Here is a 142610-nt window from a genome sequence, read left to right on the forward strand (position 1 = left end):
TGATTATCCTGTACAGTTTTAGTTGTAACCTTTCTGTAAGGCCGTTCGGCCAGAAATGTACATTTTTTTTGTAGTGTAAAACTGAACTGAAATATTATTAAATGTAATTATTCTATTATATAGTTTATTGCTGTATTTTTGAGATGTTACAATAATAATAATAATAATGTTAAATTTTTATTATCATAAATAAAAGTGAAACTACATGTGTACGTTTGCATTAGTGTATACTAATATTAATTAATTAATACATAAAACCAATATTACTTTTTTGTCATTATTTTGTTATGCATCTATTTTTTTTTATTTTATCTTTATTGAAATAATTAATTTTGTTTTTTTATAATAACTGTTGTTGTGTCGTTTCTGCATTCAGACAATTACTTATTAAGTGAAAGAGATTTCAATATTTGACATTAATACAAATTTGTAACTACATAATCTTTTTATTTAAAAATATATTCAATATATTTCCACTCGAAACATCATAGAATTGAATGATTCATAAGTGAGCATAGCACTCTCACAATATCAAATCCTTCACCAAACACACCTAAGTTTTTCAAAACAAATCTCACAAAAATTAAATAATTTTTAAACTTTCTTTAAAAATATATTATTTTAGAGTAATAAAAATAGGGACATTCAGAGGGAATGGACTAAAATAGGAAGTTTAAAAAGTATGTTTAGTGAAGGAGAAAACGACGGAGAACGATGTAATTGATTTTATATATCAATGAAAAGAAAAAAGAAAAATATTTGTGGAACGTACTATTTCTTAATTGTTTTTATGTATTTTTATTTTTATTTTATTTTTTACGGTGTCAATTAAATTAAAAAAATTCATATGTTTTTTACTCTATAAACAACTAAATATTTATTTATTTTTTTACCAAATTTATTCTCTCAATTTATAACTTACATATTATTTATTTTTGTACCGTCTGTTTGATGGTGCAGAAAAAAACAAACGACGCGCATGAGGTTCATAAGCAGGAACAGTGAATACTGACACTGTTTTTCGTCACACGCGGCGAACCGAAATCACACAATCTCGACGCAAACCACTACGTATTTCTTTCAATAATAATTTGTCTTTTAAGGTTGAAGAAACTCAGACCCTGTTTTCTTTCTCCCTCTCTCTAATCCCCAATCTGGTTCTTGTGCGCTCGCAATAAATAAGAACCATTTTAAAGAACATCAAAATGAAAGACCAAACAATGAGTTACGATTCCCACTGTCTCTAATTGGGTGAGTTTGTCTCTTTATCTCTCTTTTCTTCTTTCTTCTTCTCTATTGCATTTATTGACGTCCATGCCACCTCTCTCACATTGTAATGCACTCACTCGAAGGTGAGAGAATTTATGAGCTTTCTTTTTTGTTTTCATTCATAATTTTTACGCCACTGACTCATCTCTGCCTTTTTGAGAAACAAATTCCGAGAAGGAAAATTCATCCATTTACAATTCATCTCGTATTTCTTCTGCATTTACTCATCTGTTTCTGCTGTTCGATCATCAAGGGTTTCTGGGAATTTCTTGTCGTTTTCTCTGGAAAATTATGTCCTCCGCATCTTCTTTAGGTTTTCCCGGAAAAGCTCTCACCAATCTTGAACGCTTTCTGGTATGCGTCACTCCAGATGTTCCTTCACTCACTCTTCAGGTATTTCTTTAATTTTTTTTTATTTAATCCAAAATTCAATATTTTTATCTCTCTTTATTCTCTCGTGTCTTCGATCCGGGACGCAAAATACTGATTCTCTTTTCTTTCTCCGTCGGGTCAATAATGAAAAGTGGATAATGATATAATTATTATTTTCTTAAGTTTCTTCTGTTTCTTTGAATTAAGCGAGAAACTATGATAAATCATTACGACTATGAATTTCAGTGTGAGATATAAAAAATAATAAATGGTTTTCTTTTTATGTTTAAATTAATTATTAATGAATGAATTAGTTATTCACATAGAATGATACCAAACAGTTGGTTTAATTTCTCCATCAGTCAAAGGTCAAAATTTGATCTGAGGTTACAGATGACCATGATGAAGTATGGGTCAAACGACACGAATTTGACGAATATTCCCTCGATGCCCTTGCTTTGATATACGTATGATTTTATTTCATTACATACATAAATTTTGTAGTATATATCTTTTATCCAATGTTTTTCTGGTTTTCAGAGAATGTTTTATCAACAACTAGAACATTAGCGAACTGAACTTGTTATCTTGTTAGTACCAAATGAATAGTTTCAAACTGAGGCTATTTTGTTTAGAAGTTGCATGCTACGAGATTCTCTCTGCACATGTGTTCTGAACAGTACTATGATGTGGCTAGAGATGATGTACTACTCTGCGCAGTGTACGACTTATCTCAGATACCATTCTATGATTTCTGCACAGTGTATGATGTGGCTAATTTCGGATACCATTTTCATCCTTATCTCATTCTCTTGGTTGCATGTTTTTTACCTTGGATTAATTGTTATCAAATCCGATGATAGAAAATTAACATTAAAAATTAAATAATAGACTTTACTTTCTCTTACGAAAGTTTTAATTATTTAATTTTACATTTATATATTATTATTAAAAGGAGAAAGTCATAACTATATTAATTAGTTAAGGATAATTTTGACTACCAAAAGAAGTTAAGGATAATTTTATTACTGATACAAAAACCCAAGACAGGAAGATTCTCACTCCATTTCACTTTAGGAAGAATATTTTTGTACACGTTTCTCCTCCTCTCATGAAATCATTTTCGAACATGTGACTTCAAGTGGGTCGTCCAACAATGAAAAAATAAAAAATAAAAAAATCAGGGGACCAGCAGGTCCTCCAATCACAATCCACTCTCTACCTTGGATAAAAGGGTATGCCAGCTTAAGTCATCAGGTAGTTATAAATGCTATTTAGAATATTTTGTATAAGATTTTAAGAGATAAAAAATGATATTTTTATAAACTATAATTAAATTATATGCGAATTAAAAATATAAATTTTGTATTTTATATGATAATTTTTATAGATTAGTTTGTATATAAATTATTTTTTACTTTTTTTCTTGAAGGATCTTATATAGTAGCTCATTCTAACCAACTCTCAGAATATTTTCATTACAAGCTTCATAAGATGAAATCCTAAATGGTAAAATATTTAAGACCCATTGATAAGTTTTACTCAAAATGTTGTATAATATATATATATATATATATATATATATATATATATATATATATATATATATATTAAGTTGTCGAAAGAGCAATTGTTTTTAAGATAAAAAATGAGTTTTTATTGTTATAACTTACGGTTAACAAAAGAGTTTCATTAGGCCTTAATCTTAAATTAATGATCCTGTAAGAGAGATTTATCACTATCATTATAGACTAGTGTCCAGGCATAATTTTCCAACCCAAGCCACCAGTCCCCTATGTCGGGGTTTGCACCTCCGATGTACCAAGAAAACAATTAAGGTTCATTGCAGTAAAACATAGAAAAAACATTTATTTTTTTTTGCATTTATGGTGTATTATTTTTCAGGGCTGTTGTAGTGATCCAAATGGCCAATGGGTACCTCCTGGAAAAGACACAGTTGAATACTTCAATCTGAAAGATCTTTGGGACTGCTACTATGACTGGAGTGCATATGGTGTTGGAACTCCTATGATGTTTGAAAATGGTGACACTATGCAATACCATGTTCCATATTTGTCTGCCATCCAAATCTATAGTAGCAAAGCGGTTGCAGCAGCTTCTAGGTATGCAGAAACAAAACAGTTGTGCTTATGTACTGAATATTTCAACAAAATGATGTGAGCCATGTTATTCTTGTATATATAGGCTTGGGAAAGAGGATAGTGAAGGAGCTGAATCTGATTCCTGGAGTGAGGACAGTGGAAGTGATAAGCTATCTAGAACACTGAGTAACAATTCTAGCAAAGCATGGGATGTTGCTTCTTTAGATTCAAACTCTGACCAAGTGGGTTCTTGGACAGCAAAGGATAATGAACTTTACTTACAGTACAATGAGACCTCTCCATATTGGCAGAGAGTTCCGTTTTCTGAGAAGGTAGCCTCTGACTTCAAGTGGTATGGTATTCATAACTTCTTATCAACTACAAATTGCATGTTTTTATGTTCTGTCTCACGTGCTGGATGTCTGTTGATGTTTCTTGTTTCAGATAGCTGAGTTAGCTAGAAGCCACCCAGCGTTGATGACATTGAAGAGTGCAGATATTTACCCAACCAGTTGGATGGCTGTTGCTTGGTGAGCAGACATAGTTGGTTTTGTTGTCTTGAAAATTTCTTGTTCTTGAAGATGAACTCTGCAACTTGGGAAGAGAAGGAAAATTTTCATTTTGCTTTATATGAATAATTTTCTGGATTATTTTGTTGCGATTTTGATTTCATTCAAACATAACTTATGGTTGATAAAAATCACTCTTTCTCTGAGTTGTTGTCACAGAATGCTGTTTTATTTTTAATTTCCTTCGGTCATAATCACGTGTCTAAAAAGTTCATAATCGATTTGTTTTTTTCGACCTTTTAGTGAAGTTTATATTTACTTATAGTTTCTATTTGTTTGCATGATAGAAAATCTCACACTGTCTGAATAGGTACCCGCTTTATTCCGTACCATGTCAGAAAAGTAAAAAGGACCTGTCAAGCTTCCTCACTTTCCATACATTGTCGTCTTTCCAAGGCATCATACGTAGTGAGTTGTCTTCCTTCAGTCAATAGATAAAGAAAATTAAAAGATATCTAATAGTTTGAAGCTCTTGCTGTTTCCTTTGGAGATGTGTAGCATCTATCACGTGTTCAGAGAACTAATTCTGCTTTAATTTCTGCACTTTTCTATTTTATTTCACAAAATTTATGTATTCTTTGTGCTTTTGATCCGTGTAGCATATGCTTGACATTCTTCTGCATACATCACTTGAAATTTGTATTCATCTTCAATACATCAAATGCATTTACGATTTCGAAGGGGTTACCCTGATATCATTCCTACAACTATATTTTGATTTTGTTTTGCAGATTTAGCAAGAACATATGATGAAATTGACACAGGGAGCAGTGCATGTTTTTCAAATGGGTGGCGAAGAATTATAAGAGAAAAATGTAAGAAACAAGAGGGTGGTTGTATATCTCTCTTTCCATTTGGACTAGCCACTTACAAAATGCAGAAAAATGTTTGGTCAAACACCTCCAATAAAGTGGTGTCTGATCTATACAATGCTGCAGACTCGCGGTTGAAACTTCTCAACGCTGATCACCATGACTTCAACTTCTTCACATGCCAGCCCACTTGTGCCTAGTACATTGTTTCATGTGTGTTCAATGTAATCCAAACATCCTAACTCATGTCCTTTACTTAGTATTATGGTACTCTGACTTCGGCATATGTTAAGGATTTTTTGGTAACCAGAACATTGATAAAAATGTACATTTTTGTTTAGTGGGTCTTCTTGTTAAGTGATGTTTCTTCTTTATCCAATTCTTTTGGTTTGGTTACTTTCATATATGACTGTCAAATTTTAGGCAAACTAATTGTTATCTCTTTTCTAGTACAGTCTTTTCCATCTTTAAATACTTTGCAAGTTCTTCTGCTTCACTACAACGTTGGGGGATCAATTGCCGTGAATTCAGGAGACATAGGCTAAAATAATTGACATGAAATCAGCCTTTGGTAAAGTCAGGTTGGGTCACAGGACCACAAAAATAAATAAACTGTATCCATCAAGTCAAAGTATTATAAAAAAATGGACACATTTCTGTTTATGGTAACCTAAATTAGATTTTCAGATTTTTTAATATAATAAATAATATGTAAATTTGACTGTAAATCTAATCTAAAATTGCTGATATTTCTCTACTTTTACGAGGAGCGTGTCTTCTTCTGGTAATGGATTATTTATTTTTGAAAAAGGTGAAGTAACTTAGATTTGAAAATAACTGGTGAATAAGGAACGTGCTTCTGTCACATCAACGCGCTTGCAAGAGACTCGACTACGTACAAGTTCCCATTTTCTCTTTGCTCTTCGCTGGTCTGAAATGGCTCCGGTTTTGGGTTTGGTTCTTGTGGGGTTTGGTCTCGGGGTGTTGGCCGTTGTTGCTGCAGAAGCTCTGGGGTTGTTATGGATCATGAAAAGGTTGCAGCATAAGAGCAACAGCGACGAAGCCTACTTCTCTTCCAAGACCCTAACTACTGCGCTGCTTGATCCCCAACAGTCTCTGGATTTTGCGTTTAGAAAGCAGGTTGGTACTGATTGATTATCGCTTCGGGTTGAAAATACCCAAACTGAGTATAATGAGTACGATCGTTCACTTGGTTTTATTATTACCGTGAAATCCAGAATGGAATTGGTAATGCCTTTAAGGTTAGCTTATTTCATGGGGAGAGTGTCATGTTTACAATGATCTATGATGAAAAGGCTTTAGTTACAATAGTAACACGGCTTAGTGAAATAAATGATTTTGGTGACTTTCTGGTCTATTTACTGATTATTACGCAATTAGTTTTTGCAATCATCTCACTTAAAATGGTTGAAATATTTGGAAAAGGAAGTTTGGTATCAAGTGTGGGAAATTTGCAGGGTATCTGTATGGTTTTTGTGTTATTCTAATGTTTCGGAGTTTCACATTTATGAGCTTTGGCTTGGAGAACTATGTTTATATGTATGGATGAGGATTGGTTTCTGGGAAACTATGTATTTGTTTATGTCTGTTACATTAAATTTTTTAGCTTTTTTCAGGGTGTGGTTTGGGTTCTGGAATCTGGGAAAATTACAAAACAGTCCAGGGAGCAAAAAAGGAAAAATGATCTCTTGGAGGTTTCCCCTGTTAAGATGTATGGACAAATCAAGGGTCAATCACTTATTCTTAGAGACTCTGATGGTTTGCACACAACGATTGAACTCAAGGGCTGTGCAGTTCAAGCCGTGTCCGCATCAATACTTTCTTCAAGAAAATGGTAATGTGGTGTGAAGGGCTCTTATATTGGGGTTATTATTTGGTATGGATTGACAGTGATCATTACCGTAACCAGTGACTGGCTTTTGACTTTTAATGGTTATGCATTATCAAGGCCGTTCCATGATTTCCCAAAAAAATGGCGGGGAGCATCTTATTTCCATTATGCACTGTGGCAAGTGCTACCGGCGTCATACTTTTTCTAAGATGCTCTTTGTTGTTAGGTGAATTTAGTGTGCATCTTGTCCATTATTTTTTGTCTCTCACCACTTACCTTTTGCTTCCACTTCTTCTATTACCAGCACTTTTTCACTTAGCTGCACATGGATGTATGAATGAGCCTTAATTGTAGGAATGTGAAAATCACCGGTGTCAAAGTTTTTTAAAGGGTGGCAAGAATTGCTACAGTGAACATATTTCTAAACTTCACTTACTTCCTAGCTAGGAGCTAATGCAAAATTTCTTTCAATGTTGAGCTATTATGGATATATTGAGGAAGCTAGATGTTTAAATTTCTTATTTATTTGGTGATGAATCTTGCAGGGCAAAGAAGTTCCCTATCAAAGTGGAAAACAAAACCTCTGTCATATACAAGGGAAACAAAACTATTTATATATATCTTGACACTTCATGGGAGAAAGAAGCATGGTGTAAGGCCCTCAATCTAGCTTCATGTGATAAAAAAGAAAAAATCAAATGGTTTACCCAGTTGGATGATGAGTTCCATAGTTATCTGACTTCCTTGAACTCTGTTTACCATTCTTTTATGAAACCATCGGTTGGATCAAGTGTTGAAGTGATAGAAAGTGCTGGTAAGCCTGATGGTTCTTCCTCAAAGGTTCGGCAATTTTGGAGAAAGGTTTCTAAAAGAACATCCCGAGTTGGTTTGGAAAATATATCAACTCGATCTTCACAATCGGGTAGTGAAGGTAAAAAGACCACTGAGAAGCTTCGGGCTTGCCAAGATGCGATTTTGGCTACTAGTTTGTTGAAGTCTGCTTCAACATCAAAGCTTCTAAACAATTCCATAGTAGACAATGAGAAGTTTAGCATTGATGAAGGAACATTATGTTGGAATTTGTTGATTTCTCGGCTCTTTTTCGATGCCAAAGGAAATGAGCAGTTGAAGAGATCCATGCAAGCAAGGATTCAGGTTTAACCTTTTCCCATTTGACATTTTACATGTTTGGAGTGAGTTTGTTATATGCGAAAAAAGTATCATTTGACTAGGTATCAATTTCTAGCAACATAATCTCTATTAATTTTAATTTCTTTAATTGATCATATTGGCTTATTTGTGTTGGAAACATGATAGTTTTATCTTGTTGAATGAAATCCTTCCCATTATTCGTAGTTCATAAACCACAAGTTTAACTAAGTTAATGAAAATATAAGATCCTGTACTTTCTAAGTCACTTACACAGTAATTTTGACTCTTTAACTGATATGGTTGATTTAATATCAGGTTCTCAATCAGCATTGGTCATCACAAGTGGTAGCCACTTGGGTCTCTTTACCAAGTTGTTTAAGGTTCGAATCTTGATGATACCACTTTGGATAATGATTAAATCATGTTGAAAGGGAAATACGCACATTATGTGTGCTCAAGGTCCATTCCTTTTAGTCATGAATAAACCGTACTAATACCGAGTTTATAAAAAAAATATGAAACTATCAAGCAGTTCGAAAGGAAGCTATCCCATTACCAGAGTTGTTTTTCTTAACATAAGTAGTGAAAGAAAGTAATTAGTTGATTTCAACATTTTTTTATTTGAGGGGTTCTTATTTTTATAAACATGATTTACCCCTCTGCTCCATATTTATGATCGGGACTTCATTCCTTTATAGTTGTTTTAGTATGAGATAAATATTGATTACTTCTGTGTGTATGCTGAGAACTCTGCCACAGAAAACTTCTGAGATAAACAAGTCTCTTTTTCTCCTTTTTTCAGAAAACATTGTCCAATATGAGAACTCCGGGTTATATTGGTGAAGTCATCTGTACCAATATCAATACTGGGAATGTTCCACCTTGCATTGTAGGAATGCGGGTTCTTCCTATGGAAATGAGTGAAGTATGGGCCGTAGAAGTTGACATTGAATATTCTGGAGGTGCACTATTAGAGATTGAAACAAGGCTTGAGCCTCGTGAACTAGAGCTCGATGCAGGAACAGAACACTCAAATCCACAGCCAAACAATGCTGGAGCTGTCCCTTCAGATCTTATTGAAGATTTTGAATATTTTGAAGAGCAATTGAATTTTGCAGAAAGAACGAATGATTTACAAGAGCACAAAGAAGAAGGTGATTGGAACCCTGGTTAGTACACGAGTCTTGTAAAATCCAATTATATATGAACTTTGTCTTTGTCTTTTGAGTCATATCAAACGTAATCATTTATCCTCATTTTCTTATTTCCTGAAATCTATCTTGAAGTTAATTGGTTGCCTCAGAGGATGTCCAATGTATTTGCCACTTAGGGCCACACGGCTTTCTAAGGTTGTTGGCACATCCATGATTTACTCATTTGCTGTAATTTCCACAGATTATAAACTAAGTACACTTTATTGAGATTATGGGCTGGGGTTTCCAAATCTCATCCCACACCACCTGAGGTGCTTTTGATGAGTTTAAATATTTTCAAATTAAAATAATGCAAAGAAATTGTATGCTTTTCATAAGGACTCCCCCCTCCCTTTACGTAAGGATCTACCTTGCGATTTTTTCACTTTTGCTTGTCTTCTTGATGATAAATAGTAAACATCCAAAATGTGAAGGAGAGAATATTGTCATCTCTATGTAGTATTTTATAAAGTATTTAGATTGATATTGTGATGTGTATCTTGTTTTTATCTAAGCAGATGTTTCCAAGACCTTTAAGAGCACTATTCCTTCGTTAAATCATGGATCAAGATGGAAATCTCTATTAAATTCCGTTGCCAAACAGGTTTCCCAGGTATCCTCTGTTTATTATTCCTTCCTCTATTCCATCAATTTCTTCTTCCACTATCTTCATAATTGAAATTTTATTATTTTGATAATGTTGTGTGGATGCATGAAATGACATTCCTCTTTCCCGTCTCCTCGGTTAAGTAGTATGAATGGCTTGTAATTGAAGAGCCATGTTAAGCCTGACCTTAGTTGCAACTTCAATTGTTGTCACTTAGTCCTATATCGAATAGAGGCATGCCCTAAATAATGCTTATAAAGCTCTGACAGTTTTCACTTTTCAAGCCAATATAATTAGATTTATGCACATCATCTAATAAGATTAAACCAAGTTACATTTCTTGCTATTATATATTTTGGTGAGCAATCTTCTAGTGTGGTTCTAATTTATTGAAGACCATACCCTCCTTTATATGATTTTTTTCTTCCCATAAACGTATAATCTTGTGAAAAATCAACCTGAAGGGTTAATGAACATTTCTATAATAGTTTAATTGTACATTTCATCATTCAACTATTGTTAGTTTGCGAGTCTTTCCATCCAAGTTGTTTTTGTGCAATTTACCATCAACTTTTTAGTTTTTGTATATTTTAACGCTTAAAATTTTGTATATTTTATCGTCAGGTTTTTCAACTTCTATATATTTTCTATCTTGTTGGTAACAAACTGACACTATTTTGCGAAAATTGATGATAAAATGACGTTGATTTAGGGACACATCAATATATTGTTATAGATTTAATAAATTGGTAAAATGCACGGAAATTGAAAACATAATGGTAAAATGTGTTTGGAAAAACATAACTGATAAAATGTACAATTAAACTTCTATAATAAAGTAAGAATGTGATTAATTGTTGTTGTTTCCTGTTCTAGAATTTCAAAGGCTTTGTTACAACTGAAACCACTGTACCTTTCTACTAAGGGCCTGTTTACGTTTCTTTTAATTTCATTTTGCACTTTTTAAATATAAAATTGACTGCTTGTTTTCAAACATAGTTCTGATTTCTTAAGATTCGTACAAGAAATAGAGAAAACTAAAAATAATATTTTTCAGTATTTCCTTTACAAATACTTGTGAATAAAATTCAAAACAAGGTGATGCTTTTGTAATTAAGAAGCACTTGCAATGAAAACAAAAGTAGACCCTCTAGGGGGTTTGGTGTTTGAAAACGTTTTCTATTTTCATTTTCAATTTGCTAAGATTTTGCAAATTTGTCTAGTGTTACTTCTTGTTTTCATTTTCAATATCTTGTGGCTTACGAAAAATGATGTTTGTTCATCCACCAATACTCCCTTACGCTAACCTTTACATCTAGCACCACCCCTTGAGTTGGAGTTTATGGCCACTTGGACGGCGCCAATTTCATAGATGACATCGCTAACAGCTCCAAAGTCATCAAACGAAAATCACTAGCTAGCTGGTTTGGAGGGAGTGATGATTTGGTGGGTGTCTAGTAGCAGTGATGAAGGGTTCTACTGTTTTTTTTCTTTTTTTTAATAATGAAACAGACAAGGAAAATAAGAAGTCAAAACAATTTTTTTTTTGTACAAATTTTGGTCTTTTCTAAAATTATTTTCTATGAAAAGGTTTTAAATCAAATATATTTTCGGCTTCACATTTTGTTTTCTTTAAAAATGAAATAAAAAATGCTCAAAGTAAACACCCTCTTAAGTTGTCTTTCATATTTCAAAAGCATGGCAACCCATAAGGCATTCGTATGATTCAGGGGACAAATGGGCACTACATACTAAGAGCTAACAGCAAACACCAATCTTATGCAAAAAGGACATTTGGTTGAGTAAATTTAAGTTTTGCTTTTAACGAGTTTTGTTTGATTTGTCTCTTTCAATTTCTTGTGGATTAATGTAATTGACATGCATTGATCAATGTTCTTAACTCTTATTCTGAATGTTGTCTTTGTTTTCAGTTTTTCTGTTTGCAGGAGTAGTGTTTTAACTCTTTTTTGGATATTTGATAATTTGCTAAGCCACTGGAAAAGTTCAGGATTCTTTTACTGTTTTCGTGTGGAGTGTATAAACTAATGTTATGTTTGATGAGTATTATCGGATTTGATAAATTTTAGAGCAAGAAAACTCATCATCTCTTTTATTCATAGGCTATCAATATCTAGACATATACACTATATAAAGGAAAAAATGTCACTCCTACAAATATTCATCAAATGATGTCCATAATTATATTCATAAAATAATGTTCATAATTATGTTCATTAAATAATATCATAAATAGGTTAAGAATATATTTTTAATTAATAATAAAATAATGTTCATATGTCCATCTCATAATTATATTTATAAATAAATTAAAAATATATCACTTAATAAAATAAATAACCATAATGATAATGATAATATCTTAATAATTTTCACACAGCTAGATTCAAATATGATAATGCGCATTTGTTTCCTGTTTCACTTTCTACGTAGTCAACTAGTCACCAGTTCATAAACAAAAAAGTTGTTTTGTTCTCAAAGTAACTGATTATTTCTTGTCAAAGGTTCCTCTCACCTTGGCAATAAGAGTGACTTCCCTTAGAGGAACATTGCGCTTGCATATAAAGCCACCTCCCTCTGATCAATTGTGGTATGCTTTCACATCAATGCCAGACATTGATTTCAACATGGAGTCATCTGTTGGAGATCGTAAGATAACAAGTGCTCACATTGCTTTATTCCTGGTCAACAGGCTAAAGGTAAGACTTACTCTCTTTCTATTATGATTTATAAATTACTGAAAGAAGTATATTCCCCTACAATTTTTATTGATGTTTTCAAATTTGATGTATTTTATTCATCTGCATGTAAATTTTTTAACTATTTAGGAATATTTTATCATCAATATCATTAACTATATATGCAAATATCGTTAAATTCTCTTTTCTTCCGTCTGTCAATTCATAACTGCTCTCTTTTTAAGAGAGTAGCCATAGTTTTGGGACTGACTTCTTTTTAAGTGCCTAAATGCTCTCTCATTGTGTCTACCTTTCTTTGAAGTGAGTAGCCGTATAATTCTGGCTATATTAACATCTTCTACTAACAACGACAAAATCCTTTTTACCACTGGGTGGGTAAGTACATCAAATGACACCGTTTAGACGGAACTCTTTACTTATTTTTAATAGGTTTTCGTAGACTTTTCTTGGTCTTTATCTACCTCCTTTTATCAGGTTATCTCTATGATTGATTCTTCTTATCACAGCCTCTATTATTCTTACATGACCAAACCAAGAAGTGAAATTCTATATTTTTGTTCTCAATGCAGTCATTTCTAATGTTTTCACGTGATGTAATTAACTTTTAGGTTGGGGCGGGGAGGTGGATCCCACCAAAGGTCGTACTCCTTCTCCACAATTAGTGATGACCAAGTATAATGTGTGCTTTCAAAATTTGAGAAGTGATATTTACATCAGAGTTTGGTTAGGGGAGTACAGAGTGCTTTCTTTCTTCTCTGCTACATCTTGTCACCCCGTCCATGAAATCCTCTAATAATTTTTTGTTTGGAAACTCATTGAAGGACAAAAAAAATGAGAAAGAATTCTTTAATAGTGTCTCTTGATTTGCATAGAACCCAAGGAGAAGATTTTCCTTCCAACGTTTTCCCATCATAAAGGATTTCCCTTTATACAACTGAATTAGTGCTCAATTTATCAAATGATAACAAAACAAAACTAATGCCCACTTTTTACTCTCTACTACCCAACAATTGTTTTTGTTTTTCTAAAGATACGTTGTTTCCTTTTTTTTTGGAGTTTGGTTTAGAGGTGTACGGAGTGTTTTTCCTCTGTTATATCCTTTCTTCTCTCATAATATTGACAGAACTATTGACATCCTTATCATGGGCACACTCGTAACTGAGAAATGTGTTTAACTTCATAACTCTTTAGAAAGTGTAACAGCAGCACAATGTGTTTAAACTTTTGTCTCTATAGAAAAAATAAGAGCAGTTTTTGCTTGCAAGCTGAATTTAGTTTTGCTCCTGCAGACTGGAATTCGGGAAACTTTGGTGCTCCCAAACTGTGAAAGTGTATGCATCCCATGGATGCTAGCAGAAAAGGATGATTGGGTTCCTCGAACTGTTGCTCCATACATATGGGTTAACCAAGAATTTAGAAATGAAACTTCCACTTCAACTTATACCAATAATCAACCTTCTGGTGGAGTGAAAACTAGTGGTGCTAGCATCTCAAGTAATGATTCAGAGCACAAACAACAAAATTCAACTAGTGCTGAATCTAGTCAAGAAGCAACTAGGAAATCATCAGATTCTCTAGAACTGTCATTAAATTCCTCTGATTCAGTGACATCAGAAAGCAACAGGAGTTTCGAAGAGCCTGATGCACCATCATCAGAGAATGACAAACCTCAAAAGACCATAGATTTGAAAGAATTTAAGACATCATCGTTACAAGATGACAAACCATTTGAGACTAATGAACAGAATATGGAGACTAATGAACAGAATATGGAGAATAATTCTGAGTTTCAGTCAGAACATAAAACTGCGGTGATGGAGAGACGAAATCATTCTATTGAGAGGGAAGATGGATTGCCAAAAAAAATGGGGAGAAGGGAAAGGATGCTTGATTTGGGAAAGAAGATGAGTGAGAAATTGGAAGAGAAAAGGCGTCACATTGAGGAAAAGAGCAGACACATTGTTGAAAAGATGCGAGGACCATAAGAATAAGAACTATTAATCAGGTAAATAATCAGAATGTATATCTGGTGTTAATGATCTGTTGTTCATATGAAAGACAAGTGTTATCCGTGTGGCAGTTGAGTGTGAGGTGTCGGATATTGTTTCATTGAATGAGTTTTATATTTCAAGTTGCTTATACCATCAAAATTGAAATGGAATTAGGTACATACAACATATTATCCCAGTGAAGTAAAAATTGTTGATTCTTGTAATTGTAACTTTGTCATAGCTACAGGGAACATTGGAAGATTAATCTAATGAGTTTTATAGATTCATGCTTACCCCTATATATGAGGAAGGTCATATCAGTTTGTATACTACTCCTAATATTACCATTGTTATTGGTCAACTGCCTCCAACTTGAATTAGGAAAATATTAAATAAGCATATAACCCATATAAATGAGAAAAAATGAAAAGAAAAGAGAAAAAAAATGATAAATGTAATGAATGACATGATAGTACTATGGGAAGTCAGTACTAAGAGATGTTAAATGTATAAATAAAAAATTACTCTTTGTAGTTTAATCCATGAAATGAATATCCTACTTCCCTCTACTTTACCTTGATTATTACGGGTGTTGTTCTTTGTCACTACTAGGCTAAGTAACTTAGCTCCCATACATCTCTTGCACTGAATAAATAATTTTAAATATATGGATTACACTATAATTAAAATTCACAGATTATATTATAACTAACATGTATAGTAAATGAATGCTTTTTAGCCTATATGTTATGTTTGAGATTTATGATAACAAAATTATGTTATAATACAATTTTTATCATTGATTTCTTTAATTACTAAATATTAATTTAAAAATAGAAAGATAAATTAAAATAATAAGGATGTTAGTAAAATCCAAAAAATAATAGTAAGTACAATATAAATCGAAATATATTACAAACTATGTATAAGTGCATTATAATGCAAAAATACATTACAAACCATTTAATTAGTAATAAAAGTTAGAAATTATGATAATAAAAAAACAAAATCGCAACATAATTTTTTGGGTTTATTTATTTATTTTTTAAATTCAAAAAGTGAGTTCTAGCATCCATGGTGAAGTAAGTAAACTAGGGGAGAGAGTGTGATTGCAAAAGTAGTTAACTGAGAGAGATGCACAGACATTAGTACTGAAGAAAGAACAAAGAAAAAATATTGAAACTAAGGTGCCACAAATTTGTTTTCATAGACAAAAGACTCAAAGATGATATCTTTGAATTGTCTTTATTTTGAAGCATGTAGAGTTGTAAGTGATTAGGGATCTCACTTTATTCAGCATACTGATGGAGTAAAACATCTACACACTAAACAAGTTTAGTGTTGATACTCCAAAGTCCAAACCAAACCAGCATCAAAGAAAAATGCAGAAAAACAGTGATAAAAAACAGAGGCATGAGCTTAGGTTAATTAAACCTATTTCATAATACCCAAATGAACTAGTACTCTTCAGCAGGCAAAGGTTGATGAGGAGGAGGCTCAATTGGGATAACAACGAATTCATACAGGACTGCTGCTAGGGCTGCCCCAAGTAATGGGCCCACCCAGAAGATCCAGTGGTTCTGCCACCTCCAGCCCACCAATGCAGGCCCAAAAGCCCGAGCAGGGTTCATGCATGCTCCATCAAAAGGTCCACCAGCAAGGATGTTTGCTCCTACCACCAGTCCAATGGCTAAGGGTGCAATTGTGCTAACTGTACCCCTTTTAGGATCCATAGCAGTGGCATACACAGTGTACATCAGACCAAATGTGAGGCCAATTTCAAGTATAAGACCATGAACCGCTCCAACCCCAACTGATAAACTGAATCCCTCTGGTCTCTGCAACACCAAACCACAGTTTAGTCACTACTATATGGTTTCTCATATCTTAGTTTTTATAAAAATTGTACACAAGAGATGACCTTGTTTCGGTTAAAGAGAAAATTTACTTATTAAATTGGTTCTGCATAAAGATTACCAAGTTGATCATGTAGACCATTGTCTTTGAAATAAAGATTACATTAAAAATAAGTATGACAGTAACAAGTTTTTGAATACAACAAACAGCAATATCAGAGAGGAAAAGGTGAATTTGATGTCACATACCATGTTGTTAGTGACAAGTCTCAACAAGAGAGCAGCAACAATAGAACCAAGGATTTGAGCAATCCAGTAGTAAATAGCTTTAAGAACGGAGATCCTTCCACCAAGAAGAGCACCAAAAGTGACAGCAGGGTTCACGTGTCCACCAGAAACATGTGCACTTGCAGCAATAGCAGCAAATAGAGCAAAGGCATGAGCCACTGCAATTACCACTAGCTCAGATGCTGATGACCCAGGTTCTTTGTAAATTTGATCTGCAATCACACAACTCAATCAAACACTCATCACACCACATAATATATATATATATATATATATATATATATATATATATATATATATATATATATATATATATATATATATATAGATTCATAATCATGTAAATACAATAGCATGCATGTAATAAGAGAGGTTATAATATAAGTTTTGAGAGTGTGCGCATATATGTGGTACAGACTCAAAGCAAGGACTGAGCCTTCTCCAACAAAGACAAAGATGCAAGTGGAGATGAATTCAGCTATGGTGGCTCTGATAGAGTCTGGGTGGCTACTCTCATTCGTTCCAAACTCATATCTTCTTGTTGTTGCCATGATTCCACAATGATCCTTTCTTTCTCAACTGGTGAATGAGATTTGAAAAAGCTTAAGCAATTTGCAACTCTATTCTTTCTTCATTATATGCAACTTGAGTTTTTAGGCTTGGAAGAAGGTGGGGTCACTTAGCTTGCATGTATGAAATGTGGAGTGTCATAGTTTATGTGAGCCAAACAAGGTTGGAGCTGTGAGAGACACCTAGGTTTGTGAAAATCGTATAGATCGGCACGTGTAGATATGTGTTAACTCCCCATGCAAATTGATCTCTTTTGCATTTATATGTGATTGTGATTTTTATGTTAGTTTGCGGTGTTATAGCTCATCCCTAGCCGAATACGCCAAATTTGTGCAGTTTCAATAATGACTATTTTCTATTATAAATAGTGTTACATTCATCAAATTCCATGGAGAAAATAATTTAATTTATTATGGTTGTCTATCTATATATTCATCCTTTACCAAACATAAAAGATGGATATTTTTAAAATAAGTGTATGTCTGTGAACTACTGTATTATATGAGAGATACCCTACACACTTAGTCACTTCATGTATCATATCACTTTTGCACATTAATTATATTTTTCTTTTTGTCAACACTAGAATAAATTATATAGATGCATTAGGAGTTCTTGCACCTTATACATATCACAGTTATATTTTAAAAAATAAATATCAAATAGTCACTAAAAACGAGAAAGAATTCAACCAAAACATAGTGCACATACATGAACAAGATACCCTCTTTTAAACATATTAGTCTTTAATAAAAGTTATTTATTATATTTTATATAAATTATTTGTATTGTATTGATTTGAAATCATGATTGTCTTACAAGATCAAACTTATCATCCTCTAATTGCTTTATGGTATTAAAGCGCTTAATTCAAAACATTTAGGGAATTGAAATTTTATTCTAACAATCATTTCCATCATTATCTTCATCACAATATTGATCACCATCAAACTCTTCTGAAAATTATGAATCGGCATTAACATTAAAATTTATATTATCAATGTATTAAAAATTGAATATCTTGTTTTTCTATAAATATATTCACTATCATTATATTATCACCATCATATTCATTCATTAGCTTAGCTGATTCAATATTGTCACATATAAGAGAAGATAAGAAGGATATCAAAGTCAATCAACCCAACTCACATGGTTGACTCATTATATATTGAGTTAAAAATGAGTCAACTCAACTTGATTCACTCTTGATGAGTTAAAAATCCTATCACTTAATCTATTAAGGTTGATTCACTTTTAATGAGTTAAATTTTTTGTAACTTAATCCATTAAGATTGAGTCACTTCACATGTTTTGTTCTTCCAGCTTATTCTATATATTTATTATAGTATAATAAAAATATATTGACACGACTTGTTTATTTATATCAGCACAGTAAAAATGTTTATCTATTTTTTCAAACATTATTATAAAAGAAAAGATAACAAGTGAAAACAAAAGTGTCCATCTATATAATTGAGTAAATAAATAAAATAATCATCTAAATTGTTCAAAAACAAAATTGAACAATATTATAGTATTTAGAAAGATCAAATTATTAACTTACATAATTAGAAATAGTAAATAAAAAAAAACTAATTAAAAATTTATAAAAGATTGTCGGTTGTAGGTTACAAATTAATCTATTTCTAATTTGATCCGGACTCATTGAATTTGCAACTTGAATAAGTTAGGTTCAATTTAACCACATTTAAAATAATTATATATATATATATATATATATTTTCAATGGGACCTCCCTCGAATCCATGGTGAGCTGAATTGACTCACAAGTTTGAATCCATTTTGACACATTTAAATGGAAGAGTGACGAATTTTCTACTTTGCTAATTTTTTAACTTCAAGTTATACAAATTTTGCACCTTTAAAACAACTATATTCTTTTCAATGGAAGCTGAGTGATAACTCATGGTGAGCCAAATTAACTCATGTTTGAACCCATTTTGACACCTTTAAATGGAATAGAGACAACTGTTCTAATTTGTTTACTTTTCAACTTTAAGTTATACATTATATAAACCAAAACATTAATATTTTTTTATGTAAATGGTTTATTCTCTTTGTGTGAAACTATACTTAAATATGAAATTTTAATAAATATATAAATTAAATAAAGAAATTAGTGCAAAAATAACTTTTTATAACAATATTTTATACTAGTTATAATCCATTCGATATAACGTCAACAACATCCTTCATTGTGGCAACCGTGGCGGTCGACAACGATGACATAAGGCTAAACGGCCTCACTCTCAGTACAACAGTGGAGGAGACTATGATTTTGGTGAGGAAGAAGGTAACCATTCCTACGAAGAGGAAAGAGTAGAGAGGTTGCACCAACGTTGGAAATGGCTCCAACAGTGGCGGTTGAACACCTCTAACGGTAAGCAATCACGACGGGCAGCGGAATGAGGAGAGAGAAACTTGAGAGATTTGAAGAAATCCATAGGTGAAGAGGGTTGCCCCACCAACTTCAACAACAACTTCGCGTACACGAACACTGATAACATCAGAATCGAGGACATGCATAAAATAACTCACGAGCATTACAGTTAAATACCCATATAGCGTCTCAAACGCACTCTCCATACCCAATAAGAATGGAATAGCACAAGGAAGACAATGTTAGTGGAAGATTGAAGGGGCGACGATTTTCCATATATTTTGGATTAAGAACATGATCGGCAGAAGAGAGAATGAGTGTGAGTGTTAGATTCATTTTTGGATGTTGACTTTATTATAGGATTTTGTTCTTCTTTGTGAGCAAACATGGGTTGTAAAGTTTGACGGCCTTAGATTATTATATCGGTTGTGGCCTTAACTATATGAAAAATGAAATTTTCTATACTGATTCTAAAATCATAATAGAAAACTTTTTTTAACCTTATAAAAAAGACTTTTTTTATTAGTAAAAATATAAATTTCAAATAACTTAAATTAACATTTCCAAATACTTCTATTACATTCAAATCTACACAACTAATTTTGAGATGTTAATTCAATGAATAAAAAGAAATCCCTTCAAGACTATTCATCAATAAGTTATAAATAAAATGCCTTTTTTTATCTATCTTTCCATCATACATAATCGTATAATATGTTCTCTTCCACTTTTCTTTAAAAATGTTTAGAAATTAAATTAATTTTGTTCAATGTTTCAAAATAGGTGTTTATAACCAACTCCACATTTTCCAATCATCTCACATTTTTATAAAAAATGGGTTTTTAATTACAAGAAATAAAATACCACTTGTATAAAAAAAATTCAACAAATTGAATATCAATTTCTTGTTTATAACCCTTTTTAATCATTATTTATGGTTATTTGAACTCCTTAATATTATCAATTCTTTCCTTTTCTTTAAAACCAAATATACATTGTCTTTATTTAACCCTTCGTTCACTTAATTTTCATTTATTATATTTAACCTTCTTTTTCTAAAAAAAATAGGAAATAAAACATTTTAGTAATGTTCTTCATAAATAGAGTTAGGTGTTTTATCTACCATGTTTCACATGATGAAAGGAAAAAATCTTGTGTTTTGTTAATAAATATAGAAAATTAGAATTTCCGAACTTCCGTTTTCTTAATTGTGGAGAGAATTTCAATTGGTAGTGAAGTCGAATCTATTGTGTTGAAGAAAAGAGCAAGCATAGCTATGTCTCTCCTTAAATCTCCGCTGCTGTCGCTGCCATCTATTCAGGTTCATTATCTCATCTTCTTCCTCTCTTGTTCCGTTCTACCTAACTTCCTCATTTTCCTCTCGTTAATTTGATTCACAGTGCTGGAAATCGAAGCAAGAAGCTAGGTTATTGTCACATGGGCCAAGCATAGGAGGAATCAGCAGAACCATCCGTAGAACAGGGAAAAGGAATGGAAATGGGGTTAAAGCCTTTTTCTTTAATCCTGAACAAGACCCCATCGTCAAAGATGCTCTCAAGGTATGAGTGTCTGTTCTTCTCATCATTCGTTTATAGCTCAGACTTAGATAACATAATCTCATATTGCCTAATTCTGTGTTTTGATTAACTGTTACTGTTTCATGTCACGTGGCATAGCACGTATGAAATGAAAGAAAAAAATTTTCTTTTAAGTGAAATTTGTCTTTAAAATGAACAAGCAAAGGTGTATCTGCTTTTCAGATTTAATATGTTACGATCGGAATGTACTTTAAATTAAATCAAGGTTCATCTGCAATTGACTTTTGAAATGTTTGTGACTGTGAGGAAGAGTGATACACTTCCTTAGTTAGACTTCAAAGATTTTTCGAACAAAGATAGAAGTATCTCTTAACACCATGAGTAGCCCTGTGAAATACGATTGGGATTTCAGACTGTGCTTACATTTTACTATCTAGTCTAATGATGAAGAGCCAACTGGCGCCGTACATACTAGGGGGACCAGAATACTGATGATCCTGCCACCTGAAATACAAGAACTTCTAGTGGAGCTTAATCCGATTCATACATTTGTTTTGGACTAGGAGTAGGTTGGGATACTTTTCCAAATATATTGCTGCCTTGATTTTATATAAATGATTTTAAAACAAAAAAATCATACAACAATTTGTACCGCGATATAACTTTTGTAGGTCTCTCTCTTGCAAGTCATATATTACATGTCATAATTATGAAAAGGGATAGACACAAAAAGTAATGTTGTATAAACTGTTTGTGTATTCGTATGTCTAATTTATATAGAGCTGAAGAGCAAATTATTAAGCTTTTCTTTTTGTTTGGGGGGAGGGAGTCAAAGATCCATTGATATTGTTGAACTTTTGTGGTTTATTGGTGGGACTATATGGCTTTATTGTAAAAAAGAACTGATATGCTATTCCAGAGTGGTGTCATGTGACCTTTGCTTCCAACTTAAGAAGTGAGGTTATACTTAATTGTTGCCCATAGTCTAAACACTTGTATCACTGGTTCGTAAACAAATGAGTTGTCAATAGATAAGGCTCGTGGTGGGAGATTTTTGAAGCGGAGTGCTTATGGAGAAGTTTTCTTCAAATAGATCCATACACTTTATGCCTTCATGAACATGCCTCCTGTGTTTGAGTAAATTTTATGACAGCTGAGATGCAATTTATGGTGAAAACGTCGAATTCCTGTTCAGTTCATGGGTAAATATTTGATTGATTTTCTGTTTTGTCCTCAGAAAACCATACAGTAAAAAGTTGGTTTTATTTTTGCTGACTTGAAATAGACAGAGACCTTATTACTTTGTTAAAACCTACGGCCAGTAATCTAAAAGCATTGATTAGCTGTAGTTTTCCTTGACTCTTGACATTTACTCGGATGTTGTCGCAATACTGTAGAGTGAAAAAGCATTCTGTTGGCATTGAAAATTTTACTTGCTTTTATCACCCTTTGTCATTGCTATAATTGCAGGAACCAGTGGCATTTTTGGGTGGAATGTTTGCGGGTGTTTTAAGGCTAGATTTGAATGAGGACCCTCTCAAGGAATGGGTTACTAGGACTGTGGAAGCTGCAGGTATTAGCGAAGAAGAAGTGAATACAGAGGAGTCAACAACTGAGGCAGCTCCACTAGAGATTCAGATTGAATAACAAATACAATTGTTTCTTTATTATACAAACTTTATAAAACTTGCGTGGGATTATTATGCCCACATACCAATGGAAATTGGTTCAATTGGTCATGAATTATAATCTTTGGATTTACATATATGAAATGGAGAACATCTCCTGTCTCTTGATTTTAGCATTTGAATTGGTGTGATAACTTTCTTGATTTGGTATCATGAGGTCTCTGTCTATTGTTATTATGGCAGCTAAATTTTATCCTCAAGCATTTTTTTCAGAAACCAAATAAAAACGATGCTGGACATTATTGATATTGACACCGTTTGTTTTAACCTGCTATACAACTTCTAAACTATTTTTTACCTAGCTTTATCTTGATATAATGGTAAAGCAAGTTGCTTAGTCAGGTAGTTTAGTCTCAAACAGTTTGCTAAAGGTGTATTTAATTTATTGAGAATTCTGCGCACCAGGTCTTCATTTTAATAATTGTTATAGATACAAAATTTCTCAATACTTATGTCAGTGTCGGCCTCAGTTAATGGTATACTTAAGTAGTTGTGGCGAATAAACTTGTTTTATAATTCCTGATTGCGACGGGCATGCATTACAAACTACCTCCCTAGGTTCGTAGTTATAGACACTATTTGTTTGGTTTTAAGGAACATCCTCAAACCCCAATTGAAGTCAACCAATAGCTTGGTTAAGTTTTTGTTTATACCTAATTGTATTTACTTATATACCACAATGTCTTTTTTGTAAAGTGTGAAAAAGTAGCCTTAATGGGCAAGTAAGGTTTCCTTCACTGCAAAGCAAGTTTGAAAGAACGTCAATACGTCTATCTCCTCATTTGTGTCAAGAATTACCAGCTCTTGCCATGCATTTCTTATTGTGGAAATGATGATGCTTGCTGCATAAAGCATTGTGGCAAAATCATGAAAGTGCAAAAAATTCTAGAAGAATAACCATACAATTAAATAACACAACAATACAAAGGTTTGAAGTCTGTCAACCTGCATCTTTACAGATGTCATGGCCTGGTTGAAAGAAAATGTAAAAAACTCTTAAATCTGACGCAACACAATACAGCAGAGTCAATATGTAGATGAACTACCACTGATCTATTTCGGTATATAACATGCCGTTTGTAGGTGAGGAAGGTAACCACACCACTGTACCTTTTGACAGGCCCATCACTCCAATTTCCAATAGCATCTTTCATATTTAGAATTCGAAATAAGTGTGTATATAGGAACAGCAACACGAGCTAGATATAAAACTGTGCTTGCCATCACAAAATTTGAGAAAGAACAGCACTCAGTAAATCACTCCTATTCATGGCAGATCATCAGAGACTGAGGATCCACCCTACGGAAGGGGAAGCACCACCTCCCCCAACAACGCCATTGGTACCTCCAGGCGCCTCAAGATCAGAAAAGGGTGTCCCTTTACACCATCCACCACTGCTACGTTCTGTGCCAGCAGTATACTCTAAACCAGGGAAAAGAAGCTGTTGTTGCAAGTGCATGTGTTGGATAATAAGCTTGTTTGTTCTGCTCCTCATTGTCCTGGCTGCAATTGTTGGAATCCTTTACCTAGTCTTCGAACCAAAACTTCCAGATTACTCAGTTGACACACTCAGGATAAGTGATCTGAGGCTTAACTTTGACATGAGTCTGTATGCAAAGTTTGATGTGAAGATCACAGCAAACAATCCAAACAAGAAGATTGGCATCTACTATGAAAAGGGTGGAAAGTTAAGTGTGTGGTACACAAACACAAGGCTTTGTGAAGGGTCACTGCCGCAGTTCTACCAAGGTCACCAGAACAAAACAGTGCTCAACGTGTCCTTGAGTGGTCAAGTGCAGTCTGGAAGCACCTTAATGAAGGCACTGCAACAGCAACAGCAGACAGGACGCATTCCATTGGATCTGAAGGTTCATGCACCAATCGCAATCAAACTTGGGAGGTTGAAGCTGATGAAGATCAGAGTCTTGGGAGAATGCCTGTTGGTGGTGGATAGCTTATCATCTAATAATCTCATAAGCATCAAGGCTAGCAACTGCAAATTCAGAATGAAACTTTGATTTCCATTCTGAGAGTTTTTGCCTTGCTTCATCTCATTTGTTTGTATTCTTTTTTTTCTTTAAAGATTGAAAGACTTTTGATTCTTTCATGGATATTTTGAGTTCTAGATTTTGGATACTCCATGAAATGAAACACCCCATGTTTCTATATCACCAGCTATTATCTCTGTATTTTTTTTTCTTCTTCCTCTGAGAGTGTCTATCGGCATGGGTGTCCATCAAAGATTTTTCATATTTCTTACACTACATTATTGCAGCAATTCATAGAAATTTTTTGCTAACTTTTTATCTTTTATCATTCTTGATTTTGACAGTATATCCGATTGTTTGATTATGATGAAATGGATAGTCGTTTCAAGATTCTGTGACAAGAACGCCCTTCAAATCACCGATTTAAGATAAAAGAAAACATAGAAAGAGCATGAATTAGTCCAATTTCCTCTAAACGAAGGAAGAGAAAAGGAAGTAAAAGAACTACGACATAATGTAACAAATATCATAAATATGTTTGGTATATTTAAGAGATTTTTAAAAGTAAGAGAAGTAAATGGAAAAATTTTCGTTTCAAACTTAATTAAAATATTTCAAAAATGGTACACTAACGAATTTTTTTAAAATATTTATATAAATACTAGAATTTAACCTTCCCAATGAAAGATAAATATAAATAAAAATTAGTTTAAAATTAAAATTAATAGATAAAAAGGTAAAATAAATTCTATGTATAACAAAATAAATCTAAATTTTTTGAAAATAAAATAAATAAATAAATAAATAAAATTTATGCACATGTAATAACAAAGAAAATAAAAAAAAATATAAAAACTAAATTAAATGAATAAAAGACAAAATATTTTTTTATGATAACAGAATAAATATAAATAATTAAAATTAAAAATATCAACTGATTAAAGAATTAATTGTTTAGACATTTTTCGACAAAATTAAATGAATATAATTAATAATATATTATATTAATTATAGGTTCAAAATATGATTTATCTATTTATTTTTTAAAACTATAAAATAGAATACCGGTATAAAACGAAGACAAAGACAGATGAATTGAACAGTAGGCACTGGGTGGGATATTGGCCATTGCATTTGGAAGAAGTGATTTTGTGAGTGTGTAGAAAGATTAGGGTTTTGTGTGCGTTTGTATAGAGTAGAAGAAGAAGAATTAGGGTTTGTGTATACGTAGATACAGAGAGATAGTGTAGAAGAAAGTTTGATTGAGGGAAAAAATGGGTAGTGAAGAGGATTCGATCGAGCAAAGCGTTGCGTCCCGTCGCGAGAGACTGCTTGCTCTCAGAGCGGCTCAAGAGTTGTCCAGTGCTCCCGAACCAAAGGACAACGACGATGCTGAAGAAGAAGAAGATCAACAACAAGAGTGGGTATCTGTCTACCTTCGATGCCTTCTCTTTCTCTGATACTCAAAAAAACTCACTGTTCTTGAAATTGTGTTGCAGAATGAAGTTTCGTAACTACGTTCCTCATGACAAGAACCTTCAGGAAGGGAAGCTTGCCCCTGCTGTGCTCCCCAAGTTCGAAGACCCTGTCGATGTGCCTCCACTCGAACCTCAGGCTCAGGAGGTACTACTCTAGTGCGTACTCCATTGATTAATCCATCATTCTTTTTCTCTGTCTCTTTGTTTTGTAATATGTATTTTTTATACAAAAAAATTAGGATCCGTTTCTGAATATTGCTCCGAAGAAACCTAACTGGGACCTGCGGAGAGATGTGCAGAAGAAGTTTGATAAGCTGGAGAAGCGAACTCAGAAGGCTCTCTATCAGCTCATGGGTACGTTTACCCATGTCCTTATTTCTTAACTGTGTTGCTCGGTGATAGGTATCTGCCATATGGTGGTGAATTGTTATGGGTAGTTTCCCTTAGTTTTGTTAATTTTTTATGACACCTTGTTTCATGACATGAATCTTTATGCCATCTGAAAATACTGTCCGACGGTTTTCCTTGCGAACTATTGATTAATGCTGGGAAGCTATGCTATCTGTTCCTCGAGTTTGCTTTTGGTTTCCTTGTTTCTTTTATTTGTGTCGTCAGCTTTGCCCAAAATGCTAAATTCCTGTTGACAGATTAACCAAATTGTTTGCGATGATATTTGAGTCATAGTGTTGTAAAACAAATGGTAACGTTTAATTTTGTTTTCTTTGCCTCAATTTGTTTTATTTTATTCGAAGGCACTGCTTCATTTAGGAAAGCATTTTTAGTTCACTGCTAGCTACTTCTTACTTGGCTCCGGTGGGTTGATATTTGGAAAAATGGTAGATCAGTTGGTGAGCAGTATGATAAGAGATTATTTCGGTCTCCTAAACTTGCTAAAGATTATGGAAGGGAATGACAGAAGGAAGAACAGAAATATAATTGATGTTTTTCTCTTCTTTTCCAAATAGGAAGACCGAAAGGTTTGTCGAGCAAGTTCTTGCCGCTGTGATGCCACTTGTGTGTCATGTAGGCAATTTATGCTAGTCAATCAAATAGAGTTAGTGTTTAGGACAAGGTGACATTTTTGCTAGGTACAAGTTTTTACTAAAACAAACAGAAGTTTTGGAAGTAGGACCGAATACTAAATATTTGTTGAGGCTAACTTAAAAGACTGAAATGGAAGTCCGTTCTGTCTCGATTAATTATATTTGGGTCTGAGGTTATCAAATCACAATTCAAATTGTTGGTAAATCAATCACCATTTAATTTTTGAATTGTGGTTGTTTCTCTAAAGTAGCACTGTGTTAAAAACAATTTACCAAAAAATATTAAAACCACATAATACATGGTCAAAAAGGTTGATGGTACAACATGGAAGGTGGCATTCCATGTACCAAAGCAAGGAGCCAAGAAGAATAGCACCTTCAATGAGAATGCAACAATGACACATGCATGTATTTGTTCAATGGTACACAATATTATTAATCCAATCTTATATAATAAAATTGTCTTCTCTCTTGAGAATGAGGTACGCACCCAAATTAACCAGCAGAAAAATGAGTGACAACTCGATCAGGTGCAAACTACAACGATAATATTGTATTTTGTGTTACCTGACCTTTTCATTTCCTTTCCCAAACCAGGGTCGAAACTCTTCTAGTGTGTTCCATTTTGTTACTGTGCTTCGGCCAGCCCATTGACCCCAACCTGCTAGTAATCCCTATTGCCTATTGATTTTTACTAATTTCCCCGTAGTATATTTTTTCAATTTTAAAATAAAAAATGTATAGCTGACTCAATTAGGTGATTTCCAAACCTAAATGGATTAGGTTGGATCAGTTCTGTTTGGATTTATTTTCCCCCAAACCTAATCGGAAAGGATGGCAAACAACCAACTAGGATACGTTGAGTGACTGCTTGAATTTCTTAGCTTCAGAAAATTGATAACAAAGCTAGGTGTAACCAAATAATGGGGCCTTAGTAGTGCTCCTTCAATCTCTTCTTACAATTTAAAGTTGAATTTTTACTTTCTAGAAAAAATCATGAGTCGTGCAATTCATATCAATGATATAGAATCACATCAACTCATGCACATTTGCATGATTGAAAATCGTTTGTGACTCATCAAATGATATGTAATTATTAATTATTAGCTTGCAAATCATGCAATTCGAAACACAAACGGTAAGAATCTAATAACTTTGGCCTAAACAATAAAATTAATACTAACAGATGTCTTATTCCTCTAGGTGAAGTTAGGTTGGATACATAGATGACATGAGACACGGTCACAGGATGCCATCTAGGTACTATGTGAATCTAGTATATGCGAGTAGTAAATTTAGTATTATCAATTGCAAATTTTATAGGGTCTTTCGTTTCCGCTGGCCATAAATATGCAAATAATTTATCTATATTCTATTTAGTTGGATAAGAGAACTGCTCTTTGTTTTTCTATTGTTTGTGTTAGTTTCATTGTAAACACTACTTCATCTGAATTACTTGTGTAGTCTTTGTGCCTTCTAATGAAATTTGGAGTCACTATAATGCTTTTTTTGGACAGTGGAACAAGAGAAGCAAAAACAATTGACTGAAGGAGATGATACAAATGGCACAGCAGAGTAGATTGCAATTTGTTACGGAAACTGAAAGATATGGAAGCAATATTTTGAGAACTCCTGTTCCATTTAAGCGTGTTATTAACGCATAAAGAATAGGAATCTGACACAGATTTAGCATTGTATCGTGAATTTCGTATCATTCACTTCTCTTTCCATGAACAAGTTTGAGTATATTAGATATGTTTGTAGAGGTGAATATCCCTGGGATTCTGATAGTTGTATCAATTAGTTTATACATAACACTACTCAAATATGGGAAGATTTAATTTATTTTCCTCTTTTATGTTCCCTGGCCGGGGATTGTTTTAAATATTCGTACCTCAATGTTCAGCATTGATGATATTTTTTTTTAAAATATTCTCTTTTAATAAATATTTTCCCAAATAACCATAAATAGTCCGTTTTACTGTGTGTTGAGGAATGAGCTGGCGAGGACCTGATTTCTCAAGTGGCTATTCAATTTCTTTTTACCAATTGCTTTGAGAAATCGGTAATGCTAAATCAATTTCATAATGATTTTGTTTTTTAAATTTACTAAATGATTATCAACAACTTTAAATAATTAAAATTGATTGCAATAATTTCTAATTGTTATTAAAGAACGAGATTTGATATTTTTGAATAAGCTTTTCTTATTAAATGACTTTTGTAAACAATTGTAAGTGTACGTGTATAGTTAGTTAATTACGTAATTTTTCTTAGAAAATGCACTAAATTGAGTAATTAAATAACTCACAAATGTTATTCAATTTTTAAATTAAATACCAAATTAAAATAATACTTGTTATGGCAGAGTAAAATATTATATTTTAATTATGAAAATATTAATAATAATTAAAGCTTAATACTTTACTCTATTATCAAAATATTGTTTTAATTCAATATTTACTTTAAATACTAATTAATAAAAGTGAGTTTTTTATTTACTTAACTTTATTCATTATAAAATTATATAATTACAAACTCATTTTTTTTTAAATTTAAAAAAATTATTTTCCAAGATTAATATTATTTTAAGAAAAAATAGAAATTAATATATTATTTAAAATTGTTAACAATAATTTATTAAATTTAAAAGAAAGTTGTGTTTCGAAAATAGGTTTACAAAAGCTAAGCATTGGAACAAAAGTCCAGCAGCAGATTTCCTAAAATAAATACAGTTTTAAATCATACCGGCTTCGCCTCCACTCCACTCCACCCGCCACCTATTTCTCTAAGCAATTGTTTTAGAAAAAAATACAGCCCTTGATATGACGGACTGGGGTAAACGCGGTGGTTCAAAACCCCGCAGTGGATGACTGGATGGAGGAAAGAGGGACTCTAGGGATGGGAAGAGGGAACTCTAGGGTTCGCACGCTTTCTCTCTAAGCTTCAGTTCTCTCTCAAAACTTCCTTACATTCAAAGTCTGAAAAAAAAAAATGAAACTCTAAAACTTGAAATCCTGCTTTAATTCTGTTTTCACGTCATTCTCATTTTTTAAAATTGTTTTCCATATACCATTCACATTTTAATACGTGGTCTGTGTCAAAATATTATCACTGTTGTCAAAATTATCCTTAATACTACTCAACTTTATAATAATAATAATAATAAATGTTTTCATTTCATCGAATATTTAATTTCGAAATATGTTTTATGTTATGTTGTAATTAGTCAAATTGTTTCTTTAATAATACTTCAAACGAACATATAAGTTAAGGATTTATTTAGTTAAAATTATACTTTTTTTTATATTAGAAAATCAAAATAGTTAAAGAAAATTTGAATCGCAGATAAAAATTAAAAGAATATCAAAACTATAATGTATACCTATTGATTTGAAAAGAATGGTAGACAAATTATATTAATATAAAGATTATTTTCTTTGAGAAAAATAACATAAAGGATTTTTCTCGGGTTTAATTATCATATATTTTATGGAATTTATAAAATGCTATAATTAATGAAAGTAAATAAATTTACAGTTATAAAATATAGAATGGGTTGAACTTATGGAACATATACTCAGAATGAATGATGCATGAATAATGCTCTAATTTTTCATGTTCAAATTTAAAAAACACAAAATTACTATATTATTTATTTATTTAAAAAACACCAATGTTTTTGTTTAAACTTTTAAAAATATTATACAATCTGAAATTATCATAGATAAGTTTTCTTAGTAACTTCAAAAAAATTGTGTTCGAAACAAAGGTACTTTTGAGTTCATATAAAAAATACATTTTTTTACATTTTTAATACCATTAGTTTAAAGCATATATAAATACAAAAGGGTAGCCGACCGAACACTACACCACCAAGATCAAAAGAAGTTAATGCTATCCAAATAGGTTAGAATTTGTGGATCAATTTCGCCCACTACAGTTTTGAGTCGGATTGGATTTGAAGAAAATGAATTTTTTTTATACAAATCAATTTTCAACTTTGTTAGAATCTGACTCACTTAGGTTGGACCCACCAACCTACCTAGTTTAATTTAATTATTAATTATTTTACGTTTTAATATTATTTGTTAACATTTTTTTATTATATTGTAAATGAGAATAAAGAAAAAGATGTTTCAAATACACCAAAATCAAAATATTATAAATTTATCCATTTAAAATTTTAATCTTATAAATGGATAATATTATAAATTTATCTATTCAAAACTCTAATCTTATAAATGGATAAGTGACACAAAAATTATCAATATTATAAATTTATTTATTACTTTTTGAGTTTGCTTCTGGACTACATTTGAGTTGTATGTTATTTTTTTAATTGTCTTTGGAGTTTAACATAATTTTAGAGTGAAATTTATTTAAATTTGAATTATAAAAAAATTATAATTCTTTTTTTATTTTTAAAAAATTATAATAAAGTGAGTCAATGACTCAACTTGTTTAACCCACTAACCCGTGGTAGGTCGGACCGATTTTGAATTTTTTCGACTTGCTAATAAATGAACTCGGTTGGATTAGTTTACTAAGTGGTCAACACGTGATGGACCAAACCGGATTGAGCCAAATGATCTGTTTTGACAATACTACATAAAGTTGATATTGCCTTCATTGTCCTTTCACTTGCTTGTGTATCAGTAATCCTAGTATATAATATGAATCAAAACAAGGATTACTTCAACAATGTTAAAAATATACTCCATTCATAATTCAGTTTTTCCGCTTAATTACTTCAATCTAATTAAAGCCTTAAATATTTTAGTTTTTTCTCCCCTTATATTAAATCCAACATTAAATACTTCATTTATTGAACCAATTTTACTAAAATATCATTACTCTCTCGATAATTAATGTTCCACTGAAAACTGAGAAGTCAAGTTATATTTCAGGTAAACATATTGTCATCTATAAAGAAAAACATGATAAATTTGTCCAATTTTACAATAGCTATCTTAAAATTCATATCAATAATAAATTGAATAGATGGAATGTGTAAAAAAATTTCAATCACCTTATATAATCATTAAAATCATAATTCAGTCTTTTCGCTTAATTACTTCAATTTAATTAATGCCTTAATGATTATAGTTTGAAGTTTTTCTCCTCATAGATTAAAACCAACCTTAAATACTTCATTTACTGAACCAATTTTATTAAAATATCATTGCTCTTTCAATAATTAATGTTCCACTTAAAACTGACAAATCGATTTATATTTTAGGTAACTATATATTGTTGTCTATAAAGAAAAACATGATAAATTTAAATTTGTCCAATTTTACATTAGCTATCTTAAAATTCATATCAATGATAAATTGAATTGATGGAATGTGTAAAAAATTTTAAATCACCTTATATAATTATTAAAATCTTTTTTTAAACACAAGAAATCTCTTTAGATGTTAAATTCTAAAATACATAATTATCATATCATTCATTAACAAGTGCAATATGTTCCCTCCATTCCACGCTGTTTTGATATTTAAGATTTCATCAAAGTAGTACTCAGTAGGAACCAATTTTATTATATTATTCTCACTCTAATTCTTAATTTCTATAAATATATTTTAAATAGTCTGATAGTATTTTTAACGTGGCGCAATCAGAATAGCAGTTCTAACATTTCATTAAATACAAAAAATATGAATAAAACTATTTGCAATAATAAAACCACAATTAATCTAGAATATATATAGGGATTCCTACTAATTCAAGTTGTTATTTAAAACAAGGAAATGCTCCTCCATATGCATTGAACAAATTTTATTATAATACTATTTGATAAAATGTTTGATAGAATATAGACATGGCACCAATGTTTGATATAATGTCAAGTTCATATGATATAATGTCAAGTTCATATTGTTAAATTGTCAAGAATGCTATTAACGTATCTAGATCACCTTAGCACGTCATAAATTCGTTCGAATTTTAACACAACCTTAAGGCAACCATATTTTCTCTGCAATGCACAAGTCTATACACACAATCACTTGTACAACTTTGTTTGACAAATGGAGGATTTGACTGATTTGACGCATAACCAAAACAGTAATGATCATATTATTTGGGGTATTGGCAAGGAAACCCTTTTTTTTTTCCTAAAGTGAACAATTTACATTAACCCAACTTGAAGCTCTGTTTCCACTTGCAGGCCTTCTTTTTTCAAATATTGTGGAGGAGGGAATCAATTTATGGAGAAAAAACGAGGGAAAAGGTAAATAGTTAATTTTCAACTATTGACAAAGCATTGGACAATCACCCTTTTGAGCTTCAAGTTGATTGGCATCATTTTTTCTGATAAGCTGACATCTGAGATCTGCAAATTTATATGGTTTAATCAATTTTCATTTGTCATCATCCATTGAGATTATTTGTGGCACCACTTTGTCCCCCTTTCACATTTTCTGTTCTCCAAGAGGAATCAACCTGAGGAAGTTGATATTCATCTGGTTTTAAAGCCAAGGCAAAATCAGGCAATGTTGGTGCTGTTTCCATGATTCTGTAATAAACATTGACACAAAAACGCATGATTTTATCAGTCATCTACTTCACTTTTCACTAACCATGAATCATTACCAACTATGAAATTCCATTTATGCAACAATTTACTGATGCACTAAAGTTTACCTCTCATAGGTATACAGATCACGGTTTACTCGCACCTTGCTTGAAGTATCCTTTGGAATTTTCTCAAAAAGATATTTCATTGTCCCCCAAAGAGGTGGATTTCTGCACCATTACTGCCAGTTAGATGGACCATGAAAAATAATACTACAGCCAAAAATGATTTTCTCTTTTAACAGAACGTTCAAATGAATTCATACTAGGCATAGCTGCCATTATATGAAGATTTTATTAAAAAAAAAAAAGGAAAAAAAACATGGAGAATTACACCAAACTCATGATAAAATTACATCGCACTTATAAGAAAAAGTCAAATTTCTCAGCACATTAAAAAATTTATCATTAACCAATTCTTTTACATTTCAAAAAAGGCCTTTAATTTTTTGAAGTTATTGCTTTGGAGAATTTAGTATTAGTCTTCTTTAGCCTATTTCTACTACGTTTTCTTATAGTTTGAAAGATGAATGAATCAACACCCTGGCATGACATCTCAGTGATTAGGTTCAGCCCGTAAATAACTTGATGAAGTGGAATTCACCGCATATTCATTCAAAAAAAAAGGGATAAACATAGTTAAGGATGCTAACATTTTATATATCAGACATGACTCGTGATTTAAATATTGGCTCAAGGAGGTTCTAAAATTAGTATAACTCTTTTTTTCTGAAGATAACATAACATAACAGTATAAAAACAAATCAGTTTCTTTAAGGGAATGTTGTGAATAACCTTGACAATGGGGGTGCTGCATGAAATGCTTCACACAGCTTCTTACTTTCTTTGAAATACTCATCAGCAGCTTGTAAAGCAGCTACGGCCATTCCATGAGATTTCTCCGTGTTTCCCTCATCAAGAATCAATCCATGATAATAATATGCTGCAGCCTAGAAATCATTACAATATACATATGAATAACTTCACATCACTTGCTTATGCCAAAGGCATCTTCTTTGCTTGTTCCTAAACTGTGCATGAGTATGCTAAAATCAAAAGAAACACCATATACAAAAGTAGCTGTGCCGTTCAAGGTCTCATAAAGTAAGATTAAGAGCATAAAATATAAAAATTAATCAAATAGCTTCAACTGCATTTATAAGCACAAGGCAGCCAGTAACCACAAAATTCCACTCTATTTTTACTATATAAAGAAATTCACAATAATAAAACAGGAAGATACAAATAACTGTGGAGAAAAAACACAAACCTTTGCCTCAACATACTTCCATTTCACAAAGAGACGATGTTTTTCACCCCAACCATTTGCTAATGGAAGGTTCATAATATTATCTTGAGCCTGCAAAATGAAAAGGGTGAATAAAGTTATGTATTCTGGTAAATGCACTCACATTAGCAAACTAATGAACACATATCCATACTCATACTGGGTATAAAGAATTAAAACAAAGATTTGTCTAAGGGAAAAAATGCTATTGTTCCAGAACCAAGAGAAACATGTTGGAGATGCCATCAGAAATTGGGTATGGAAGAAAAAGAATAAAAGATAAATTGAGAATGAACAGCTGCAGGTTAGTTACTTGGCTTTGAAATTCTTTTAGAAAGAAATCAACAAATTTATCAACGGAACAGGATCTATTCTAAGAGAACGTACACAATGCAAAACCAGAAAAGAAATTGTTCCACAGGACACAATGATAGTCACTACATTTGAATTAAGATTTGTACAGTTAAAAGAACTTGTATTTGGATTTGAATTTATATAGAAAAGGTCACATGCTCAAGTACAACTCCTAGGTTCTAGAATTCTTTACACACCTCACACCCCACCCTGGAAAAAAGGAAAGAGAAATTTGTATGGAATGTTCAAATATAAAATGCACCAGCAATAAAATGAAGGTTTCCATAACTCCATTAGATATGTCAATGAATATTTGAAATGCATTAATTATAGCAATTGAAAACTCTGCATTTGTACCTGCTGCCAATATTTCACCATCTCACATGCAAGTCTACGCTTCACTGCGAGAGTGGCTTTGGTACTATCAATTGCCATTCCAAGTTGGATATCTACACCCTATTAAAACAGAAAAACAAACAAGTATACCCAAAATAGATATGAGATAGAGAGTGTGGGAAAGGTATCTAAATCTATATATTGAACCGCTTCTCCAGTCTTCTATGCAGTGTTGTTAACGTTTTACATGGCATTACCCCCAGGTAGGAGAGTCATATATACTCAACTACGGTTTTGAATTACACAAATTCTTAAATGGAAAAATGCATCTTTAGATCTAAAACTTTTAATCATATATGGTAATTAATACAAAATCCAAAGCAATTTACAAAATGAATTCAATTGAAATGATAGCAACCCTCAGGGATTTACACAATGATTGTAATCACAAATCACAATGTCCCCCTTATTGTCCGTTGTTAGCTTTAAATTTCACCCTCAATTCATAAAATTTTAATTTATAATTTAAATATCATTTGACCTAAGAGTTGACTTGAAATTTGAGGCAAATACTAAAATGACAAACATATCTTTCTCCACCATTTATGATAGGAAACCTAACAATTTACCACTAGACTAAAAACTATAATTTATAGTCACACAATAAGAACATAGTGACTCGAACACCATCATTTAATTAAAATTTTGGTCTACCTAACCTCCGTCACAAAACAGCGGATACACCCTGTAACAATATCTCCTTCAACAATTGCCCTGCTAAAAATCAAACTCTTTGATTATTACTCCTTTATTTTCACCTTTGCCAATTCATTCTCCTAGATTATGGCAACAAAGGCATGAACAAATATACTGAAAAGTCAAACACATGGTTCTCAGATTCAATTACTCAACATAAGAACTCTGTCTATTACTCTTCTACAAGCTTAAAATGAAATATTTTATGTTACTAGCCTTACTATGAGCAAATTTATACATATCCACTCTCAGTATTTCTGTAAGCTTTTGGAAGAGGAAATGTCTGAAATCTGCTCGACCAAAAACCTTTGAATGGCCCACCTATGTGGAAGATTAAATTGAAGAATAGTAACAGATTTTAAGTGAAAAAAGCATTTGTCAAGCACAGAATTTTTACTTCAACCTCTATTTGAATGGTGCTCACATTGTTGGCAAATGTGCCTAATCTAAGCAAGAACAGATTATCTTGGGCCCATAACCCCTTTTTCTCGGATTACAATGGCAGTTTTATCTTCATAAAAGAAAAGAATAGAAAAATATACGAAGCATAAAACTAGACTTATAATATTTGGTCATTAATTCTACTATTTTCTCATTGCATCATCTAATAGAACAAGGTTGTTTGTCGTTGTATTATTCTCTTTACATCAAGCATAACAATTCCCGTGACATGCCACTATTATTCACAAGAAGAAAAACTCAAGCATTGTAGTATTGTTATTAAGTAATGCAGTCTAGCAAACTTAAACATAAAGCAAATGATTTGAGCAATTTTAAGATAGATGTCAGCATTATAAAAATAGTAAACGTTTATGTATTCTCACTCAATAGCCGAAGCTTCTAGGTTAGTTGGTTTAAAATAAGATATTTATTGACAATCCCATATCGACTAAAGATATACAAATGGATACAAATCTCACCCCACAACTCAGTTGTGAGATTCAGTTAGGCCTAAAACCCACACTTTATAAGATGGTATCAGAGCTTATCCCAACAAAGTTTGTTAGGCCATATCATGTCACTCACTATCGATCACCCATGTTCAATCCTTGGTGTAACAAGGTGTTTTGTGAGATTAAGTTAAACCTAAAACTCACACTTCCCAAGAATATCTAAGCCCTATCCCACCAATAATGATGGTGCACTCACATATGTCAAGTTTATGACATCAAGAATGTGTCAATTCCTTACTTAAGCAAGCTTTGGCGGTTAAGTCAAGCATAGTCCATTCTTAAGGCCAAATTAGTTTATGGGGAAGTATCAAAGTCTTAGTTTGTGAGTAAGTAGTCTACACTTTTGACCAGACATTCCCATATTCTTCTAAATATAAAGCAAATTTCAGTACAAGGTAGACTAGAGTAAGAAATTTAAAAAGTACAAAAAACATTAATGAGCCTCCTTCAAACAACTTAAGCATTTTAAGTAGTGGATTTGTGATTTAATATTACAGCCTATTTGATGCTAGGCTACCATCAAATATCCACTCTTGAAAACTCCACATCCCAAATGTCCAACTTTGTGCATAATGGGAATGTATTAAGATTCCACACTGTCCCAGAAAATGCCTAAAAGACAAAGGATCTTTTATATTGACTTGGGTAATCCTTTCTTTTGAGCTATACTTGGATTGAGTTAGGCCTGGTCCATTCCCGATTTTAATAGCAAATGTATAAATAACTTCGCAAAGCTAATTCCATTAATCATTTCTCGAAAATGCAACATAACTTCGCAAAAGAATGATGGATAAGAAGATTGGCTCCATAAATATTTACAACATTCAAGAAACATCGATTACTGTAATGGTTTTCAGTTCATAATTCTTTTCAAGGCAAAAAAATATAATACCTGCCCCAATGCTTGCAAACAAAGTGCTCGGAGAACTCCTTCTGCGAGGTCTACTGGTAAATTTCTCCTAAAATCAAATTAACAGTGAGAAGAGTGATAAAAAGAAAATAAAAATAAAGATGGTTGTTTAGATTCCAAAAAACTGTGAAGTCAACTGATGATATTACATGTGTACAAACCTGAGTTCGGCAGGCAACTGTGGAAGAACATGCCTTACAGCACAATCAAGATACCCAGCTGCCTTTAGGAAGATATCAACAGAAGCTCGTCTGCTTTCTGTCAGTAAATAACCAAAAGCTCAAACTTCCCAATAGGAATAATATACATAAAGGTATCTGTGAAGCAGTATCATTAGAAACAGAGCATTGCAGCATATAAGACAATTAAAAATTTGTTTCCATTTAATCAGCTAACACAATATATAGTGAACATGTGAAAAAAATTTCATGAAATATTGTAATATTCTGTCAATAAGATGATGAAATTTCCATGCCAAATTATGATAACTAGACATGAACACCAAGAACTGCAATGAACTATTTACTGATAGGCTATGAAAAAACAAGACAGAACAAAAAAAGAAAGAGAGAATATTCTTTCGTCAAACTTCAAATAGAAACGGATAAATTAGTAAACACTAGTCATTGAAGAATACAGATTCCATGTAACCACAAAATCACACACACAAAGCAGAAACAAGATTAACAGAAAACCACAAGATATTCTACTGGTGTTTCCAATTGGAATTATTTTTATCCAATGTATTTTGGTTGTTTGATGTAAAAACCAATAAGATTACCAGGCAAGTTACAAGGAGTATGTTGACATGTGCCAAAAAAAATCTTAATACCTTCTGATACTTTTGGCTGATGACCATCAGTGGACGCTCTGGGAAGAAGTAATAAATTGGCTTGTGATAATGATAGCATAGCCATCAAGTGCAAAACTGACAACACCTCATACCAGGCATTTGACATGGCTGTTTCCTGGAAAAAAGCAGTTGCAGCAGCAAACAAACAAAAAGTGGAGCAGATAGAAAAATATCAGCATTATATTGTATACAGATAAACATACAAATCAAAGCAGAAACACATGAATCAAAAAAGTAGGGATTACCTCTGCATCATCCTCTTGATTCACCCAACCAAATTGTATTTTGTATTGTAAATGGCTTCCTGCATAATAAAGATAAGTGATTAATCAGGACAAATTGTGGAGAGAACATTCATCAAGTATGAATAGGCTAAAACATGTTTTACCATTTTCGACTAATCCCAAAAGTACTGGCAAGTAGTCTTCAAGAGCCTGCTGAAGATCAGCCAATGTTGAACCTCCTGAGGATGAAATTGTGTGATGCATCATTAAATTTGAGCAACTCATTCACTATAAAATGATTCATCCTTGCTAGCACTAACCATGTTGGGTGGCACTTTTCCTTTTTGTTCTTGTAATTGTGGGCCCTTCTTGACCAGCCATTACAACTATACGAGTTCTAAGCGCAGACAGGCGTTCCACTATATTCTTGGACAAGTAATCACCAAGTGACAGGGAAAAATCAACAGGTTTAGGAATTCTTAGACCGGGAACATACACAGAAACCTCCCCAATACTCCCTGGTCTTCTTCTATTCCCACTAGAATCCTTTGGAGTGGAGACGAAGCAGCCCATATCCTGAGTACTATACCAGCTGATACAAAAAAAGATACAGTGAATCACCACCAAAAATTTAGTGCTTCTGTGCACACAACGAGTTTCTATTGTCTCTGACATTAAGAACCAAAGAGATACAAGTATCAGTCTCAGATTTATTCGCGAAACAAAGATCACTGTTCATCAATCAAAGTTCAAAAAGCTTAGAGAATACTCAAAACTTAGAGGTAAACTAACAGTAAAAAGCCATTAACATGAGTAATTAAATGTCAACGAACAAAGAAGTGGTAGTAGGTTACTCACGAGCGGCAATACATTTTAAGTTGTACCAGGGCTCTCCAATATTATTTTAAAACTGAAATCTACTTTATTTGACAGCATTGAGTTATTTTATTAGGCCATTTTCAGCAGCAATAATGATTCTGATTTCTTTATTTATTTTCCTCATTCCATAATCTTAACTCGTAATTAAAAATAAGCACCAAGGATTTATCCAACTAACCTTGTCGTTTGCCCTGGCAGTTCACTCTTCACTGGTCAGGTAAAAAGTTCTGCTATTCTCTGTTCCAAAAATTCACAGGGAGAAACGTGAGGTTGAGGAAAAAAAAATATAGACATAAAAGCAACTAGATCACAAGAACGGCATGAGACACGACAAGTGTGGTCCGTGCCAATTCTTGATTGGGATGACAAGGGAAAGGTTTCAAAAGATTGTAATAGGCATGAATAGTGAATTGGTGATAGTAAAACTAAAGGTAACACTCCCCCCGTGCACCTCGTTACACCAACAACACAAACCCAACATAAGCAACAACCCGCATGAGAACTTCCTCAGGGTAAAGAAACTTCAAGGAAAAAGTTTCGGCTCATAAAATTGGAGAAGATAGCAGGAGAAAAGTTTGCAAAAAGTGAGAATCATGAGTTGAGTAAGGGCTTCGAAAAGAAATCCAAACAAGCTACAATTGCAGAAACGCAAAGGAACATTGGCATTTTTTATATCTCTTTCTTGCACTAATTGATGTCCTGTCACAGCTTCACACCACTGTCACTAAAGCCACCGATAAATCAGGAAAACAGTAATGACAAAAATAAAAGCTCCAGAGATCGAAACTTTTTTAAACTAACGAGAAAAATGCACCATTGGATTAATGAAAATCACATAAAACCTTGGATTTCAGAATTTATATTAACACCACACCTACCCACCACCCAAAAAAAAACTTTGTCCGAATTCATTCCAACACACAAGTTGAACTAATTTTCCAACATGATACAATCCCCAACCCAGAAAAAACACTTGTTTCAACAAACCCCCCACCTGTGTTCATCATTTCCGAAGAAAAAAAGATCCACCTTGATATTCTATTCAAAATCGCATGCTGCTAATGAGTCTTACCATGAACAACTACAGTGGCATCAATTGGGCAAAGCAGAGTGAGACACCCAATTGCAATCCAATTAAGAATCAAAGGAACCCTAAAAAAGCAGAGAACTTTTAGAGGTGCCCAGAAGCAGAAATTAAACTTGAAAAGAATGTGATCCTTAGCGATTCCTTCAGGGAGACGAACAGGGACAAAGACAGATACAGAGACAGAGACAGAGTCTTCTTCTATATTTGAGAACAAAATTACAAATATATTTTAATTATTGTGGAACATTGGGATATTGCTTGTTTTTATTCATGCATAGCAATAACATAATAAGAATATGATATATGTGTGTATGTACGACACTGCCTACAATGTTGTAAGTTGTAAGCAGCCACAACTAGAAAATGGTATTATCATTAACATTAGAATTAGCATTAGGTGGCTTTATATATTATTGTTAATTACTGAGATTAATATATTAGTTCCAATTGCGTTTAAATGGCGCACATTTTGCAAAAACCACGTCTTTTTGAAGCCTCATTGATTCTCAGTTCTACTTTCTGCTGTGCCAAGCTGGTTTTACTCGTACCTACCTTTTTAGATTAGCGTTGTCTTGAGATTTAAACTGATGGCGAAAATTAATAAAATAAAATAAAATAGTTAAATGATTTTTTAAAATTGTAAAATACATTTATATTTTAAAATAATCAATTGTTTGATTTTGTCCTGAGTGAGTGGCAAGTGACCACACTGGCAATTCCTACAGTATGCACACAAAGGGATTGCTTGCCGTCTCAGTCTTTTTTCTTTTTTTTCCTTCTAGAAATAAATATTAAATATTAAATAATTAATATAAAAATTACAAGTGGGTATTACATAGGAAGATTAGGTGTGCAGAAATTTGAACTGCATGCAACAGTGAGGTCATCACAAAATCAAGAGCAACCCTCGTTTATTTCCAATACCTAATTTCTTTAATTTTTATTTTTATTTTTCAACATGGCTTGCTATTTTCTTCTCGAATGGTATTATTAAGTTAAACTATAAACTTATGATAATTCTGATATAATTTGCGAAGATTAGTTAGTAAAATTTTGTTAAAGTTTCTAAATTGTACTATGTTTTAGACGGTCCAATGTTTTGAGATTGTTTCATTAATCAATTATATTTGGTTTTGTTATGTCTCTCTTTAAAGTATATAGTTTTTGTTCTTTAGATATTAATTTTCTCTTCTTCATCTATCATTTAAAGAGTTCATTCTTATAATTTTTCTAACAGGTATTATTCATTTTTCTTCTCAAATTTCACCTTGAAAAGTAAGTTATATACTATATAAATGTAACCTTATTAATAGTTTTTTTTTTTTAAATATAGGGTTGACATCAATAATCTAATGTTCAATAGTTTTTCTAAGTGTCCAAAACTATTTTCAACTGCACTCATTTTTGTCACCGTTTGTCCAAAATCGTTCATAAGGTAATGTAGAAGGCATTTCGATGTCAAACTCAACTCAATGTTTGACAACTCAGATAGTAATGATACAGTAAATGTAAATCACTTACTTCTTACCTTAAATCTATATTTATATATTTTGGAGTGAGCTTTTGATTAGCAACGATATAATTACGGTCTAATTCTTGGTAATCATACTTACCTTTAAGATGTTCAATAGTAGAGTTAATTGTCTTGACCATTGGCCGATCAAATTGATTCCTCGATCATTTGGTCCTAGTGGAGGTTTATTGGTGCGTCTTCAATACAACTAATAATCTGGTCTATGGTTGACCGAATAGTCATAAGGTACACAGGCCCACAAGCCCAAGCCTAAAATAACTAACGAAGAAGTTTGTAATGGGATAAGTGACGCTCGCCATTCAGTTATAATTAAAATTTAAATTTAATTTATGTTTAATTTAATTTATTTTATAATTTATATTTTTTGTAATTTTAGTTTAGAAATTTATAAAATATCTTTTCTAAAATTTTGTGGGTATTTACGGATATTTTTTAAACGAGTATTTCACGGATAATAATGGGATGGGTAATGGGATAGGTAAAGGGTAGACATTATTTGTGTCTGACCTAATCCATTATCATTTCGAGTCGAGATGTTCTTAGGATTAATCATTGCATTATTGAAATATTGTCTAGTTTAGAAACTGAAATGCAGTCACGACTTTATCTTAAAAGACACCTCATGGTTGAAGGAAGCGGACTGAATTCCTATTGTCAAGTATATGAGGCTCGAGTTGTAAACAAGAAAGAAGTCCACCAACAATGATTATTTAATATAGATATCATGCTTGTCGAATGATTTTAGGTCTAACAATAATATATTTTAGGTCAGTTATATACACTTATTATGTCAAGAAACTCATATAATATTATTTATTTATTAGTTTTGTTTTAATCTTTATGTATTTCCTTACATTTAAAATATATATATTGTAAGACTATGGTGATTTAAAGCGATCTAATAGTAAATGATATAATAAATCTAATCAACAACAATTTTTCTTAAGATAAATTTTAAATGATTATAATATTAAAGATGAACTTTAAGCAATTTTACAAAATTGATTCATAATACGAGGTTTGAATCATTTGTATATTACAATTTGATCCTCGTTATCAAAATTTATACTTCTTACATTTTCCTATATATTCTAAATTTATCTCACTATAAGTCAAATAATATGATTAAATTTATCAAACCAAACTCTGCAAAATAATCTCAACTTATATAAAGATTTACAAAATCAACATATCAATATTAAAAAATCTTCCCAATCAACAAAAGTTAGATATTATTTCATATAAATTTCTTCGTATAAATATTATAACTATTTAGAAAACATTTTCTCATTTTTAATTGTCACAAATAATTTGAATTACCTTTCTAATATATATATATATATATATATATATTAATCTTGAGAATTTGTAAAGCAAAAAATGACCATTGTAAATTGGAATCAATTAAGAATAAAAAATATTTTCACAAAAACGCACTTTTAGTTTCTGACGTAGTACACCATCACATCAGTCCTTAATTAAGCTTAATGTTCATTGATTTGTATTTTTGGGTAAACCTTGTTTCCTTTTCTAGGCCAAACAGCATTGTGCTGTCGTGTTGATATTTTAACTAATTTAATAGTTGTTGGCATTTTCAAATTATAAAAAACCTCCATACTTCCAACCCAAATATTCTCAACCTACCCGTATTAACTTTGCACAAATAAAATAAAAAACAAAACTCAGATATTAATCCATTTAAATGATATCTAACAGAACAAAACAAAATTCACAAGGATGAACAACCTGGTGCTAAAAAAAGTTTAAGATAATTTGTACAATACTCTAAACCTAGTTATCCCTACAAAAATATTGAGTGACACTATAGAAGAGCAAGATAAAAAGACATAAAACATTATTGTTAAGAAGTAGAATGATTGTTTTGGTCGGATTATAGATCCTTGAGAAGATGAACAATGTGGATTTCCTTTTATGTTAGATGACGTGCCTTGATAGAAATGACATTGTGGATTTCCTTATATATGATGAACCAATGAACAATGTTGAGAACTCGTAACAAGAATCTTGTAACTTTTTGCAACCACCACCCAAGCACTTACACTTTCATGCAACTTACATGTATCTTCTCACTTCATGAGTACTGATGTCACTAAGATACCAACTCAAAATGCATCTATCAATCAAAACTTATAAAAGTAATAATAATAAAGAAATTAGTGACTGACGTAGGTGAATGTAGATTCTTCCTAACTTTCCCTTTTATGATTCTTTCAATGTCATCCGTTAAACAATTTTATTAGTACAGATATCATATTCTTTATATTCAAAAATATTTATATTTCGATCGTATTCCAATTTATGAATACTGAGAAAACAAAACCCCACACAATTATTTATATATATCGTTCAAATATACTCCTCTTTGCATGATATTACATGTTATATTTTTTTATTTAGTGTGGAACAAGAAAATAACAAAATTAAAATATTTTTATGTAATATTTTATGTTTTCCCTTTTCAATTCTTAATAAATGTGAAATACCTTTTCTGAAAAGAAAAACACAAAAAATGTAGGACAAACATTATAAAAATTTAAACCATGTTATGCTAGAAAATATAAATTTGTCTTTAAAATCTAATCCAATTGTTTAGATTTTCGATTTTTAAAAACCAAATTGTTTTTTTAGAAAAATATGAATGAGGATTTAATTTTAGTTTATGTATTTTTAACTTCTAACACTAATATCTTAAGAAAATGCAAGATTCTGATAAAGTTTTATTCTAAAAGTTATTTTTAGAAAATATGTGATAGTTTTAAATTATTTTAGATATAAACCAATTTTTCAAAAGATATTAATTTTAAAATTTGAGATTTCAATTTAATTATTTAGATTTGAATTTATAAAAGTTTAAACTATTTTTTTAAATATGACTCTGATTTAATTTTAGATCTGAATCGGAATTTAAAATTTTCAATTCACGCTCATCGTAATAACTGTGGTTTACTTTATGCAATACTTACATAATTAATTCATACTAAACAAATATTTTTAAAATATAAATTGTATTCATATTTCTGATAAATAATTTGTGTGGTATAATTTAAAAATGTTAGTAATTCATTAGTATTTTCTATATTAGTACATAATATTCCGTGAATGTATACATAGTATGAGAAAGTATACTGTAGAGAATGTTTTTAGGCATGAACATTTGTCTTTATAGATTATAGGTTTTTAATAATAAAAAAGAAAAGAAAAAAGTTGAAGTTAATTTTAGTAAGTGAAAAGAAATAGAAACACATTAAGATTTGTGTTTGTTTTTGGTTATAATGTTGGAAGACAGAAAATAACGTTGTGACGATAATACATCATGGAGTGGGAGCCAAATATTTGCTTTTGAAATGTAATTTTTAGTGTGTCATTTATCGATCTTCAAACATTGTTCTTATTCGAAGGCTGAAGAGTGATTGAAGTTGATGTATATAATATAAGAAGATATAAGATTGTTGTGTTGCTGTTTCGTCACCGACTAAATGTACTATCGCCGTCCAAGAATGCAAAATGTTCCACGTGACCGCCGTGACGTCACCGGAGACACTCATGATGTCATAACGGCGCCGCCTTTAGGACAACCGTGGGCGGTGGCGATCACCACACACCACGACCAAGGTTTGAAGTTGGAACCAGTGTCTGCGCGACGCGTGGATGAGAGAGGTTTTAAGGAAGCGAGTGAATGGTGAGAAACTCTGACACGTGCATAAAAGTGAACCGTTGATTTAAAAGTGAAAAAGGATCTAACGGTTTAAAATTTATCTCCCACTATCAGAGACCTGAGTAGCAGCTAACTCGTAAGTTCTTGCTTGGTGTATTATAGTTTGTTGAAAGTTGGAGAGTAGTGAAGATTGTGGTGACTTGTTTAAGGACCGGCCCAATGGACTTTGTTAACTTATCCCAAGCCCACTTTTATGAATAGTGAGATTGAGTACTTGCGGCCTTTTCTTCCTGCACCCATAATTTCAAGCTACACCTTCATAATTTTAAAAAAGATCATTTTGTTCTCATAAAATTGGCTTCTAGATTACCTGTTTCAGAAGTCTTTAGGATTTTAAAAATAGTATTTTCATAACAGAATTTCTGAAATAGAAATGTTAAAATAAACTTTCTGAAACATATAAAATACATTTCAAAATAAGCTTTTTAGAACAAAATTTCCAGTACAAGCGTTATGGAACGTGAATGTTACCTTCATTCTACTAGAATATATCTTTTGAACAAATTTTTCATATAACGAGTTTCACAACAAATCTTTTAGAACAATTTTTTTTTGGAACAATTTTTTTTTCTTCTTTAGCGGAAATGAAGATGCAGTGACTACGAAGAAACCGTGGAAATGAAGATGCAGTTACTATAATGAAGTAACAGCAACGCACGATGACAACAAAAAGATAATATATCTATTTGTTCTAAAATAATTTATTATTACCAGAATTAGAATTATTTAATAAATATAAAATCTAAGTGTGTGATCTGTATGAAATATTAACTTCCTTAAAATTAAGGAACTGATAATATTTATGATAATAAAGAAAATCTTGATTATAATAAATTGAATCTCTCTTCAGCTGGATTTTTTATAAGGCGGGTTTTGTCGGACAAGGTCTTGGTGAGGCACACCACATATACATTTAATAAATTTTTCATTTTATTTAATATTACACTTTATATTTATAAGTACATGAATAACGTTCGAACACACTTTATGTTTCATAAGTATATGAATAGCGTTTGAACTTGTGACTACTAGGTAGATATAAACTCAACATCCAAATTTATGACCCTTGATACATTCGAATCTGGCGTCTGAAACTTGTAATTACTTGATAAATTCAAGTCCAATGTCTAAACTTGCGAATACTCGATAAATCTTAGTTCTTGAAGATGTAACTACTGAGTAAATCTGAATATGAACATCAAAATATGTGACGACTCAGTATATTTAAGCATGAGTATCAAACCATGGAGCTACTTAGAAAATATTCTAAGTACCTTACGAGTGTCCGACCATAGACTTATAAGTGTCCAATTATGAACTTACGAATGTTCGACTATAGAGTTACTTGAAAAAAATTCGTATAAATTAAGCATAAAAAAAATGGTAATATAAGTGTTTAAGTACAATTCAATTATGTGTCAAAATGAGCATACAACTTGTCCAAAAGCTAAAAGTAGCATATAAAAAAGTTAAAAATAACATATAAATTTGTTGATTTAATAACTTCATCTACTTGTAAAAATTATTTACTTTCAAGTTCAAGAAGCCTTTGCACCTATCCAATCCAAAATATATTATTATTGTCAAATTCAAAATTGACTAATAAACATGATATTTATGTAATATTAACACAGAAAAAAAATATATTTATTATAATATAAACAAAAATCAAGTTATAATAAATTGAATCTAATTATTATATTTATTAATCTATTGTTATATTTTAAGTTTATCTTAATTATTGTTATATTAACATATCCGAAAAAATTTATAAATACATGATAACATAAAGTACACTAATTTAATATTTATTCTTTATTTTTATAATCACAAAATACTCTTTATTACCTTAAGGATGAAGTTAGTGGAGGTGGATTTTTTTTTTTAACAAATTAAAATTCACATTCGCTCCAAAGACCGGCTAGTTAACCTCACACGAGACAAAATTTCGGTAAGAATAGATAATGCAGTGAAAGAAATTTTTTAACCTTTTTTTGTGTTGTGTTAACATTGGGTGTAGTTAGTAACGATGGAATCCAGAAAGAAAAAGCCGCAATTGCGTAAAACAGTAACGCTGGGAAATAATGAACACGGTAAACCTGGACATTATGTTTATCGGTTCAAATGATATAATGCTTGTATAACTTAAAGCTTTAACTTATTATATTAAGATTGAAGAATATATTTTAATCCTAGGAGTCATTTTAAATTTAATATATTTTTTATAATGTAGTAAAAGTGGGTGTGTAAACAAAACTCACTATGCTAGTCAACATCGCACACTTAAAATTTTGGGAGGACTAAACGTATAATTAAGCGTAAATTCTAAAGTCAAAACTCTCAACCCAACAAGCATTGACGTCAGTCATCACTAACATAACGTCTGCGTAAATTGTTTGACAACACCTTATTTAATATTTTGTTTAAGAAAGTAAAATATTGTTGTTATTTGATAAGTAAAAAGTATGTATTTATAGAATGAAAAATAGTAAAAACAGGATTTCGAAGACATTATTAAGGTTAACGTAGTACGTTTTTGTGGTGGGCCTAGGTGGGAAAGTTAGATATGGTGCATCTGACAAGTTGGAATCGCCGCCACTCGTTTTGTAGAGTTATTCTGCGTCTCCCACAAGCCTACTCCTATAAGCTACAGTGTATTGAATTATCTGTGGGTGTTTCCGGTGTAGTGTTTGATCTTGAGTGAATGGTAGTCTCGAATGGAAGTGTGAAGGGTTGATGAAGGTTACATGGGGAATTGTGCGAGAGAAAAAGATGATAGGTAGGGCCATAGCATACGTTATAAGAAGTGAGGGATGGCATGATGAGAATGTGGATAGTGGGCACTGGTTCTCCTAGTATCACAGACATATATACCTGCGCCATGTGATTGGTCACATACAAAATTGCTATGCATGTGAAGTTTTCTGGGACTGTACCTTATTCCATGGCCCATACTTGTAACCAGGGCCTCTAAACAACAATTTTTTTCTCTACCAAAAATCCTTCTTCTCATCTCCTGCGCATCCAACAACCACACCTTTAAAAGTTTATCTCACAAGGCTTGTCTCTCAAGTGAAATGTTTAAAGCTCTTCTCAATTTTTCACTCTTACGCATCGAATCTGCAACATCGTATGCACTGTTTTCACTTTCGTATTTTATTTTTTTCATGAGATATTATTAATTCATTTATAAATTCATTTTTCTTATCGAGATTTATTTTTATTATCTAATGTGTTTCTAATCTCATATCTATTATAGCTACTTTCATATTTGATTTATTTAGTAAAGTGTTACTAATCTTATTTATATATTTATCCTACTATTGAGATTTTTTTTATTGGTTGAGATGTTCGTAACTTTATCTTCATTTGTAATTATTTTCTATTCTATAGAGTCAAGTGTTCTAAACCTCATTTTCATTTATTTTTATCATTCCAATTTATTTTATCTAGTAAGATTTTCCATAACTTTATTTTCATTCATATTTATTTAGTGATGTCATTTTAATCTTATTATAATTTATTTTTTATTTATTTTATTTGGTGAGTGGTTCATTACCTCGTTTATATTTCTTTGCATTTTTATTTGTAATTTAACCTTGTGGTCGTGGGTTTGGGTCCCACGGTGGTGGACGTCAAATATAAGACCTATGAAAAATATTTATCTTAATAGTAACGATTTTATTACTAGTAGTAATAAATTTCTTTGTGAATAGAAAATATAATTAATAAGCTTATATAAATAAAACGTGATAAGTTAAACAAAAATTTACAGTAGCTTAGATGGTAAACATTTTGTAACACTTGGGACATGGGTTCAATCAAACCTAGTAAAATACATTCTCCAAAAAATAAAATAATAAATAATAATTAAATGGTTTAATACCCAATTTTGTCCCCACTTTGGTTCGGAAATCTCAAGTTAGTCCCTTTTTAGAAATGTAAGTGCAATGGATCCTTACTTGTAATTATTTATTTGAGTCTAATGAGTCGGTTCGGAAATCTCAAGTTAGTCCCTTTTTAGAAATGTAAGTGCAGTGGATCCTCACTTGTAATTATTTGAGTCTAATGAGTCCCTTCCGTTAAATAGAAGGAAACGGAGTTAGTGGATGGATCCTTACTTGTAATTATTTGAGTCTAATGAGTCCCTTCCGTTAAATAGAAGGAAACAGAGTTAGTGGGCTGATGATGTGGCAGTTGTCATTGGTGAGGTGTCAAGACGCAATTGTGTGCGTGCTTACGTGGTGTTAGGGTTCCCATTTGCTAATGAAGCGGAGGCAATCCTACTTGGTTTCCAACATTACCTGGTGATGCTAGGAACAACTGTACTAATTCCCAGCTCTCTTGTTCCTCAGATGGGAGGAGGAAATGTAAGACCTGCTGGATGCTCTTCTCATTTCTTAGCTTCAAAATTTGCTTTCTAAAACTATTCTACATTTCTCCTCAGGAATTTCTCTTTCCAAAACATATGTTATTACAACTAAAAAGCAAAACAACTGGGAGATATTTTTCTCATATTCCTTATCTCTTTCAATTCCACACATTGCTCTATACATTTGTGCCAACAACCATTTCAATCATTCTGGCAGGTCGCTACAGTGACATTGTGTGCAACTGCAAGCACCATAATCACAACAATGTGTTCAACTGCAAGCACTCTCCCTCAGCAACCTTGGACCTTCTCATTCTGCTCCTCGTCCTCTTCTCAGGGGCCTTCCTCCTCTCCTCCTATTTCTCATACATCTTCCATTCCCTCTCCCTCCTCCTTCCCTCCCTCCCTCTCTCCTACCTCCTCCCCTTCTTCCTCTTTTTCGCCCTTTCCCTTGCCGCCGCCGACTTCTGTTGCGGCCCCCGATCCCGTCGTTGTCAGCGCTCCGGATGCAAGGGCCTCAAGAAGGCCATGGAGTTCGATTTGCAGATTCACCGCTTCGGCTCCGCTCCCTCCCCTGATGCCTCTGCTGAAATTGACCGCCTGCCCTGGAAGGGCGGCACCGAGGCCAACCACGATTACGAGTGTCTCTGCTTTGAACTCCGCAAGATGGCTCCTCCAGTAGTAGATTAATATTTGTGATCACTGCCTCTGTCTTCTTCCTCGCACACGAACATGCCCTAATCTCGAACAAATCACCCCCAAATCATTTTATCCCCAATTTTTAATAAAACCCAATTTGAAAATGGGAACCCTAACACCACGTAAGCACACACACAATTGCGTCTTGACACCTCACCAATGACAACTGCCACATCATCAGTCCACTAACTCTGTTTCCTTCTATTTAACGGAAGGGACTCATTAGACTCAAATAATTACAAGTAAGGATCCATTGCACTTACATTTCTAAAAAGGGACTAACTTGAGATTTTCGAACTAAAGTGGGGACAAAATTGGGTATTAAACCTAATTAAATAAAGGGAATGAGAGTTTTGGCCTATAAATACCAAGCAAGGGGGAGGGGAATTTTGCACCAAGAAGTAGAGAGAGAACATAAGTCTGGAATAGAGGTAGGGGGAGCTAACATTTTTAAGCTTTTATATTATGATTTAGTATTCTTGAAATTCTGTGTGAATATTGTTAATGAAAAACATAGGTGTTTGTTGTATTGAATTTCTGTTAATATTATATGAAATTTGTTAAAAACTAGTTGAGGAACACTTTGGCTAAGAAAAGACTTGGTACTTAAGTTGTCCATGGTGACACACCTCTCTTTCGTGGAAGTCTACTCGATAGGTTTTTAACTTAAATCCTATTGTACAGATTAAGTACTGTTAAACTATTATGAAATATACTCAATTGATATAAAATATGTGATGGATTCATCTTTCTGGAAGGATAAGAAGATGTCTAACCGGCTATGCCAGATTCAACTTCTTAGTTCCCTAGAACATTTATATTAAGGTTATATTTGTGATGGTAGGATAGAGGAATCTTAAAACCCGGAGTTGGTACATCCCTGATCATAGAGCAGCCTTGGTCAAATCCAGTAAGTTGTGACTAGTCATATGTACTGGTGTTTATGGTGAGTTTGATTCGTCAAACATTTGATTCTTCTCCGGTGACCATTTATAGTGATATTTTATTATTGTTAATTTATTTTGTGATATATTCATTTTGTATGATTTCTGTGATGATTGTATTTTATTATATTGGGTTTGAATTTATGCATATGAACATGATATGAGTATTATGGGAAGATTTTGTAATGATATAATATGAGTTGAGGAATATGAGCATGATATGAGTCTCGTGGAGAGATTCTGTAATGATATGGTATTAGTGTATATGTTGATGTTGAGGGTCTTGTTGTTGGAGGTTATCCTGATACTCTAATAATCATCCAGTCTCAAGTAGAGAAGGACGAATTATGTGGTGAGAAGGGCAGGACGAATTATGTGGTGAGAAGGGCAGGAGGTCCTGGTCTATGTGTTGGTTTTGGACATAGTGTTGAGGACTAACCTTGTGGATGGTATGGAGTATTTTGGAAGTGTATTTGTAAGAAGAAGTAGAAGTCATCACAAGTGCATAACCTCCCGTGACCGCTCATCAACGTATCATCCGAATGAGTGTCTATTGGGTATTGTGGAATGAGTGTCTATTGGGTATTGTGGAATGAGTGTCTATTGAGTATTGTGGGATGAGTGTTTATTGTGTATTGTGCGATGAGTGTCTATTAGGGATGTGGTATGATGGGATGAGTATCTATGATGCGATTGTTGTATAATGGTATGAGGGTCTCTAACATAATTATTATATGATGTTTGTTGAGTGTATCAAAGTAATTATGCATGTTTTATAAATGATTTGTTGCATGTTAGCTCACCCTACTTGTTTGTATTTGTGTTTGTGCGATAATCGTATAATTCGTTATACGAGAGCAAATGAAGGAATGTTGTCTGATTCAGTGCCAATGAAGAAAGAGATAGAATAATAAATTAGAAGAATTTGAGTTATATTTATGAGTTTGTAGTTGAAATATGAGTTTAAAACATATATACATATCAACTATGAATTATCAAGTGTGAGATTATGGGATGTTACCTTAAATGTAATGCTACAATATATCAATTATGAATTATCAAGTGTGAGATTATGGGATGTTACACCAAAATCTTTCGGTTAAATTGGTCTGAGAGTCGGTCGTCCTTCCTTGCTTTACTCTCTTTTGAATTATCAAGTCGCTCGTTATTAGCGTAATTTCTTGTATAAGAGAACCTAATATAGACGAACGCTTGACCAGATTACCACCTTTACTTAGAATACTACAGTTGACGATCAATCCCTATCTCAACTCAATTCACCACATGCATCATTCATCCATCCAAACGTCCAAACAAGCCGTACACACATATTTCATATTCATCAAATAATCAAACAACGTATCATGCAAACATGCCAACGTTCAAACAAGAATTTAAATCAAATTATATAAGCTTCCCTTACCTCTAAGCGTGACCGAACGTTCACAATTTGAACAGAATAGCTCACCACCGAAAACTGAGTTTGCATGTACAAAAATGGTTAAGACCTCTTAGAGAGAAGGAGGAGATTTTAGAGAGAAGAAGGAGAAAATGGTTTCAGCAGGGTGGGGAAGAAGAAAGTCATGCAGAGAAGTGGCACGACATTTGAAATTTTGCCTTAAATATTGTCGTCGCCCAAAACGAACGGCCACTCCCTTGCAGCCACCTGTTCTCCACTAACTGAGACGCTCACTCACTTCTTTGCACATGGATCCCACTACTTGGGGTTTTGGGTGTGTTTTAATGGGGTCTGACATTTCCCCTAACTACAAAAGTTTTCGTCCACGAAAATAAATCTTACCAGAAAAGAGATGAGGGGTAAAAGTCCTTGATGATATCTTCCAGCTCCCATGTAAAGTCACCCGTCTTCTTGTCCCATACCACTTTAACTAAATGGATGGTTTTACCCCTGAGTTGTTTGGTTCGGGTATCCTCAATGCTTGCAGGCTTTAACTCAACTGAAGACGGGTGTAAGAGGCACGAAGTGCAAGGGGCACAAACAAAGAGCGGCTCCTGGCATGCTTCCAGTGAAAGAGACACATGGATGAATCGAACATACACCGGAATGAAAGGGATCTAGAGACTGTATAGGTATGGGACTATACAGTTGAATGATAGCTTAAAGCGATTGATTTGGCTACTCATATCACAAAAATGCATTTACTTTATGGTAGTCTAACCCATAAACTCCATGGTTAAGCGTGCTTAGCCTAGAGTAATTTAGAGATGGGTGACCTTCTGGGAACTTTTCCTGAAAAGTGTGCGAGTGAGGACCGTGAGTGACCTTTTGACTCATAGGTTTAAACTCGTTTAAAATTTCTAATATGTAAACAAACTTCATTAAAATATAACTAGTCAATAGCTTTATTTAAGTCCTCATTAACTTATTTGTCAATTTTATTTAACTTATTAATTATATATTTACATTATTATAATTAGTAAAAGGTTTATTTTACGTTACAAAAGCATTATTTTTCTTAATTAACAGTGACGCTGAGTATGACTATGAATGATTCCAATTCCACATTTCCATGGACGGATCCTACCATGTCTGAATTGGGCAGAGATGACGTCTTTAGTGTAAGCATGTGGGTTCATTTGCTGTGAATATTGACTAGTAGGTTTTCAAGTGTACCAAAGTTCCACGTTCTCTTAATTTGACAGATTTTTCAAATAAAAAAAGAAAAAACATGTGCTTCAACTAAAGTTTTTTAATTTTAATTTAGGTTAAAATCATAATTATATTGCATGATCGTCCTATTTATGATGTGGATTATTTTTTTATACGATCTTTTTTAACCACACAAAATAACTAATTAACAGAGAGATTGACATTAATTTTAATCAATTTAAAATGAAGTAACAATATCACAAATCAGATCATATCTTTCTTTTAAAATCTATAAATAACAAATAAAGAAATAAATAATTGTATTTAATATAACATTAATATTTAAATAATTAAATTTTTATTGATTTTTATATCATAATATCTTATGCGCAACTTTCTAATTCTATGTCTAAAAGAATAATATATATATATATATATATATATATATATATATATATATATATATATATATATATATATATATATATATATACACAAATATGTATATATTTTGTACAACGTAACTTTAAAATATAAGATTTTACTTAAAAGACTTAACTTAATTGGTCTCGACAAACTACTAATCTACTGTTAAGATTGTGTTGGTAATAAAAAAACAAGTAACTTATACCAGGTTATGGATTTAAGCATATTCAGCATCATTTAATTAGAATAAAAAAATCAGAGAAAATAATAAAATCGTATATTATGGATGTTGATTGACTCTGAGACTATGGAGGCTAATGAAGCATATAGTGGAAAAATAGGGTTATGATTAGTGTATTTTGTTTAATAAATGATTTAAAGTGAAGAACTAAAAACTGAAATTATAATAGTAATTAAAAAGGTAGAAGTGGGAAAATGCTTGAAAAAAAAAAAAGAAAAGATGATGATGAAAATGTAGAAAGTGGGAAAGACGGTCCTTTTGGCTATCACCAAAGTCAATTAACATCATCATTCCTTCCCACTTAATGCCTACAAAATCTACCCACTGACCCACGTTTTATTTCACTAATAATATCATGACACATTTTTACATTCATTTGACAAAGATTACGAAAATAGAATTATAAAAAAAAAATATAAACTTTTATATTGTTTTAAAAAAAGAAAATAAAAAATAAGTAAAAATAATATCAAATGAATGTAAAATACTTAATTGTGTCAAATAATCTTTCCTCTTTCTATTTCTCTTCTTCTTTTCACATCCTTATACACCTCACCATGCAACTTAATACAAAACAAACACATCCACCTCTTAATTAAGATCATAATATTTTAATTGTATTTTTCGAATTCAAGTGTGATCTTACATTAAATTAAATTAAAAATTTAAGTAATATATAATATAAAAGATTTCGTAAACTTATTCTTAAAATTTTAAATTATAAATTAAATTGATATCTTATTTTTTAAATAGTTCTCGTTTGAAAATTTTATTATATATACTTTTTTAATTTAAAATATTAATATTATCCTTGTTAAATTTAACCAAAATATCTCAATTAAATTGATAAAAACATTTAATATTCATTATCAAATAGAATATATTAATATTGATAAATACTAATATCACAAATAAATATTAATTATCTGAATATCACAAAAAAATTACATTAAATATAACATTTCCATACACAATATTGAATATTTGAATCACTGATCATGATGAACTAATACTCTAATATCTCAAACCAGATAAATATACTGTTAAAACAAGTTGTAAAATGGTCCTTTTATTTGCCAAGAGGGTTAAAATTTGATTTTTCTAATAATATATATCTATTAGCATCTTGCAATCCATCTCAAATGTTTTTTTGTTTTTTTGTTAATTTGTATGTTGTTCTTCGATTTAGAGGGGAAAGTAACAAAATGTCAAAATCGAACGTTAATTCCGCTGGCAGTGTCGGAAACGAAGTGTATCGATATTGGATTATAAACAAATAAAAAATGTTACGAGGTTGGGCTGCAACAATCTCCAGTGGTCATATCAAAAAGATTTGTTGCTTAGTTATTATGTTGTTTATTCTAAATAGTAAATTAAGGAATTTACGAAATCGTAGGTGTGTGCTACAATTTAAGTGTTCTGAATAGATAAAGAAAAATAATAAAATATTGTGTTTAAAGGATGATGATAAATATAAAATAAAATAATAATGTATTTCATTATATATCGTAGAATAAACTATAGGTTGGGGAAAATTAGACTAGTCATGGTTAAAAAATATAGCCAGATTCTGATTAAAAGTTTAGGAAGTTACTTTAGTTTGTTATTTAATTTATTTCAATATTTTATATTCAAAACGAACAATATCATAAATATGATGATCGATCTTAATTATATCAATTCGACGAATTTTGAGTTAAAATAATTATTTTAGATTTTTAATGAAATTTTATTTAATTTCTTTTAGTTTGTTATTTAATTTATTCCAATATTTTGTAAACGTATTTAATAAATTATTTTATTTTACTAACTTATAATATTGTTGTTTTGATATATTTAATAATTTTACATTTGTTTAATAATTCAGATCAATAAAAGTTTAAATATCTCCTTCAATTTTTTAAGACGTTTTCTAATAATAAAACTTTACGTTCCAAAATGATTATTTTTAATTATATTATTTGATGGACTTTTAATCAGATCAATTATTTTAGATCTCTAATGAATTTATTGGTTGAGGGCAGCTTTTGTTTCACATCTAATAATTTTTTATCTTTTCTTATCATTGTTTTCTGTATAATGAAACAATCAAGTTAAATTGTCACCAAATCATCATGCGTTTTTAATTATTATAATCGTAGTAATGATATTTACCTCATTTTATGATTAAAAGATATAGAAATATATTTCATTAGGATTGATTAAGATAAATTTTAGTTTTCAATTGTAATCTACGAGGCAATCCAATTTATATGAGTTGGTTTGAGTTTAAAAAAATATAACTTTTTTTATGCAGGTTAGTTTTTAACCCGGCTCATTTAAAATTTGGTTTATCTGAGTTGATCCATGGTAAGTCTAACTCACCAATCCACCTAATTTAATTTAATTATTTATTATTTTGTGTTTCAATATTATTAGTTAACATCTTTATTATATTGTAAATAGGGATAAAAATAAGATGTTTCAAGAGTAAACAATATTATAGATTTATCTATTTAAGAATCTAATATTATAAATAGGCAAGAGATAGAAAAATTATCAATATTAAAAACTTATTTGTTCGCCTTTTCGTGCTTGTTTTTTATTACGCTTGAATTGTATGATTTTATTTTTTGAATTGTCTTTAGAGTTTAACATCTTTTCAAAGTGAAATTTATTTAAATTTGAATTAAAAAAATTATAATATTTTTGTTTTAAAAAAACTTATAATTAAGTGAGTCACTGAGCTAATTCGTCTAACCCACCAATCCATTGTATAGTGAGTGAGGCTGGATTCGAATTTTTTCAGCTCGCTAATAAGCAAGCCGGGTTGGATTGACCACTAAATGATCAACTCATGGTTGGTCGGACCAGATCGAGTCGAGTTATCCATTTTGACAGCTCTAATAAATTTATTGATCGATTTCAGTTTGATTTATCAAGTTGCATTAAAAAAAAATTTGTTTATAGATTTGTTCATTGGGTAAATTTTATTTTAAATGTTAGGTACTTTAACAAATATTTACGCTTTAAAAAGTATTAATTAAAATATATTTAAACCAACAAATTACTATAAACAATCGAGTTGTAATTGACTCATAATACTATGTTTCAATATAGTGATTATTTCAGAATTTTAAGGATAAAGACGCTATTTAAATAATAAAATGAATGATTAATATATAATTTTCCATACATTCAATCCATTTTTCTTTTCTTTATTAAGAGGAAGAGAAAGCCAATCACTCTCTCATTTTCATGTTTACAAATTCTAAATAATTAAATCCAAACCAATACTATTTGTGCTTCCAGTTCTTTACACAGAGGACTGAATGATGAATTTTAATAATAATTTTGGTTAGTTAAAATAATGTACTTAAAATTTATATATATTATTATTAATTAATAACGAATGTTAATTATTTATATTAAGAACTTGTGAAAATAAAATTAAGAAGATTTCCAATTTTACTAAATATTAAAACATAAAATTTAATATAATAAAGAATAAATCAATCGATTCTATTTACCTTCTCATGCTATTCTGTCATAGAATCTCATATACGTAAGCACAAGTATCATAAAAATAAAGAAAGAACCTTAACATAAGTGTTATTTCAACATTAACTTGTTTTATCGATACCCTAATCATGTTTTCTTCTTAACTTTTTAATTATCACTTATAAAATATTTTTATTTATTATTTATATAATATTAATTTTCTCTTTTTATAATAACTCCTTTTATTTCAATCTTCAATAATTTAGCCTTGTACATTTATTATGGCATTACGAAGTACATTGAAAAGTTATGTTTTTCTTTTTTATAAAAACTTTAAAAAAAATAACAATAGGATATTTATCGTTACAAATTATTTATATATTAAATACATAAATTTTTCATACTTTTTATGTTTTTGAATTAATTTTATTTGTTAATTTATTTTAATTAGGTTATATAACTCTTATTTTATTATTTTATATTAATAAAAAATACGTTTAGGATATAATAAATAAATTAAATAAAACATTTAAATTTTAAAATATATATTTTAAAATATTTAATAAATTAAAAAGTTAATAAAAGTTTAATTTAAAATATTTAACTTTATAAAAAAATTAAAACTTAATTAAACGTAATTTGTTTCACTCTTTTATTTCTAAAACAGCTTAGACGAGATTTATCACTGAGGGAGAAAGAAAAATGAATTGGTTAGATATAATTTCATGTACACGTATTCCCACGTTTTTTTTAAACGTGTATTCTACGGTGTTGGGAATACGTAGAATATAATATTTAGAATAGGAATTATATGTATATGTTTTGTACTTTCCCTTATCTTCTTTCTGACTATTAAAACTGATAAAGTAGCAAAAAGTATTGGATTCATTCATATACTCTTGCACAGGTTTTTATCATTCCCTTTTTTCTGCTTCTGCAACGAGTTTCAACTAAAATACAAAACCTTCCATCATTTCTCCTTCTTTCAGCTTCATTTCACTGCACCTACCTTCATCTTCTCTTCATCTTCATCTTCATCCAATTCCATGGACACAGTTCAGTGCCCTCAGGTAACACACTTACTTTTTGATTCCTTTTTTGCACCTGGTGCAAGTGAAACTACGTTATCAATTTTCTTTATCATATTTTCTACCTTTCGCTTTCTTACTTTTTTCCCTTTGCTTTTCCCACTTCAAAAGTTCTGCTTTAGTTTCTTCTTCTGCATCTTTTTCTTTTGCCATATATCATAGAATTATACACACAATTTCCTCCCTCTTCCTCAATCGTGAAAAGTTAGACCGAGATGTTTTGTTCTTGGTATGATATGTAGACCAGACACAGATGCATGGTTCGATTAATTAACATGTTTGCGCATGATGTTGCAGGAGATGGTGGTGAAACCAATGGAAGATATAGCAGCGACAAATACATGTCCGAAGGTTGCAGGTGCTGTGGAAAGGAAGCCAAGGCCACAGAAAGAACAACCTCTTAACTGTCCAAGGTGTCATTCAATTAACACCAAGTTCTGCTACTACAACAACTACAGCCTCACACAGCCTCGCTATTTCTGCAAAACTTGTAGAAGGTATTGGACTGAAGGTGGATCCCTCAGAAACATCCCTGTAGGAGGTGGCTCCAGGAAGAACAAAAGATCTTCTACTTTTTCTTCCACACCTCACAATAATTCACCAGATAATATAAAGCTTCCTGATCTGGTAATCGCACCACACTCTCAAAACCCTAAGAATAACATTCATCAAGGTCAAGATCTCAATCTGGGTTTCCCAGCCACAACCCCAGATTTCAGAAACATCTCTGAATTGGTTCAGCAAAACAACAACAATAGTAGCAACAACAACATGTCTGCTTCGGCTTCTTCTTCTTCTTCAACTACCTCTACCACCACTCCTACAATTTCACACCTTTCTGCATTGGAGCTTCTCACTGGAATCACTTCAACTTCCACCGGCTTCAATTCCTTCATGCCTGTTCCCGTTCCAGCCGATCCAAATCCTTCCTACGCATGTGGGTTTCCTCTGCAAGATTTCAAGCCAACCTTGAATTTCTCTTTGGATCACGGGTACGCCAGCCTGCATAATATTCAAAGTGGGAGGCTCTTGTTTCCATTTGAGGACTTAAAACAGGTTTCCACTACCACCACAATGGATCAGAAGCAACAAGGAGATTCAACCGGGTATTGGACTGGAATGTTTGGCGGAGGATCATGGTAATTCATAGATATTCTTTTTGCTTTCTTTTTTTCTTGCTTTCTGAGTTAATTTTCCTTTGAACTGTTTTTGGTTTTAACGAGTTTCCTTCAGATCACGGAGACTTCTTTACTTGTTTGGATATCTTCATAACTGGCTAACAGTCGATAAAGTCGATTCTTACATCGCTTTCTTTTCCTCTCGTGTTGATTTCTGGTGTATCTTGCTCCTCTTCTGTTCAAGACCAAGCTCGATGGGATCTTGAAATGAAGCTTATTTTAGCCAGGCTTCAGTAGTACTGGGAAAAGTAAACAAGGGTTACATTACATTAATTTCATCATATGCAAAGATTAACCCCATTTTTTTAGGGTTAACAAGTAGCTAGAAAGAGTTGCCCTTTTCATGTTATTTCTTCCATCATCATCATCATCAATTGGTTTGATTGGCTAGCTTACCTATTGAAAAAACGTATAATGTACAAGAATATGTTATATTATATAATTGGTCTATGATGTTATGCTAAACATCTGGATGTGAATATGTATGGTGGTGGTTGTTGTTTGAATATATTTTCTTGCTCTCACTTTTGTTTGTACTGTTGTTTTCATAGATTGAGGTTTAATTGAAGGTGTGAGTTGCAGCAAAGTATATTTATGATCATATTAAAAAAAAGTGTTAAGATGAAGCAGAAGGTGTACTGTAATTAGCTAGAGGAGAATAAAGGCCAGGTGAGAGAGTTCTGATATCTTCACGTGACATCCCATTAAAGAAGTAGTAACATTGATTAACTATAGTCATCATAACTACAAACTATAAAGCTGCTTCAATCAAAACCCCACCTACCGGTCTCCACAATAATAATATACAGATCTTTATTTTAGTTTGGTTTGCAAACGCAGATAGCATGAAAAATAATGAAAATGGCCTTAAAAGCAAGAGGGTTCAACAATTATTCATTCTGATATTTCTGTGATTCTCTCTCTCACACCATTGATGATTGCTTGAGTCCCACCTCGTGTTCCTTTGTTTGTGTATCTCAATTGAAAGAAGAAAAGAAAGTGACAAGGATCTGACACAAAACATACATTGTTATCTTCTATTTTTCTCTTTCTTTTTCGATGTGGGACCCCGTAAACATTCCCCTCGGCATGTGTGCTAATAAGAATAACTACACACTCTCTCAGTCCCACTTGCTTCATCAATCCATCTACATTCCTACCCAACTTCTCTTCTGTGACCATGCTTGTCTTTTTCTTCTCATTCTGCGCTGTAACCCACTATCAGTAATCAAAATTAGTAAACAACATTCAACGAAATTTCCGACTTCTTATATTAGCTCATCAAATTCATTTTCTATTAGTGGGATTAGATTTATATGAAAAATTATTTAAAATGATACCTATTTGATAAAAAAAAATTAATTAGTTGGCATAATAAAAAGAGATTATTATCCTAAATCGAAAGAGCAGGGAAAGTGGAAATGGTGGGCGTAATTGGTGTGATAGACGTGAAACGCATGTTATATTCTGACATTTTTTGACGTCTGTAGCACACTTCATTTCATGTCCCTGCTGCCATGTGCCTAATCTTCCCTTTGGGAAGGAGAAAATAAACACAAGAAAGAAAGAAAATAAGTGAAAAAGATATTGTTTGATTAGAAATAAACAAAACAAAAAATATTATTAAAATTAACCCTACAACACTACAATATATGATCTTATGTATCAAACATTAGAAAAAAAAAACATATACGTAATCTTTCACTCGTTTTTGTTGGTTGGGTTGCAAGAAAGCCAAAATGAGGAATAAAATGGCTTCTTTATTAGAAAAAGAAGGACATATGTAAAAAGTGAAATTAATTATATTTATCATGAATGATACTTGTTAAACCTGTTATTTTTAAAATTGACCAACTCAATAAAATAATAAATGTTAGACGGGTTTGTCTTTCAATTGTGTAAAGAAAATTGTTGATATTTTAAACCACAGTCATATTTTTTATAGTTTTAAATACGCACTTTTTTAAATGTTTTTAATTAGAGGATAGTTACATCTTATTTAAATTTTATATAGACACTTATATGTTTTTTTTTAATAAATTATGTGCATCTTCATTGTAATTTCAGAAAGTGACACTGGCTTTCCCTATTATTATAATAATTTTAGTCAATATGACATTTTAATATGAAATACGGGTAATGAATGTTACTTTATTAAAACACACGGAAAGTGAGGTGTGCTTTTATCCTTTTTCTTTTCAACGATAATGTTTTAAGTTTTTTTTTTCTTAATATCTTTCAATCTATTTTTTTAATCCTTTCTTTAAAATTTTATTTTAATATTGGAAAAATATCACATAACTAATTTTGTTTATCATCAAATCTAATATATATGTAAAAATTATGGCTTTGTTATAAAGTTATGTCACGATATATTTTATATATTAAAAGTTAATGACTCTAAATTTTAGTTATGTTAAATACACAGTCATCATTTCTAAAAACATAGAAAGTATTTTTTGAGAAAAAAATATGCCTTTTTATTCCTGCACCATCATGATTTTTAACTGCACCCACATAACGTTTAATTTTACTTCTTTTATGTTAGTATAGGAGTGCAGTTAGTAATAGGGGTGAAGCGGGAAGAAAAATAGGAAAATATCGACCCATGTGCAGACAAGTTGGGCCTTTAGCCTTAAGTAAGATGAGTTGAATTAAATGAGTTACTGTGAAAATAAGCGGCTTTAGAACTTCATTAACTCGAGTTCTAAGAAAATACTATTATATTTTAAACAATCCACCTTTTTATTTTATTTATTATTTTTAAATATATTTGACTAAGTAAAATTAACATTTAATTTTATAATTATTCAAATTTGATTATTTTATTTGACAAAACATATCTTTATTTAATTTCACAAGTTATAAACAACGGGACTTTTCCCATTTTCTACTGGATCCCCTGTCTAGGAAGCAACAGTGAGCCTCAAATGTTCATCAGTATCACTTGGGATGATCTGGCAAAGATGTTTGGAGGAGATGATTTGAATGAATTTGAGGGTAATATTTTTGTTGTTTTTTTGAGTGGATTTGTAGGTAATTCAGAGTAGATTTGGAAGTAAAGTTTGTGAGAATTAGTGTAGGATTTAATTGATGGGACATATTTAAAAAATTTGTTTAATGGGTAGAAATTAAAGATTACCAAAATGCTCCTAGTTATTAAAGTAATATAAAATGATATTTGTTGATGTTATATTTAATTGTAAAAAATGTTTATAAAAAGTAAAAAATTAAAAATAATTAATAAAAATAATTTTTAAAATGTAAAAAAATTAATAATTATTTAAAAAATACCATATTTTAGCTTAGTATAATTTGAAGATTGCCTCTAATAATAATAATTATTATTATTATCATTATTATTATTATTTTTATTACTATTATTATCATTATTATTATTATTATTATTTTTATTATTATTCTTTTTATTAAGCATGAATGATTTGGACATGAATCTCTGCATGTAGTTCATCATGAATCTATACTCACCAATTAAAAGTAGAAATGAAACAGAAATAAAATTATGAAAAAAAGGTGGAATATAATTATAAGAAGTTTTGTGAAAGAAGTAAAAGTGGGTTGATCTTTTGGTAAGTGTGCGTTGTTGTTGTGGCACTGACATATGCAAAGATAAATAAAAAGACTAACGACAGACTTGTCTCGTGGCAAAAACTTGATGACTTGTATAATTATTGTTGACGTGACACTGTGACGTCATTTGAGGGCAATGAGAAGATGTCACGTGGCAGATCCTTTTTTCAACTAAAGTTAGGTTTAACAATTGCAGAATGGGCAAGGGCTTTATCTGCGTCGTCATGAGAACTAGAGATTCTACCACAAATTGTCGTGGAAGCGCGATTTAGGTATTCACAACGGCGACACGATTGCTGAGCAAAGGAGAACGTCATGGCACTATGATTTGGTCCTCGCGATGAAATGAGTTTATGGTTCTATTTTAAATGCAGGTTGATGACGACACTTACGAGGAGAGTTTCGTGCATTTGCAGGTTGCGCGAGAAGGATGAACTAGCGAGGAAGAAGATGTGATTTAGGGTTTCTGTTTTTGAATTTTTGTGTTTAATTTTGCTCTCACTTTTTAACATAGCAAGGAAAAAGGGTCTTGTGCTTTTCCCTATACTTAGTGTCTTTATTCCCCCATTATTCTCCTGTTTTCATTGTGTTGTAGGTTGTGACAGTTGTTCTCACAGCCTTGCAACTGCTTGTCTGAAAAATCTTTGTAGATTGGGTCTGCTTACCCTTACTGTTAAAGTAAATCTCACCGGTTGAGATATAGGGAGCAATTTGTGCTCTGTGCAGTATCCTACATCACACAGATCCATAATATCTTTTGGAATCTTCTTGAATGGTCGAGGGACAGAGAATGGTGTTGTGAGTGGCTGAGAGATGGAAATAGGGGCAAAGTTAGTTACATAAGTGTGGTGCACTTATTAGATAATGAAAGCAGAGTAGAAAGTCCTCTGGGTAAAAATTAAACATGTTTATTTTGGGTGGGGGCAGTAGTTCTTTATAGGAGCTTGGCGGTTGTTGTAGAAGGGTTTCTCAACTATAATTTTCTTTACAAAAACTATACCCACCATTTTCTTCATTTCATTTAATGATTTTTATATTATTACCTATATCGCTTCTTGATTGCATCAAACATTTTCCATCTACTGGATTTGTTGAGAGGGAAAGTTTGGAGAAAAGGGATCAGAATTTTAGGAAAGGGGTAGATGAAGGTCGCATTAAAAAATGGATGCTAAGATTGTCATTATGGATAATGAAATGACAAACCTCAAGAAAAAAATGGATGCCTCTCATTCTAAGTGCTTGCACATATCATTTGTGAGCTAGGATTCATGGCAGCGGCGCTCGCGAGCTAGGGTTCATGGCAACGGTGCGATTAGGTTGTTCTGCTATGCGATTTGGGAGTTCAAAAATTGGAAATTTTTCTGGGTTTTGTTGTGTCTGAATCGCGAGGAAGAAGATGGTGTTGATGGAAATTCCACATCATTTTAAACCTAAATGTAGTTAACTCCTCAAATGACCTCACAATGTCATCAAGTTTTTGTCAGTAGGACAAGTCTGTCGTTAGCCTTTTTAACGCCGTAAGCAAAAAGGACTAACGTGAACCGTTTTTGCAAAATATAGAACGTTAGTGAACTTTTGAAAAAAAGAAGGACAACTTTGAAGACATCCTACAAACCGAGGGACCAAAATAGGTATTAAACCTACACAATTCTTTATCCATCCACAAAAAAGAAGAAAGATCCAAACACAACTGAAAAGAAGAAGATAAAATACAAAAAAGACTAGACAACGAAGAAAACAAGATCAAAGAAATGAATCACATTAAAAATAACAAACTCAGACTACTATGAAAATAAAAAAGAACTAAACGTGGAAAATAAGAATAAAATATAGGATTATAATTAAATAAAATTTGATAAATAGTAATTATTGTTTTCAAACTTTGTTTTTTCTTTTCATTTATTGAGAGACAATTCATTTTCTGGAACATAATAGAATATAATAAAACAAATCCATTTTTTTTTTCTCGGTAGACAATCGTCCCACTTCTATTACGGAAATAATTTTCCGGAGACTTTAATTGAGTGTACCAAAAAAAAAAATGATGGGATACTGAGAAGTCCTTGCCAAATTCAAATTAATCACAATGAATTTGAATTAGCATAAGAAATTCGTTAAGAAATTTTGAGCATTGACGATGATGTTACTTGAAATGTGAGTGATGATGGGAAAGCTATGATAACAATATGTTCTTCTTCCCCAACAACGTCTTCGTTCTCACCTCTTTTAAGAGAAACCAAAAGGATAATGGAGCTTCTAATCAATGCTTAATTATTCATCCTTTAGGTGGGAATTCAGAATCAACCATTGACTAATTACAGTGAATCACAGCTGGAAAAGTGACCACACAAATACAAAAAGATTATTGAGTTGACTTTCTAAACAACTCAATCCTCAATTAATTCACCAAATGCCACCATAATCATAACACATTATACGGCCCTTTAACTCTTTTTTTTTTCAATTTTTACTCACTGGATTAATTACATATAATCTATAATTTTGTATAAGTATACGAGTTTCAATCATCGAACTTTTAAGTTTAATATATTTTATTATTAAAAAATGTTACGACGTGATTTATAGAAAAAAAAACACAGGTGATCGTGAAAATATTGCTTTCGATTTTAAATTACTTTAGAAATATAGATTGTGTTTTTTAAATTATTTGCGTACACATATTTGAACATGGTTAATGATTAATATGTAACTATGTATGAAAAAAATAATTATATTATGTAGCATATGTCACGCTGTGCTGGAAAGCTGGTTGTACTTTGGTCTTAGGTGTAAAGTAGAATAGACTTTTTGTAGCAGCAGTACACTGCACTACAATGTTTGAGTAGAAGGCGACACGTGTGAAAGGAAGTAGTTTAGTGATTAATTAAAAAGATGTAAAATTAAGGATAAGTGTAGTTTTGATGTTTAACATAAGTAAGTGTTAAGGTTAATTAACATGGAGCAGCGTGAACCGAAAAGAGAAGAGTGTTGGATGTTGAAAGTAAGAAGAGAATGGTGGGAAGAGAAGATGGGAAAAGTGAGCAAGAGGAGGGTGAATGTTTCGCTTTGTTGGACAATATTATTGAGATATAAATCACTAAAGCCTGGCTTATGTCGTGAACCACCTTGGTGGAGTGGACCTGTTCCTGTCACCTTTGTCTCTTCCTCAAACTCTAACTCTTACATTCTCTTTCTTCTCTTTTTCATAACAAATTTTTCAATTACATCTCCCAAATTTCATTCCTTATTTAGGACCAACGAATCTTATTTTTAATATAATAATATTAATATATTTTACTAGGTTAAGTCTGTTTTTTTAAAGAGGCTAAAATTTTAAAGTTTAAGTCAATGTTTTTTTTCTTATCGTTTGCTCGATCAAACTCTAATACGTCAGAAAATATTCTAATATTAAAGTCAATCTTATAACACTAACAATAAATATAAAATTAATATAATCAACTACTTGAATATCAAACATTTATTTATAATTTTAGAATGAATTTTTTATTAATATTGATCTAATTACTATCTAGCTTAGGATTAATGTAATTATTTTTAGCTTTAACTATGTTTGTAATCCGACCGATCGATCGACTTATAGATTTGTTGATTATTTAACCAAACAATTATATTATACACACAATAGTCTTAGTATAAATTTTTTTATTTTATTTAGGTTTAATGTCTCGTTAGGTCCATATTTTCGTTCAGAATCTCAAATAGGTCCCCGTCTTGTTCGGCGTCGCAATTAGGTCCTTATTATTGTAAAATTGACTCAAATAAAGGCTTTCCATCAAATTGATCAAACGCCGTGAATGAGGGTAGTACGTGGCATGGTGATAGTGTATATTTAATGTACGTGGCATTAAAAACGTGGTTCAATTTTATTTTTTTAATTTTTGAATTAAAAAATGATATGTACATAGTGGTAATATAATTTCGGTAAGGACAAAGTAGGGAAATCCAATTAAATGAAGTGCTGAAAGCCCCATTACCCTCTGCAATTTGGAACTCGAAATGAAATTGGGGAAAGTTGAGTTTTAGGGTTCGTGGGAGAAATTGAACCAATTTTTCTTTGATTTTAGACTTCTCATGAAAACAAATGGCAAGAGAAATTTCTAGAGGAAGAAGATCCAAAATACAAGCCTTTCATTCCGTTATCAGGAATTTGGAAGACGTTTGGGTGGTAAAGCCTCAGCACGAACAGTTGAAGAAACATCCTGTCCAAAGCGAAAGCACAAAGAAACTGACAAAGAAATGAAGAATTCTGATTCTAAGCCAAAAAATATTGCGTCACGTAGATCTTATAGAAATCTTGTGTTTGGATCCAATGTAACTACGTCTAGCTTTCAAGCAACACCTAAGGTAGTTCTCAAAAGTAACAATTTTATTCATAGACAAAAATGGCAAAAAAAATCTATAATTTGTTTACATGATTTTTGTATGCATTTTCTCTTCAGAAGTCCATCTAACCAATTTTTCTTTGTTTTTAGTTTTCTCCAGGAAACAAAAAGTCAAGAGAAATCCCAAAAGGAAGAACAACTAAAGTTCAAGCCTTTCACGGGAAAGAAGCATACGTTAATGGATTGATCCTTATTGTCTAATTTTGTCTTGTTTTCTTTTGATAAACAGAATATTGGTTGAACCAACATTGTCTATTCTTAGCATTTCTGTGTGGATAATAATCACACATATTGTAGAGAAGAATGGGGTTTTCATTTCGAGTTCTAAATTGCAGAGAAGAATGGGGTTTTCAGCACTTCATTTAATTGGATTTTCCTACTTTGCCCTTACTGAAATTATATTACCACTCTCTACACATCATTTTTTAATTCAAAAATTAAAAAAATAAAATTGAACCACGTTTTTAGTGCCATGTACATTAAATCTACACTGTCATCATGCCACGTAATACCCTCACTCACGGCGTTTGATCAATTTGACGGAAATCCTTTATTTGAGTCAATTTTATAAAAATAAAGTCCCAATTGAGACGCCGAACAAGACGGAGACCTATTTGAGATTCTGAACGAAAATAAGGACTAATGAGACATTAAACCTTTTATTTATTAATGTCTTATGCAATTTAATATATATTTAAAGAATAAATAAAATTGACTAAGTCAAACAACTTTTATAATAAACAATAATAATACATTATAAAAAAAATGGTTAATGAAGATGAGAATTATAAATAACTTGTTGAGATAAATAGAAACTTGTTGTTGTAGATCAATCGAGTATAAAAAATATATTTCTATAATATAACAAAAGACTTAAAACAATCTCATAAAAGTTATTGTATTTATTATCCCTATATTTGCGCTGCAAATATGCTGTGTTCATTAGTTAAAAAAGTAAATAATAATGAAATAGTTTCGTTTTCAATAATTCTCTAATGTATTTATTAAAAAAAATTAACGTTAATATACAACTAAATACATATTTGTATTATGTTTTTTTAATAAACACGTGAAACAATTATTAAATATCAAATACCATAACACATTTTCAATTATCTAAATTATTAATAAAATAAAAATAAAATTAAAAGAATTAAAGTTTTTGTATTATTTTTTTATCATATTAAAAATAACATATGTCAATACTTATTGTACTAAATAAATTAATTGTTTTTTATCTACAAATAAATTTTAAATAATTCTTACAAAATCATTATTTAAAATCAACATACTTTTGACTTCATTTGTTTTGTTCCACCAGAGCACTTTTTGTTTTGTTTTTGAAATAGAAAAAAAATTAATCATATAAATAGTTCACTAAAGAACTCAAATATCTATTTCTTAGAAGCAAGTGTCTACAATGTAATAAATTAGAAAAAAAATATATAAATAGTAAATGATGAAAGTCAAGTCTATTTATTTTTCTGAAAGAAAACACCTAAAATTTAATACATTATAAAAAATTCATAAATTTATTTATTTTATAAAAAAAATTAAGATCTAATTTCAGCAAGCTTAAAACTTTATATATATTATATATATTCACTATATTTTATTTATATATTAGGATTATCTCACTAGGGAAAAAAATAATCTCTTACAAAATTAAGCAACAATGTTTTGTCAAAAAATAGTAAAAGAGAATCAAAATTTTATCTACACGATCTATAAGAGAAAGAAAGTGCAGACATGTTTTCACATTCTGAAAGACACGAGTCAAGACAGTAATATATTTTATTTTTAATTTTTTTTAGTGAGTTTGACTTGAAATTTAAGTGGAATGTGAATAATTTATGGGACCAAACATACACATCTCATCTATCACCTTAATCCCCAGACAAAGAAATCAAGTTTGTGAACATATTATTTATTTCAAACTATTTACCAATACAATTTATGCTTAATTAAAAGAAATCTTAGTTTTTTAAAATTAATTAAAAAAATTAAAATAGTAGTATTTTTACTTAATACTCTACTCTTCTATTTCATAACATTAGTTATAAAGACTTAAAAAATGTTTAAGAAAAGTAATGAATATTTATAAAAATTAATTATAAATAAATTTTATATTTGAGTTTAATTTTATAAAAAATATAATTTTTATAAATTTTCTTAATTATTTTTAATTTTTTTGAATTTGTGTTTTATTTTTTTAGTTACGAGAGACTATCAACATACTTATAATAGATAAATATACAATTCTGACTTATACGATTGAAATAAAATAAGTTTGTTTATCATTTTAAGATTCATAAATTTATACATGTGATTTAAAATAGTTCAAAATGAATATTTATTTAGTTGTAATATTTTAAAATTTTTATATCAATTAGAAATAAGACTAATTTAAAATTTATATGTAGGTGTAGATCTAATTTATAAGTCAATTTTATAAAATTTAGTTAAACCATTTCTTAATATAATGATTATCATGTAATTAAATATATGATATGATATTTGTGTTGGTATAATATGAACTAATCAATCTAAGTGGATCACCTCAGATAATAAAAAAATATTTTTTTTCCTAAACCTTATTTTATAAAATATTTTTTCAAAAGTGAAATACAATTAAGATAAAATAAAAAACATTTGATCCATAAAATATAAAATCATAAATATATTATAATTGTTTTGGCTATGTTCAATTCCAACTCTAAGAAAACAAGTAAAACATATCGATAAGATTATTCTTTCTCAAACTTCCTTAATAGCTTCAATAGACCCGTGCCTAGTTTCTTATTCTCAATAAGTCTTTTTGTTTTCTCTTTTAAAAGCATAGTTTCCTTCCACATATATTGAATTTCACAGATTCTCTTCACCTATAAATCCATGTTCTCTATCTTCGCTTAGAGTTTCTTTGTAAAATTTTATTTGAGATTAATACTAAAACTTATTATTTGAACATTTAATCTATTTTTTTTATTTATAATTGGCATTTACTAGAGATACAAAATAACAAAAATAATATATTTAAACCAAATGTAATTATAATTTTGAACTATAAATATTTAATAAGTGTTTAATGAGTGAATTAAGCTTTTTAGCCTAGTGCAAGTCCTGCTAGGTAAATCCATATAAAAATACCATTTTTTTCAACCTCATCATGACCCTACCTCAACTTTGCTGATACAATATGTTGGCAATCAACCAACACTTACAATACAAGCAAATCAGCTTCCAGATTTTCTGAACTTTGAACCAAAACCATCTCAATTATACCCCTTTGATTATACTTAGGTCAAATCTTGAGTGCAAGTAACTATTTACACAACATAATTAATTAAGATTTAAAAAATATTATATTAAACATTGCAAAACTATCACAATCTCAAAAATAGTAAAAGTTATTTATGTTAGAATTTCTTTTACTGAAATACACTAAAAAGATTTATTAACTATGAGGTAATATTATTTGTACAAGACAATGATAGAATTTTAATACATAAACTTAAATTTAATATTTGTGTTTTTTATATATTATTTATCTTTTTTACTTTTAAACTATATAATGAAAATGTCAAATAAGTCCATATTTATATGCTAAAACGAGAAACACAATTACATGTGACAGCGTTGGAGTAAAGAGAAACATGGCACGATAATAAGTAATAACTGATCATAATACTTTTCTGTCTTATTCCAATAATATAGGACCCATCGCCCCTCACTTAAAGGCCAAACCATACAAACTTTCAACTCAGATTAAAACCAAACATTATATAGGTAAGTTGCATTGTTTGAATTCCACGCATTATCATTCAAATTGAAAGGGTCAAAACAAAATCCCTATAGTTCCTCCAATTCATCATGTGTAGGACCTTATGTTCAATTGCCTACAATTTCACCATTTCAAATATTCTTTATTCAATTGACCATGCCCTTTTGTTTAAATTTTCAAACCAAAAAGGAGAAAGAAAAAACATGTTTCTTCTGCCTAATAAAACCCTAAAAGGTGTGTTGTTTTTCAGTTGTCAAATATAATTAAAAAACACAAAAAAATATAAGAAAAGACATAATTTTTGTATTTTTCTTTTATCTTAATTATAATGTAATGGTTTGAACCGTTGAAAGTCTCGACTAGAGATAAGAGACCAATTTAGAGTATATAAGTGGGTGTAAACATTACCTTCCAAGCCGATTTTGTGGGATTGAGTTAAATTTAAAATTCACTTTTTAACATAATATTACAATTAGTTTAGAGTCTATCTTAACAATATTTATTGTTTGTTGAGTTTATTATTTCACCCGTGGACTACACATTAATGTCTAGTTTCATGTTAAGAAATTTACTTTACATAAACTCTTACATTCTAAATTCTTAAAATTTAAATTTTATATATTAAATAAAAATTAGTAGAAAATAAAGCGTTTTATAAGAAAAATAATTTATATAGATTTTAGATTGAAAATGATGTAAATTTTGATGGACTCGTGTTTTATTAGCTGGAAATATCCATATGAAAACAAAAGTATTATATATATAAATTTTGTCCATTGAAATGTGCATGAAATTCATAGGTTAAAATCTCAACGAACAAGCTATGAGGCTATGTATGACGAGGTTGTTCATATAGCTCCTATAAAATTGTGTGGAGACAAACAAACCTTAGCAAAATGACATGGTTACATAGGTTAACAGAAGAACATAAGCTTATGGAAGAAGCATGAATTGGAAATGTGGTTTGAACAGTGTGGATGTTGCTTTAGTTGATTAGGTGGTGGTCATTGATTGAAAATCATAGGGTCGTTGAACACAAGAAGCAGTGTCTTTTCAACTTTCATAAGCTCGAAGAATTTAGCACTTCATTTAGTTTTGCTTAGGGTGAGAAAAGAAGAAGAATACAAAAGAAAGGTCAGAAAAGAAAAGAAAAGAAAAGAAAGTGAGTGATGAAGTTCCTTTAGTAGTAAGTTTTTTTATAAAAATGGGTATTTTTTTTGGCATAGCTAATGAAAGTGTTGTTTATTTAGTGAGGAAAGGGATATAATTTTGTCCCCTTCAGCCACCACACGCTTCATCATGGCTGTTCAGTGCCATCATAAGCAATCCAAAAGTTCTACTCATTTTTGCCATCTAAAATCAAATTATTTATTTATATTTATATTCAATTTTTTTTTTGTTAACATTATCAAAGATTCTACATATCATGTCAACTTCCTCACACTCCATCATTTTGTATGTAAAATATTATTTTTTTCTGCTATATATAGTTTATAATTATCCATTCTCCCGTATGCATATTGCATTTTTTTTAAGCAAAATGAACAAATACGTTTTGTTTGTGTAAAATAAACGCAATTTTCAAATTTTTTGGTGTTCAACTATCCTATTTGTCATAAAGATAGCCTTTTTTTTAGTATACACAAAAGTGGCACAAATGATCAATAATTTAGGGATGAGTTTCAAAAAAATATTTTTAGAAAATAAAAAGGTTTATCAATAAATTAAAATTAACTTCTTCATAGTTATTTTAAAGAAACACTCACGCATAACTTATTCAATTTTTTTTTTATTTTATACATAAAATAATTGTAATTTGATTAACATGAAATAATAGCAATTAATGCAAACTCTGTTGATTTGAAGGTGAAAACATTTTTTTATATTATTTAAGATGATTTTAATTGATTTTTCTTTTTCTGTCAAAATCTTTATAATAGGTTGTATACCATTGGAAAAATGCTATCAGTTCGATGATGAATAAAATTATACATTAATATAAGTTGAATTGGCATAAGATATTTCTCAAAGATAGCCCGTTTTTCATAAGAAAATTTTGGAGAATGAGTTTCAAATATAAGTTCATGCAAAGTTTATCACATATATAAAGCTCTTCTTGATGAAAAATAATTTAAAATTAATCTTAAGTATGTAAATATATTAATATTTAAAAAATTATCATTTTCTGTACTTTTATTCAGTTTAAACAAAAATTAGACTTGAAATGGAATAGTATCAGTCTCGCCACCCCTGGCAAATTGCAATAGCTATAATAGAAAAAGAAAATGAGTAGAGAATATTTTTGGTGAGAAACGAGGAGAGAAGAAGATGAACCATAAGACAAAACTTTTTTGTCTTGGAACTAGGAAAGAACAGTAACAGTACCACTGATCCCAGATTAAAGTACGAAAAATATTACCAAAAGTATTTTTAGTTATAATATTTATAAAATTTATTATATTATTCCTCTATTAACTCTCTTAAATATTTCATCAGATCATATTAAATATTTTAATATTTAAGATATTAAATATATTGATTTTTTCATTTAATGCTTTTATGACATATTATAAAGGTCCATAAATAAGGTTGCAGGATAAAAGAGTAAAGGTATTCTATATTATACTATAACTATTCTTCTTGTTCTACATTTGTTAAAGAAACATTTGAATAAAAATAATTTTTTAAAATATTAGTTTATGTGTACTTAAAAATAAAGAACACATTATTAATCTAATCTCTATAGTTATTTTTTTTGGCCATATGATTTAAATATATACCTTTTTAGTTCGTAAGCATGCTATTTTTATTTTCTCTTAGTCTTACGTAACTAAAGAGGAACAAAATTACACGCATAAGGATTACAAGCGTTAAAAAAAATTAAAAAATGTATTTAAATATAAAATTAAAAGATTATTTTGTCATAAAAAATTATATAAAATTGCTACTTTCACAAATGAGAATATTTTTTGGTTAGTTATTTGTAAGTTACTGAAATTTTGTCACCGTAACATAAATATGATATTAACAAAAGATTGAATAATAGTAAACTTATATTTTTGTGAAACTTTGGAAGAGTTCTATTTTCTGGAATCTTTAGTTGGAAATAGAAGTTGGTTCACATTATTGAACCTTTAGACATTTTTCTTAATCCGTAAATCAAACGATTTATAATAATTAATGTGTTAATTATTTAAATACGACTTTATTCCATCTAATTCATTAACCTGTAGTAAGTAAATGAATCCGTGAACCAATTACTCTTTGTTAGTATTGAAATACTTATATTTTTTGTTGAAAAAGTTTAAAGATATCAAGTGTTTCTTTATGCTTTATTTGGTGTTGGAATGACATAAATGAAGTTTCTTTTCTTTTTTACTATTGCATTAATGCATTCACTTTTCCTTATAATTCCACTAATTTTATCTTAACCTTTTTTTAATTTTTTTTGTACAAATTTCTAATTTCTATTTTTCAGTTTGCTGATTAGTCCATTAGCTTGTGAGATAAGTGACTGAAATCCCTTTAATTACTGAGATCCAGTATGTCAGTTTTAATGCAGAACATTGCTGATAAAGCTAAATACCATACTAATGTGTATATTCTCACCTATGGATAAAAACCCAAATATTGATCATATAAACTATTCTAATAGAATATATCTTTTTTTAATTTGATATTTTCTTGTTATATTTGTCGAGACAAGATATAACTGTATTTTCAAGCTTTAAAAATACTTCAAACCAGTTTCTGAAATTAAAAAAAAAAACCACTAATTTGTTTTAATCTATTTTAAAATTGATATTTTTGTCTGAATATGATTCTTGTTCTTGCTTTGAAGCACTGAAAACACTGTACTATACCACAGTTTCGTGAATGTAGCTAGAGCGCGGGGCGCAAGAAGATACTTTACAAATCTATATAATATTGTCTATTAATTCATTACGATGTGCTAGTATGCAATGCATGGTATCAGCAACTTTTTACAACATGATAAGATTCTGAAATTCAATGCTCGTAAATTATAATTATTCCCATCCATTAGTATAAATTATTAACAATTATGATATAATCACGAGAAAATATTTTTTATCATCTAAACTTGAAATCCTACAATACATGCGTATCTGAATGCCAATGATGACCACAACTCTTTAAATTTGAGGATATTATATTAAATTACGCAATATTAAAAATGATGAACATGGACGTCATATATGAGCAAGTTTTATTATAAGAATAATAATTATTATCATAATGAATATTTAATAAATTATATTAAATGAAGATCGGGAATATTTGTGGGCGGTGGTGGTGGGAGAAGTTGATGTCGTAAGGTGTGTTGGAAATTGGAAGCTAGGGAAGAGGAAAGAGAGTTACAGTAATGGATGTTGTTGGTTTTTTTGTCCCTAAAAAAACACAACTACTAGTGACTACTGCTACTACTACAACATTACTATAATATTTATTCGATTAAATACATGTCTATATTATGCTTTCTCTCAGATTTTTTGATTGAAAGTGAGAATAGGCCAAACCTGACAACATTTCTGTTCAGACTTTGCCTTTCCTTTTCTTCTTCTGTGTTTGACACATACATATTTCTAAGCTTCTTGAGTGAATATTCGCTTTTGGTGGCCCTCCCTGCCTTCTCTTCATTTCACCATTTTCTCTCTTCTGCTATATATTCTGCACTTCGCTTCTTCATGCATTGGTAATAACCACTTTAGTTAATGCCAATCACAATGCCTCTCACTCTAAGGAATAAGCTCAAGACTCTTTGTTCTTCTGTTGATGCTTGGTCTTATGCTATTTTCTGGCGCTTTCATCCACGCAATTCCTTGTAAGCATTTCTTTTTCTTCCTTCTCTTCTGTTATGTCACTTGTGTAAGCATTTTTCTATACTGGGAAGCTCAAAAGTTTCACACTCCAAATTACTCATCTGTCACATCTTGGCAAAGAGAGCTCTCACATTTCACTGGTATTTTTTATCTTTCTCACTGTGGATTGCGTTGCATGTTTGAAATTCTTGTAGGTTGTTGACTGTTGAAGAAGCATACTATGAAGAGCATCTGGGAGAAGAGATCGCCGACATGCATCCACAGGTCCACTTGCTGGGTGAAGGGTATGGTCAAATTATTGTTGTGTTTAGTTTCACTTTTCCAAAATTGCATATTTTTCACGAAACCTGTGAGATAAAAGTGGAGATTCTTTTCAATTGGAAAGCCTAAAACAAAGGGCTGATACAGTTTACTTGTGCTGTCCAGAATTGTAGGTGAAGCTGCTTTCACGGGTAAACACAGTTGGGTGCACTCAGATGGTCAAACTCATTATTGGAATCCGACTGGGCAAAGTATTTGTGAAGTATTGCTTTCAACTGTTGAGTTTGTGACATTTATTTCAATTCAACTTTCGATTGCTCTTGTTTTTTGTCCATTTATCACAAAAGATTTTTCTCTTTTTTGCAGGATGATTCTTGTTTGCATCAACAGTTTTCCTCCGGGATAAAGGTATTACAAAGGAAGAAAATGATTTTCTAGTTGTTAGTTTCAGATTTCATCTTTTTCCTCTTCACCTCCCTTTCAAAATTTTTCCAATCTAAAATACAATTTTTTTTGTTAAAGTTACCTCGATAACTCAATGCCATACCAAGTGTGCATGTTTGGTTGTTCTTCAAAACCATGAGCAATGTATATTGATAAATTTTTCTGCTTTGTAGACTATTGTGGTCATACCTGTCAAAGCATTAGGAGTGATACAGTTTGGATCCAGAAATAAGGTTAGTAGTATCATGAAAGAACATGAATTTGTGATATCATGCATAAATGAATTTGTGCTGGCAAGTTTTACTATGACAAAACAAGAACATTGCGCACAATGTGTCCTTGTTTTTTGTACTAAATTTAATTGATAAATGTCGATTTATCAGAAAGTGAAATTGTTGTTTCAGTAACAGAGAACCTTAAACCTTAAATTGACAATATATGGTTGTTGAATTCCGGTTTATAAGCGTAGTTCTTTATCTGAACGACTGGAAAGTAGAAGTTTATACTCGTGTTTCATCTGGAAGAGTATCTTAGCATGACATCCAAATTTTGGAACAAAGAAAACCGTGGAACTAATTTTTACTAGCTCACTTTACGTTATTTTCATCATGGCTAATAAATAATTAACGATCTTGAATATTTATCAACACTAGTTTGTACGAGTGCTAATGGATTGCAGCATAATACTTTCATTACTGCAGATTTTGGAGAGAGTGGAATTTTTAGAGCAAACACAAAGCATGCTCACAGAAATAGATGATGATATGGGTATGTTTGACATGTCAGAAAATGCAGTTTTACCACTGGACTGTGAGAATAATGATTTAAATGGGATGTTGGCTTCCATTTCTTCTGCTAGTCCCAACGATCCTTTCCCTTCTCATTATAAAAACTATGAAGAAGCAATGGCTTCATTTCAAGGAGATTCTTCGTATCTTGGTGACCAATTGAAAGGTACCACGGAAGCACAAGTTGTATGGTCAGACAGGAATAGCATTGATGTGCTTTTGAAGCATAACTCTTCTACTGACAACTTCATTGCCAAAACCCCCTATCTTGGTGTGTGTGATGGTGAATTATCTTCTTTTGATTTGTTGGAGCAACTACTGGTTTCCAGTGTAAGGCCACAAGATGTTGCTGATGCGTGTTTTATGAATGGAAATGCATCTTCTACCAGCAAACTTCCAGTTCAGGATTCGGCACTGGTCCCATTCTGCAGTATGGACAGAGGGTCATTTCAAGGAAAATTGCAAAATTCACTGGATAACCAATATTCAAATCAGTCTAGTGTTGTGACAGACGTTGATTTTTCTTCTACTTCATATGCATTGCATGGACACTCTGAGAGCATAGAGCCAGTTGATATGTCAGAAGAAATTTTGAAGTTCAGCTCCATGGATGATCTTTGCCACTGGTTTGGTCCTTCTTCAGAGGATAGCATCTGCAAAGCGGTAATTGCAATGGATAACAAATTTTCTGAATCAACGGAATTTAATCCCACTTCCTTTGATCTGGTTGGAAGTAGTTCTTTAAATGATGTTTTAGTGACAGGCCTAGCTGGGTATAATTCAAACTCAGATGGGAATGAAACATCTGTGGTTATGCAGAACACTGAAAAAGGTCCGCTGGATTTCATGGAAATTGATTTTAGCTATGAACAAGCCAATGAATGGTGGGGGAATACACTTACACCAGTGGTGAGTGGTGTTACTGATACTGGCTTTTCTGAAAGCATATCAGAGTTGATTTCTGATACTCTGCCAGGCACCCGGAAGAGATTATTCTCAGAGTTGGGAATTGAAGAGCTTTTGAGGGGTGGAGCAAATTACTATCCAGTCAATAGTTCGGAATTTGAGTGTGGATTATCACCCAATAAGAGGCAGACAATAGAATCTTCATCTGTGAATGGAAGTACAAGAGCAGAACTGATGCAACCTCTTTGTGACTTAGACAGCGCAAACAATCTTCCAAGCAAGAAAGATACATTCTCAAAATTACAAGCAGCAACTTGGATTGATGATAGCCATAGCATTAACATTAGAAAGGCTGTTCCAAAACACCCTCAAAAGGCAGAGGAACACGCAAAGCCCACCAAGAAGAGGGCTAGACCAGGAGAGAGCCCTCGACCACGGCCAAAAGATCGTCAGCAAATCCAAGACTGCATTAAAGAATTGAGAGGAATCATCCCAAATGGTGGAAAGGTAAATGATATTTTTTTCCAAGGAACTGTAATTATAAGAACAACACAACATTATATTTCCTCTACTTAAGAAGCAAAATTTGAAACTTCTAAAACTTTCTCCATTTAGCATTTGTGATTCAAGGCATACACTTATAATCTTAGCTACATTCTTTTTGTTGTGCTGCAGACTGTTTTGATACTGACATATGATTTCTTTATTTGACAGTGTAGCATTGATTCTTTGTTAGACCTCACCATCAGATATATGCTTTTCTTACAAAGTGTTCTCAAGTATTCAGACAAGTTACGAGAACCAAATGAGCCGAAGGTAACTGATCAAACCAATTTTGTAAAATGTTTTATTTGATAACAATTAAACATGTAAGAATCAGATATGATTGGACTTGTTTGGTTGTTTAGCTTATAGAACAGGAAAATGAAGTGGTTCTAAAAGACAGTGGTGTCGCGGATAGCAAAAACTGTGGCATTACATGGGCATATGAAGTGGGACACGAAACAATGCTATGCCCCATTATAGTTGAAGACATGAGTCCACCAGGCCAAATGCTTATAGAGGTAAGATAGAATTGAGAGTGTATGTTTTACATATCTGTCATTTGGATTACCTATGCAAAATTTAATTCATTGTCATAACTTTGTTGCAGATGCTTTGTGAGGTGCAGGGTATATTCCTTGAGATCATTGACATAATTCGGGGTTTTGGACTGAATATATTGAAAGCCAAGATGGAAAGAAAGAAGAACAAACTATGGGCACGCTTTATTGTTGAGGTAGATCAAATATTTGATTGCAGTATTAGAGTACAAATTACAGCATTTAGATGCTGATATGTGAGGTTGCAGTTTTCTTTTTCAATTGTAAGCTTTTATGAAATAATTAACACTGCTTTACTTTGTGCAACAGGCAAACAGACATGTGACAAGGATAGATGTGTTTTGGTCCCTTATCCATCTTCTACAACAGACAAACACCTCCGGCATTGATTCTTCCAACAAGAATTGGGATGCTCTTCATGCCAATAGCATCAAATCGTAGGAACATGGTCCATGTCTGTACATAAATTGTAGATTAGGATACACTTAGCAAAATCTGTAGGTGATCAATTCCCAACTAAATTCCCAAGGAAGAGGCTGTGCAGGTGATGAATTGAAATTATGTATACTGTTGAGCTTTATCTTGTCAACTGTGTTTCAGAGGGCCAAAAGTTAAGAGTGACCCAAATCAGCATCCAAATAGGCATATTTGAATTCTCTTTTACATCTAGTATTCCTTGAAGATGTTTAATAAATTAGTTGGAACCTATAACCTATATCTCAATCAAATATAATCAACTTTATCTGCATATAGTAGTTAGATTTATTTACAATTAGAGTCTAATTACTATATATGTACTCTTAATATAAAAAAGTTTACAGTGCTAATCAGTAAGAAATTATAATTAAAAAAATTATTATATATGATAATTTGTTGGATGATACTGTAAAACTGTTCTACAGTGAGTTATATTCCTTTACAAACATCTCTTGTATTGCAGAAGTAGTTACAGAAAAAGTTAGACAAAACATCACATACTTAATGATATGGTTCTTTAGGGTAGTGGTTAGATCCTTTTATGAAAAAGCTAAACAATATGCAATGATGAGATGACGAATCATCCAAACATTCCAACACAAACGAATCATCCAAACATTCCAACACAAACATTGTTAATGGTTAACTAAAAAGAGGCAGCATAGTAGCTATAATTTTGGTTAAGTGTAAAGATCAATATTTGGACTTGTAGAAAATGCTGACTCAATAAAGTTCTCTAAAGCTCCTTTGGATCGTTGGATTGTCTTTTCAGATAGAATTTAGAATTAGAGTGAGGAGTTAAGTGCTCTACAATGTTATGGACCCACATGCATCTCAAGATGTCTGAAAACTTTTTTAATTAAAATGAAAGTTGTATTCATGACCTAATTCATTCATTGTTAACTAAGGAATCTAAGGTATATCCCGTTAGATTGTTTCTATTCCGCATTAGTTAACGGAACTAATGGACATGTATCTACTTTGTTTTCATCACATCTTCAAAGAATCCAAGCTGCATTCTTTATATATACATATAGGGTTCTTCAGGTGGACATATAATTTGAATGAGTCAATCTATATAAAATACAATTTGATTTTGTATACAAGCAACAATCTCATATATGTGTTAAGCTTTTTAATCAAACGAGTTACGAGTTAATCCATATAAAAGATGCTAATAATCTCAGTTTAATGAGTTTATAGAAATTTTTCTTTATATATTACTTATCTAACTCGTCTCCACTTAATATATATATATATATATATATAACTCTTAATATTATACTTGAATTCTTCACAATTTTTCTTTCAAGTGTGAATCTTTACCACAAATTGCAAATCCAAGTATTCTACCCGAAATCCTTTACTTATATACTACTTCCACCGACAGAACTAATTGTTGATTCGCTTAACACTATGTCCATGAAATTAAAAAGACAAGATCATAGATTCATAGTGGTAAGTATCTTATTTGTCAAATATAATTGATTTCATCAACACTGCAGAATCCAATTGGTTTCCTTACAGTAAGTTACAATTTTAGGCAAAGTAGCGTGTTTGTTTGCAATACGTCTGCAAACTGAAATGGCAAATAAAAGATTACACTAATGGTAAATATGGTGTATATTTAGTAGCTGTATCCTTAATAATAGCTGTATCTTTCAATCCCTTTATTAAAAAATTTAAAATTATAGATCTAATTAACATGATGTGATATGCATGGTTCCCACATATATCCGGACGCATGCTTTGTACGAATACTTTACAAAAGTAGGCAATATATGTTGCTGCAACTGAGAATTTTAAAACTTGATTAATTAAGAACAAATTAGGACATGAAGAAATGGTGACACAAGTAAGACATGTATATATTTTTATAAGCAACTTTTGATAGTTGGATTGACTTTTCAAAAATAGTGCGCAAACACCACAAAGGAGTTAGATAAGGGCTCTCCCATATATTTTGTAAATTCCCAGAAGCCTAATTGGCCACAAAATTGTTTCAAGGTAGAAAGTCCTAGTCATGACCTAATTCATTCCGTGTTGCTTCCTATAATTCCTAATTTTGTTATCCATTTTCAGACAGCAGAAAAATGATCTGATAACCGTACCACTGAGAATCAGGTGACGGCTGTGTGCGGTACAACAGGCAAGCAATGCTAGAGATGGTGGACCAACTCACTATGCTACTATAAGATTGCATATCAAACATATCCCATATTCTGCTTTTAATTAGGTCAGCCAATGAAAAAGAGAACAGTCGATATTTAAAATTTTTGATTTGAAAGTGGTATTAATTCTTTATATAATTTAAAGTCATGTTATATGTATATAATTTTTCTCAAAACCCTAACAGCTCCTTGAAAAGAAAAAAGAAAAACCCATAAAAAACTTGAACATTGGCCTAAATATGTGGAAGTGCATGCCTATGTAAATTAGGAGTGGAAGTGACACGATATGCTTATTAGGGTTTTCATTAATCTAAAAATAATTATCTTGCATGCACAAGTGCCAGACAACAGATAAAAGATGAACCAAAAATATCATCTGTTGAATTTTTAACTATTTATATACATCTGGAATGTTGTAGTCTTTTTTTATTATTTAGTGTCCAAATATCCTTTGTTAAACAATATGTAGTTGCTTGCATAGTTCGATGAGTAGGTCAAATTTAATATGCAACATATTTCCCATTTATAACATACATATGTAGGCAAAACTCTATTCTTTATAATCTTTTTTATTTGTGTAGAGACATCACGACCAACTAGTTAAGTTTTTCATCTATAAAATTTATTAGAAAGAAACTTTACGTGAACTGCTATAAGAAAATCATTAGAATTTTCAAAGAAACTGTAAACGAGGTATGAGCATATATGCAAAACATATTCTGACAGCTCAAGGTAGTGACTCTTTCATTAAAGTAACAAATGCTTAATTAGTCGTTGATTGTATTAAATTGAGTGTCGGATACACTAAGTTTTCTGACATAGGACCCATGACTTTATGTAAGTAATGGCATATTAACTTTACTATTCACGATTACATCTTCAACACTGACAGTGTGAGCTGAAAACCCTTTTAAGTTGAGATAATTCATTATCTTGGTTAGGTCAAGTCCCAGATATTTTTGTTTGCATTGATACAACTTGCATTAAGTGACGTGCTTTCTGTTTTTCTGCAGTCACGTGCATAGTATAAACACAATAAAACATGACCATCTGTGCATATATTGTGCCCAACAATTTTGAATTGGAACATTTTAGCACTGAAAAAGATAGAACAATATACTTGAGTGGGATAGTTGTCAGTGTGCTCTTACACATCAACTATGTCTTAACAATAGAATATAAACTTACCAACTTATAGAAAGTTAATGGACACAAACCCTCCTTTTTAGTTGATTAATTTATAAATATCCTCTAATTGAGGTATCCAACACTTGTCCTCTTTTATATAAATATGCAAGGTTACTTCTCTAGCTCCAACAAGTTTTTTGTGTGGCATAAGGCATTTGATTAAAGCCTTAGCCACTAATCTTGGTCTAACAATATTTTGCAGAACCACTTGCTAATTTAACAGATACACACATAAACAGCATTGGTAATCAAGAAGATGGCTTGTGGCAAGGAAGTGGCAAAAGAAATAGAGTGGAGGATCAAGGTAGAAGAAGATGACACATTGAAGAGAAGAGTGGTTGGTTTCATGTGGGCAGCTACAGCAGGTGTGGCTTTGAAGCTGTGGAAGTTTGTGAAGAAAGCATGGGAATTGGGTGTGAATGACCCAAGAAAATTCATCCATTGCTTGAAAGTAGGGGTTGCTCTTTCACTTGTCTCGCTCTTCTACTATTGGAAGCCTCTGTATGATGGCGTTGGAGGAAATGCTATGTGGGCTGTCATGACAGTGGTTGTGGTGTTTGAATACACAGCCGGTAGGTAGAAATTTAACTGTAACACTTTTTCTGAGATATTTCCCCAGTGATATGTAACTAGTGACAATCAAATTGCAGGTGCAACGATATGTAAAACTGTTAATCGAATGTGTGGAACTTCCCTTGCTGGATTTTTGGGCATTGGTGTACATTGGGTAGCTAGTAGAGCAGGAGAACAATTTGAACCAATAATCATAGGAATCTCTCTCTTTCTTTTAGGTATATATGTATAAAGTTTTATGTTACATACGCAATCAATATTGAGTGTGTTTAATACTTGATGGTAGCTAATGAATTGGTGTGTGCTTGTTCAGCTTCGGCAGCAACATTCTCCAGATTCATCCCCACCATCAAGGCTCGTTTTGATTATGGTGCTATGATATTCATCCTCACTTTCTGCCTGGTGTCAATATCGGGTTATCGGGTTGACGAGTTGCTGGATATGGCACAGTACAGAATGTTCACCATTATCATTGGCAGCATATTGTGCATAATTGTCAGCGTGATCATTCGCCCCATCTGGGCTGGTTTTGAGCTCTTTGTTCTAGTCACAGGGAACCTCGACAAACTGGCCAACTCCTTACAATGTCAGTCTTCAATGTTGACTTTCATATTACAATTATTCATGTTATGTTCCCACCGATAGAGAATATAAATTCTTAAGTTTCTCATTTCCATGTATAACGTATAGCATGTGTTTCAGGTTGTGTGGCTCAGTACTTTGATGGCAGTGAAGCCTCGGATGAAGAAAGTGATAAGGTGTCTGAGAAAGAGTTGCTAGGCTACAAGTGTGTGCTAAGTTCCAAAGCAACAGAAGAAGCTATGGTATATATATGCATATACTTGTAACTCTTTTGACCTTATTCTCAGTTACTTATTAGTGTGACTAAACTATGATGGTTACTGTAGGCAAACTTGGCTAGATGGGAGCCTGGCCATGGTCGCTTCAACTTCCGTCATCCATGGAGGCAATATGTTAAAATCGGAGCATCAATGCGTAGTTGTGCTTCTTGCTTAGATGCTCTTATTGGATGCATAAACTCAGACAATAAGGTATTTTGCGAGTGTCATAAGTATGCAAAAATCACGAGCTTCATCACTTAATTTATTACTTAATTAATTTGAGCAGGCTTCGGATGAGATGAAGAAGAACATGAGAAGCATCTCCATGAAAGTGGGTGCCAAATCTGCGAGTGTCATAAGAGAGCTAGCAACTACGATGAGGAACATGACAAAATCCTCAAAACTTGATATTCTGGTTACAGAGATGAATAGTGCTGCACAAGATCTTCGAAGTTTACTGAGTTCTTATCCAAACTTGGTTAACGCACCGTCACATAATGCAAAACGTAGTGCACAAACAGAAACAGCTCCGTCTGATATTCCTCAAGCTGCAAAAGTAGAAATCCCACTTTTGCAAATTATTCAGGTTGTAACAGTGGCTTCTTTGCTTATTGAAATTGTGGCACGTGTGGAAGGCATTGTGGAAACTGTGGAAGAACTATCAGATTTGGCTAATTTCCAACCAGAAAAGCGTGTCAAATCCAAACAACATTCACCAGACAGCAAGATCTCCCCAGACCAACAGATTGACGAGGAAACCGACAGAACACTACAAATGGTTTGAAGACATAGACACAATTTCTTTGCGCTTTAATTCTTTGATCCATGAATATACATGAATAGTGTATATGAGATCAGAGATCTTTGTCAACGCGTGTAAATTACGCTCCTTGTAATTTTGTTTGAGTCATACATGTGTTCCTGATGGATCTGGATTTGTATTATATTATTGTTCAATAAGCACTGCCACTTTCATAAGCATCGTAGAAGTAGCAAGAGAGTGAATTATTCAATGTGTAGCATAGCAATGACATGAGGTTTCCGACACTAGCCAAATTTTGAATGAGTTTTGAGAATTTTAAACAATTAAAGGATGTAATATGCTTTCACAGATCACAACATACAAACATTTGCTACGTTAAGATGGTTGCATGCGGGATTAAATTCATCAAGCTTAAGGAAAAACATTAACTAACCATTATTCTCTACACTACAGCATTTGTTTCACCAATTTTGACGTATACAACTATTTTGATACTTTAATAGTACTATATGTTAAGAATAATTTAATGTTTTCTTCTTTAATTTTCTTAGACACATTTTATAGAGAGTTTTAAAATTTAAGTGAATAATACTTAATTACAATAATTAACTTTATATTATTTTAAAGAACTAAAAATTTGGAACAACGATTTTTCTTAATTTTTTAAATTTGTTAATTTTATATTATGTCACGTCAATAACCTGTGATAAATAATATTTTTTATAAATATCTATGTTGTAGTTAGTGTTAATTAAAATAACATCAAACATAGAGTGACTGAAAAAACTAGTATTTTTAGTGCGAAAACTTCTAGACTTAAATATGAAGTAGTTTGTTATATTAAGCATGAGATTCTTAACACACTAATGTTTAATTTGAAAAAAATAAAAGAGAAAAATTACTTTCAAAGTAGAAAATGTTTTAAAAAATATTTTGTGTAATTATTACTAGTAATTCTTAATTTGAATGGAAAACCTTAGCTTTAATAATAGTTGATTGTACTTTGCTATTAATTTTAGCACGACACCACAAATATCATAGTTTTTTCTTCTTAAGTTGTCTTCGTCTTATTATCTTTATTTATTTGAATGAGATGATTGTGAAAATGGTGATGAAGCCACCAATACAATGATAATGATGGAAAACGCAACCACTACCTCTGTCAATGAAGAAAGAAGATTCTATCAATTAACAAATAAAATTACAAGCTTTATTAGTGCTGCCTTATTTCTCAACGATTTTTTTTTCAGGGTAAAAAGATATTTTTCATGGATTTTTATTTTGAGTAGAAAATGTATTTCCGATGAAATAATTTCCACCGATATTGTTTTTAGATAAAAAAAAAGTTGTTTCCCATGATTTTTTTCCCACAGATTTTTCGGTCATAGATAAAGTTGATACTTTTCAAGTCTCATTTCCAACAAATATTTTTGTGAATAAAAAGGGATATATTCACGCTCCTTTCCATACATGTGTTCATGAATAAAGTTAAACTACCCATAAATCATTTCCCATCTATTTTTTTTTATAAGTAAATAATTTTCTGTGAAATCTTTCCACAGATTCTTTAACATAGAAAATTTGATTATTTTACACAAATATTTATCATGAATTATGTGACAGATAAATAAATTATTTTTATGAAATATTATTTATAAGATAAAATTTATATTAAAGAACCCATCGTCTCTTTTATTTTTATTATTGTTGAAAAATGTGAAGTTCATCTTCACATCTTTTCCTCCATTTTCAATCTCTTCTTTCAAAAATGATGGTCATCCTATTTGTTTATCTCCTTTGTCTTCTTCTTTTCATTTTGTTTTTCTATTTTGTTCATCATCACTCGTTCGAAAGAAAAGGTCATGTCTCTCCGTACAAACCTGAAACCTCCATAAACAAAGTACAACTGTATTTTATTCTTGAATTATTGGGTATGCAAAGAACTATTTCTTTTCTGGTTCTTTTGTTAGTCCATTTTGGTTTTTATTAAACGAGAATCATCTTGTAATTGTTTCAAGTAGTGTTTGTATTGATGAAGAGATTTTGTATTAGGAGTTATTCTGATGCTCTAATAATCATCAAATGTCAAGTAGAGAAGGGTAAAGTATGTGGTGAGAGAAACAAGAGATCCTAGTATAGAGATTTTACCTTAACCATAAATGGTTGACGAAGTAACCTTGTGTGTGGTAGTTTGGGTGGACAAGTTGTTCCACCACCACAAGTGCATAACTCTTAGAGTTTGATATCAATACATGTATATCCTGATGGTAAGTCTAGAATAAATGATTTTATGATTTAAGATTGATTGATATAAATTGTACATCTATTAATATCTTTGTTTGTATTACATGATTTTCTCTTTTTGGTAAATTCGCTTACCTTTCTATCTTTGTCTGTTGTATGTTTGACTTCTATTTTATAGTGATCACCTTAATTATGTGAGTGGAAAAAAACATCTCTGGTAGAATGTAGAAACATAAGATACTATTCTTAGTTTTCTATATATATTAGACTTTTCTTTATAAAACTCTATTACACTTTGATTTTAGTCAGTATATCAGAGTATATATATATATATATATATATATATATATATATATATATATATATATATATATATATATATAATCATATATTTTTCTTTTAAGTTAAATGTTTTTTATTGAATGTATGGTAAATTTTTATTGTAATTAAATATTATTAAAATGGAATTTTTCAAAAATAATAATTGATTTATGAAACAATTAAGTATTGCAGTAGATATATGCATGTCTCTCAATCTTTGAATCTGATTTTTAAATTAAGTAGGATGATTTGTCAAAGAATGAAAGAGTTTTAATTACTTGTACTGGATGCTGGTTTTGTTCATTTTATACCACATTGAAATATTTTAGAAAAACTTACAATTGTACAAGTTGCAAATATTGTTTATGATATTTTCATTTATAAGCAATTAAATAATGTTTATTGTAATATTTAATTATCTAAAGGATTTTCATGAATCTTGAAAAGATAGTATTATTGTAAGCGCCTGTAAAATTAATAAAGGAACCTTTGGGCCTTATGTGGAACAACCAGACCCATCAGATCAAAGGCACATTACCTTAGCAGGAGTCTTTCTCCTAAGTCAGCTTTCCACTCTGCCAACTTTTTCCTTCTCTCTCTAAAAACTCATCTTCTAAATATTGCTCTGCCTCCTCTCTAAAATACCACCCTGTGTTCAATTTTTGAATAGGTGGTGCTCAAACATTCACCGCGTCAAGGGCTCCGTAACGGACCGAACGAGTTCTTGTTCCAACCGGTAAGTCATTTTCTCCTTTTCTCCACCATTTCTAGCACCTAGGGCATTGCTATTTTACTGAATGCATGCCACTAGAAGTGTTCTACTTCAAATTTGTGGTAATTTCTAGCCTAAACTGTGAAGTTTTCAAGTAAGGGGAGCTAATTATTTTTGTATGAATTTATTTTATACAAATATATGCAGGTTGAATGTTGAACTGGTGTGTCCTTGTGAAGCTGTTCTATGTTAATTTTTATTGGATAATTATAATTGAGACTGTGGAATTGTGCTTAAATAATTTATGCTTTGGTGTTGAACTGGTACATGTGGCAATTATGTTTGTAAGTGTCTCTGTTGAAATTAATCTGTTTTGGTTGAAATTGTTCTGGTTGGAGGGTTTGGAGTAAGGGCTCTATGATAGCATGTATATGGGCAGGTACCCTTTAAGGTTGAAGGGTGATATATATATATATATATATATATATATATATATATATATATATATATATATATATATATATAATTGGGTATTTGATGTCTAGAACATTGTAGGACAGTTTTAATAACTTAGATAATTAAATCATAACTTGTTAAAAGCCTTTCTTTATTGGTAGGATAGAGGGGACTTAAAAACCTGAGTTGGCACATCCCTGATCATAGAGCAGCCCCGGTCTGGTCTAGTACGTTGTGACTAGTCATATGTGCTAGCGCTGAAGGTGAGTCTGATGCGTTCAGACATATAAACCCTCTCGGGTGACCAATTAGGGGAAAGTAAGATTTCTACTATAATGAAAATTAGACAAGTAGTTTACCAAATAAGAACCATGATATATATATATATATATAAAAACGTATGATATAAATTGTTATCATAATATATATATATATATATATATATATATATATATATATGAACGTTGGTGTATGGAGGGGATCTCACTCATTTTTCTTCTTCTGTTTGGATTGATTGATGTTGTTTGACTGTCAGGATGTATGTATGGTGTTGTTGAGTGGTTGTAAAGCATATGAATGTGAACTACAATGATGTAATTGAGTATGAAGTGGACATCTTAGGGTGAGATGATTGAAAGTGATGTGTGGGGTGTTATGGTTGTTCTGTATAACTGTATGGAGCTTTGAACTGATATGTCTATCCCTACACTTGAAGCACTGTTCATGCTCAAATAGAGGAGAGCAGTGTAAGTGGTGAGAGTAGAGGGAGGTTCTCGTCTATAGTCTTAGAGTTTAGACATAGACAGATGGGGGATTTACCTTGCATAGTGTTGGGGAGTGTCAGATGAACTACGCAAGTGCAAAGACGACCAATAGTTCGACAGTTATACCAATCCGGATGAGTCGTGTGAGTGTTTGAGTCATGGTTTAAAGTAGTATGCCTTGATTGTTCTTTATATGTAGCTAAGCACGTTGATATTTATTGATTGAACTATATGATTACTGCTTGTTTATCTAGCTCACCCTTGCTTTCTTTGTTGTGTGCTGCTTGTGTATGTTTTCCTTTGCGATGATCATCCACTTGGATGGGAGCATGTGTTGTTGAGGAGGTTTCCTTGGAGCAAGAGTTGGAGATGCTGATGATGCAATATAATATTTTTAGGATTTCTAAATTTAAGTTGGTGTTATTTTGAAGTACTAAAGTGTTTAAGTTTTAACTTAGGTCCTTTTGTGGATGACGGTAATATCAGCTACCAAACTACTATTCTACTCTAATTGTTCTTTTTATTGGAATGTGGACGTCTAAGTTATATGATTGTGGTTATTATATATTTGGGATGCCACAATTATAATTATCAAGTAATTTAAAACACATAATTGCTCCTACCCTCATGAATTTGAATTTGACTGAATCTAGCTGAGAAATAAAAATACAGATTAATTATTGAAAAATAAAATCTCATTTATTTATTATTAGACTCAGAATGACTCGTATAATTCAATAATTTTAATTAAAAAAATACATTGACAAGAAATGAGTACTTTACTTAGGGAATAATACCAAATCCTAAATCTAATATATTCTTGTAGTCAAATTTATTCATTTGAAAGAACATAAAAATTAATTTGTAGATTTTTTTTCGGGTAAAAGTGAGATTATATCCAGGCAAGTTGTAAAATGTGTTATAGTATATAAATTGTATCAACACACAAAAATATACGTTTTTTTTGGGTGAAAGGATACTTGAGACCAATAAAGATTTAATTCACACAAATTTCATTTGATTTTTGTAACAATGTATAATTATAATTATGAAAAATTATATTAACTTTATTAAAAAAATATTATTTACTTAAATGTTTTTGCCAAGTCCCGTAACTTTCCATGTTCATTCTAAAACTTGTAGAAGCCTTTCAATTTTTGAAAATTTATAAAAAATTTAAAATTTTATGAACTATTTCCTATTCAGATTTTTTTTTTCAGTTCATTTGAGTACTGATGATAAGGGTAGAAGAGAATCTACGAGAAGAGTTTGAGTATAAATTGAAATTAAAAAGTGTGTCCATTTTACATATAATATTACCACGAGTAAGAGACGGTCTTTTTTTGTTCTATTTAATAATTGGAAATGTTGATAAAATAATTTTAAAAATTATTAATCAATATATTAAGACAATAATATTTAGTTATTACTTTTTTATATTTTTAAAGTTGTAAAATTTTATTGGCATATCTATAAATGAATGGATCTTAAAACAGATATATTTATTTTTATAACCTTTTAAGATTTTGGAACTAAGTATTTTTCATGTCATTCACAGAGGCATAAAAGATATATGTGACATTCATGCATACACATGGGTTTAGTATTTTTAATTATACATTAAATATAAATTTGTTTATGTTAACTTTTAAATTGAATAAATAATTTATTAGTATTGTATAATAAAATAATATTATTATATGATTAAAATTTACCATTAAAGTTTTAAGTTATATTATATTTACAATAAAATGAATATTATTATTATTATAAAGTAAAACGTAAATCTGTTATGAAATATAATCTAATGCATAATAAAAACAACAAGAAGTTGATTGATGATAAATTTTTAAATAAAAATACATGCAAATCCCTACATAAAAGTTTAGATATTGACATATGAATATCAATAATAATACTAATATTACTATTATTAATAATAATGATATTAATAATAATAATCATAATATTATTGTTAAAGTTAATGTTAATATTAATAATAATAATAAACAAAAAATATTAATAATATTATCTATAATAATAACAGTAATAATAAATATTTATGCTTATACTAATATTACTAATACTAATATATATAATTATTGAGCAAATAATAATACTGATACAAATAATGCTAATAATAATAATAATAATAATAGTAATTATTGTTCTAATATTAATAACAATAATAGTAATAATATTAATATTATTATTAATAATAATAGTAATAAATAATAAAAATAATGATAAGAATAATAATTATAAGAATAATATTAAAAATAATTGTTATAATAACAATATAATAATAATATTAGTAATAATAATAATTAAAATAGAAATAATAATAATAAGAATAAGAATAAGAATAAGAAAAATAATAATAATATTAATAATAATAGTAATAAAAATAATTAATAATAATATAATATGAGTGATATTTCTCTAAATAATATAAGTGTTATTTTTGTGAATAATGAAAAGTAGTAGGAATATTTTGTGAGTGAGATTTTCGCATATTTTGATAAATCAAGTATGTGTGTGTGTGTGTGTGGATGTGAGTTTATCTTGTATGAATTCTAACTTATCTTTGATAATGTATATGAAATTAGTTAGAATGAATAGTTATTGTTATTGTTATAGTTGAGAAATATATACGAGATAAAATAAGAAAATAAGATAGTCCGAGAATAATTGATATGAAAAGAAAAGGCGGTTGTGAGTTGAATAAATTTGATGGAGAAGAAGGAAGGATCTTGAAAGTAAACCCTAAAGAGAGAAGAGAAGAGAAGAGAAGAGAAGAAGGTGGAAGAAGGAAGGAAAATGGGAGATGTAGCAGATAAATTGGCGTATTTTCAAGCGATAACTGGTTTAGAAGATGCAGACCTCTGCACAGATATCCTAGCTGCTCACAATTGGGACCTCGAACTCGCAATCTCTTCCTTCACCACTTCCGTAAACCCCACCACCGACACCCCGCAACCCAACCCTAACAATCATCTTCCCTCCGCACCCGATCTCCAACCCCTACCCCAACCGCCGCCAGGTCTCGCCTGGAAACTCATCACGCTACCCGTTTCCGTTATTTCCGGCAGTCTAGGCTTGATCTCCGGCGCGATCGGCTTGGGCCTGTGGGCCGCTGGGGGAGTACTCTCCTACTCCCTCGGCCTGGTGGGCTTTGGCTCCACCCCTTCCTCTTCCTCCTCTGCCCCCTTGGTTTCCGTTTCGGCGGCCACTTCCGAGGCCATGGATTTTGTCGCCGCATTCGAGAGGGAGTACGGCTCTTCCGGACCCAATTTCGTCGGCGAGGGGTTCATGGACGCGCTCCAGCGCTCCCGGAATTCCTTCAAGCTTCTCTTTGTTTACTTGCATTCCCCTGATCACCCCGATACGCCGTCGTTTTGCCACAGGACTCTCTGTTCCGAAACCATTGCCGCCTTTGTGAACGAGAATTTTGTTTGCTGGGGTGGCAGCATTCGTGCCAGCGAAGGGTTTAAGATGAGTAACAGCTTGAAAGCCTCTCGCTTTCCCTTTTGTGCTCTCGTCATGGCCGCCACTAATCAGAGGATCGCTCTCCTTCAACAGGTTTGTTAATTCTTATGGATTTTTTGGTTTGGCGAATTGGAGTGAACTGGGTCAGGTTGAGAAACATATATGAAGTGAAATTTTGTATATTTGTTGTCATGATTACTCTTTGGGCAGGTTATAGTTTCTTTGATGTGTTTTGGCTTGCATTTTCTCTGCTCCTGTATGATTTAAGTAGTCACAGTCTGTGCGACTATATCCCTATTGTAGCTCTACTTAACGTCAGTTACATTCCCTCTATGCACATGCTTGCTCTCATCACTTTCTCCACTTTCTGAATTTGATTGCATTATGGATTTGTCGTCCTCCTCTTGCAACTTCCTTCAACCTCCCGCCTTCATGATCATCTGCTGTCACCGCTGCTGTACCCGTAGTTCTATTATGTCCTAGTTGTAGTGTTGTTAAATAGCTTTTATAGTGTCGTTGAATTCCTTAGCGTGATATTGTGGTCAGACTAGACAAGCATTGAGATATTTGGCGTTTTCTACAAGATTATCTCCTCTTGCTTCTCACAATAGTTTTCTTACTTGATATGCCTTGCGTTTATTGCGTGTTACCGATTCCAAGTTTAGGCATGCCCGTCATATTCACGCAGTTCAATGCTATTTGTTTAGTGGCTGAGCCAACCCCCAATTGCAAAAAATTGCATGTAAAACAAGGTTTACACTTTTAACGTTGTTAGAATTGGTAAGTTATGATAGATCAGACGGCGAAATTGGCTTTCGGCACTTCGTGATGTGACAACTATGTTCATAATCTGTTAAAACATGGACAAAAGACTTCCCCCCAAAAAAATTCTTCATGTTATACGATTCCAGAGTAAGCTCGAGGATTTAAATGTCACTCTTGATGTTGTTTGGTCCTTGTTATTGTCAGAGAAAGGGATAATGACAAGTGGCAAATAATCTTGCTAGTTCCACACAGTTTAAACACTAACAATGACATCCTTTTCAGAATCCTTTTATTAGGGATAACCACTTTTTCATTTTCTTACTGGTATGATATCTGTCTTCATACCTTTGAGGTTGTTATGAAGCTGAATAAAATTATCTACATTAGTTCCTCTTTTTTTATTCTACAGAACTTGATTTCTAGTGCTAGAGCTACAACAAAAACAATTCACACTAACTTAGGTTTGCTACAGGAATCACATGGCACCATTCGGCACCTTTAAAACTAAGCTTTAGGAATATTTTTACCATGAGATCTCCCTTGATGACTTCCTTCGATATCCTATTTGATTTTCCTCTCTTCCTTTTCACTAGACTAAACATATTGCAATCTACTTCAGTACTAGAATAATAGATCACAATAATCATCATTAGAAATACATTTTTGTAGGAGTTATAAGGTGGCTTGGTGGTAGAGTTGGAAGGGAGGGTGGGAGAGATTGTTGGTTCAACTCCTCCCACTAACATAATACTAACAATTAACATTTGCCAATAAAAAAAGAACTACATTTTTGTATCAAGTACCTTTTTCTTTATCATGTAGTAAGAACTGATGTTGGCTAGATGAAGATTCACTTGATGTATGGAATGAGTTTTGGTCATTCAGTGCCTTGAAGCTGATTGTTTGATCTATGTAGCTATTCCTACCTAGTAGGATAGGGATTATTTGTCGTTGTTCTGCTTAGTTTTTAGTACTGTTTAAATGTTGGACCGGTTATTGAACTGGTAGAGGTGGATCAATGGTTAAGTTGTGTGAACTGGTATATATTAATTATATAAAAAATGCATGTAAGGTATTATATATAAAAAAAAATTGGTATATAGATGAATACTAATATCACTGTATAAGTTGTCAAGGGAAGCTTAACCAATCCAAGGAGCTGGGTTCATATTCTACCTTGTGTGGAGGTCTTTGAAACGTGGTAACGCTTTCAATCTTAGTAAATCATTTCCTTGGGAAGGCAAACTCACTCTGCATACAGGCTTAGTCTGTGTGCACAGGGATGCATGTCAGTTTTTGTTGGACAATGTGAAGATCCACTTCGCAGCGTCAAACTCATGAATTAAAAAATAAGTATTCTAAAACCAGTTTAGACCAGTTCAGTGACATATTCAATCCAATAAAGATATTAGACCTGCTATGCCACCAGTTCCCAGCCCAAATGGTTGGTCTTGCTCGGTTTTGTCCTTTGTCACTTGAAAATGTTTTCTCCTCCCCAGTTAGTACAAAACCCTTCTGCTTATGAGGAAGTTTTTGATTGATGTCAAGTGGTTATGCCACAAGTATGCTTAGGAAAACCGTATATAGATTCAATTCCATCAGTATTTTCAAAATATGTGAAGAATATTTCACCTCATGACATAAAAATATTGTATTTTAGAATGTTAAACCCAAGAGTAAGTACACTGAATTTATGTCTTCATTACATAGACAAGACAGGCTTTTCCGCTGACAAGGAGTCTCCTGCATTCAGGCTTTGCACATTTGATTTTCCCTGACGAGTTTCTTAGAGTTATTTATTAGACTTAGTTTCTCTATTGTCTCATAGTTCATTATTAGTCATTATGATGTAGTACTTGTTAACTCTTCATGTTTTATATCACTTTGTAAGACAATATATTAAACCAAAATCATATCAATTTGATTGTATTTAACTAAGTATTCAGTCACTTTTATATCCTTTTCCTCCCTTTTTGTATACCTAAAGTAAAGCTCCATAAATTCAATAAGTAGTTTTTTCTAGAAAGGCTTATTGAGTCTATATTTTTTTGTTTCTACTGAAATGGTGTGCCACTTATTATAGTTGATAAAATATTCTGATTATGATGCTTTCATTGTTAATCTAGTTCATGTAATGCAGGTTGAAGGTCCAAAATCCAGTGAGGAGCTGCTAGGGACACTTCAGAGAGTGCTTGAAGAAAGTTCCCCTGTTCTTGTTGCTGCTAGACTTGATGCAGAAGAAAGACGAAATAATATGCTCTTAAGAGAAGAGCAAGATGCTGCATACAGGGCTGCGCTAGAAGCTGATCAAGTATGTTGTTTTTCAGTTTATGGTTTTTTGTTTTCATGTTTCGTATATTTTTTTGTGGTCTGCAGACAATGGCTTTTCTGTTTTTTGTATCTCAATTTTCTTTGCAGAGCCTTTTATTGAAAGAATAGGCCTGTTAGTGCTATGGATTAATGTTGTACATATGTTCAGGCTAGGGAACGTCAGAGGAGAGAAGAAGAAGAACGTCTTGCAAGGGAAGCTGCTGAAGCTGAGAGGAAGCGCAAAGAGGAGGAAGAGGCCCGTGAAAGAGCAGCACAAGAAGCTGCAGAGAAACAAGCTGCATTAGCTAAAATACGTCAAGAGAAAGCTGAGTCTCTTGGTGAAGAACCTGAAAAAGGACCTGATGTTACACAGGTACAGTATTAGAAGATTGAGCTATGTTTTATTTCTCCTTTAATGCCAGCATCTTTCATTAGTTTATAGAATTACTGTTAAGCTTATATAGTTTCATTTGTATTTAAGATCTCAGCTTTAATTCATATGATAAGGTTGAACTTAAAATTCTTGATGGTTTCACTTATATGCATGATGAATGATATTTACTTGTAGTTCTGTATGTTTTGGAATTGCTTTAGCCTCCCTCTTTAGTTTCTCTATTTTCAGTTCAGTTTTTGTTTGATTGTGTTGCAATTTACATGATAATTACATTTATGTTGATGAATGGATAGGTTATGGTACGGTTTCCAAATGGTGAACGTAAGGGAAGAAGGTTCCACAACACAGCGACAATTCAGTCTTTATATGACTATGTTGACTCACTGGGAAGTTTAGAAGCCGACAGTTACATCCTGGTATCCAATTTTCCAATTGTAAAGTATGAACAAGACAAACTGGCATTGTCTTTGAAGGAAGCAGGATTGCATCCTCAGGCCAGCTTATTTGTGGAGCTCACTTCATTAGAATGAAACTTGCCTAATACTCTTATGAATACATGAAGATAAGACCTGCAAATAGGGAAATTCTGTGGTGTTTCATTCTTCTGTCTAAAAAAATTGACTGGTTGAACAATTAAAATTATTAGATGCATAGGTTGTCGTGGTTTTTGTAGTTTTTATTTTTCTTATTTTCAATTGAATCAATCAAACAGATAGCGACATGTGGAGATGGTTTAGAATAATGATATATATATATATATATATATATAATATATATTTGGCCCTTCCCTTAATTAGGAAGTTCCCAAGTGTTATCTGTCTGTATATTTTGTCTCTGATCATATATAGCATTCGACCAGTTACAGGGTTGGCACGAGCAGTACTTTTTTATAGTATTTATCAAAGGTAGTATCTGTTTTTTGGTCTTAAAATATTGATTTTAATCCTCATAAAATTTATATATTGTTAGTTCTTATATAAAAAAAATGGCTTTAATCTCCTATTAGAGAGAAAAATATGTTTTTATCGAAATGTAAAGACTAAAATATAAAATGTTTGAAGATATTAAAATGATATTCAAAATGGCTTTAATCTCTTATTAGAGAGAAAAATACGTTTTTATTAAAATGTAAAGACTAAAATATAAAATGTCTGAAGAATTAAAATGATGTTCAAAATATTGGAAATATGATCGCTTCATAGGAAATAATTATAATTAATTATACAATCTGTTGAAAAGATGCTAAAAAGGGCAGCGTAGGGAAAGATCTAGTTATGGTTTGAGGTGGCAAGTTTCTTGGGACATGCAATGAAATAAATTGGTGAATTTTGGAATTGTTGTTAAAGCAGAAATAAAAATTAGCAGCATTGTTAAGAGCTTAGGCTCTGATATCTGTGTTCTTGATAATATGTCCCACATTACTTATTATTGCCGTTGTTTCATCATACCTATCTTTCAAGTGCAGTATATGTATGTCGTTACGAAGCTTATTAATTTCACGATTTTGTTGATACTATTTAAAATTGATTTTTGAAGATTTAAAAGACAGTTCTTTCTGCTGAGAAAGAAATTATTTTTAAAATCAAGAACATTACCATCAAGTTCTTTTATACAAAAAGGCTCACTAAATGCAAGTTTATTCGTCCAAAAGAATATTTTTCTGAAGGTTCTTTGGTGAAGAGGTCCAGTGTTATATTCTTGATCCAATGTGGTGCCTTCAACTGTTGATCGAATCAGCTGAAAGGTCGTTTTTCTGTGAAAAAAGTGACACACTAACCAACTATACCCTCAATATCACATCATTCCATCAGATATTTTTCCATACATTAAATTATTAGGATCCCATACAAATTTCACCCACAAAAAAAAAAAAAAGACTTCTTTTAGTTTTATTTAAATTGGAACGGTTTCCATGGAAAATAAAAAGTGATTGAGGATTGCATCACCAAGGTTCCCCAAGCTGGCCCAAGATGCATAAAACAATATATCCAAATTATTATACCTTCTTACAATAACGTGGATTTTCAATATACTGTTTTCATGATGATTCAGAACTTAAATAAAACAAAGAAATCAGCCCAGACATACTGAGGTGAAATGAGTGTTGGGAAACAACGGTACTTGTTCCCTCCTCTGTGAACCCCAAAATGGGCACTATGCGGAAGCGTAAAAATGAAAGCGTAGGAAAAGAGAAAAATTAACACTGGAAATTTTAACGTGGAAAATCCTCTCGGAAAAAACCACGGGACCTAGTCCAGAAAAATATCTCCACTATAAAAGTAGGATTACAGTGTTTCTCTCACTCTCTGAGGATCTCTCAATAAATCTCACCCTCTCGGATGGTATACAAAACTCTCACTTTCACACTCACAGTATCTTCTATTGTACTGTGTCTACACCTCTCGGTATTTCTCTCACACACAAAAAACTCTATTTCTCTCCTTCACCGTGGCTCTCTTTTCTTCACGGTGGTATTTTTCTTCTCTGTTGGTCTGTCCATCTTGCTGCCTTAGCTTCTCCATTTAAGAAGCAAAGAAGGTGCAAGAGTCCAAATTGAAGATTGGTGGCTTGGAGCATTTTACGGAAAAGCAAGGTGGGAGACAACTTCATTTTGGCTTCAACTTTCGGTGGAGTGGTAGAGAGAAAGTGGAGGGTCCCATTTTTGTTTTATTCCAACAAAACTCCCCCATAAAACAAAAAATGGGTCTTCCATCCCTTCTTGACTTAATTTAAAGGTACCAAGATACCAGTACCTTGGCAACAATCTTCAACCTTCTTGGTTGGTATTGACTTGGTCATCATGTCAGACCAATTCAAGTCTGTATGGATTTTCTCTATCTTCAATTTCTTCTCATCCAGCGCTTCTCGTATCCAGTGATACCGCACGTCGATATGCTTCGAGCGTGAATGGAACATGGGGTTCTTGGTTAGATGAATGGTACTTTGATTATCACAATTCACCACATAATCATCTTGATCATGTCCTAATTCACTTAGGAAATTCTTCATCCATAGCATCTCTTTAGAGGCTTCAGTCACCGCTACATACTCTGCTTCAGCAGTAGACAATGTCACACATTTTTGTAGCTTTGACTGCCAAGAAACAGCTCCCCCTGCAAAAGTAATCAGATAACCTGATGTTGACTTCCTTGAATCGACATCTCCAGCCATGTCTGAGTCTGAATATCCGATTAGCTTTAGATTTCCATTGCCAAAACACAAGCTTCTTTTGGCAGATCCTCTTAGATACCTTAGTATCCACTTAACAGCTTCCCAATGCTCCTTTCCTGGATTTGACAGGAATCTGCTCACAACTCCTACAGCATAGCCAATATCTGGCCTTGTACAAACCATTGCATACATAAGGCTACCCACGGCAGAAGAGTAGGGTACCTTGCTCATTTCTTCTTTTTCTTCTTCATTCTTTGGACATTGCGACTTGCTGAGTTTGAAATGTCCAGCGATTGGAACACGAGCAGGTTTGGCATTGTGCATGTTGAACCTTTTGAGAATCTTCTCAATGTAATCTTCTTGAGATATCCATAGCATTCTTCTAGAACGATCTCTGGAGATTTTCATTCCAAGTATCTTCTTTACTGCACCCAGGTCTTTCATGGCAAAAGACTTGCTCAATGCCTTCTTGAGAGCAGCTATTTTAATTTTGTCCTTCCCTACAATCAACATATCATCAACATACAAGAGAAGTATGATGGACTCACCATTTTCATAATGCTTCACAAATACGCAATGGTCTGCGGAGGTCTTCTTGAAATTATGTTGGATCATGAAGGAATCGAATTTCTTGTACCATTGTCTTGGAGCTTGCTTCAGACCATAGAGACTTTTCTTCAGACGACACACCAAGTGTTCTTTGCCTGGTTCTTCAAAACCCTCTGGTTGCTTCATGTAAATTTCTTCTTCTAGGTCTCCATGTAAGAATGCTGTTTTGACGTCCAGTTGTTCAATCTCCAGGTCTAGTGTTGCTGCTAGACCGAGAATTGCTCTAATGGATGTCATCTTCACCACTGGTGAGAATATTTCATCAAAGTCTATTCCTTTCTTCTGGTTGCACCCCTTCACGACAATTCGTGCTTTGTACCTTGGGCTTGGGTTGTTCTCTTCATTCTTGAGCTTGAACACCCATTTGTTTTGCAATGCTCTCCTTTCTTTTGGTAATTCTACCAAATCATAAGTCTGATTTTCCTTTAAGGATTGCATCTCCTCTTCCATGGCTTGCAACCATTTGTCTTTGTCTTTCGTCTCCATTGCTTCTACAAAGCTTTGAGGTTCACCTTCATCAGTAAAATTAACATATTCATCTGAAAAATACCTTCTTGACGGTTGCTTCTGCCTTGTTGATCGCCTCAATTGGGGTTCTTGCGGAGCATCCTCAATTGGTTGATCTTCTTCCGTCAGATTAGGTTGATCTGTTTCTTCAGCCATTTCATCAAGTTGTAACTCTGGTTCGGCTTGATGAGTCTCTCCCCCTAAGTTGTTCATCACAATAGGGCTTTGATCACTTATCAGCTTAAGTGTTGGTTTCTCCACTTTCTTGATGTCTTGGATTGTCTGGTCTTCAAAGAACACCACATCTCTGCTTCGAACAATCTTTCTGTTTGCAGGATCCCATAATCTGAAACCAAATTCATCTCTTGGAGAACCAAGGTATATGCACTCTTTCGCTTTAGCATCGAGCTTTGCTCTTTCATCTTTCGGAATGTGAACTGATGCCTTACATCCGAAGACTTTCAAGTTGCGATATGAGGCCTTTTTACCGGACCATACTTCTTCTGGTATCTTACCGTTTAATGGTCTTGAAGGTGATAAGTTGATCAATTGAGTTGCTGTTAGCACTGCCTCCCCCCAGAATGTCTTGGGAAGTTTTGCGTGAGACAACATGCTTCTGACCTTCTCGGCAATCGTTCTGTTGAATCTTTCAGCTACACCGTTCATTTGAGGTGTTTTGGGAGGTACTTTCTCATGTCTGATCCCATGAGTCTTGCAATAGTGCTCGAATGGACCTCTGTACTCTCCACCATTATCACTTCTCAAGCATTTCAACTTTCTACCAGTTTCACGTTCAACAGAGACGTGAAACTCCTTGAAGATTCGTAGAACTTCATCTTTTCTCTTCAATGGATAGACCCACAATTTTCTGGAGTGGTCATCAATGAAGGTAACAAAATATTGAGCACCACCAAGGGATTTTTCAGATGTTGAACAAACATCTGAGTGTACAAGATCCAAAATATGCTCTTTTCTTCTTCCACTTTCAGATCTACGGAAGGACACTCTACGCTGCTTACCTGCTAGGCAGTCTTCACATAATTCAAGTGGTTGTCCTTTTATACTCTGGAGATGATCTTTCGCAAGGATCTCTAATCCTTTCTCGCTCATGTGGCCCAGTCTTTTGTGCCACAACTCCTTACTTTCTTCTTGAGCAACATTCGTCTCTCCTTTGTATATTTTTCCTTGCATGCAGTACAATGAGCCTTCCTTCTTGCCTCGAGCAACAATCATGCTTCCTTGACAGAGTTTCCATCTTCCATCGCTGAATTGGTTGTTCATTCCAGCATCATCTAATTTGCCAACTGAGATAAGGTTTAGACGTATCTCTGGTACATGTCTTACCTCCTTCAGCACAAGTTTGTTTCCATTTTCTGTCGTCAAAGTCACTTCTCCTATGCCCACAATTTTGCTTGTGACATGATTTCCCATCTTCACTGTTCCAAAATCTCCTTTTTGATAGGATGAGAAGAATCCCTCGTGAGGAGTAACATGGAAAGATGCTCCGGTATCTACTATCCAAGTGCAATCATCAAAAGCAATATTTAGATAGTTTACCTCAGTGATAAGGAACACATTCTCATCATTTGATACCACCGCTGTTGTAGTCTTTTCCTCCAACTTCTTTTTGGGATCTACCACATCAGGGTGTATAGTTCCATTCTTCTGATCTCTTTTCAGGAATCTACATTCTTGCTTCTTGTGACCATCTTTTCCACAATAAAAGCATGTCAGACCTTTGGAACGAGACTTGAATCTTCCTCGTGACTTTTCACGTTTTACTTTACTTCTGTTTTCACTCCTTCCTCTATTCTCAACAACATTGGCTTCTGAGTGACTACTCGATCCCCTTTCTTTCCTTCTGGATTCTTCATTCAGTAAACTATCTGTGATGTTATCCAGACTGAGCTTTCCATCTGGTGCTGAGTTACTGAGAGTGACCACCAACGTGTCCCAACTCTCCGGTAGAGAACTAAGGAGTAGAAGAGCTTGTAGCTCGTCATCAATCTTCATATCCGCCTTCATTAATTGATTCACAATACCTTTGAAGGTGTTGAGGTGCTCGATCATATTCTGGTCGTCAGTGTACTCCAACTTTACGAGTCGTCTGACTAGGTGAGCTTTGTTCCTGGGAGTCTTCTTTTGAATCATTGATTCAAGCTTTGTCCATAACTCATACGCATTGGTATAAGTCGATACATGCTCAAAGAGACTTCTGTCGATGTATTTTCGAATCATAGCCACTGTTTTACGATTCAGAATCTCCCAGTCTTTTTCGGTCTTCCCTTCCGGAATTTCCAGATTTGTGATCGGCTCATACAAATCCTTGTAGTATAGATGATCTTCCATCATCGGCTTCCAGTAGGAGTAATTATCCGCAGTTAACTTGAACATGTCTCCTTCCATCTTGAATTTCACAGGATTCTGACTTTTTCGAACCGGTAGCTCTGATACCACTGTTGGGAAACAACGGTACTTGTTCCCTCCTCTGTGAACCCCAAAATGGGCACTATGCGGAAGCGTAAAAATGAAAGCGTAGGAAAAGAGAAAAATTAACACTGGAAATTTTAACGTGGAAAATCCTCTCGGAAAAAACCACGGGACCTAGTCCAGAAAAATATCTCCACTATAAAAGTAGGATTACAGTGTTTCTCTCACTCTCTGAGGATCTCTCAATAAATCTCACCCTCTCGGATGGTATACAAAACTCTCACTTTCACACTCACAGTATCTTCTATTGTACTGTGTCTACACCTCTCGGTATTTCTCTCACACACAAAAAACTCTATTTCTCTCCTTCACCGTGGCTCTCTTTTCTTCACGGTGGTATTTTTCTTCTCTGTTGGTCTGTCCATCTTGCTGCCTTAGCTTCTCCATTTAAGAAGCAAAGAAGGTGCAAGAGTCCAAATTGAAGATTGGTGGCTTGGAGCATTTTACGGAAAAGTAAGGTGGGAGACAACTTCATTTTGGCTTCAACTTTCGGTGGAGTGGTAGAGAGAAAGTGGAGGGTCCCATTTTTGTTTTATTCCAACAATGAGTGTAAAAATGGTGAAATGAGCATAATGACAAACACATAAGAAGCAGTTTAAAATGCTTAGTAGCAGTTTTCCCTGACAATTTTAGCCTTCTCAAGAACAAACTTGCCTTCCTTGTACTTCTGAGATTCCTCATAGGCTCTCTCATACTTCCAACCAAGAACTTGTTTGCAGTCAGAACAATAGACATCAGCAACAGTGTGGAGACCTGTCATTAGTTCTCTGTCTTCTTTTGATCCCACACTAACATTCAATGCATGACCAAACAGAAATGCTCTCCCACTTTTCCCCTGAAAATAAATTAAAACACTTCGTTTCCAATTAATTTTGAGAAAAATGCCCTTCTTTTTTCGCTCATATTTCTACAATTGGTAAAACTTGAAATTATTAATATTCAAATCATAAAATAATTTATGAGAATTAGAGTAATGGAACAAAATTAATAACTATTGATGGCATAATTATCAGAATCGTTTCAAAAGTATTGCATTAAAATAAACAATGCAGATGAATCGTTAATAATTAAATGAATAAAGTGCCATTTCATTTTTGTTATTCAGTTCATTAAAATATTTTAAAAATTAGTTTTATTCCATCTCATCAATAAATTTTTCACAAACATTTTAGTGCAATGTTTCCATTTTGAATTCGAAATAGTTTATTATTATTATTATTATTTTATAATACTCAAATTCTGTTTTAAAACTTTTCTCATTTGGGAATCCAATAATATCCTCTTATTGCTATAAAAAGGGAGATTTGATGGTCATGTATTTACAGAATGGAAGGAGTTTTGTCTAAAGTTTACAAAATAAAGATACAAGATTTATAAAAGTTAAGATTTTGTGCTAAAGTTCATCATTTTCATAGAATGAGAAAAGTTGTGTTGCTTTTAGAAAATTACATTTATTAAAAAAGAATGAATAGAAAGCAAGCTGAAATTCTTCCAAAAATCTAATATATCATGTGATATGATCATGATAGCAGGGTATGCTGTGAACTGAACTGATAAAATGAAATTAATAACAGAATAAGAGATAAAGCTGACTGAGAATAGTGTTCACCTGAAAAGCCTTTGAAATCACATCATCATGAAGGGCAACATGGTTTCTACAATTAGAGCAACAGTACAATCTGGGTCCATTCACTTCCTCCATCTCAGGGATTTTCAGAACACAACTCACTCCTTTTCAACCAAGAACAGTTTAATCAATAGTGTTCATCAGATCATGAACCATGATCATAGCATTTTAGGTTTTCAGTTACAACTTGGAAATGAATTTGCAGGTACCTGCCTCTTGTAGCAGTGGATGATTGACTCTGCTTTACCTTCAAAGATCACCCCTTTTCTTAGTAACTTCTCCTTTTCAGGGCTTTCTTCTGCTTCCTCAGTCACAGAATGTGAGATTTCTCTCTCTAACAAGTTATATCATGGTGGGGTTTGATTAACACAGTGATTTAATTCCAAAGTTAAAAGATTTTCTATCACTATATAGTACACTTAAAAGTCTCTAGAGTTTCAGTGCCACCTATTTTTTAACAAAATGGTCGGTCACAGATACTGCTTTCTTAACACGTGTAATTTCGTCTAATTTATTGTGAAGAACAGAGAAAAAAGATAGTTCTTCGATCCCCCACCTCCTATTTTGGGTCATTAATGAAAGTATGTCTCTGGATATATATAGAATTGATTTTAACGTTTCTTATTTTTGTTTGATAGTGCAGAATGAGGATAATTCACCATAACGAATATGAAATACTTTACATCTGATTATTTCATAACTTTGATTGCATAAGATCTTTTAAAAGACTGACGATAATTCACCACAATACGTTTATTATAAGAGACAAACTTTATGGTTGTAATCGCACCACATTTGTCAAATTCCTCTCTGATAAATGAAGGATTGAAACATCACAAAGTATCACAATGGTGAAAGAATAATGCTGTAATGTATAAGTAGGCCCTTGTTATGAAAAGGGTAAACTCAAAAAATAAATCAACATGATGAATTATTGAGCATTGACATTGACACTGACATCTTTTCACATAGAGGCACCAATGATATGATTACTGACAAAACTCCCTCTAAAAATATTTAACATAGTTACGTAGCTAATACTCAAACCTGTTGATTTAAGCCTGTAATGGTAAAGGTAAGGGCATTTTGGCATCACATAGGGTAGAAAAGAGTGCAGATATCAGAAATCCAATGATGAGAAGTTGAAAAGTTGAAGTGAGTTGAGATGAGGTTGAGGTTGGGGTTGAGGTAGAAGCAGCTACTGGAATATTGCCAAATACTGTGGGATAAGAGGGTGCAGATGCAGGAGAAGATGCAGCATCCACATTTTCTGATATTCCTTCACCTACAGCTACATGAAGTTTCTGATTCTTTTGGCAATGGCCAGCCACACCACTAGTGAAGTAGAATTGGCCCTTCGATGTAATGTTAAACAAAGAGTTTCCATTGTTCATGTACAAGATAGGGTCTTTGATGTTGCACTTGTTGTAGGATTCTTCAGTAACTTGAATCACTGAATCTTGGCTTGGTGGGTATAGAAACACTGTGTAAGCATATACAATGATACACATGAGATCATCAGATTTGTACCCTTGTTGTAAGAAAAAGGGTCATTGGTGTAGAGTTGTATAAACCAAATTGAAAAACATGATATAGCAAATAGTGTAAACTTACGGAGGGAATCTCCAATTGTGAGATTGTGATATGTGGACCATTTTTTGTAGACTTGTGGATTTGTTGAGGTGGGTATGCCCCAAGCATCAAGATCTCCAACTTTGTATTGGTAGCAAAACACCTTGCTTTGGATTTGGACCAATGTGAGGAAGAGAAACGCCAATATTCTGTTGGGACTTGAAAGATTGCCCATCTTGGTTCTTCTCAGTCACACTCACATTAGATTTTGGAGTTATAATCTAGGACCACTGAGATATGGCCAATGGAGAGTTGATAATGAGATCCAAAAAGAACCAGACTTTGAAGGTCAATTTACTTGAGTGCCCTTATTTCTTTGAGTCAAAAAATTTATACTATTATAATTCCTACATGATACAATTTATTGGTTGGTCTAGTTGGTTGTCATTCATTAGTTTTGTTCTTCTGAAAGAGACCTAGATTTAAAATGAAAACTGCATAACATGGGAAAAGAAAGATGGTTAAGACTAAATAAGGTTGTCAGGAAGAGTAAGATACTGCTAGAAGAATAATATGGAATAGAAAAATGATTATTTGACACGTTTAAATTTTTTACATTTATTCTTTCTTATTTTATTTTTTTAAAAATATAAAAATTTATATTTTTATAATTATTTTACTCTGGTATTCCGTATCAAATGAGTGTAAAAACCAAGAGACAGATAAACTTGACAACTATATGCACTAATAATGTGCACATGAGCCAGTTGGCAAACTATATTAGTTTATGAGGTTTCTTCTTATATTAATAGTGTCTGTTAGTGTATAATTGCCCCCACAATATTGCATTATTATGTGCTGCGAGGAAGAAAAACAGCAAACTTCTCCAGACACATCACATGGCTAGCTAAATGGGATGCCTGAAATCTGTTCATAAAAATTATTTATCAGAAAAAATTAATTGAAATTCTACATCAATAATGAATTAAAAAATTTAAATCAATCAAAAGTTGTAAAAATAAACAAACACTGTAAATGTAGTTATTTTTTAACAAACTATTTGATAAAATTTATTAGAAGTTACAAAAGTAAAATATCTTAAACACATTTTCAGCACGTCAACAACGCAGTATATTAAAAAGAATTTGTTGTTATTTTTGTCATGTAAGACGAGTTACGTACACGACAATAGTAATGAATATTGGGGAAATTTTGTTTGTTAAAATTTGTAGTAGATGTCTGTTGGAGCTAAAAAGGAAAGTCAATGTTTACGGAGATTGTATGAGATGAGTGGTACAAAAGCTGTTTGATAAAGTAACAGTATCAGTCGTACGTATTAAAGTTAAAGGCATTGTTAAGCAATCCGTCCCAATAGTAATTTGAGGTTTTTCAGCAGAAGGGAAAAATTCTACAAATTTTATGCTTTGATGGTCCAGATAAAGTAAAGATGAAAATTTTAAAATCAATGTAAAATTCATAAATTAAATACTTCAAGTTCCACCACCGAATGAGGATAGTTACTTCCTTCCTTCAGTTAATATATAAATGGACGACCAACCAATAAATACGTGCTCATAACTCAATTGGATCATTTAACATAAGAGGATTAGCATTCAGATCTTACAATTTGAGTCAACTCTCATAATTATACTATTATAATTTTCAAACAAGTACTTTGTTTACAAATTGAACTCATCAAAAAATACTTTTTAAATTTTTTAATCGTAAATATCCAATTCTTCTAACATATAGTATACATAATCATCCAATTAATAACAAAACATATTTAGCGGATACATTAATAAAATTTTAATCTAAGCAAAATTATTGAAGTAAATTTACCAAGAATTACTTCCAAGTAACTTTTTATTTGGGCTTTTAAGAAAAATACTTTCTTGATTAAAAGAAATCTTTTATGAGAGCATGGTAACTATACAAGATTTTTTAAGAAAAACATCAAGACCTCAAAAAAGTTATTTTAACACTTTCGTATCAAACGGAAAACACTGGCATATGAAAAAAAAAACAAATATTGCATCATAAAATAACCTTTACTTTTTAGGTTGAAAATGAGGTCCTAATTGAACAATCAATTGCTTAATGTTGGCTCGTGTAACATAATTAAATTGTAAAATTCGATGGTATAACGTAAATAGAATAGTACAACGAGAATATTTTAGCATGTTGAGTTTGATTTGATACAGAACCTATTTTTCAGGTGGTAGAATACAACAAGCCTATACAAGTTCAAATCCGATATAGTTTAAGGATAATAATAATAAAAAGAGTTCAATATATAGGGATGTTATTTCTGCCACGGGGTAGTCCCACAACTTTCTTATCAGTTATCACGATAATTCCGGATTAATCTGCAAACATGGCACGTTGCAGAAGGATACAGCAGAGAAGCTTATTTACATCTGAATTTTTAAATGAAATAAATAATGAGATTGACTATGACATATCATTTGCACTAGCTGGGCTTAGATAGTCACAAAGGCTTATTGAACACAAGGAAGGCTGGATCAGAAATATATATGACACTTACCAAGGACTATTTCTCCTTCAGTAAAGAGAGAATTGGAGTCCAAAGCATGATTGATCACTCGCCTGGATGTACATGTACATGTACATGTACTTCATCAAAGAGGATCATAATTATCAACCTTCATGCATATTCCTCTCTTTCCCCATTTTGTTCTTGGCTGTAGACAGCAGCTAGCTGTTGTTGTAACTGTTCAAAGCGATAACCAGATCGATCATTAGTTTCACAGGAACCTTCAAAGCTTCAATTTAAATGGATTCAGCTTGGATATGAAATTTATGTAATCCAAGCAAGTAGCAGAAGAAAATCCAGAACAAATGGTGAAATATAAAATCTTGTACAGAAACTAACCTGCACGTATCTTAACTTCTCATAAGTTAGTTCGTCAGTCAAATTAATCATCCTGATAATACAATGCCAGAAGGTGTGTTAACTTCGTGAAGCAGAGAGAAATGGTGACCAGGAAAGCATTTTATGAGTTGATATTTACTAACCGAGATTGAAGTTCTGAAATTTTGGCTAGCAGCACCTGTTCCCTCTCTGAAACTGCTGTATCAACCTATAAAATGACGCAAATGTCAGGTAAGACATAAAGCTGATGAAAAATCACCGTGTGTCTACTGCAGGTTTATGTGAAAAAAAAGAGGCGACTAGCTTTGAGCAGAAAATTGACACACAGTAGTTAATAAAAATTAAGCGAACAAGTGAAAAGAATTAATCTAACAAAATTTGCTTACACTTCCATTGTTTTCTGAATTGCGAGGCAATGGTGGCAATTTTCCATTCTGAGAAGCTGAAAAAATTGATTGTACTTGTTAGTTCATCCAATATTAAGGAAAAAATATCCTCAAACATAACCGATGAAAAATCCTTCACTCACCATCAATTGCCTCTGCGGATTGCAAGCCATTCAACATATTCATTATAAGATCCTGAAATTAAAGAGAACTTTCCAGTATGATTATAAATTGGTAGAAGTTACATTTAAAATTATCAGTTTTTCAGCAGACACACAAGCAAATTACGTGTCATTGCTCGAACTTGAAGCTTCTCTCACCTGTTGAATAGATGTCTGCTGGAGAAGATTATGAAGATGAGGCACTAGAAATGATCCAGGAATATTGATATTGGCAGAATCATTGGAGGACTGACCAATTGGCTGAAGAGAAATACATCCAACGAAAGACAGAGAAGTATTAGTTATCGAATACAATAATAAATGAAACATCCTACACAATCTGTAACCAACCAAAGAATCCAAATATTCAAAAAGGAAAAAAAATGTTAAAAGGAATTTGGGTATAGAACCAATGGAAATTGTACAAACCATTTGTTTGTAATCCACCATCCAATCACCAACACTGGCAGATTTCCTCATTGGAGACCCCTGAATGTAATGTAACAGGAAGAGAATGTCAGCTGAGGGATAAGAAAAAACATCAAAATATAAACAATAATCAATTACATCATCAACCAACCTGTGACGATCGGCGAGAAACTGAACTTACAGGAATATCCTATGCAATAAGATGAAGTCAGATAAGGTTGTCCAAAGGGTAAAATTGATTATTAAGAAAATGCATACCTTCACCAGATCTAAATTTTCTGATGTCACTGAAAACCGTCCTTTAATTTGCACTAGATTAGCCTTATTAGACTTATCATCCAAGGAATCTCTGAATCCTAGCAAGAATTGGGGAACAGAATCAGCACCAAGGTTTTAGATGGCTGATTAAAATATACTAGAACTTGTACAAATAGCCTTACGGTGTACATGATGATTCAAATACCTCCAGAAGATTTTATTGGTGCTGATAAACTATTTGCTGAAGCTCGGTTTGGAAGCATCAATGGACCACTAAAGCTTGGAGCTCGTCGAATATCACGATTACTTTTCTCACCTGACAACTGATTTTCATTCTCAAACCTAAAAGTAATAAGAGCATTACAAATCTTAACAAGCCAAAGATTGCATTATTGATAATATGAAAACCTCAATGGCCAAGCAGCATAAAGAGCGGAACCAAAAAGCATACATCGGATTTATTCATTCAAAATTCAAACTACACATTTTACACAGTGCATTTATGGACAACTCAAAAAATATAGACGGGATAAAGAAGATTATCCAGAAAATACGCACATTACAAAGATAGACTTTGAACTTACCAGAACTCCGTAAAAATAAAATGAGCTGATTGCCTTGTTTATTGGTCACCAGACATAGTTTCTAAGTTAAAGGCTTTTTTACACTATCAATGCAAATTCCAAAAGGAGAATGCATCCCAACTTGGAAGGTGTGTGCACACACGTGGATCAACTCATGTTGATGCGAATTAACGCTTTCACCAATTTGTAACTTTTCAGTGGATGACCATTGGATTATATTATCATAAAATCTATTACATCCAAAGCTTTTCAATTGGTTGTTCCACTGTGCTCACACAAGAATTACTGTAGAAGATGAAGTAAGATTTTGAGGAAAGTGCAACACAATGAAGGCAGGTAACTAGTAATAGGTTATAAATTATATTAAAGTTCTCAATATACATTTATAATTTACTAAGTATTAATATGTAGTATTTTTTAGACATTACCTTATCTAAATTACAGGATTTTGTCATTGATACAAAAAAAAAAACACAAGCTATTCATGAGTTTTAAAATTAAAACCTAAAAGATTTATATAACAAATCTGAATTCAAACTTTGAGCTTCTTATTTTAGTATCACAAACAAGTTTATTTAAATATTTAACAAGTCAAGCTTGAAAAGTTATGAACAGTTCAACCCTTTTAAAGCCTTACTATCTCCATTGCTTACACACATGAAGGGAATCACCTTACGGTACTCCCCTATAAAAAAATATTTTAGCATAATTTATTTCTATGATCTTTAACAACTACAACAATAACCAATCAATTTTATATTATGGTTCACTACAAGAATCAAACATCATCATAATATTCTATTGTGAGTGATGTTTATAGGCAAACCATTGACCTCTAAATCCTTCTAATGATTTTCCTCTAGTTTATCTTAGTTTCTTCTACATTTAACAATAGGGTTACCCTCCAGCTGATCCACTTTCCATACTAGGTTATATACACATGCTCAAACCAAAAAGCAATGTAGAACTGAAATGCTTTCAAAGATATAAAGTACAGAACCAATATAACCAATTCATCCTCCTTTTCATAGAAATTTTACTTTTTAATCTTTTACAATATATATACAGCTTATATTCATGATATTATTTTACATAAAATAACTTCTGAATGCTACTTTTGTCCTTGAAATTGAGAAATTAATTTCCTAGATTTCTAGGTGCAATACTTCCAACAAATTTAGCAAGCACAAAAACAGTTCCAATTCTTGGTAGTCAAGACAAAATAAAAAATATCTAAACTTGCAAATTGAGCAAGTACCAGGTCATGGGTCTTATAATTTATATAAAGCAGTATATCTTCAACACTAAAACATCAAAGCCTACTATTTTTCATCTTTCTTCACTTAAGAGCCTATATGCACAAGGTACAACGAGTGGCGTGGAAGGAAATAGCTCCCTGACTACTAAAACAATATAAAGGTAAGTATGATGGGAACCATTGCCCCTCTCAACTTATTTGAGGGAAAACTATTTTATATTGAAAACTGTCCTTGTTTCCTATTTTATGCTATAAATTTAGAAGTTATAAAATGTATGGAAGGGTTATATTGAAATTTTGCATTAATAATTTTATCTCTTTAACTCAGTCGTTTTTTGGAAGTTAAGCTTTGTTACAGTAGTAAGCTTGCCACTTGTGACCTAGGTCACAGGTCCTAGGAACAGCCATGCAGCTTTCAAAGGTAAGGCTGCACACATGTACCCTACTCAGACCTTCACTGGGTGGGCGGTACATGCACTGGACCACCTTTTTTACCCCACATTTCCTTTCCCTTTGATCATCAAATATAGGGAAGGCAATTTATTTCCATTCCTTCCGTCCCTTTCCTTTTCTATTCCATTTTCTCTCAAACTACCAACACCAGCCTAATATAAAAACAATAACAAATATATAATTTGAAAATACAATGTACCTTTCAAATGCACGCCCTTTTTCAGATAAAGAATGACCAAGCACTGATCCTGGCACCAGGGGTCCACTTTGGGTTTTACCAAGTTTCACTGATTGTGATTTAATCTTGCTTGTTCCGATATCATTCTCTAGAGTAGAAGATGTTGCTTCAGCCACTGATCCATTTCTCTTCTCACTCGGTGGTATGTCGTTACTGCCTACTTGTACTGCAAACTCATCTTGTTGCAAGTTATTTGAATTCTTTTTGTCCATAGAAAACTGGAAATCACTTATACCCTGTCATGACAAACAACAAAGATGTTAAAAATCATTTGAGATATAGAAAGTTTAGAACAGTTGATCAAACCTTGTAAGAGCTAAAGAATTTGTTTTCATCTTCTTCCCTCATCTCTGCAATATCATCATCGTCCTGCATCTGGTAAAATTGAAGACATTTGTTCAGATCAAGAGAAAAACTAGTCAAGTAAAAACCATCTAAAAGAAAAATAGCATACCAATGCAGCTTGAGCTTTCAAATCATCAATATCGAAGTTCCATGCACTAACTCCCCGATGATATTCGCTCTAGAAATTAAAATAAATAAGTGGATTAGATTTCAATGGTTGATTATAAAAGTAACAAGGCTATTTTTCCTTGATATACGTGTTCTTGGATGTTAATTGAAACTTCAAAAGCCAAGCTTCCAAAATAAATGGCTATCCTTTAATCTCACTTGGAAAGGCCTTTTTCAGAACTGGGACCAATTGCCTAAATTCCTCTCGTTTGTAAAGACTAAAGAAGTGTAATAAACTGGAAACTGGAGATTTTCCAAGGAAACAATGCACAAGCAGGAAAAACATAATTTTATGACAGAATTGTTTATTTATAATAAATCTATTTATTGAAATGTTTTTCAAAAAAGTACTTTTTAACAAACAAAATTTCATAAGGCCAAATAAGCAGGAAATCTTGGTTATTGTATATAACTGTTGAAATGGTCACCTTAGTATTTTAGTTTGCAAATTGCACAAAATATATGTTCAATTTTGGATTTATAATGAGCAATTTAAATAGTGATGCAAGGCTACTTTTAACTTTTGATTCAAAATTTCTCAAAAAAGAACTACTAAAGTTTAAGATATAAATAAAAGATGAAAAATGAGGATAGATTGAAAGACAGGTGATTAAGATTAAGCATCAAGAGAAGGACAATTCAAAAAGGTTGATAGAGAAATTCATAAGTCAACTGCAGGAGTGGCGTGAAAGATGGATATCCAAATGAGAAACAAAAGAGAATATTGGGAATACCTAATTAAGAAAGTGAGGAGAATGAGTGTCACTCTCCAAATTGTGTGTTCTAACATACAGTACAAGAGGAAATCGACAAATATTGAAGCAAGATCAACCAGAGTTATACCATTTTAAGCATGTAATGCACTGTACCAATCAACCAAATTTGAATATGCTATCAAGGTTTCAAGCAGAAAAGGAAACCAGTATCAAGGAAAGGGGAGCCGGGACAAACTTGGATAACGTCAGTCATTCTTGAAAATGCTCTTATGGATGATTGACTATATATCACATCACGTCATCACGTGACACATAAAATTTTGATATCAGACTTACTTGAGATATAGCTTCTTGTTCTGCAGAAGGCATTTTCTTCAGTGCTAGCTGAGCTGCATCTTTAAGCTGCAAGGTTTTTGTGTTGTCAAGCACAGGAAAACCAACTGATTAAGTGAATTTATATAACAGACATGCAGTGAAGTATGCATGACATCAAACCTGGAGGGATTTGACACGGTTCCACAGAGGTGGTAAATCAGCAAATAATTTCTTGACAGAAAGCTCCGGAGGCTTAGCTTGTCTGAAGAAGGAGTGTTTGAGCAACTTCTCCACGGATGGCCTCTTTGTTTGATCTTTTACCAGGCACATAGCAACCATTTCCTTAAAAGACTGGTCACAACTGGAAATACTTTAATTAGACTGCTACTACTCCTACTATAATAATAATGATTATTATTCTTATATCAGTAGTGAAAGCACAAGCATGGCATTTCTATGTGTCCACGTTTCTATTGCTTTAAATTTGATATATTTTAACAATTCATCTAATTATACATTGACATGAAAATTAAATTGTTCAATATTTTTTTATTGTGTGTCTGTTTAGCAGAAACATAGTCGCCATCATGTTTGTGTGTTCACATTTAATAAACCTTGACGATAAACCAAATAAAGCCACAACGGCATTTAATACCGAAGTATTGGTCTAGGCAGAAAGAACACCCATACCTTGGAGAACTTTCTGTCACGATCATAATCAAGCCCCGGAGGAGCATTCTGAATTGTCATCAAAAGAACCTACACAAAAAACTAACTATGAATCCCTATTTCATATGCACATCACAACAAATGAAAAAAACCTACAACCCGAAGAACATAACCATTCTGAATACGCTGCAGCAAATAAATACCATTTTGACATACCTTCATGGGAGGATACTTGGAGAAAGGTGCGTGACCATGAGCCAACTCCAACGCCGTGATTCCAAAAGACCAAATATCCGCTCTGCCCAACCCAACACAATTCAAGCAAATAAGAAACCAAATTTGAATCACAAGTAATCCAAACCACCAAACAAAACGGATGATGTTACTAAAGTACTCCTGGTGTTTCTTCAATCAGAATTAGAATTGGTTTTATATCGTAAATACGCATAATACCGTCCACACTAAAGGTCAACACAAATTAACAAGCTAACAAGGCTAAACTCCAATTCTAATAAAACAACTTTAAAAATCGCCAAAGTTGTATCCAAAAGAAAAAGAGCACTAACTGACTTGAAATTATAACCAGTTCCAGGCTGCAGCACCTCCGGCGCCATCCTGCAAAAACATGAATACTAACCCATGAAAATCATATAACGAAGCACACAAAGAGGAACAGTAAAACTGTAACAGAAGTGAGTGAAGCACCAGCAGGGAGTTCCGACGAAGGTATTCCGGGAACGCTGGCGGTCGCCGGTGTCGAACATGCAAGCGGAAACTCCAAAGTCGGCGAGCTTGACCTGGCCGTTGGAATCGAGAAGAATATTCCCGGCCTTAACATCGCGGTGAATGTGTCCATGTCGGTGGAGGTACTCGAGCGCCTTGAGAGTCTCCTTGAGGATAGATCCGATGGCTGCCTCTTCGAATCCTTCTGGATAGGCCGCCTTCATGAGGTGCAAGCAAGAGCCCTGCGCCATGAATCCCATGACCACCCACAGACTGCGGTCTACGACGAAGGAGCAGAAGGCCCTGACCACGTTGGGATGCTCGATGAGGCTCATGGTCTGCGCCTCCCTCCTTATGTCGTCGAGATTGCTGTTGCATCGATCCAGATCCAGACACTTGACGGCGACCTCCTCGTTGTAGGGAAGGTAGATTGCCCGGTAGACGGTGGCGCTGGCACCGTAACCAACTTCTTCTAGAAGCTTGTAATCGGCAGGATTGGCGGAGTAGCTTCTGCTCCCCATTTGAAACTGAATTAAGTGAAGGAAGACCTAAATTGACCCTCAACTCTCGTTGACCCACATCAATTGAATTGAAAAGAGTAGAAGAGAGTATGGAGTATGGTGGTGCGTGCGGTAATAATAAGGATATGAATAACAATAATAAGAATAAGAAGTAGATTATTAGAGTGGTGAAGAGAAGTAAAGGCTTAGGAGTAGAGAGGAATGACGGTGAGGGGTGGGCACACCAACAAAACAACAACGCCCATTTCTAACGCCTGACATGTTCCTTCTTCCTCGTCCTCTCTCTCCTCTCCGCTTCCGGACTCTTCCAATGGGACCCTCCACTCTTTTTTCACTTTCTACTGCCCTTAACTTTTCCCAATCATTCTTCTCTAATTTTTTTTTTCATTTACTTTACCATATTCTATTAATTATATTTTTCATGTCATTACATTCAAGCTGTATTTATAATTGTAGAAACATGAATGTAGTAAATTATAAAAAAAATCATAGATATTTTTTAAATTTATCTGAATTTGAAATATTGAAAGTCAGAAAATGTATATTGACATTGTTAAATAAAACTAGATTATATCGTTTACCCGGATAAATTGACTTTTATTGTATTCAATGTAAAAGTTAGTCTACGTTGTACAATGTCGTTCATAACGATGCAAGTGGATAATTTTTTTTCAATGGTAATTTGTTTTAAAATGAAGTAAAATATATCCAATTCTATCTTCACTGTTAAATTTTTTTTATTTATTGTTTGTTCCGTTCGTTTATTTTAAAATATATATATATATATATAAATTAAGAATATAAATAGTTGTGTTATTCATGTTGGTGTTCTTTTTATTTTTTTTACATTTATGATATGTAAATAAAATATTTAAGAGAGAAATGTTAGTATGTTTTTTGAGGTTTAGTAAAAAATAAAAAATGTAAGCAAATAAAAGAAAAAATATTAGCAATTAATATTCTTGATACATCAATTAACTTTCTTACTTAAGTTGATTAAAAATATAGTGAGAAATTATATTTTAAACTTTTAAATTAGAAATTTAAAATGAGTGAAAATTCAGAGGAAATAATACAGTATATACATAATTGTTTTTTAAGAAAATAAAATATAAAATAAATATAACATTTAATCATAGTGAGTAAGTCATGAAGTACAATGTATCTTACTCTATATGACTAATAAGAAAATTAATAGGACTAAATTTTTTTTCATATTATTTTGTTAATCAACTTTATTAGAGTATGAGAATTTCGAAAATTTAGAGTGTATAAAATAATGTTTAAAATATGTTCATATTGTTTGTTATAATGTGTGAATTTTATTTTATTTTTTATGAAAAACTTATAGTTAGATCAACGAGTTAAATGTTATAAATATTTATATATTAAGCCATAAACTATTTAATTTAAATTAATGACTACTGGAAAAAATAAGTAATGACAACATACAAATAAGAGACCTTGTAAAATAAAAGTCTTCTGTTCATGTAACCAAATTCCGAGTTCAATTAAGTAACCTAATAATGTGTTTAGATTAAGCACCTCAATTAAGTAATCCATTTATTTGGTAAACTTAAATTAATCCGTTTATTTGGTAAACTTAAAATTCTTCGAAACAAAATCACTTGTTTGGGAAAAAATTAAAAAACAATAATAAAATTTAAAAAGTATTTCAAATAACTAGAATATTAAAATTTAAAATTTTTTACAAAAAAAAAATTAACATAAATTCTACCATTAATCACTCTTTTCTGTATTAGATATATATCATTAGGCTATTCACTTAATATTCGTTTAAAAATATTTATAAATATTTTAAAATACATAAATATCGGATACTTAAAAAATTATTTTATAAATTTTTAAAAAAATATATAAAATATAATATAAATTAAATTAAATATAAATTAAAATTTAATTAAATTTAACCTAATAAAATATAAATTAATTTTAATTACAATTAAATATAATTTAATAAAATCTAAATTATATTTTTATTTTTACAAATAATAAGTATGAGTAATATAATACTCACACCTGATTTATATATAAGTAGATATTAGTATTAAATACACATACATACCAATTATCCATAACAAAATATCAATTATTTATAACAAATTTTATCCGCATGTTTCCACGTGTACAGTGTTTTTCCACCTATACTCAACTAATCATCCCTTTCCATTAACCTATACACATCCATATTGAAAATATTAAATTTTAGTGTTATTTAAATATTTAAATTTGACTAATATATATATATATATATATTCAATTTAAATTTTAAAATATATACTATTTTAAACCGTTTTTTTGTTTAAAAAATCGAATTTAATTATTTTATTAAAAAAATTGAAACATCAAATATTTTAATTATTCTGAATTGTATTTGGTATATTATTCCATGTGAAAGTGAAATATAATATTTTTCAAAAATCTCATAATTTAATTTTGTGAAAACTTAGAAAATAAAGTATCAGAAGTGATAAGTATTTTAAAATAATGAGACCAAATATTTTAAAATTAAAATAATTCATTAATATAAATAAAAATTTTTAAACTCGTCTCATTATTTAAAACATAAATCATCCCTTTAAAACTATTCATCCTAGTTTTCTCTCCCTTCTTCCTAAGAAATTTCTCTACTCGCTCATCTGTTTGACAATCAAGAAGTTCATATGAGATTATAGTTGAGTGATCTCCATTTCTAACCGATCAGTTCTTCGTTTAGAACAAGTAAGTTTTTACGTCTTTTTTCTGTTTATGATCATGCTTATGAATCCCTTCGTATGTGTTATTTGTTCTTGATTCTTGATTCTTTATAAATATGGGGTCCCAAGGACTCACTCTGATCATGATTTGATGATTCGTAGGCGTTTTTATAGTTGCTTAAGTTGGAAGCAAGGGTTTCGGCGTTCTTAGAGTTCAGTAGCTTCAGTGTAAAGTAAGGGAAGCTAGTGTTATTTTGTAATTGAATTATTGAGTGTAAAATGATATTTGATAGTTCAAGAAAATGATGCATGTTGTTGATTGTGTTAAAATGATTGTTTTTTAGTTTGGAATGCTAGTAAAATAATTATTATTGGTTGAATGATGTTGGTATGTTTTGATGAATTGTTTTGGAATTGATTCTGGTTATAGTTTTGTTGTTGAGTGTTTGGTAGTGTTAATTTGGTTGTAATGTGAAGAGAAGTTAGTTTAGTTTAAGTTATAAGTCAATAGCTCTAGTAAAAGTAAGGGTTTGATAGATGAATTTTAGAAATAGGAGTCTAAGGGAAGAAATATCTATTTAAAACATTTTCTATGGACATATAGAACTTGTTTGAGTCATGTGTAGAAGTAATATGATATGGAAACAAGTGTTAGTCAATAGAGTGGCTTTTAGAAAGGTTCAAATTCATTTTCAAGGGTTTTGACAATTAAGTTTTTTAGAAAGTGGTTTTAGAGTTACACCAATGTTTTAAGGTTACTTCTTGAGTCTTTTAGAACTTGTTTAGGAGTTGAGTTTGGTCAAATCTGTAGTGGATCTAATATAGAGTATGTGTGTTGTTTTTGTGTTACATTTTAAGTTCAATTTTGAGGTTTTAGATATTGAAAATCTAAAATATAGAGGTTGCACTGAATTTGAGGTGTTGGGGAATGTTTTTGAGTCATTTATGACTTGTTAAAAACCTTAGTTTGCAGAAATTTGAGTTAAAAGTTGTTGTTTTGAGTTTAGGTCTTTTTAGAGTCGTCAAATGGACTTAATATACTTAACTTTGATCTAATAATCAAAGAAGTACTTTGCCTTAATTCTAAACATGTTTTTACATCAATTATAGGATGTAAAGAATCCATTTGGCCATTAGAACAAATCCCAAGTGCATCAAAATTCATAAACAAAGTGTGTTACCAACTGGTATGGCACTCGAGCGCCCACTAACACCAGATTCCAATGGCATTAGTGTTTAGCACTGGTATCAAGATGCTGAGCGCCAGCTTCTAGGTGCTTGAGCGCCAGCTTCTAGGTGCCTAATTGCCAGTTATTTCTTCCTCTTTAGGTGTTTTTAGGCTTTGTTGAGATTTTCTTGATTGTTGTTTATGATTTTGTGATAGATATTTAATGATTTATTTGTTCTCTTGCATGGTTATATGAGATTTCTTAGTATGTTTATGTGGAATATATGTATATGATTATGTGGGAAATATGATGATGGTGATAAGTATGTTGTTGATTAAGTGAATAGTATTGATATGGATGTAATTCCATGATCATCGTGGAGATGTTACATGGTGGTGTCCTGTAGTGTTGTTAGTATGAATGGTCGAAGTTAAGCTTCTTGATACTCTCAATAACCCTAATCTCAAGTAAAGATGGATAATTATGTTTTGGAGAGTAACATGAGGTCCTAGTCTCAGGTCTTTCTTCATGTAACAAAGGGTGTTTTAACAAACTAACCTTATGTGGTAGTTTAGATTGAGCCAGCGGTATTACCACTACAAGTGCATGAACCACCGTAACTTGACATTCATACTATATTCAGATGGTAAAGTCTTAAGTCTATGGCAGGTTTATGATAAATGTTTATTTTGTGTATGCAATATAATGTATGACGAAATTTTTCTTGATTAAGATAAATTGTTTTACCACTGACTTACCCTTGTTTTTGTCTTTGTATGTGTATATCTTTCTCCTTTACAATGATCACCTTAACTTGTGTGAACCTAGGAAAGAAGTACATTTTCAAATGATTTACCATAAGGATGAAAAAAAAACAACACTGTAGATAGATTGAGTTTCTTCAATGTAGGAATTCTTTCTTTAGAAATCTCCTGTCTCTTGTAAGTTATCATCTATGTAACATTTTATTTTAATAGTTTTATACTATTAAAATGGAATGTTACAAATTTCAATAATAAATCTTATTTTTAATTTTTTTTAACATTCATAATACATATATTTTATATTAAGAAAAAAAATTAAAATAGAAATAATATTTTCGAGATTTTGAAATTTTTTGTAAAAAAAATTATCTCTTTGACAAAATAGTTAATTTTATCTTTAGGATTAATATTAAAGATTCATCTTAATATATATATATATATATATATATATATATATATATATATATTTTAACTCTTACCATTTTAGATGCCAAAATGTCTTTATATATGTTATGTATATTTAGAACCTCATGAAATCTAAATTTATTTCAATAAATGTTAGTCAAAGTTTCACCTTTATCAACAGAACCTAAGTCATTACTATCTATGTTTGATAAACCGAATACAATTTACCAATGAAAATGAATATAAAATGTATCAATAAATAAATTAACTTTGTTTAGCATAAAAGAAAAATCATTAACATAATTGCTTTTATTTTTTTTTTAAAATGGTAACAAATCAACAATGAAATTACATATTTTAAAGTAGATTAATTAATATTTTAATATTTTTCTAAAATAAAAGATACTTTATTTTATAATACATACGTTTATTTTAGGTTTAATAATGTACTCTATATACATTTTCTATTAATTTTAATTTAAATTGAAACATTCACTCTAAGAAAATGATTAATATACAGTGCATCCAAAATCTATATTTTTGCATTATATCATAATCAGGACACGTTCACACCGCTTTTACCTTTTTACTTACAAAATGAATATTTTTTTATTATAATATAATATTTTATTAAATGAAATAAATGTAAAGTAGATATTTTTAACAATTAGGATGTCAATTTCTATTTTCTTTTTCTCCCTCTATATATACAAAAGTAAAAATATATTTATCCCTTAAATAATGTGAAAACAGTGTGATGATTATGCACGTAAAACTTTAGATCAATTACATATTTGTAGGTAAATATTATAATTAATATTCTTATATTTTAAAAAGAATATGTATATTAAAATAATTGATAAATGAAATGTTCAATACTTTTAAAATTATAAATAAATTTTCATATTTAATTACCATCTCTCAAATTTTTATTTATTAATTTCAATATATATAATAAAAACTTGTTAAGTGAAATAATTCAATTTTATTGATAATAAATATTGTAAATGCGTATGCCAAATTATTTGTTTATGACGAAAGTAAAAATATATAGAATTATTGTAATTCTAACTAGAATTATTGTATATATCTGATTATACAAAAGAAATTACCATAATTTTTTATATATTGTTACGCATATCATACATTCAATTTTATTAATATAAAGATCGGATAATTTGGTATCAATTCAGTGCATATTTTTTTTATTAAGTAGTATTTACGCAATCTTTCAACTAAAATTTATATATATATATATATATATATATATATATATATATACTTTTAAATTTTCTTAAAAATCATAGACTTTATCCACTCCTCAATAATTTATTCATTTGAAAGTTTTATCATAAATATTAAGTGACGTATTCTCTTATATCTCTTTGCCTAAATCACTAATCACAACATATCCTTTTCCTGTTATCATTCATATATCTGTTTTTCGATATTAGAGAAGGAAAGGGAGAGTGGGTTCAATGCATAAAACTTTTTCAAGCACTTTGTTTAAGTTTTTGTAACAAATATTTTAATATTGGATTATTTATTTATTTATTTTATAATTGTATGTATGCATTTTATAAATATTAATAGTATGACGGATACCTATGAAATATAGCATAAAGAAGTTGTGTTTAGATTTGTTTTTTTATGGAACGATGAAGTAAAAGGAAATTATAAGAAAAGAAAGAGGCAAAGTAGCTTTTGATTTCACTGAATGAGTAAAATCTAATATTTTAGTTTAAGGAACTTTTCGTGAAAGTATTTTGACTGTGACGTTTTATTAAAAGATGAAGTATTGAGTATAGATCCTTTTAAACATACGACTTTCCGTATATGCAAGTTAAAAAATTATGTTTTGTTTTTATGAAGTATATAAACAGATGTTCTTATTTCAAATTTGTTAATTGGTATTAATAAAATTAATTATCATATATTTAAAATATTGTTGGTTTTAAAGATTGAAATTCTATTACGATTTTATTTGTAAAAGATGTTTCTATAAATAAAATGAGAAAGGAGTATATAAAATATTTTTGTCTTTGATTCTTAAACGATATAAAATTATTAGATCTAAAAGTTGAAAAATATATTAGTAATTTCTATGTGATGACTTTAGATTAATGTTATGATATTGGTTGAACATTATTCATGAATGATTATATACTCAATCATATGTTTTTGGTGTTACATGAGAGTAATGAGATTGTCATTTTTTTTATGTGACGCATCTTAGGAATTTTGAGTAAAAAAAGGTAAATGTATTAGGTGACTAGATTAGGTTTGTGGTGTCACGTGGTCCAAGTCCTTTGTATGAGGATCAAAATGGTTGCTCTCAATGCCAATGTACTAGCTCAATATTGTCACTTATTTAGGTTTTAACTTTAATGAAATGGAAGAACTATAGCTATACTCAAGTTTTGATCAACTTGGGTGTGCTTTTCATTATTGTTAGTTGATTGAATATATTTTTGTTTCTGGTGATATTTATTTTGTTGGATTTTAATTATTGCAATCTCCTAAAATTTTAGTAAAATAGATGTGTTGAAAAATGTAAAATAAATATTTAAAAAGATATATAAAATAGTAGTTTAGTTTAACTTACAAGATAAAATATATTGTCACCATCAAACTTAGGTTACTTTCTTCTAAGTCTAAGATTCGAGTCACTACAAATTCAAACTATTTCAAATCATTGTATCATTAAAATTAATAATTAAATTTAATGTATTATCTCTTTTGAACTATTTCATATCATTGTAAGATCAAAATTTCATCATGGTTTTATTTCTGAAAAACATCACGGAAAATTATAAGGATTTTTTATATATAAATTGATTTTGATCTTTTTTTAATGAGAAACTTTTTAAATTATAGATTTTCAAATTGAATTGACATGCTTAACTCAACTCAAAGTCTTAATATAACTAATTTATAAATCTTTTTTCTTATATCATACTTAATTTTTTATATATTTATTTAATGTGATACTTAAACTCATTTAAATTCTCAATAATAATAAACAAATTTTTTCATTATCTCTTACAAATTATATATGTGAGAACCTAGAAAATTGTTTAAAAATATTGGTGGTTTTTAAATATGACACTAGAATATTTTATTAATAAAAAGTTAAATTTTTTTCATTTTTCTAAACTTCGCCTCAACCTTTTCTCTATACTTTTAATCATAGTTTTTATCATTTTAGAGTTAAAAAATGATAGGATTTCTCCTAGTGAAGATCTCTACAAATCTATCCAATCATATTGAAGAGCAAATAAGTTACTTTTTATTTTTATAAGCTTGTTTTAGCTTTTTGGGTTGCATGTGAGGGGTTACTCAATGCATATGACTCAATTATGTGCAAAGTGAATCTCTATTAGTTTATGATCATGATGAAGCTTTTATATTCTAATTTGGAACTTATAATTAGATCATTATGTGAGAAATAAGGAATAATAATAAGTTAAGAGGTTGTTTAACTAAGACAAGACAAGTTAATCTTTCTTACACTTTGATTTAGATTGTCTAAATTGATATAATTTGGTACTTTGTGATTTGATTTTCTTTTAATTGGTATGTTGCACTTAAATGATTTGATTTGATTTTGCGAAAATTGATTAAATGAGCAATTTGTGATTTTTTGATCTTTAAGTTGTGAATTTGGGGTTGAATATGTGGGGTGGTATATTTGGTTTCTAATGAGTCATTTTAAATGAATTGACGTTGTCTTTGACTAAAATAAAAGATGTTAAAGATACCATAAAATAATGAGTTAAAGATATCATATGTTATGCAAATTTGTATATTTGGGTTATGAAGACTCATTGTAAAGAAGTGAACTTTAAGTTTAACTCAACCCAAAATCGGCTTGTAAGGTGAGGTTTGCATCCATAGCTCTGATACCATGTAAAGAAGTGGATGCAAACCTCACCTTACAAGCCGGTTTCGTGGGGTTGAGTTAGGCTTAAAGTCCAATTCTTTACATGGTATCAGAGTTATGGTTGCAAACCTCACCTTTCAAGCCGGTTTTGTGGGGTTGAGTTAAGCTTAAAGTTCACTTCTTAACATAGTATCAGAGCCAGATTATAGCCTATCCTAAGGATATTTGTTGCTTGCTAGGCATATTGTTCCACCCGCTATCAGGCCACTATCGAACCACCCATTAATGTCTAGTCTCACGCTCGAGATGATGTCTATATCTCGGTGTGAGAGGGGTGTATTGGAAGTCTCACATTGACTAGAGATAAGACCAATTTATAATATATATAAGTGGGTGCAAACCTCACCTTTCAAATCGATTTTGTAGAGTTGAGTTAGGCTTAAAATCTACTTTTTAACACTCATTGGGTGGCCAAACTCTCGCAAAGTGAGTGTTAAATTTGAGTGTAACTGAGAGACAAATGAGGTTTTTTTAATGGGTGAGCTAACTCTCGCTAAAGGAAACCCAAATTCGAGTTTGAGAGAGTGTCAATGGAGGAAATGGACATTGGATAAGTGTCTATTCCAAATTTTGTTTCAGTACTTAACTCGTTGGAGAGCCATTTAGTCACTAAGTGAGTGTTTTTCTCAAGAAAGCTTGCTAAGTAAGTAATTAAACTTCCTGAGCGAGTCTATCAAATTGTTATTTTTGAAATATGATTTGAAATGTGAAATTATTATTCTAGAGTTTGATTCATTGTATAAGTTTGAAATTGAGTCTAGAATAAATATGTTTGTGAGTATATAAAATGTGTAATTGATTTGAATGTTAGTAGAATTATACAATATATAATTATGATATATAGATATTTAAAATTATCATTAGCTTTTTTTTATTGTTATATTCTCTTTCACTGTAACTATAACCACTGCACGACAAGAGATTGAAAGTAAATCTACACATGAAAAATAGATGAAAGTAAATCTACACATGAAAAATAGATTAAAGTAAATCTACACAGTGGAAATGTTGATTCGGATGAAAATTTCAAATATATATATATATATATATATATATATATATATATATATATATATATATATATGTCATTGCAATGCTTCTCAACCATCAAAATCAATAGTACTGTGATTATATACTATATAAGATTATAGTAACTTTATTGAATGAATTATGAGAATCTTGTACTGAGAGGGCTAAATTATCCAGAAACTTTTTTTTTGGATGAGAAAGAAACAGCTGAAAGGAAGAAGCAATTTATCTCTTTCTCAGAAAGAATTGTGCAAAGAAGAAATGGTGAGAACCTTTGCCATTATTTTTTCACTATGCATAGTCCCAATATGATAAGGTATTTTTTACTCAACTTTTACACAAGAAGATAAAATTTGAAAGTCTGCTCATAAAAAAATAAACTTTTAAGCCTGTTTTTCATTTTATTGTGCAATAATAAGTGTTTCTCTTGTTTGGTTGATTGTAAGATTAGATGAGTATAGTGGTCAATTTTAAGAAGTTTGATTGGTCATGTTTGTTAATTTTTGAATTTAGACTTATTTATTTATTTATTTTGGCAATTGTTCATAACTTAGTTATGTTGCAGACTTTCATTATCAACTACTATTTCTTAGATTCAACCGCGTATTCATGATACTGACTTTCAACAAATAGTTAGTACTTCATTCTATTTTTTTTATAAAATATTTCAATTATCATAAAATATTTGAAAATATTGATAAACAATATTTTTTATATAAGAAAATAACATCTAACTAATATTAATTTAAAAGTCTTAATAAAATTGGAGAAAAATCTATTGACTTTAAGATTTTTGTATTAAATATGGTCCAACATGATGCAAGTTTTGGCATTTATTTTAACTCAACTTTATCACTGCAGTGAATGAACTTGGACATTGAACTTATCCCATTTGTTAAGACAACCAAACCAAGACTTCTTCATCTACTTTTTTTTGGTATGTGCCTTGTAATAGTGAATTTGATTCAAGAAATAAGAGTGCAAGGAGATCTTACTGGGAACTTCCAAACTCAAACTCAGAAAAGAAATACAAATATTTAAATTTATTTTATAATTATAAGTGAAAATTCATGCACTGTGTGCATGTTTGTTTGTTATGATAATAAAAAATAATAAAACTATTATTAATATCATACTTATAAAATTAAATATAATTTTTTTATAGTTTTATTGTAAATAATTTTTATTTATTGGATAAGTAGTTTTATAATTAAAAAATGATTAAAATTTAAAAAGTGGTCAAATTGAAAAAAAAAATCAAATTTAGAAAAAAATGAAAAAAATTATAAAATAATTATTTTAATTTAAAAAATTTATTTAAAGAATAAATCTGAAAAATAGATGTGAACACTAATTTTTTTTCCTTATACATAAATATAGATATTAATCTAAATCACATTAATTATAGTTTAATGAATGGATTTCAAATTAAATTTAATTAATTAGATTTAGATGACACATATTTTTAAGTTTTATAAAATAAAAAATAATAATTTTCATCATAAATAAATGCTTGATTAAAATGATTTCTAATTAATTTTAATTGAGACATTTTTAGTCTATTTGTAAAGTGTTTATGAGTGGTTCAAATTATAGTTAAGGCATTACTGAATTTGAAATTATTAGATATCATAATCTCAATTTTATTATCAATCTTATCAAAATTAATCAATGAGATGGAGATGTTAAAAAATAAAGGAAAAAAAGAAATCAAGAGTGGTAGAAATTAATAATAAAAAAAAGGTTTATATGATATGTAGCAATTGCATCACACCAACCAACCCCTGAACTTGTTATGAGAAATTTCATTTTCGATATTTAATGAATCTATGTTGCTTGTTCCTTTGTAGTAAGACAGCATTTTTACCTAAGGTACATTGCACATCCCCAATTCATAGCTAAAATAGCATTTAAATTGTGTTTATTTGAGAACAACAAAAAGTTGTGAAGCCAAATAATTGATTCTCTTATTTGTTTAGGAATAGCAAAAAGTCCAAGATTGTAACATGTAATTTGTAGGACAAGACACGGATTGAAAGGAAATGTTATTTTTTAAGTTAAGTTCGTAATTGTCTATGCACTATCAGACATGGAACAGACACCACCACGCATATATTTATATTTCTACATAAATCAACTACTAAAGGGTCCCGTGATTCAGATTCTTCACTCATTTCCTCACCCAAAATAATTATTATCACGGGTTACCTTAGATTCACTGATTTTTTTTTATTTGTGGTACCTAATTTTTTGGTTGTGAAAGTAAATTTGACGAAGGAAAATGATTTTTTAACGATAATAGTTTATAATTATTCTGTTTCAAATATATGAACTAATAAAATAGTGATACATAATTTATTATTAAAAAATTATTAAAAAAATTATTAAAATATCTTAATCTATGTAAAATAGATGAATCTTTGGTAAAATAGATGACCACCAGTGCCATGTTCCCGTCTGAAATGGAAAGAAAAAGAAAATTAAGTAAACAAGGATAGTTTTGAAATGGATGTTAGAATATGTATTTAAACACTGATTAATAATTAATGAATAATAAATAAGTAATTTCTAATTCTTTTAAGAACAAAACAGGAAAATGTATTTGAATTTATCATTGAAAATTAAGTAAATTGATATCTGATTTTTCTTCTATAAAGTATTTATGATTTTTTCTTCCTATAAAAATAAATAGAAATGAATAAAAATACATACTCAAATAGGAAAACTGTGACTCCTTTATATATTTAAGACCATTTTTGTATTTTTGTGTCACTTTCAAAATTTGTGAACTATTGATATTTGTTTTGCAAAATCATCTTGACAAACGTTTATTAGAGCTTCGATGCTGTTTAGGAAGATTGTTGGAGCATAGTAAATGATGTTATACCAAGAGTAAAGTTTTTGTTCCTCTTGGTTGGACTATTCTAACCTTCTTTTACTATTTATAATATATTTTTAAATAAATAGTGATTTAATATAATAAATATTAGTATGTTTTATTTTTAATATAATAAAAACATAAATTATATTTTTTATTTTATTTAAATTTTATTAAGTAATTAAATATATATTTGATCTTTAATTGTTGTTGTTTATGTTTATTTATTATATAAACCATTATACAATATTCAACCTTAATCATTAAATTTTATTTAATAAATATAGATGAAAATTGTTAATAAATTTTAATTATTTTAACTATTAGAAAATTTTAAATAAAATTAACTGAATTAAAACTTTTATATTAAAAGTAATTTTTTTATTATATAATAAAATATATCAATAACTATGTTTTAGCGAAGACACTATTTGCAATATTTTCTTTTATTTAATTTATTTAAATTGAGAGTCATGATTAGAAATAAAAATTCAATACTTTATTTATAATTTAAATATTATATTTTTTTCCTCTTAACTCATTATATCATATATGAGATTGAATAATAAGCAAGGTGAAATCTTACATTTCAGAATCTCTCTTAATTTATTTTATTAACTTTTAAATTACTCTCTCAAATATTTTTGTATTTTTTAATATTAGTTTTTTTTATGATTTTTTCATTTATTATTTTATTCACAAATTTTGATGATGTATAGTTATTTTAATATGTAAGAAAGAAATACAAGGCACAATAATAGTTAATAGTAAGGTTGATATATTTTGAATCTGTGCACACAATTTATGATTGTTATACATTAAGAAGTTGATGTATGAACAAATGTTTTGACCTATTTGCCTGCATTATGTCAGAAGAGATAAAATGAATAAAATTGACTAATGTAGAAAATGATCACTTATTAATATTAATAACAATAATAATAATTAACTTTAATAATAAAAAAGTTACAAATGGAATTATTATCTTCTTAATGCGAAATAAATACTTTAAGTTACTTAGTAACTTATTTTAATGCTTGCATATTAATAACTAAACATTGAAATAAAAATATTTTTTAATATTTCATAATAAATAAATATTTTTAAATATATATTATATTTAAAATTTATGATGAATAATTTAAATTAAAATATTAAATTATTTTGGTACAAGTGGTTTAAGGTTTATGGATAAAAAAGGTGATGAGATTGAGATGGGATCTGGTATGACCCAATAATCTTATGGATAAGCACACCAACTACAAGGCTTAATATAAATATATTTTGCTGTATGCACCCCTGTAACATCTAACTACACCTTCATAATTATTAAAATAATATTTCATCCTTTATAATTTTTGAAAGTTCTTCAAAAATTTTAGAACTATATTTCTAGAAAAAAAAATTGAAACATTATTTTCTAAACATAACTTTTAGAACAAAATTTTCAAAAAAATATGAAAGACATTTTGAAACAAGATTTTTGAAATAATTTTTCAGTTTCATATATATATATATATATATATATATATATATATATATATATATAATATCTTTGTAGTATTAGTGTAGGATTCAGTTAATGATCATGGACTGCTGGAAGAAAAGGTCATGTATATATGAGAACTCTCCCCTGTTGCTTCCATTTGAGTTGAAGACAAAATTTTACATCTTAATTTATTAAAGAAATAAAGTCTAAAGTTACCATTTCCCAGCCTAAAAGAGAGATGCAATAGTAAAATTAAATTTAATAAAAGAAATAATTAATTTGCATAGTAGTTAGATTTTATTTGCATATACACTACTTTCAAATAGTGTTTATGATCAATCAAAAGATATAATTTTAAGGGTTAAATATGTTTTTAGTCCCTAAACTATTGGTCGTTTCTGGTTTTAGTCCCTCTTTCAAAATAAGGTACAATTTGGTCCTCATTCTTTTCGAAACTTTGGTTTTAGTCCTCGAAAACTAACGCTGTTAAAAATGTGCTGATGTGTCTAACGTCTCTGCCTAACTGATTACACGTGTCAGCAAAAAAACAATTACACGTGGACACTGATTACACGTGTCAGCAAAAAAACAATTACACGTGGACAGAAACGTTAGACACATCAGCACATTTTTAACGGCGTTAGTTTTCAACGACTAAAACCAAAGTTTCGAAAACAATAAGAACCAAATTGTACCTTATCTTGAAAGAGGGACTAAAACCAGAAACGACCAATAATTTAGAGACTAAAAACATATTTAACCCTAATTTTAAATATGAAAATATATCATGATGACAATAATACAAAATTGATATTAAAAAAAAATTGGGGGTTTCATCGAAAAAGATTACACACTATTAAAAACATTGGTATTAGAGTTATTTGCTTATTGACCCTATTTAATTTATAAAACTAATATGAATGTATAATTTATAAATGAAAACAAAAATATTGAAGTACCGAAAAATGGAATACAGTTGTAAATCTGCATTAACTAATTATATTATTACTATTATTATTATATGCATGGTGATTATACTTATTTACATATATGTTTGTTTCAATAAAAGAAAAATCATAATTTTTAATATTATTATGTCATTTAAGGTTGAAAATAAAGATAATTTATAAATTTACTTATTTTCTAGTTTATAAAACAATCCTTTAACACAAACTTCTGATTATATTAAAAAAAAATTCATATAGTAAATAACAAGCAATTACAAAAATTTGGTGCTTGACTTCTTATGTAGACACAATATGTTTAATTAGATTTTTTTTCCCATGATTTTCATTGATATACAAATATAGTTTCCTTCTTTATTTGATTGGTGAGAATGAGAAAGAATAAAGATGGTATTATTTGTAAGGTCAGAAAGAAAAAAGAAGAATAATTATGGATAAGTATAAAATAGCTTACCATTATTTTTTTTAAAATGTTATTCTATTTTGTTTGGCTTGGTGTAGGTTCCAAATACTTTTCTTTTCTTTTGTTTGATCCCTAGACGAAGGAGAAAGGTGGAAGAAAATCTTATTCATACATTTAACTTTTTTTATATCTGAATATTTGCTTAAATTTTCTCATATACTCAATAACATAAAAATTTATTAAAATCTCCATTTACTTTTTTAATTCACATAAAATAATTTCCATAACTTGTCCACTCAACAAACAACATTTTCCAAATGCTTATCAAATCAATCATTTGCCATCCTCTAATTATTGAAGTACATAATCTGACATCAGAACTTGATTTTTTGAGTCTCTTGTCTAAATATGAACAAAACACAACACTGTTAACTTAGTTTTTCCTTTTGTTGTTAAGCAACTAATGTTATTCTTTGTTCTTAACAGCGTTATGATCACTATGCAGTTGTGAAAGCAGTTGGATTTTGTAGGGTTCCAAAAAGACAGAAAATCAGTGTCAAGATGAGGTTTAGGCAAAAGCGTAGGAATCAGGCACATGGCGACCACACTCCACACACTAACTAAGGTAGAATTTCGTGTTACGTGTCAATGTCGTGTTTCATTTGATCTACCATGAGCCACTAGATTCAAATTCAAGTATCCATTATAGAATTAGTGGTCATCACAAACACAAACGAAAAACCTTCACCTTTCTTTTCTGTAGAAATAGATGCCACCTATAGCCATAGCCACTCACACATGATAACATGCATTGATGCAGAAACACTTTCACTTCTAAATTATCTAACTTACCCTTCCACTCTGCATATATGTACAATTACATTCAGACACAGAATTTGTGCACGATGTGATGTGTGAGTGTAGCATCTTTCAAACAAACAAACCAAGTGCTCATATTCAACGGTTCTAATGATGCAACTTCATCATCATCGTCACCATCTTCAAATGCTAGGTAGAAAGTTCTGCCATATTTTCAGCACCCAATTCATCACACTTCAATTATTATCCTATGAGCTGAAATCAGCACACATATATAAAGTTTCAGACCAGATTTGATTTGCAAGATATAAACTTTTTATTTCCCACATCTTTTAATTGCTTCAAAATACCTCATTTTATTAATATTAGATATATTATTAAAAAAAAGAAGAAAAAAAAAAGGTATTGATCCAAGTTTATCAGAATTCTATCGTTTTCAAACTGGATGCTGATATATGACAGGCCAACCCATCCACTAAGGGATGCAATCAATGTAGTGTTTCAATGGCTCACCTTACTCTCCTTATGGGAAGAGAATCTTTGCCACTAGTTACAAATGTTATCAGAACCTCATGCGAGGGTAAATTTGGAAAATGGTGGGTCAATAGTAACGTTAACTAGTCAAAGCAAACAACAGAAAAAAAAACTTTTGGTGATTCCACGTTCACTGTTGCCATGGCAAGTGCATCCAATTCATTACCTTTGTGCGTGTGCCTGTTGTGTGTGTATATATATATATATATTCTGATTCTGAACGCATATATATGTAGTTGGACAGATGAACCTTGCCATTTTTCAAAGTGCTACATATTTGCTGTTGTTGTGACGAATCTGTGAAAAGTAAATTTTCCGATAGACAAAACTATTTGTTCCTCGAGACTGTAAAGTGTATAGTTTATGGGTTCTTCTTGAAGAACAAAATCCATCAATTTCATATTCAAATAATGAGAGAAATCCTTGAGTTTTACATAATTTGTAATCAAGTTTTATTATTATTTTTAAATGGAAAACATTGACTACACTGTCTAAAGATGGATCAAAACCATAAACATGTAATAGTATTATACTATATAATACTTTTCATATTTTGAAACAGCTGTGATTCACAAATTTTCACTGTTACATGAAGAAAGAATAATTTTTATTAATATCTATTTCCTTTTAAATATTCATCATTCTAATCACAAACCATCGGGTTCTATTAAATATTAACATTATATTTGTTCAACATTTTTTAAATATATATTATTAACTATAATATTAAAATATACTAATTTCTTCGTGTGAAAAAAAGTATAATTTCTTTTGGAATTATAAGATTAACTTACTAATAAAATAAAGTTAGAGGAAAGAGGATTATAGGAGGTTATATATACAACTTTTTCATTAACAAAATATTAATAAATAACATTTGTCAATAAAAAACCTATAACTTTTTTACTATACAGCTAATATATCCTTTTAATTACTTTCATTTGAGATCAAGGACTGTTTAACCTCCTTATCTTGAAAAAAATTGTTTTGTATGCATTCTAAACACTGTTTAATCAATTGAAGTAATAATTGTTTGTAATAGAAAATTTCTGTTTTGATACAAAAAAAAAATTGTACATAAAGGACAAAAAAAAAACAGGAAACAATGTACAATATGAGATTATTGTATGAACAAATTGTAGTGAAGCGAATTTGTTATCTGCAGTATGATTGGTGGACACAAGGTTGATTTTCGGATAAATGAATAGTATTTTTGTAGTGTTTTAAATCCGATATTTATGGATGATATTTTAGACACCAGATCCCAACCACTGCATTCCTAGGTCAACAAGCCTAATGTGTGAAAGTTAAAATTATATATCACAAAAAAAGAGTTTGCAAGCAAATAAACATAAAATTCAATAAATACGAACATCTAACATGTAAAAACCTTTTACGGACATAAATTACGATATAAACAACTAGTATTACTATTTTTTCTTTTTCACTTTCTTATCTGAGAGATTCTGAGAGATTGAATATATTTACTAAGAGAATAATAATTTATAAATACTCTGATAAAGCCAATGATGCCCAACCAATTTCACTGCAACAAGAAGCCAAGTGAAGTTACTGTTTGTCCCATCTAACACTGCTTCTATATATGTACCCCACATCAATCCATACAGTAGTTGTGTCTTTGAGAAAAGAAAGCATCTTAATATCTTTCATGGTCCATCCAATTGGTGAGGAAAAGGCAAAGGAGAAAGAACAATTAAACTAAGGTAAGGAGGATGTTAACAGTATATTATAATTCCACTTTTCAATATTTCTGCTCATACATCACAACCAAAGAACATAGTATTAATACCAAACCGACATTATCAGTTTTGGTATGCTTGAGTTGTGTTTTTGTCTAATGTTCAAAGTTTGTGTTATATAACAGGTCATACAACTGTTACTACAGTTAGAGAGATGATGATCTCCCCGTCTAGTGACCTTAAGATGGAAGAAGAGAAGAAACTGGAGATAGTTGAAAGAGAGGAAGACTTGGAGGATCAGCTACCTGGGGATCAAGTTCAGTCTCAACCATGGAGAGAACAGATAACTCTGAGAGGAGTGTTTGTGAGCATGATGATTGGAATCATATATAGCATAATAGTCATGAAGCTCAATCTCACAACTGGCATGGTTCCTAACCTGAATGTTTCTGCTGCACTCCTTGCCTTTGTGTTTATCAGAACCTGGACCAAAGTTTTGCAGAAGGCTGGTATTGTAGCCAAACCCTTCAGCCGTCAGGAAAACACCATCATACAGACTTGTGCAGTTGCATGTTATAGCATTGCTGTTGGAGGTTAGAGTTTTGTCTTCTGTCTTTTTGAAAATATATGTCCTCTTCATATATATTTCTCACTGAATTTTCACTCTCTTTCTCTATGTATACTTTTGTTTAAAGTTTGATCTATGTATATATTGGCAGGAGGATTTGCTTCTTATCTGTTGGGATTAAACAGAACGACTTATGAGTTGTCTGGAGTAGAAAACGAGGGTAACAGCCCAAATGCTATCAAAGAACCTGGATTTGGTTGGATGACTGGCTTTCTTTTCGTGGTGTGTTTTGTAGGCCTCTTTGTCTTGATTCCACTCAGAAAGGTATTACCTTTATATCTTTTCTGTGCATGCGCAAAGTTTTGGATTCGATGTCTTTGCTGCACATCTTTATGTGATTTACATATGATTGGATGCATGTATATAGAACTTGATACAAACACTCATCAACAAAACAGATCATATTTTTGTTTTTGTTTTTATGATATATTGGCTGACTTGATGAAGTGAAAGATGAGCGAGTTGCATGTAATGAATGCTCTCACTAGTAAGAAAATACTTCTTACAGTACTTCTTTGTGCTGCAGATCATGATAGTTGACCTCAACTTGACTTATCCCAGTGGTTTGGCCACAGCTGTTCTCATCAATGGTTTCCATACCCAGGGAGACAAAATGGCCAAGTACCCTACACCTCTCTACTATGCATCAGCCTTTATTTGTTGCAATTTGCATATATAAATTCTACTGTTATAATAATTTTTATCTTCATAAAATATTGCAGGAAGCAAGTACGGTGTTTCACAAAGTATTTTTCTATCAGTTTCTTATGGGGTTTATTCAAGTGGTTCTTCTCAGGGATAGAGGACTGTGGATTCGAACAGTTCCCCACCTTTGGATTACAAGCTTGGAAGCAAACGTATGATTGTTTAGTATGCTAAGTGCTTCTAAATGAAATGTTACATCCCACATGTTTCTGATCACACTCTGGATTTATTTTGCAGATTCTATTTCGATTTTAGTATGACTTTTGTCGGAGCAGGAATGATTTGCTCTCACCTTGTGAACGTGTCTTTGCTCCTTGGAGCTGTGATCTCCTATGGGCTCATATATCCACTCACAGATAGACGCAGAGGAGACTGGTTCCCGGACAATTTAGAAGAAAGTAACATGAAGGGTCTATACGGTTATAAGGTTTTTCTATCAATCGCTCTAATCCTCGGTGATGGCATATACAACTTCACCAAGATTCTAATTTGCACAGTCCTCAACGTCCATGACAGAATAAAGAGCAAGAACAATAAAAATGGTAAGATATGTCAAATTCACATACTTGACTTTGTTTCTATTTTATTTTCCAATTATGATGATGAAGATAATAATAATAATAATAATAATAATAATAATAATAATAATAATAATAATAATAATAATATATTATATCTAATGATGAGATCATATTCTTACTGCAACAGTGACTACTCTTTTAATTTTCAATTATGATGATGATAACAGTAATAATAATATATTATATCTAATGTGGAGGTTGTGTTCTTACTGTAACAGTGACTGCTGATAGAAAGGAGAAACCCACTGAAGACACTAAACAAGCTGAGACATTTCTGAGGGAGAGCATTCCCATGCGGATTGGAATAGTTGGATACGCCGTTTTAACGATAATTTCCATAATTATTTTGCCTCGCATGTTTCCTCAGCTGAAATGGTACTACGTTGTGGTTGCTTACATATTCGCTCCTTCTCTGGCATTCTGTAATGCTTTTGGAGCAGGTCTGACGGACATAAACATGGCATATAATTATGGGAAAGTTGCACTCTTTACCCTGGCAGCACTTACAGGAAAAGAAAATGGTGTGGTGGCTGGACTTGTAGGTTGCGGTCTCGTTAAATCCGTGGTCTCAGTGTCCTGTATTCTGATGCAAGATTTCAAAACTGCTCATTACACACGTACCTCACCCAGAGCCATGTTCATATGCCAAGTAATCGGCGTTGCAATGGGCTGTGTGACAGCTCCTCTCAGTTTCTTCCTATACTACAAGGCATTCGATGTGGGAAATCCGCAAGGAGAATTCAAAGCTCCTTATGCTTTAATTTACAGGAACATGGCAATCATTGGTGTCCAAGGTTTCTCAGCATTGCCCCAGCATTGCTTGCAGCTTTGCTTTGGGTTCTTCGCTTTTGCCATTGGAGTAAACATGATCAGAGACTTTTCACCAAAAAAGATTGGTAAATGGATGCCATTACCAATGGTCATGGCCGTACCATTTCTGGTTGGAGCATACTTCGCTATCGACATGTTCATAGGTAGCGTGGTTGTGTTTGCATGGCACAAGCTGGACTCCATGAAGGCAGAGTCGATGGTTCCAGCAGCTGCATCTGGACTCATTTGTGGGGAAGGACTATGGACTTTACCTGCTGCTATTCTAGCTCTTGCAAGAATCCATCCTCCCATCTGCATGAAATTCGTTCCCTCTTAAAGTTTGACAGACAACAGGACAAGCTGTTAATTAAATGCTATAGGAATTAGCTAGCGTACCCTCCTTTTTTCTTGGTGAACACAAGTACACTCTGGACTGAAATCATCCATATGCATTGCAGAAGAGTGTCAGTGTAACCGCAAACAGTTTGTAACATCAAAATTTTCTGACAAAAATAAGGTATGTTTTTTTTAGCGCAGTTCTTGCAGGTACAACCCATCCCAGCAAAAAAAAGTAAAGAAATCCATGTAGTCTTGAGTAATACATGGTTTTTCAGCCTTGCCAGGACACGGACTTAAGAATGTATAACCAACGAAGTGTAAAATCGCGCGGAGGATCAAACAACGAAAATAAGCCTTGAACGGGAATAGAAATTCATAGAAATGAGAGTGTAAACAACATTAATTCATATTTCAGTTCCTAAAGCTCTGCAACTCTTGCAAATGTATATTTGTAAAATTTAGAAACAACCTCGTTAACGAGTAAGCCAAGAATTTTCAATTGTATTGAAATTATTTCATACATAACTCAATATTATACACAAGTTCGCGGAGAAGTGCAAAACGCGGGAATTAGTTCTTACTAAATTGGAATATTAAATTGATTGTACACTTAAAACTTATATTCATCCTGTTATTATACCAGCCAGAACATCACTTTTGCCTCGCACATAAATTGTGTAAACTAGACGAAGTGCATCCAGCCAGCCATCCAATGATTCCCAAGTGTCAGCAACCTTGATAATGCAAGTAAAAATGAAGATTAGAGCTGCATTTTCAAAATCTAAAAGAGATGCTCGTGTTTCTAGATTGAGATGAAATCACATGTCAAAGATTTCATCTCAAATATGAAATCAACCGTTGTATAATTAATTAAATTTGGATTTAGGATATCCATTTTTAAAGAACAATGGTGATCAGTGGTGAATACTTGGGAAAGACAAAAACACCTGAATGGACTTTGCCTTTCTGTGCAAATGCACGGAAAAACTATTCGAAGCATGGAGGTTATGCCCCCTATGTGCAGTGAT

General features: G+C 31.4%; 17 protein-coding genes across 26 annotated transcripts in view; 11 read left to right on the forward strand and 6 right to left on the reverse strand.

Annotated features, from left to right (window-relative positions):
• The first annotated feature begins 1033 nt into the window (after positions 1 to 1033).
• LOC108325245 (uncharacterized) lies at positions 1034 to 5576 on the forward strand. Of its 2 annotated transcripts, none has more exons than XM_017558283.2 (7): positions 1034 to 1352; positions 1523 to 1662; positions 3547 to 3764; positions 3847 to 4075; positions 4188 to 4273; positions 4623 to 4720; positions 5044 to 5576. In XM_017558283.2, exons 1-7 carry the CDS (start codon positions 1337 to 1339, stop codon positions 5322 to 5324), a joined length of 1068 nt encoding a protein of 355 aa, XP_017413772.1. In that variant the 5' UTR covers positions 1034 to 1336; the 3' UTR covers positions 5325 to 5576. The 2 variants fall into 2 exon arrangements, with proteins under 2 accessions (XP_017413772.1, XP_017413773.1); XM_017558284.2 differs by having other exon boundaries at positions 1034 to 1251.
• A 365-nt stretch (positions 5577 to 5941) lies between these two features.
• Positions 5942 to 17105, forward strand: LOC108326201 (uncharacterized). Of its 3 annotated transcripts, XM_052874358.1 has the most exons (8): positions 5943 to 6264; positions 6762 to 6979; positions 7522 to 8131; positions 8931 to 9297; positions 9840 to 9934; positions 12451 to 12645; positions 13935 to 14650; positions 16703 to 17105. In XM_052874358.1, the coding sequence occupies exons 1-7, from the start codon at positions 6061 to 6063 to the stop codon at positions 14628 to 14630; spliced, it is 2385 nt and encodes a 794-aa protein (XP_052730318.1). In that variant the 5' UTR covers positions 5943 to 6060; the 3' UTR covers positions 14631 to 14650; positions 16703 to 17105. The 3 variants fall into 3 exon arrangements, with proteins under 3 accessions (XP_017415039.1, XP_052730318.1, XP_017415038.1); XM_017559550.2 differs by lacking the exon at positions 16703 to 17105 and having other exon boundaries at positions 5942 to 6264; positions 8931 to 9282; positions 13935 to 16474; XM_017559549.2 differs by lacking the exon at positions 16703 to 17105 and having other exon boundaries at positions 13935 to 16474.
• On the reverse strand, positions 15834 to 17596 carry LOC108326243 (probable aquaporin TIP-type alpha). The gene is made up of 3 exons (XM_017559624.2): positions 17199 to 17596; positions 16742 to 16992; positions 15834 to 16474 (listed from the first exon to the last, which is right to left on the reverse strand). Exons 1-3 carry the CDS (start codon positions 17329 to 17331, stop codon positions 16094 to 16096), a joined length of 765 nt encoding a protein of 254 aa, XP_017415113.1. The 5' UTR covers positions 17332 to 17596; the 3' UTR covers positions 15834 to 16093.
• Positions 17597 to 20909: 3313 nt separating this feature from the next.
• LOC108326245 (UPF0426 protein At1g28150, chloroplastic) lies at positions 20910 to 23091 on the forward strand. Its single transcript, XM_017559626.2, has 3 exons — positions 20910 to 21075; positions 21155 to 21313; positions 22763 to 23091. The coding sequence occupies exons 1-3, from the start codon at positions 21031 to 21033 to the stop codon at positions 22937 to 22939; spliced, it is 381 nt and encodes a 126-aa protein (XP_017415115.1). The 5' UTR covers positions 20910 to 21030; the 3' UTR covers positions 22940 to 23091.
• A 136-nt stretch (positions 23092 to 23227) lies between these two features.
• Positions 23228 to 25149, forward strand: LOC108326244 (NDR1/HIN1-like protein 6). The gene has a single exon (XM_017559625.2). It carries the CDS (start codon positions 24250 to 24252, stop codon positions 24997 to 24999), a length of 750 nt encoding a protein of 249 aa, XP_017415114.1. The 5' UTR covers positions 23228 to 24249; the 3' UTR covers positions 25000 to 25149.
• Positions 25150 to 26050: 901 nt separating this feature from the next.
• LOC108324273 (uncharacterized) lies at positions 26051 to 29348 on the forward strand. Of its 2 annotated transcripts, none has more exons than XM_017557179.2 (4): positions 26051 to 26389; positions 26469 to 26592; positions 26687 to 26801; positions 29008 to 29348. In XM_017557179.2, the coding sequence occupies exons 1-4, from the start codon at positions 26244 to 26246 to the stop codon at positions 29067 to 29069; spliced, it is 447 nt and encodes a 148-aa protein (XP_017412668.1). In that variant the 5' UTR covers positions 26051 to 26243; the 3' UTR covers positions 29070 to 29348. The 2 variants fall into 2 exon arrangements, with proteins under 2 accessions (XP_017412668.1, XP_052730613.1); XM_052874653.1 differs by lacking the exon at positions 29008 to 29348 and adding an exon at positions 28694 to 28731.
• A 4092-nt stretch (positions 29349 to 33440) lies between these two features.
• On the reverse strand, positions 33441 to 42008 carry LOC108326370 (uncharacterized). Its single transcript, XM_017559847.2, has 13 exons — positions 41698 to 42008; positions 40804 to 40862; positions 40067 to 40338; positions 39911 to 39985; positions 39768 to 39826; positions 39502 to 39637; positions 38831 to 38927; positions 38652 to 38718; positions 36072 to 36170; positions 35343 to 35432; positions 34868 to 35022; positions 34142 to 34243; positions 33441 to 34013 (listed from the first exon to the last, which is right to left on the reverse strand). Exons 3-13 carry the CDS (start codon positions 40317 to 40319, stop codon positions 33869 to 33871), a joined length of 1278 nt encoding a protein of 425 aa, XP_017415336.1. The 5' UTR covers positions 40320 to 40338; positions 40804 to 40862; positions 41698 to 42008; the 3' UTR covers positions 33441 to 33868.
• A 7003-nt stretch (positions 42009 to 49011) lies between these two features.
• LOC108325778 (uncharacterized) lies at positions 49012 to 52044 on the forward strand. The gene is made up of 3 exons (XM_017558865.2): positions 49012 to 49075; positions 51234 to 51352; positions 51430 to 52044. The coding sequence occupies exons 1-3, from the start codon at positions 49012 to 49014 to the stop codon at positions 52042 to 52044; spliced, it is 798 nt and encodes a 265-aa protein (XP_017414354.2).
• Positions 52045 to 60634: 8590 nt separating this feature from the next.
• On the forward strand, positions 60635 to 62545 carry LOC108322793 (dof zinc finger protein DOF4.6-like). 4 transcript variants are annotated; one of them, XM_017555036.2, is made up of 3 exons: positions 60635 to 60825; positions 61141 to 61982; positions 62206 to 62545. In XM_017555036.2, coding segments are annotated over exons 1-3 (867 nt in total). In that variant the 5' UTR covers positions 60635 to 60801; the 3' UTR covers positions 62207 to 62545. The 4 variants fall into 4 exon arrangements, with proteins under 4 accessions (XP_017410525.1, XP_017410522.1, XP_017410524.1 ...); XM_017555035.2 differs by having other exon boundaries at positions 60636 to 60825; positions 62077 to 62545; XM_017555033.2 differs by having other exon boundaries at positions 61141 to 62545.
• Positions 62546 to 78511: 15966 nt separating this feature from the next.
• Positions 78512 to 82772, forward strand: LOC108322794 (transcription factor bHLH157). The gene is made up of 10 exons (XM_017555039.2): positions 78512 to 78639; positions 78832 to 78921; positions 79064 to 79160; positions 79265 to 79306; positions 79516 to 79575; positions 80044 to 81543; positions 81751 to 81852; positions 81945 to 82100; positions 82190 to 82315; positions 82449 to 82772. The coding sequence occupies exons 1-10, from the start codon at positions 78530 to 78532 to the stop codon at positions 82578 to 82580; spliced, it is 2415 nt and encodes an 804-aa protein (XP_017410528.1). The 5' UTR covers positions 78512 to 78529; the 3' UTR covers positions 82581 to 82772.
• A 3353-nt stretch (positions 82773 to 86125) lies between these two features.
• On the forward strand, positions 86126 to 88369 carry LOC108322796 (aluminum-activated malate transporter 10). The gene is made up of 6 exons (XM_017555041.2): positions 86126 to 86547; positions 86626 to 86766; positions 86862 to 87134; positions 87251 to 87372; positions 87457 to 87600; positions 87677 to 88369. Exons 1-6 carry the CDS (start codon positions 86232 to 86234, stop codon positions 88172 to 88174), a joined length of 1494 nt encoding a protein of 497 aa, XP_017410530.1. The 5' UTR covers positions 86126 to 86231; the 3' UTR covers positions 88175 to 88369.
• A 6992-nt stretch (positions 88370 to 95361) lies between these two features.
• LOC108322814 (plant UBX domain-containing protein 10) lies at positions 95362 to 100378 on the forward strand. The gene is made up of 4 exons (XM_017555074.2): positions 95362 to 96232; positions 99045 to 99215; positions 99384 to 99587; positions 99902 to 100378. Exons 1-4 carry the CDS (start codon positions 95471 to 95473, stop codon positions 100136 to 100138), a joined length of 1374 nt encoding a protein of 457 aa, XP_017410563.1. The 5' UTR covers positions 95362 to 95470; the 3' UTR covers positions 100139 to 100378.
• Positions 100379 to 106859: 6481 nt separating this feature from the next.
• On the reverse strand, positions 106860 to 108691 carry LOC108322809 (protein yippee-like At4g27745). Its single transcript, XM_017555067.2, has 3 exons — positions 108222 to 108691; positions 107995 to 108116; positions 106860 to 107220 (listed from the first exon to the last, which is right to left on the reverse strand). The coding sequence occupies exons 2-3, from the start codon at positions 108085 to 108087 to the stop codon at positions 106990 to 106992; spliced, it is 324 nt and encodes a 107-aa protein (XP_017410556.1). The 5' UTR covers positions 108088 to 108116; positions 108222 to 108691; the 3' UTR covers positions 106860 to 106989.
• A 118-nt stretch (positions 108692 to 108809) lies between these two features.
• Positions 108810 to 110492, reverse strand: LOC108322808 (mavicyanin-like). Its single transcript, XM_017555066.2, has 2 exons — positions 109627 to 110492; positions 108810 to 109495 (listed from the first exon to the last, which is right to left on the reverse strand). Exons 1-2 carry the CDS (start codon positions 109817 to 109819, stop codon positions 109068 to 109070), a joined length of 621 nt encoding a protein of 206 aa, XP_017410555.1. The 5' UTR covers positions 109820 to 110492; the 3' UTR covers positions 108810 to 109067.
• A 1213-nt stretch (positions 110493 to 111705) lies between these two features.
• On the reverse strand, positions 111706 to 120009 carry LOC108322807 (serine/threonine-protein kinase BLUS1). 2 transcript variants are annotated; one of them, XR_001831621.2, is made up of 20 exons: positions 119166 to 120009; positions 119031 to 119075; positions 118677 to 118758; positions 118482 to 118550; positions 117972 to 118142; positions 117813 to 117878; positions 116702 to 116770; positions 116554 to 116622; positions 116209 to 116483; positions 113920 to 114056; positions 113715 to 113812; positions 113608 to 113646; positions 113457 to 113516; positions 113187 to 113288; positions 113010 to 113061; positions 112867 to 112922; positions 112624 to 112688; positions 112481 to 112532; positions 112133 to 112318; positions 111706 to 112004 (listed from the first exon to the last, which is right to left on the reverse strand). XR_001831621.2 is itself a non-coding variant. In XM_017555065.2 (19 exons), the coding sequence occupies exons 1-19, from the start codon at positions 119702 to 119704 to the stop codon at positions 112253 to 112255; spliced, it is 2112 nt and encodes a 703-aa protein (XP_017410554.1). In that variant the 5' UTR covers positions 119705 to 120009; the 3' UTR covers positions 111706 to 112252. The 2 variants fall into 2 exon arrangements, 1 of the variants encoding a protein (XP_017410554.1); XM_017555065.2 differs by having other exon boundaries at positions 111706 to 112318.
• Positions 120010 to 138437: 18428 nt separating this feature from the next.
• On the forward strand, positions 138438 to 141779 carry LOC108322800 (metal-nicotianamine transporter YSL1-like). Its single transcript, XM_017555050.2, has 7 exons — positions 138438 to 138543; positions 138705 to 139112; positions 139239 to 139411; positions 139674 to 139768; positions 139870 to 140004; positions 140090 to 140394; positions 140652 to 141779. The coding sequence occupies exons 2-7, from the start codon at positions 138734 to 138736 to the stop codon at positions 141578 to 141580; spliced, it is 2016 nt and encodes a 671-aa protein (XP_017410539.2). The 5' UTR covers positions 138438 to 138543; positions 138705 to 138733; the 3' UTR covers positions 141581 to 141779.
• A 185-nt stretch (positions 141780 to 141964) lies between these two features.
• LOC108322799 (protein HLB1) overlaps positions 141965 to 142610 on the reverse strand; it is an 11891-nt gene continuing 11245 nt past the window's right edge. The window contains exon 14 of one of the 2 annotated variants that reach the window (XM_017555049.2): positions 141965 to 142316. In XM_017555049.2, coding sequence (XP_017410538.1) covers positions 142206 to 142316 — 111 coding nt within the window. In that variant the 3' untranslated portion in view covers positions 141965 to 142205. Of the gene's footprint in view, positions 142317 to 142381 lie in introns of those variants that run through there. The other variant, XM_052874152.1, reaches the window with a different exon arrangement.

Source organism: Vigna angularis, chromosome 3, assembly GCF_016808095.1.
Source record: "Vigna angularis cultivar LongXiaoDou No.4 chromosome 3, ASM1680809v1, whole genome shotgun sequence".
Taxonomy (NCBI): domain Eukaryota; kingdom Viridiplantae; phylum Streptophyta; class Magnoliopsida; order Fabales; family Fabaceae; genus Vigna; species Vigna angularis.

Excerpts from the sequence above, each read along its gene's own strand:
- LOC108325245 (XM_017558283.2), top strand. Across the intron at positions 3,765-3,846 it reads GCGGTTGCAGCAGCTTCTAG|GCTTGGGAAAGAGGATAGTG; the intron begins GTATGCAGAAAC and ends TTGTATATATAG. Across the intron at positions 4,274-4,622 it reads AGTTGGATGGCTGTTGCTTG|GTACCCGCTTTATTCCGTAC; the intron begins GTGAGCAGACAT and ends CTGTCTGAATAG.
- LOC108326201 (XM_052874358.1), top strand. The coding sequence starts at position 6,061 with ATGGCTCCGGTTTTGGGTTTGGTTCTTGTGGGGTTTGGTCTCGGGGTG. Across the intron at positions 6,980-7,521 it reads ATACTTTCTTCAAGAAAATG|GGCAAAGAAGTTCCCTATCA; the intron begins GTAATGTGGTGT and ends TGAATCTTGCAG. Across the intron at positions 9,298-9,839 it reads AGAAGGTGATTGGAACCCTG|ATGTTTCCAAGACCTTTAAG; the intron begins GTTAGTACACGA and ends TTATCTAAGCAG.
- LOC108326243 (XM_017559624.2), bottom strand. The coding sequence starts at position 17,331 with ATGGCAACAACAAGAAGATATGAGTTTGGAACGAATGAGAGTAGCCAC. Across the intron at positions 16,993-17,198 it reads AGGCTCAGTCCTTGCTTTGA|ATCAAATTTACAAAGAACCT; the intron begins GTCTGTACCACA and ends GTGTGATTGCAG. Across the intron at positions 16,475-16,741 it reads GACTTGTCACTAACAACATG|AGACCAGAGGGATTCAGTTT; the intron begins GTATGTGACATC and ends TTGGTGTTGCAG.
- LOC108326245 (XM_017559626.2), top strand. The coding sequence starts at position 21,031 with ATGTCTCTCCTTAAATCTCCGCTGCTGTCGCTGCCATCTATTCAG. Across the intron at positions 21,076-21,154 it reads TGTCGCTGCCATCTATTCAG|TGCTGGAAATCGAAGCAAGA; the intron begins GTTCATTATCTC and ends TTTGATTCACAG. Across the intron at positions 21,314-22,762 it reads TCGTCAAAGATGCTCTCAAG|GAACCAGTGGCATTTTTGGG; the intron begins GTATGAGTGTCT and ends CTATAATTGCAG.
- LOC108326244 (XM_017559625.2), top strand. The coding sequence starts at position 24,250 with ATGGCAGATCATCAGAGACTGAGGATCCACCCTACGGAAGGGGAAGCA.
- LOC108324273 (XM_017557179.2), top strand. The coding sequence starts at position 26,244 with ATGGGTAGTGAAGAGGATTCGATCGAGCAAAGCGTTGCGTCCCGTCGC. Across the intron at positions 26,390-26,468 it reads GAAGAAGATCAACAACAAGA|AATGAAGTTTCGTAACTACG; the intron begins GTGGGTATCTGT and ends ATTGTGTTGCAG. Across the intron at positions 26,802-29,007 it reads GGCTCTCTATCAGCTCATGG|TGGAACAAGAGAAGCAAAAA; the intron begins GTACGTTTACCC and ends TTTTTTGGACAG.
- LOC108326370 (XM_017559847.2), bottom strand. The coding sequence starts at position 40,319 with ATGGGCTGCTTCGTCTCCACTCCAAAGGATTCTAGTGGGAATAGAAGA. Across the intron at positions 35,433-36,071 it reads TGGTGAAATATTGGCAGCAG|GCTCAAGATAATATTATGAA; the intron begins GTACAAATGCAG and ends TTCATTTTGCAG. Across the intron at positions 35,023-35,342 it reads GGAAGTATGTTGAGGCAAAG|GCTGCAGCATATTATTATCA; the intron begins GTTTGTGTTTTT and ends AATGATTTCTAG.
- LOC108325778 (XM_017558865.2), top strand. The coding sequence starts at position 49,012 with ATGGAATCCAGAAAGAAAAAGCCGCAATTGCGTAAAACAGTAACGCTG. Across the intron at positions 49,076-51,233 it reads GCTGGGAAATAATGAACACG|GGTTCCCATTTGCTAATGAA; the intron begins GTAAACCTGGAC and ends ACGTGGTGTTAG. Across the intron at positions 51,353-51,429 it reads CTCAGATGGGAGGAGGAAAT|GAATTTCTCTTTCCAAAACA; the intron begins GTAAGACCTGCT and ends ATTTCTCCTCAG.
- LOC108322793 (XM_017555033.2), top strand. The coding sequence starts at position 60,802 with ATGGACACAGTTCAGTGCCCTCAG. Across the intron at positions 60,826-61,140 it reads ACACAGTTCAGTGCCCTCAG|GAGATGGTGGTGAAACCAAT; the intron begins GTAACACACTTA and ends ATGATGTTGCAG.
- LOC108322794 (XM_017555039.2), top strand. The coding sequence starts at position 78,530 with ATGCCAATCACAATGCCTCTCACTCTAAGGAATAAGCTCAAGACTCTT. Across the intron at positions 79,161-79,264 it reads CTGGGCAAAGTATTTGTGAA|GATGATTCTTGTTTGCATCA; the intron begins GTATTGCTTTCA and ends TCTTTTTTGCAG. Across the intron at positions 81,853-81,944 it reads GAGAACCAAATGAGCCGAAG|CTTATAGAACAGGAAAATGA; the intron begins GTAACTGATCAA and ends TTGGTTGTTTAG.
- LOC108322796 (XM_017555041.2), top strand. The coding sequence starts at position 86,232 with ATGGCTTGTGGCAAGGAAGTGGCAAAAGAAATAGAGTGGAGGATCAAG. Across the intron at positions 86,548-86,625 it reads GGTGTTTGAATACACAGCCG|GTGCAACGATATGTAAAACT; the intron begins GTAGGTAGAAAT and ends ATCAAATTGCAG. Across the intron at positions 87,601-87,676 it reads GCATAAACTCAGACAATAAG|GCTTCGGATGAGATGAAGAA; the intron begins GTATTTTGCGAG and ends TAATTTGAGCAG.
- LOC108322814 (XM_017555074.2), top strand. The coding sequence starts at position 95,471 with ATGGGAGATGTAGCAGATAAATTGGCGTATTTTCAAGCGATAACTGGT. Across the intron at positions 99,216-99,383 it reads CTGCGCTAGAAGCTGATCAA|GCTAGGGAACGTCAGAGGAG; the intron begins GTATGTTGTTTT and ends ACATATGTTCAG. Across the intron at positions 99,588-99,901 it reads AAGGACCTGATGTTACACAG|GTTATGGTACGGTTTCCAAA; the intron begins GTACAGTATTAG and ends ATGAATGGATAG.
- LOC108322809 (XM_017555067.2), bottom strand. The coding sequence starts at position 108,087 with ATGGAGGAAGTGAATGGACCCAGATTGTACTGTTGCTCTAATTGTAGA. Across the intron at positions 107,221-107,994 it reads TGATTTCAAAGGCTTTTCAG|GGGAAAAGTGGGAGAGCATT; the intron begins GTGAACACTATT and ends ATTTATTTTCAG.
- LOC108322808 (XM_017555066.2), bottom strand. The coding sequence starts at position 109,819 with ATGGGCAATCTTTCAAGTCCCAACAGAATATTGGCGTTTCTCTTCCTC. Across the intron at positions 109,496-109,626 it reads CACAATTGGAGATTCCCTCC|TGTTTCTATACCCACCAAGC; the intron begins GTAAGTTTACAC and ends ATGCTTACACAG.
- LOC108322807 (XM_017555065.2), bottom strand. The coding sequence starts at position 119,704 with ATGGGGAGCAGAAGCTACTCCGCCAATCCTGCCGATTACAAGCTTCTA. Across the intron at positions 116,623-116,701 it reads TGAAAGCTCAAGCTGCATTG|ATGCAGGACGATGATGATAT; the intron begins GTATGCTATTTT and ends CAATTTTACCAG. Across the intron at positions 114,057-116,208 it reads AAAGGGCGTGCATTTGAAAG|GTTTGAGAATGAAAATCAGT; the intron begins GTACATTGTATT and ends TATTACTTTTAG.
- LOC108322800 (XM_017555050.2), top strand. The coding sequence starts at position 138,734 with ATGATGATCTCCCCGTCTAGTGACCTTAAGATGGAAGAAGAGAAGAAA. Across the intron at positions 139,412-139,673 it reads TCTTGATTCCACTCAGAAAG|ATCATGATAGTTGACCTCAA; the intron begins GTATTACCTTTA and ends TTTGTGCTGCAG. Across the intron at positions 139,769-139,869 it reads CAGGGAGACAAAATGGCCAA|GAAGCAAGTACGGTGTTTCA; the intron begins GTACCCTACACC and ends AAAATATTGCAG.